This window comes from Thamnophis sirtalis, unplaced genomic scaffold, assembly GCF_051295495.1.
Source record: "Thamnophis sirtalis isolate CommonGarterSnake01/CBP01778 unplaced genomic scaffold, rThaSir2_p1.2 scaffold_5, whole genome shotgun sequence".
NCBI classification, from domain to species: Eukaryota; Metazoa; Chordata; class Lepidosauria; order Squamata; family Natricidae; genus Thamnophis; species Thamnophis sirtalis.
In genome coordinates, this window is record NW_028261385.1 from 47,453,819 (window position 1) to 47,597,997 (window position 144,179).

Genomic DNA, 144,179 nt, shown 5'->3' on the forward strand with positions numbered 1-144,179 from the left:
ATCACAACTAAACAGTGTATTTAAAACAACTGAATATTCTATATGAATACTTACAATATTAATACTATCTCTTTGTCACGTCTTAGCATAGTAGCTTATAAAACCATTACTGAATTGTTGGAGCATTTCAGATTGTTCCCCAATGCATCTGCTTTCAGAGATATGCCTGTGATAATATCAATCCATGCAAAGGCAGGTGAAAATGATACTTTTCTTTATTCTCACTTTCATTGATGTATTTTGCTTGTACATAAGTATTCCCTGTGCATAAATTTCACCCACCTCTGGATCCATGCCTCTTAACTGCAATAACATATTGCCTAGTTTGGGTGGAGACAGCTTGCATCTCATCTGAGAGATTCATCCTCTAAACTGCTTTATTCTATTTAGCTATTCTATTGCATATTCATTGAAAGCTTGGGAGGAAGAATATTCAAGATTCATACATCTTTTTCTGCTTTTCCACTTTAGAATAACAAGCAAAGTATTCTGAAATCCTAAAAATAGATAAGTGGATATGTATGATTAATTTATATCTAACCATGGAAAATCTAACCTTTGGATTAAAAGAGCAAAGAAGCAAAAATAAAGGCATGCAGACATGAAAAGTTTTATAGTAAGAAATCTAAAATTGAAGATTCTTCACCCCTGCCACCCTTGCCATCCAGCTAAATAATGTCAGTGGCAATTGTCATTTTTAACTTGTCCTGTTGACCATCAAAACACAATATAGATGTTACTAAACTGAGGAAAAGGAACCTGATAACAGTGATAACCTTGATTTACATTTATGGCCCTGCTTCTCTGCAGAAATCCATGTTTTATATAGATACTCCTCGACTTACAACCACAAATGAGCTCAAAATTTATGTTGTTGAGACATTTGTTAAATGAATTTTGTTCCATTTATGATCTTTTTTGCCATAGTTGTTAAGTGAATCACTGCAGTTGTTACCTTAGTAACATGACTGTTAAGTGAATCTGGCTTCCCATTGTCAGAAAATCACAAAAGGGAATCACATAACCCCAGGAAACAGCAATGGTCATAAATATGAGTCAGATTCCAAGCATCTGAATTTGATCACGTGGTCACACCTTAACAGTTGTAAGTGTGAAAAATGGTCATAAGTCACATTTTTCAGTGCAGTTGTAATTTTGAATAGTCACTAAACAAACTGTAAGTTGAGGACTACCTGTATTTCTTATTTTGTAAGAGTTACCCATTTAGCATGTATACCTCTGTGTATATAATTTATTATTTTAGATATCCAAGGAGGAACATGGTGCTTATTGGTTTACATGTGAAAGATGACATGGATTTTTTGCAGAGCAATGTCATAGCCATATTGTGCAGCATCCAAGTATGTTTTATTTCAGGGGTGACAAAATCACACTGTCACGGCATGGTCACATGACTTATTGCTTGATGCATCTGGCCTGTGGGCTGTGAGTTTGACACCCCTGCTTTATTTCATTGAATATAAGATTAAAGAGAACAAAGGAATGACAGCTAGTGCTGAAAATAATGTTCAGTAAAATAAATTAGTTTAGGTAACTTGGGAAGTCAGGGGATGGTGTGGGTTGAGAACTTTGAATGTATAACTGAATGACTAATATAAATGATAGTTACTGGAGGGCAGTGGCTAGTATTGGACTAGAAGAAGGAAAACTCAGGTTCTAGTTCCTACTCAGCTACAGACATTTACTGAGTCACGTTGCCCTAGTTATTTTCTTTCGATCTAGCGTAAGCATAGAATTGTTGGTGTAAGTGAAAATAGAAGGAGCTAGTATTGACTATACTGTATTGAGTTGCTGAATGTAAGGTGGTATGTAGATCTAATCAAAGCATTCTATGGTGTAGCACAATCCCCCCTTTTGACTATTTCTTTCAATCTTCTGTTCAGGTTCCTTTAGAGGAGAAACCTGATTAAAATTGATGTTTCTTATTAAGTTAGAGCAACCAGATGTAAAATAAAGGATTGTGTTCCTGTGCATTGAATATAAATAGATATTGTCTTGAGGTGGCATAATCCTACTTCATTTGTTGGGGTTTCATTTTTTTTACAGTGCTGTTTTCGGATGCAACTGCACTTATTTTGTTTAGATTTGTCTGGGAATCTTATCACTTTCTTATAATATATGGTTCCAAGTTTTTTGTGGTCTGCAATGTCTTTTTCTTTCCTTTCTTCTTTTGCTCTATACTTAAGATTGCATCAATACACTGGTTTAGTTATCCCTCAATATCATTTTTGCTACATAGGCATATGCTATGCTATTGCTGAAAAAGCAATTCATTAGCCTTGGGAATTACCAGCATTATATAAGAAAATACAGGAACTAGGTATTGTAGCGACAGCTTGACAGCGTGTAGTAAAGAGAGATAAAGCTTGTGTTTGTTTTTGACTTGGATATTTGTTTGCTTGCTTGCTTTGTGATTCTTTCTTTTTCACATACCATCTATTATTTAGTAATGTAAACTATCGTGATTTCTTAGATATAGATGTTTATCAGAGTGAAACTGCTTATTGTTGATCAGATTTCTTTGTCAAGAAATAATTTAATGTGCAATAGTAAGAATAGCCTCAGTGAGTTCATTTTCCTCCTGTTATGATCTTATTTCATTTTAAGGTTTTACCCTTACTCCCTCTAGAAAATTATTTGCTGATTTTAAGCATTTGCTGGAATATTGTAAACTACATTAAAAAAAAGTTAAAAGAACACAGAAAAATTATATACTTTGCAACTAGGGAAGTTCAATTTTTATGAGTGTCTAATATGAATGCAAATGACTGGGTTATCTTTTCTACAAGTTACAAATGACTATCGAATACAAAATGCATCTGTATGACCCTATAATTGCTCCTCAATTATTTACAAGTGGAACATTTACTAAATTTGGAATAGAAACATGCATACTTTCTTGCAATGATGAATAACTGTGTTAATACACTGCAAAGAACAGTAACTACTAAAAAATTTCTTTTTACTCAAATCTTATTTTATGTGATGAAAACAGCATTCTTATTAAAGCTCCTGCAGTAGAACTGCGGCAGAAGATGGTACTTGCAATATTCAGTATCAAAAGTAGAAGGTTAGTATGAATTCAGACATTTCCTGGATGTGCCTCTAGAAAAAATGATTTAAAATGAAATGAAAATGTACAAAATTATCAATATTTTGTATTTTATTAAAGCTACCCTTCAGTATGGTAGCATTATTAGTAATGATAACAGTAGTAGCACCAAGCTTTGTTGTTTGTTTTAAAAAAGATCTCTTCAACTGCTTATGGATCAAATCAGAGGTGGTTGTTCAGCAGGTTCTGACCAGTTCTGGAAAACCAGTAACAGACATTTTAAGTAGTTCGGAGAACCAGTATATCTCACCTCTGACTGGCCACACCACCGTCTATTCTCTGCTCCTGAGTCCCAGCTGATCGGCATGGAATGGGGATTTTGCAGTAACCTTCCCCTTGAGTGGGAGGGAATGGAGATTTTACAGTATCCTTCCCCTGCCATGCCCACCAAGCCATGCCATGCCCACCAAGCCACGCCTACAGAACCAGTAATAAAAAAATGAATTCCACCTCTGAATTAAATGTGTTCATATTGTATAAGAAAACACTTTTAGACAGTTGGCATGAGTTTATGCAAGCTGGAGGAATATTGCTTTGAAATTTTTTTTTGGTTTTGAGTAGAAACCACTAAACCTATTTGATTTCAGTGTATACTGAAAGCCTGTAGATCTATAACAGGGATATGCATTATTTTCTAGGATTTGGCTTCTGTACAGTATTCTCCAAATCAGGAAGGGAGAAAATGTTCTCACATAATACAGTTGTTTTCTTTCATAAAGGAAATGTTACATCAACTGAAAATGAGGCTTTCCATATTTGCTGAGATTTAGATCATATGTTGGTAATATTCAGAGTGATTCTGGCCGCAGTTCAACAATTGATTAATAGCAAGTTAGTGCTTATCTCTCACTTGAAGGAAAGCTGCACATGCACACTTTAGATATCTGATAGCAATAGCAATAGCAGTAGACTTATATACTGCTTCATAGGCCTTTCAGGCCTCTCTAAGTGGTTTACAGAGAGTCAGCATATTGCCCCCAACAATCTGGGTCCTCATTTTACCCACCTCGGAAGGATGGAAGGCTGAGTCAACCCTGAGCCGGTGAGATTTGAACCGCTGACCTGCTGATCTAGCAGTAGCCTGCAGTGCTGCATTTAACCACTGCGCCACCTTGGCTCAACCACTGCGCCACCTTGGCTCAACCACTGCGCCACCTTGGCTCAACCACTGCGCCACCTTGGCTCAACCACTGCGCCACCTTGGCTCAACCACTGCGCCACCTTGGCTGCGCCATCTGATGAAATCCTGATCTGAATATTATGTTACATTTGTTTTTATTTTAGCTGAGAATTTCAAAAGTTCAAGATTGGGTTTGAGGTTGATTGACTTTTTAATTTTAATTTCTGTTTATTGAATATGAATCTGAAGTAAAAGAGAGTCACATGAAAGCTTCTTTAAAGGATGAATTGTTTTGCAGATATGGATTATGGAATCCATTTTTTGAAAAGATGGCATGTTTGAATCAGCAAAGTACTCACATATGTATGCGTGCACATAAAAACAGAAATAACTTTGAGTGATGCATAGAATGTATGCAATGGGAAGAAAAGGATGAACTCGATAAGTTATCAGGTTTTTTTTCCCCTGGAGCAGTTCTATAAAATGTTCTGTTAATTGATGGCATAATGTGTGAACTGGAATCAAATGGAGGCTGATTTTTTTTTTTTTGGGAAGTAGGTTAGTTGGTGAAAATTAATTAAAAGATGTGCTAAAATAGGAGGGAGTCATTCAACAATTAGAACTGAGGATTAAGTGTATTTTACCATATGTCAACTCTTCAAGGTAGGTTAGGTAAGAAAACACAGGAACTATTGGAACTCTGTTTTATTATTAATGGATATATAAAAGAATCTTGAAAATCCGACAGACATTCTTTCTCCTACTTCTTATACCAAAGGCAGGACATAATATACAGTAGAGCATCGTGTAAGAGATAATTTAACTGCTGTTAATAAAAAGAGACTACAATTAACATTATTTGTAGCTAACAACTTGGTTCTACTTTGATGGCATAAGCAACATCAGCAATACATCAATAACTCATCTGCATGAGGTAACAGCATAGCCATTTTGACAGTATCACTTTTGCCAAAAGCAGCAAAAATTGGTTCAATGACCATGGGATTACTGTGCTTGATTGGCCTCTCCATTCTTCCTCCATACTCTGGGTCCTTAGTTTCCAAATGAGATGCGAAGGTTGCTCTCATCAGCAAAGAGGACTTTGGACCACTGAGCAACAGGACTTTGGAAAGTATCAGGACTTGCAAATTGAAGTTGAGCAACTGTGGAAAAAGAAATCGTGTGTTGTCCTGATTGTAATTGGAACCCTTGGAGCAATACACAAAGGGCTACCTCGCTATTTGGAAACTTTAAATTTATCAGACTTGAACATTCTGATTTTACAAAAAACCTACTTGGAACAGCTTATATTCTCTGACATTACCTTAACAGTTCCTAGGACTAGGTCCTTGGTTAGGACTCGAGCTGTTGAGCTACCAACCAGCTCCAAAGGCTGTGAATCTCACCAAAAATTAAGGATTCAAGGTACTAATTATGACCTTTAAAGTGCTCCATGGCTTAGGCCCAGGATACCTGTGAGACCACCTACTGCCACTGGTAGCCTCCCACCGTCCAGTGCGATCCCACAGAGTTGGCCTCCTCAGGGTGCCGTCAGCCAGACAGTGTCAGCTAGTGACCCCCAGGGGGACAGCCTTCTCTGTGGGAGGGCCTGGAATGAGCTGCCCCCAGAGCTTCGTATAATCCCTTTGGGCCTTTGGGCCTTCCGATGCACCCTAAAAAGTTGGCTTTTCCAGCAAGCCAGCCTGGCCTGAACAAAACAAAATAAATTATTGATCATTGTTACTTTCAATTTGAATTTTTTTTTAAAAAAAATGTTATTGTTAATTCTAATTGGGTTTGTTTGGGATATTCTATTTAATTTTTTTAACTTTTGTTTTATGTGTTTCTTTTAATGTTGTACACTGTCCTGAGTCCTTGGGAGAAGGGTGGCATATAAATCTAATAAACTAAACCAAACCAAACCAAATTAAAATAATAATAATAATAATAATAATAATAATAATAATAATAATAATAATAATAATAATAATAATAATAATCATCATCATCATCATCATAGTTGGATCATAAAATGCTTAGAAACAACTGGCATTAGCAAAAATATTACATCCTTTACTGAAAAGGCGATGAAACAATGGAGAACTGAGTTGGCAGTAGGGAATGAGATCTACGGAATGGTTAATATCAAGCGAGGAATTTTCCAGGGTGATTCACTTTCACCTCTTCTCTTCATCATCGCAATGATCCCACTATCAGTAATCTTTAAAAAAATGAAATTAGGCTACCAAACAGCCAAAGAAGCTGAAAAAATTTCGCATTTACTATATATGGATGATTTGAAACTCTATGGAAAGTCAGAAATAGAAATCCAATCATTGACAAACACAGTCCGAGTATTCAGCACCGATATTTCAATGCAGTTTGGCATGGAAAAATGCGCCGCCACTGTATCATAAAAAGAGGCAAAATCACTGCATGTGAGGGAATTGAAATGCCCAACTAATTAAATGCAACGAAAATGAAGCCTACAAATACTTAGGCATTCTGCAGTTGGATAACATGAAGCATGGAGAAGTAAAAACTATTGTCAGGCGAGAGTACACCAACAGAGTTAGGAAAATTTTGAAATCTAAATTGAATGGTGGAAATACAATCAAGGCCATAAATACCTGGGCAATACCAGTTATAAGATACACAGCTGGTATAGTTAACTGGACACAAGCTGATTTGGACCTTTTGGACCGAAAAACCAGGAAACTAATGACAATGCACTACAGTTTACATCCACGTGGTGATACTGATAGACTGTACCTGCCCCGAAAATCAGGTGACAGAGGATTATTACAAGTGAAGCAAACAGTTGAAGAAGAAAAACATGCACTGGCTGATTATTTAAAAGAAAGTCAAGAACATCTATTAATCGAAGTAAAGAACAAAAATCTACTGGAGGCCCAACAGACGAAACAAGAATACAGAAAAGATGTGATAAAATCAAGAATGGAGAGTTGGCAGAACAAAGCACTGCATGGCCAATTTCTGGAAAAAATAAAAGATAAAGTGGACAGTGAACAAACTTGGTTATGGTTAACAACAGGTACATTAAAGAAAGAAACAGAGTCACTAATCCTGGCTGCACAAGAACAAGCTATCCGCACAAATGCCATTAAGGTCAAAATCGAAAAATCCTCTGATGATGCCAAATGCAGACTTTGCAAAGAAGCTGATGAAACTGTTGATCACATACTCAGCTGCTGTAAAAAAATCGCACAGACTGATTATAAATTGTGGCACAATTCAGTAGCACAAATGATCCATTGGAATTTGTGCAAAAGTTATAATATTAAAACAGCAACAAACTGGTGGGAACATCAGCCTGAAAAAGTCACCGAAAATCAGATGGTCAAGATCTTGTGGGATTTTCGCATACAAACAGACAAAATACTGGCGCATAATACACCAGACATCACACTGGTTGAGAAAAATAAGGTCACAATCATAGACATCGCAATACCAGGTGATAGCAGGGTCGCTGAGAAGGAACATGAAAAAATCGCAAAATACCAGGACTTAAAAATTGAAATTCAATGACTATGGCACAAACCAGCAGTGGTAATTCCAGTGGTAATTGGCACACTGGGTGCTATTCCAAAAGCACTGGAATTACATTTAAAACAGTTAAAAATTGACAAAATCACCATCAGTCAAATGCAAAAAGCTGCACTGCTTGGATCTGCACGCATATGACGAAAATATGTTACAACGTCCTAGGCCCCTGGGTGGGGCCCGACTAGTAATCAATGCCAAATCCGGCGAAACAACTGGCCGCTGTTATACAATTGTATAATAATAATAATATAAAATTTAAATATTAAATTATAAATTCACTATATCTAAATTTTGTAATTAGGATATTTCTTTTATTTTCTTTGATAACCAAGCTTTGTTGCTTTTTGAGGCACTGAGTTTTAAATGCTGAAATAGTACCAAGTTCATTGATAGCTATATGACATTTTTCCAATCATAATGAGTCTTAGAAATACTAAAGAATGAAACACCACGTCATGGTGAAGATAAATTGTGTGTCAAATGGGGATCAAGGAAAGTAATAATTTTAGTAGTGGATTCCTTTAATAAAAAGTGTCACATTGCTTACATTTTTCAAAAGAGTTAAGGATTTCTCAAGATCTACCAAAGATGTATTCCCATAAGAGGAAAAAGATATTCAACCTGGTACCTGTTTGTGCCTATAATTCAATTATTATTGCAAGCTTGCTCCCTTTCTTCCTTTCTTCCCTTTATTAAGTTGGCAGTCAAGGGTTTCTGTAGATGATGGAGTGATATATGGAGAGCAAAAATATAAGTAGCCCTTTCCCATGATTTTAAATGTTTTAAGTCTGTTTAATATATGTTAAGTTGCTCTTAAGCTAACTTTTTTTTCTCTGTTTTCCTTTTTTCATTCAGTGAAAACCAGGGGGGAGATGTCAATAATGGTTTACACACAAATGTCAGTGCTGCAATTGGGATTGTCTAGCAATAACAAAATGAGTATTTTGCAACCTGTTTTTAGAATTGGTGAGAACAGCCACTAATGTTCTTGGCAGATTTCAGAAAAGCGAAGAAATGTTGAAGTTGTTAGTACTTATTGTCAGGCCCAAATAACCAGGAACATTCATTGAGTTCAAAGCACAGAAGAGTTTATTATTGAGATCTCTATTCAAGAATCTAGTCAACTAATGGGCAAATGGGGTGTGGTGGTGGAGTTAGGCCTCTTGTGGCAATACGATGATTCTAAGCTAATGTCATGCTTAACCATGCCTTTCAGTTCAGCCTGCTTTTATCCTATACTTACTATAGACACCTTACATCTCCCACCTCTCCAGGACACCTTACATCCTGGGGAAAAACATGGGCATCTAACACATACTTTCCCTTGATATGCCTTGCCCCAAGACATCCAGAAGGAGGGGGAGCATCAAATATAAAGTTTTTGGGAAAGGGAGCATTTGTTTCTATTTAACATTAATCATAGAGAACTTTACCAGAAGCCATGAAGTATGCACAAAGCAAATATATGGGTAAATAGCTACTGTGTGTGTATCTTTTTTGTCAATATACAAGCAAATATTATCTCTGTGATACTGAGGCTGAAAATCTATGCATAGTTCTGTGGAGGTAAATTCATTTGAGCTCAATGGACTATTACAGTGTAGGCATGCATAAGATTGCACAGTTAAAAAAAGAAAAAAACATCAGGCTAAGATACTCTAGACTTAATTGCAAATATGATTTTGTAATACAGTAAAATATTCCTCCTCACAGAGGAATTAGATAGGCTTCTCTCCCATCCATTGACATTGTGTGTCCTTAAATGGATAAAACCTTTGCACAAGTCCTCTTTGTTTCTGTAAGCTATTTATTTTAATACAGCAAGCTTCTAAATTCCTAACTAAACAAGTAGAATTAAAAAAAGGGATTATGAAGACATAAAGCTTAGCAAGAATAAGTTCAAAACATGATCAGTAAAGACATTTCAGGCCTAAGATTTACTTAATAAATTTGAATAATGTTCAAACTGAGCTTCTTAAATCACTTAATAAGCTTGTAAGTTAGAAAAGTGCAGTATTTTGTGCACTCCCTTGAAATGTTTAAAAACAGCATCTTTGTTCATTCATATGAATTTAGTGCTCATATATGAGAAATAGCTCTTTGGTTATGCTTTGTCTTTGAAAATAAGAGCTCAACTCATGCTCACCTCTATTTCCCAGATTTTGCTTTGGGTGATATTTGCTTTGCCATGTTCAATCAATGAACATTTTTGCTTTTTATAGGCATTTTTTTAATATAAGCTAATGAGAAGAGTGCATCTTTGCCTGGGCTGTGAAAACTGTTCAAAGGTTGCAAGGAGTGGATGGGGCACTGCACCCTACTGACAAAGGTTTGGTGCAGATAAGACAACATTTCACTGAATATCTGAATCAGGCTAATGATTCTCTTTCAGGATCTATCCCGCAAACTGTGAGTAGATATCTAGAACAAAAAGTTCTTCAATACAAACTCTACTCTTTTATGTTTCTGCCCCTTTTCACATCCATGATGCTTTATTGAACTGAAGAGCTGAGAAAAGTGTCTTTTGTCCCCATCTGTATGTTCCTATGAACACTAAAACTCTGGAAAAAATCTGTGGATCTACAGAATGTGGAAACATTTGTAGGAATTCTTATTTGACTCTGATCTTAAATGAACCTATTATGAATCAGTTCAGGGTGTCAAACTCACATTGTCATGGCATCATTATGTGACATATCGTGGCTTTTCTCTCCTTTGCTAAACTGGGTGTGGGCGTGGCCAGCGCATGACACATTCAGTCTGTGGGCTGCGAGTTTGACAACATGAATCAATTCAATTTGGTCGAAATTCATCTCTTGAGAAATTCACAGTTATTTACATTTGTGATGATGTTTAATCCCTTCTATAAATGTTATTTATGCTGTTGTTACTGTTATTACCTCTATTTTTATAACTATTAATATAAAACTGGTAAATAAGTTTTATACAATTTTGTGATATCATTATTTATTAATTTCCATCATATGGACTTGTTAAATTTAGAACTTGGGGATTTAAGATAGCTGCTTCATATGGAAACGAATTACTGTCTTTTACCTTGGATAACTTTTTGTTGATTTTATCTTTTTATTATATTTAGGATAGTCAATGTTTGTGTTATGAGCCGCCCATAGAAGAATGTTGATATTGTGAATAAACACATTTCCATAATATAAGTTATTTTTGTTCTACATAATTGCATTTGTTTCTATGCAGCTTTCATCTGCTCTCTTACTTGATCAGTCATAGTTTTTGCTAATGTTTTGCTAATTTAATGTTAATGTCTTTGCCACTGTGAAGATAATTTGGAACAGATTGTACAAATATTCTTCCAGAGGCATGCATGAAAAATTTATTTTTCTTTTTTTTTCTTTCGACCTTCATTCATTGTTTGCTCATTTGTAAATGTTTATGCTAGTAGCTTTTAATACTTTCCAATATTCAAGCTTTTTCTAAGGCGTCTGCTAAAGAGTAATGAAAATCAAGATGGCTGTGGAACCATATAATAAAAGCCCTGCTCTCTTTTTAGAAGGTCCAATGACTGCTCAATTGCTAGAATCATATTGCCTATATTCACCTTCCCAGTAAAACCCTGAATTCTAAGACAGTGAGGAACAACCTGGTTTTCTAGGTTGTTTTTATAGACTTGGTTTAAAGCTTCCCTTAGATATTGAAAATTTGTTGCTATGGTCTAGGATAATATAGATTAAAATTATTAAATACGTTATTAGAAAGTAAACTTTATATTAATTATATTGCATTCCAATCAAATTTAATAGCAAATGAACTATAGTAAGTGTTGTTTTGGCAGCATCTATAATTCAAGAGCATAATCTCCTTTCAAACAAGCCACCCACAGACCAACCTATTTACTGGAACAGGTTTTGCATCCATTGACAAACGTTGGCAGCAGTCTAAAATGTCTTTGTATTTATTTTCTTCCTGTATTCAAAAGTCCTGGAAGCCTTGTCAACTTTCTTTCTGACTTGAGAGCTTGTAGTAAGCACATGTCTAACATGCAGTTAGCATAGGTCTTTGTTACATTGGAATGTAAACATATTTTCAACCTGAACAAATTTTTGATCTAACTAAGCATTATATTTTTACCTGAAATGAAATATTTTTCATCTGATGCAATTTATCTTTAAAATAAAAATATTAATTTATATTTGCCAAGAATTTAAGAAGACAAATGTGTTTTCTTGCCCGTGTTTCCACTTGTATGCATTTAGGAATTTGCATGCATCTTATTTTTCTTCCCTCTATCTTCTGTTTAAAAAGATGATGATTAACTTGGCTTGTGTAATTTATGCACACACCATATAAGACCTGATATTCTTTCTTTCTTTCTTTCTTTCTTTCTTTCTTTCTTTCTTTCTTTCTTTCTTTCTTTCTTTCTTTCTATCTATCTATCTATCATCTATCTATCTATCTATCTATCTATCTATCTATCTATCTATCTATCTATACACATATATATATATTATCTATCTATCTATCTATCTATCTATCTATCTATCTATCTATCATCTATCATCTATCATCTATCATCTATCATCTATCATCTATCATCTATCATCTATCATCTATTTAACTATCGTCAGTTAAAGATGATGAACTTGACAGCTGAAAAGCTCATAGTTCAAGTTTAAGATCTGAGTGTCACGCAATGGAATGAACTCTCATTATTTGCCCCAGCTCCTTCCCAACCAGCAGATTGAAAGCATGCAAATGTAAGTAGATAAATAGGTATCACTTATTTAAAAGCATTCCATGCACTTTGGTGTATAGTCATGCTAGTCGCATGACCACCGAAATGTCTTTGGAAAACACTGACTCTATCGGCTAAGAAATCAGATGAGCATCACTTCCTAGAGTTGGATATGACTTGACATATGTGACATGACTTGCCATATATATCTGCATTTCAATCTTGTGTGTGCTCCCCTGTTATTGAAATAAACATAAAATTAAACAGAAATGTTAAATACTTCCAAGCATTTAAGTTCATGTTTAGTTTTATTTTAATAGATTTAAATATCTGGAATCCTATGGAGTTTTACACAAGCAGATTTCTTTTTAAAGCAAGTACTGAGATAGGTTTATTTTGTTAAATATTGTAGAACTTTAATTGACATGAAAGATGGAAAATAACATATATAAGCATCATGTAGTTTCAATTGTTAAAGCACTTTTTATAGAATTTTTTTAAAATTTAAGATTAATATGCATGTCCTAGTTTTATATTATTCATAGTTTTGTATTAAGTGATTGACAAAAATTTATGTAGAATGTTTTAATACTTGTAATATATCATGATTCCATAGAAATATTTTTAAAAGCATTTAAATGTTTCTCTCTCTGTGTACCAACCCATTCACCCCTTTATGTGCCAAAATTCATGAGTCACAACTGGTGAGATATAATAACTGTTTGACAAATTGAAGAGGCAACATGTTCTGGCAAACTGTTTTGCAGTAAAATTAAAATCGACTCTGCCAATGTGTTCTGGATATTCATGATATGTGCAAATAAAAAGTTGGAAATACACATATATCTTGCCATCTAGTTCCCTTCGTACTACAGGAAGTTTATAGTGAACATATTTCTAACAGGTGCCTCTCTTGCCTCTTTCATTTTTTCTAATATTGTTTGATATTGCAGCTGGAACCATTGTAAATCATTTGGGCTTTCATTTGCAAGCATCTGCAAAAGGGAGACAGGATGGAAACACAGGATAAATGAGGAACTTAATGTTGTTAAAATTATAGTTGGAAATCTGTTAACTTTTTCTAAAGCTGAATTTTATGTATTATGAGTTAAGGATAGACAACTTGAAATATTGTCCCCACAGTCATACAACTCCAGTTTGAGAAAGAAAGAAAGAAAGAAAGAAAGAAAGAAAGAAAGAAAGAAAGAAAGAAAGAAAGAAAGAAAAAGAAAAGAAAAGAAAGACTAAAGAGAGCCTATGATATTTTGCTGCCTGAAGACTAACAAATGCTCCATTGCCCCTTTAAGAAGTAAATTTGGATAATTCCTAAGCTAATCAAGATATTGTAAGGCAGAAAACCACAGAGTTATTTCTTTCCCTGACTTTAAAATAGAAAAGTACTGTCATTCTAACCATTTTGCAGAAATACAGGCCAATATCACCCTCCCCATATTCATTCCATTATTCTGAGGAAAATGTGTGTGTTCTAGGTCCCCACCCCCACCCCAAGAATGTGTAGTGTAGTGGGAAAGGCAACCACTTTTCACCCCTGGGAAGTGTTCCCATTCAAGGGTTCATGAAACTGAAGATTACTTTAAGTGTCTTCAGACATAATGGGCTTGGCAGGGACTCATTCTAAATATTATTCTTCCTCCCACCTTTTTACTGAATATTTTGCTGATGATAACTCAGTGATATGATATACTGGGTTGATTAAGTAATAATATTTACATCCCAAATTCAGTTCAGTGTAAGGGGTTTTATATTATCTGCAAAACTGAAAGCCTGTTTACTATAGTATTAAGTGTTGGCCTACAAAGCAGAAGATTGTGAATTCTGGACCTCTGATTGTCATGAAACCTGGCTGAGTTGGTTACTTTCTGTGTGTCAGAAGAATAGGAAGAAAAGAAGGAAGGAGGGAGGGAAGGAGAGAAGGAAGGAAGGGAGGGAGGGAGGAAGAAGGAAGGAAGGAATTGTCCTCAGCACAATTTAGATAAATCCCCATTTTTTCACTAGAGAAAAGGTTTACCAAATTGGGAGTGCTAACTCAAAAGGTAATTTGACTTGTCCTCTCATGTTTATTATTAGAAATATGAAACTCATTTCAAAACCAAATCTTTAAGCAATGGATAGCACAATTTTGTTTGTAAAAGACAACACAGGGTACCCTTCCCCAGAAAGTAATTACTGAGTTTTAGTCTATTTATGCAGGGGGAGAAATGAAAATTGGTTTGCCTCCCTTTCATGTAGTTGTTAATTGTCTAGGTCTTCTGAAAAGAAAGATGCACTCCATATATAAGCAAGTTTGAATTGTAATGTATAAAGTACCCAAAAGCAAAAACATATCTGAGCTTCAGGGAATGGCCACTGGATGGTGTTACCTAGTTATGTTTTATATTTCCGTTCAAAGCATCTATTTTCTCCATTTAAATTCTGTTCTGAATATATCTTTAACTCTGTTTAAATCATTTTCAAGGTATATCTTCTTTCTAGGCTTTAATCACACCTTCATCTGGAAGCTTTATGAAACATCATTAAAATTTATTATTCCAAAAGAATTTTATCTAGGTTTTTTGAGAGGGAAAGAAAACATTTTAAAAGTGAAGGATTTTTGTCAAAATTCAGTTGAATAAACAAGGATAGGAAATTTCTATTATTGTAAAAGTTAATACAGTATGGGCCTCTATTCTCCATTTACAACTCCAGCTGGCTTCAGCTCTACTTCAGTGTGTGTGTGCCAAATCTTTGCTTCCAGTTGAAACATCACAGATCCAATTGTTGTGTGCAAATTATGTAAATCTGAGAAAGAAACATAATGTTTGTTTTATTCAATACTTTGCTTTTGTACTCTCTCTTCCCAGTTTTCAGGTTGGAATTCTGGAAGTCCCCTTTTGTGAATCCTTATACCACTTTTTAACTGTGAAATCTATTTTAAAAGTCCAGCAGATGGGAGGACAGTGGAAACAGAGTACACTGGACACATTACTAATTTGGACAGTACGGTTTGTAATAATATTCTGTGTGTGTGTGTGTGTGTGTGTGTGTGTGTGTGTGTGTGTGTGTGTGTGTTCATGTGTGTGTAAGAGAGAGAGAGAGAGAGAGAGAGAGAGAGAGACAGACAGACAGACAGACAGAGAGGGAGAATGACTAACACCCATTTTTAATCTTTTTTTACCTCAGTCATTAAGGTAAGAACATGATCATTAAGCAAATATGATTCCTCCATTGATTTTGCTTGACAGAAGTCAGCTGGTATGATCACAAATTGTGATTTAAGAATCCCAGGATTCTACAACTATTGTAAATACATGCTGATTGCCAAATGCCGAACATGCTGCAAGGATGCTGCAACAGTTGTAAATTCAAGGTTTGGTTGGCAATCACTCTTTTTAGCATCATTGTACAATGGTTGTGAGTCAGGGACCACATATAAGTCAATAGAGATAGCACCCTTCAAGCAATAAAAATCCCCTGTTACTCAGAGTTGTGAAGTGAGTTATATTTAAACACTATTTTTCTCCATTGGGGCTGGGAGTTGTTTTTGCAGAGAGTAGGAATAGTGTCTTCTGTTTTGCCTTTTTGTTTTTGTTTATTTATGGATCACACTGGCCTTTGTTTCATGGTGGTATCTTATAAACTCCAATCCTTTGCCCTTTAGATATACTGAGCAAGGACGTGCAGTCAGGGGAGGCAGGGGAGGCGGGGCCTCACCAGTGTCATGAGGAAAAGAAAAGAAAAAATAAAAGGAAAAAGGCTAAGGTAGTTGCTGCCAGAATGACTCTGCTTAGTGCTAACTGCAGGGGGAGGCGAGAGAACTATGGGCCTCCTTTGCATAAGGAATTTTTCGCCTTTTAACCCTTGCTCAGAGTTTAAAAAGGGTTAAAAGGTGAAAAATTCCTTATGCAAAGGAGGCACGTGGTTCACTGCCTCCTGGTCTGGGAGCAGCAGGTCTTTCCTAAGTTGCCTTTTTCTTTTTACATTTTCATCATGGCAGACAAGAGGAGAGTTGAAATGATCCTCTGACACAACTGGAAAAGGTGGGTCCGAGGGAGGGGGCAGGGGGGAGGAATTCAAAATTCCAATCATCCATCCCCTATAATACACAACTATAAAGTGATATTTGATGTTTGACCGAGTATATAAGTGTAGTAATATGGGACATCATTTTGAAATGGTCAGTTTCCTATAGAAAATTATAGTTTTTCTTGAACACTTCCCAAAATTCACTGCAACATGTATGTATTATTTGGTTCACCAGTTGAAACAGAAATAGTTTCCTGAAGAATATTTAAAGTGGTAAAAAGAAGCTGACTTCTTCAAATTAGGAGCCCGGATGAGGCTGGAGCGAAAGCCGCGGAGGCGAAAGGCAAAGAGTGGTGGGGGGTGTTCCAAGAGGCCCCCTCCCCTTTTTGCACTCCGCAAGCCAGGCCCGCAGCGACAAGAGGCTCAGCTTGACTTCTATCGCCCCCCCCCTCCAGAGAAGCCAGCAGCAGGCGAGTCTCCACAGCTCCGGTTCTGTCTCCAAGCAGCCCTGGGAGGAAACGGGCCAGCCCCACTTCCTTCCCTGGACTTTCTGGGAGCTGAGGACCCGCATTCCGCTCCCCCTTCCAAGCTCTGAGTGGCCAGCCTTTCGCCTCCATGGCTCTCGCTCCAGCCTCGTCCGGGCTCCTCCTCGGTGGGCCTGCGGGAGCTCTGGGAAAAAGCAGCGGGAGCCGAGGCTGGCCACTCGGTGCTTGGAAGGGGGAGCGGAATGTGGGTCCTCTGCTCCCGGAAAGTCCGAGGAGGGAAGCGGGGCTGGCCCTTTTCCTCCCGGGGCTGCTTGGAGATGGTACCAGGGCTGAGGAGACTCCCCCATGGCCGGCTTCTCTGGAGTGGAGGGGGGGTGATAGAAGCGGAGCTGAGCCTCTTGCCGCTGCGGGCTGGCTTGTGGAGTGCGAAAAGGGGAGGGGGCCACTTGGAACACCCCTCACCCCTCTTCGCCTTTCGCCTCCGCGGCTCTTGCTCCAGCCTGGGCAGGAACTGGCTCTCTTCTGCTGCAGGCGGGACGTACTCCTGGTGGCCTGTGGCTCCGGCGCCTGCAAGGTGGAAGTGTTTGCCCTGCGGGGCGGGCAAAAGCTGAAAGAAAGTGCCCCACTGCTTCTGTCTGACATAGAGGCACCGCGGGCCCTGCAGCTGGGTCGGACATAGCTGCGGGGTGCAGGACGCCTCTATTTCGGACATAGCTGCTGCGGAGGGGGGGAAGCTGCTTCCTTTCTTTTTGCCTCACCAGCCATAAACTTCAGTGCACTGATACTGAGACTGCAATTTCCATACTTGCAAGAGATAAAGGAGGGAAAACCTTTACCTTGGTAGTCCCTGCTGCCACCAGGGTACCAATCTATTGCCTCCTTCTCTTGGAGAAGACATTAAAATAGACTTAACCAACAACAATGTGTGACCATTTAACATTATTTCATTTCTGGTGTTTTAACAAGGGTTAGCAGTGAATCATTTGTTGATGGAGCATTAGTTGATTTTTTTCCCTCTTGGTATTGCATGGGCTAGTCCTTCCATTTTCCTGGAAAATTTTTTTACAGCAGTTTGCTATTGGCAACTTTCTAGAAATTCAGAATAGAGGTCTTCTTACCTGATCAAGCAGGAGATCCTATACCATTTCAGATAAGTGGATGTCCCATTTCTTCTTAAAAACTTCTAGTGATATAGACAAGCTTCTTCACAAGTTCTGAAGACAAGCTTTTCCACTAGTTAATTTCCACTGTTAGAAAGTTTCTTCTTAATTTTCTCCTTGATTAGTTACCATCCATTGTTTTGGCCTGTCCTCTGGTGCTTTGAAAAATAAGTTGATTTCCCCCTTCTTCTTTGTGGCAGCCCCTCAAATGCTTGAATACTGTGATCATTACCCTCCTAGTCCTTATTTTCTCTAGACTATTCAAACTCAAATCCTGCAACCGTTCTTCATATCTTTTAGTCTCCAGGCCTTTGAACATCTCAGTTGCTTTTCTCTGCACTATTTCCAAAGTCTCAACACCTTTTTTTTGTAAATGTAGTGACCAAAACTGGATGCAAAGTTTTATTAAGTGGTGCTAATATTTCATGTGATTTCGATTCAATGCCTCTGTTTATACAACCAAGGATTGCATTAGCTTTTTTGGCTGCTGCCATATATTGCTAGCTCATATTTAAATGACCAGCCACTAGGACTCTAATGTCCCTCTCACAGCTACTTTTTTTGAGCCAGTTTTTGCCTAATCTGTACTTTTACCATTGGTTTTTCCTGCCTAAGTGTGAAACCTTGCTTTTTCTCCACATCAAATTTCATTTTGTTGTATAGGGCCCATTGTTCAAGTCTGTCAAGATCCTTTCAGATTCTGAACTTTCTTTTGGGGTGTTGGCTATTCCTGCCAGTCTAGCATCATCTGCAATATAATATATAATTTTAAAATGCATTGCAGTTGTAGTGTCATTTTAGAATATTTTAAGTATTTTTTAAAGAAAATTGATGCCTTTTAGCTAAGAACCTTGACTGCAATTATTATGTTTACTTTCAATCAGGCAAGCAATCATACCATAGAAGTGGTATCAACTAGATTTAAGAAAAAGTCCAACCTGTCTGTTTTTTTAAAAAATGATTCTCATACTTCACCTGGTGTTATTCTTTTGAAATTGCAATGTATGATAGGTAGTTAGAAGCCTAGCAGTCAAATTCCAAAGTAATTGGAAAGTAATTGAAGCTTCCAAACCATATAACAAAATACTGTCATCAGATTTAAAGATTTTCAGAGCGGGGAATCCTGTGGTCAGGAACACAGTAAAATGCCCACATTCATCTCACCCAAACTGGGGTTTTTTCAAATGCACTGAGTCTAAAACTCACTTTTGGAGAAATGAAATGTATATTAACTAGTATCACATCCCTAGAATTTGGACAGGATTGTTTCTAGTTCTATCCAATTATCTGAGGACTTGTTCTGACCCAGGCTTCCTTAGAAAGCAAGAAGCAAAGTCTTGGTCCCTGCAAAACCTGTTTTATTTACAAGACTGTGAATTCCTTTCATGCACAGTCACCAAGGCTTCGTAAACAGCCTTTCAGAGGAATGTTTATCTACATGCACCTTATCTTGTTTGGAACACTGCCAGATAATTAGCTTCCAAATGCAAGGCAACCAATTGAACCACCAAATGAACTAATTGTTTCCTATAAAAGCCCTCTCCCCATTCATTCCTCTTTTGTTTCCTATGGGAGAAGCTAATCACCTCCAAGGTGTAGCTTTATTCATAAGTCGACACTGCTTTCTTAGTTGTTCTTGTCTTTTGACAGCTCTGCGCATGCACACACTGGAAACAGGCTCCAGCTGTTCTTCTCCCTCACAGCTGCCTAACTCCCTCTCTGCCTCTAATGCAGAGCCCTGGTCTGGGATTTTCTCAACCCCCAGGACTGGTCCATGTTCCTCCACAACCTCCTCACTTTCTGACTCTGCTGCCACTGGCTGCTGGTGGGCCACAACAGGTCTCTGCAAGACAGTCCAAAATAAAGCAAATTATAAATGTGTGTTGCATCATCCTGTGGCAAGTTCTGCCACTTTTGCATATGAAATACATTGCACAAAGAGTAGAGATAGCTTGTGAAGTTAAAACAGCACAGCATTCACATTGTCATTTGGATGTACATGTTGTTTCTGACAGATGTTTATACTTCATTTCTAAGAAATAGAGCATGACGCTTGTGTATACATATTATGGGTTATACATTTTATATAAAAATACAGTACCCTTTGACTAAATGCCTCTGTCTATCTAATCTAGAGCCTGGTATCTCTTAATGCTTCCCTAACTAATAGTACTTGGTATGGCACTGTTTATTTCTTTGAAATAGCAATAGCAATAGCAATAGCAGTTAGACTTATATACCGCTTCATAGGGCTTTCAGCCCTCTCTAAGCGGTTTACAGGGTCAGCATATTGCCCCCAACAACAATCTGGGTCCTCATTTTACCCACCTCGGAAGGATGGAAGGCTGAGTCAACCCTGAGCCGGTGAGATTTGAACAGCCGAACTGCAGAACTGCAGTCAGCTGAAGTAGCCTGCAGTGCTGCATTTAACCACTGCGCCACCTCGGCTCTACCAAGGTTGCCCACATTTTTTAAAAAGTGGGAATTTTCTGGAAATAAATATATAAAATATTGCAGCTACCCAAATATAGAAATATAGGCTTACCTAGTCTATAACATTAACCTTTTGAAAAATAATTTGCATCTACTTTATATAATGAAAGTTTCTTGTCAGCTCAAAGCATACCTTAAGAGGCTTATTGTGTTCTCTGTGCTTGCAGTTTGTATTCAGTTCTTACTTCAAAAGAAGCAATAAATGTATTGCTTCTGGGTTTATAATGTGAATAGGAGTTATATGGATGGGTTGTTCTAAAGAATCCAGGCCTACATTTCATATTGCAAACCTTAAAATAACTCAGTATGAAATAATAAATGTTACTCATGAATGCTTCCTGCTCCAATTCATGTGAGCTATGCTCTAGGAAATGATAACTTCATATAGAATTGTCAATTTATCAGTCTACTTCCATTCAATTAAGCCTTGTGCTCTGATGGGATTACTAGTCTACATATAATTCCTTTAATTCATGATAATGGATACAGCTGAGCATTAAACGATCTATATCAGCACTCCATTGTCAGAGTGCCTTTTATTCTTTAATGAAATAAAATATTATAAATTAAGACTGTTAACGGAAAAATGAGGAGTAGATAAAAAAAAAACCTTAGAATAAACCTTGGTGGGAAAATAGCTCAATTTTTAAAAAGAATGGTAGAATTGCAGCAATGTAAACAAAACAAAATAAATAAATTGGTATTATTTTTTTAAAGACCTTGTATTTTTTTCAGATGGTGTGTGTGTGTATGTGTGTGTGTGTATGTGTATAGTTACTTGATCTGAATTTATATGCTTCCCATTTTATATCAATTATTATGGATGACTAGCAAGGCTAAAACTAAAATCAGTTAATCATATATGTATATACAGTACATACATACTAGGGGTGGGTTCTTGCCAGATTTACCCTCTTCTATAGAAGAGGTTCCACAAATCTACCGTGCCATTTAGAACCCGTTCCAGGTCCCTCAAGCAAGAGCGTTGTTAAGTGAGTTTCACAACATTTTACAAGTTGACCATGCCCACCCAGTAACATGACTACCAAGCCACTCCCACCCAGTCACATGGCCAGCAAGCCACTCCCACAAAGCAGGCCACACCCACCGAACAGGTTCTAAAAAAATTTGAAACCCACCACTGCTACACACACACACACACACACACACACGCACACACACACACACGCACACACACACACAAACAGACAAACATGAAATCAATCTGGTCATTTATTTTAAGCTACTCTGTTGTTGTCTAGATCAACAATGATGTTTTTAATAACTCTATAATCAATTAGAATAGTATTATACCAATAACAGGGAATATATCCCATCAGAGGCTTATCTCCCAGGACCAATGCACGTTCTTCAAAAGAGTTGTTCTACCATGACTTGTCAGGATTACAATTAACATTTTAGGATTTAGGATTTAGGATTTCAAATTTCATGTGTAAAGGAAAGAAATGAATAATATACGCTGATATATTTAGGGCAGAAACATCTAAACAAGTCATCTTCTTTGATTCAGGTTGTGTGTAAAATATTCCATCTATTCAGGAGATCTGATGGATTGTTCAATACAGTTTCTGTGCTTAGAGCATGAACAAGCAAAAGAGTTCCAGTACATTTCAATATGTCTCCATTGCCTTTCTTTGAATTCTTTAATTGATTGTATTAAATGAAAACCTCAGGTGCTAAAACAAGACCTAGGTTCTATTTCTAACATTGCAGTAAGGTCTGCATGTCATAGGCATTTTTAGAAAATAGGCTGATTCTTCCAGCAGCTGCCAATCTGAGGACTGAGACATTTAACACAGATGGCTTGGATTGCATAATATCAGGCTTGAAATGCTTTCCAGGAAAGGAGAAGATGAGCCATATTTTTGATACAGTTGGGCACTGTGCAAATAGGGAGTGGAATAGGAATTTGGGTATCTATTAGTCTTGCCCAGAAGATATTTTTCCTTGCTATACCCTGTGTCAGAAGCACTGACATTTTCTTGGGTATTCTGCAGAATGCAATCCTTTGCAGTTGAGTGGAGATGACAGCTAGACAAAAGTTGGCTAAGGCTACCATATCTGCAGAAATCCAGATGACTACTAAACTTCCATCAAAATGATGGAATAAAACATCTAACTTTCCACTGTTATTTAGTTATCATTCCAGGGGTCCCCCCCCCCCTGGGTCAGATAAGATAAACCTATGTTAGTCCATTTCAATAGCAGGAAGTTTGGGGAATATTGAAGAATGGAGAACACTAAAAGGTATTTTTAAAGCGAAGAGAGGATGCAAACCAGGTTTTCTCTATCACAGATGGCAGATGGCACCACAGATTTAGGATGGCATTAATGTTAATGTTAAGGACAAACCTTTGACAATCTCTGTAAGGACCAGGTCATAATGACTTCATTAGCTAACATTACAAGAACTCAGGACTTTCATAGTTGCACATAATCAATAAAAGAGTAGCTGTAATTTTCCCAAACATCTATTGCTACTTCTTAATATTATTTGGAGTTCTTTTTTATTCAAAGAAAGGGTTATTTTCTGTAATGTTTTATGTATCTTTATTACACCAGTCCTCAAACTATGGATGTGGCCCACCAATGCAAAGTATCCAGCCTGAGGAGTGGTGGGGGATTCAGCCTTGCCCCTTACCCTGCCCCTCACTGGCGGCCTTATCTTCCAGCAAGCATCCACTTAAGCTGCACTTCTGGTTAGTTATTTCACTAGTTGAGCTGCACTTCTGATCACACCGCTGCTGCTGAAGGTAAGGCCGAAGGTTGCAGGAGAGGGCCAGCTGACTGGCTGGTGATCTCTGCAGTGCAGCCACGTGATCCAGGCTGGTGGGTGAGTTGGGGAGGGACTGCTGCTGGCTTGAAAAACAGCTCTGCTGCCAGCTTGTAAAGTAGTGCTTTAAAAATCTTTAAAAATGCTTTAAAACAGCCTTTCAGGATGTTTTTCACAGCCATATGTTCCAGGGCTGGTAGGTGAGTAGGGGAGAAGCAAGCACAACAAGAACATTGGCCACTTCTAACAAGTCACATGACCACCTAGCCATACCCACCCAGTCACATGACCACCTAGCCATGCCTACCCACCTGGTCCGTCCCCCCAACAGTCTGGGGGACATTGAATTGCCCCTCTGTTTAAAAAGTTTGAGGAGCCCTGCTTTATTATAACGCACCTTTCCACAAACATCGTATGAAATTCTAATAGATGAGATAACTGTAATATAATTTTGAATCCCATAGGAACTCTAAATTGGAATAGAAAGCCTTCTGGTGCTTCTGTGAGATTGGATAAAAGATAAAAACTGCTAGATTCCCACAACCCATTCATTATTGAAATTCCTACATGGAACTCAGCCATCGAAAATTTATGGCTAATGTGGCTGCATTTTAAAAGTAATTGCCCTCAAATTGAGCAATCACTGTCATTGGTTACTTCAGCACACTTTTCTGGCAGTCTTTCTCTAACTCATGGTGTTTACTTTTTGTTTTCAACTTTCTAATCTAGAATTCGCACCGTGGATTTTCCAAGTGGTTCTTTGGCAAAAAAAAACCTAAACTGCTACAACATACTAAAATGTGTAAATCAGCAGTCTCTTTAACTGCCCCCATGTTAATCATAGGTACCTATATGCTTCTACATGCCAGTCCATCAATGCCCACTTAAACATCCATATTTTTTTCATTAACTTTCTAAACATTGTCAAAGATGATCCTCATATATTCCACAAAGGGAAGATCTAGCCAAGAATGTTCATTTCTGAATTTGCTGTATCTTATAGTAGATGGTAACCATTAGCACAGTTTCTTTGTCATTATCTTGGATATATATTTTGTATATGTCCGTTCTAGTAGCTCTACTATCTGATGAAGTAGCTCAAAACAAGGCCTCTTCCTAGCAGTGCTATTTTTGGTGCAATTGCACCCTTGCCAGTATTCTTACATATTAATATTCTTCTGCTTTATTCACAAATCTCTATGACATCAAATACTGGCAATAATATTGAAAAAAATTGTCTCTAGGAATCTAGGGAGTGGTTCTGGACTTGATCCTAGAAAAATAATATATAAATATACAGCAGCTAGATATTTCTATAATATTTCAATATTGTTTGTGTGTGTGTGTGTGTGTGTGTGTGTACATATTTATATAGTCTGTATATATAAATATACAGAATCATACAGACACATATACAATCAGTATATGTATATATTATTCAAAATGTCCTCCACTATTGCTGTATATTCTCAAACAAATTCCCAGATGTGTAAAATATATTGCCAAATATCAACTTATAATGCACAAAACAATGGCTATACTTGTTATTATAGCATCTAGCTCTCAAGTATACTCTCTATCATCCTTTCAATAATCACTTAATCACTTTAATCACTTAAACAATTTTTCTATCTATTGCCAACAGATTATCTTTTCTTTAGCAAAGGAATAATCTGCAGTTCTTATTTTGTCCAATCATTATAAGATCATCTTGGCCAATTAAAACTTTGCACATATGCACTGCAAGATTCAAATTACAGACGAAGAGAAATCTCATCACAAATTACAGTTTTCATTGATGTAATTCACCCATACATTTCTTCTTCGTTGGCCAAGGATAGTTTGAGCTGGGAAACATATGTGGTGACTGAAAAATAGCTTTGCATTCTACTTGAGTTATTGGTCCTATATTCTCAGCATGATTCATCATATCAAATCATCCAGTCTTTCTTATAATAGTTATGTCTTACTGTAATCTTCCATTGATTCATGAGGTCTACTTGAGGACTTACCAGCTGACAGTTTAGCCTTCTAGTTTTCAACGAATGTCAAAGCCACATGAAGCAACAATTACAACCATTTCTGTGAAGTTTAAACTGGATACTGCATCAAAGAGTACATAAAAAGGTTCTTCTGTGTAACATTTCTCTTTTGGAAGCCAAAGGTTCCAGTTGTGTATAGAACATATTTTAGTTTGATCACTCTACAGTCTACACTACCTATAATACAATTTTCTTCTTCTAGTACATGGTACAAACTATACTGAATGCTATAGGTGCAAGTTAATTTTCACCTGTTTATATGTTTAAATGAATTCTATCATCAAACTTCTATCCTATAAAAAGGTATGATATCACTTCATCTATTTTTAGTAGCCTTGCAACATATTCAATGCCAAGTTTATTTTATTTTTTAATAGTTTTATAAGCATAGTGAGCAACAGCTGGAAAGATTGTTCATGAGGACTTTCCTCCATGTTGAAAACATTTTTTTAATACTCACTTAAACAATGCTAAAAATATAAGTTTGATTTCCTAGAGCTACTATTCACCACTCTTCCAGCTTATTGGAATTGCAATGTTTTGCCTCCAAATATGAATATATGTTTAGCTTCACACAACACCAGTGCTAACTTAGCATTGCCTATTGTTTTAAATATGCTGACAATGTTATAATCATGTATCGATAGTTGCAATAAGATCATTGCAATTCTGCAGCACATGAAGATAATAATAGTCCATTCAACCTAAAGGTGCTTTGGGTACAAATTATATTTTACATTTACAAGGATATGTTTGCATCACAGTTACTACATAATATAGCACACGTACATGCTAATAGAATATTACACAGATGTAAAGTTAGCAAGCATAACATTGAATTCAAATTGTGTGTGTGTGTGTGTGTGTGTGTGTGTGTGAGAGAGAGAGAGAGAGAGAGAGAGAGAGAGAGAGAGAGAGAGAGAGAGAGAGAGAGAGAGAGAGAGAGAGAGAGAGAGAGAGAGAGAGAGAGAGAGAGAGACCCCAGGACAATATTTTTAAAGAGCACAAATGTAAGTGGGTTCTTATCTTGTAAATTACCTAAAAATATAAAAAGTCCAATAATTAGCACTGCATAAATTATAGATGTTAATCAGTGCAATCCATTTGCTTTTAGACAAATTTAACAAATTTCAAATAACAGAAAACCAATTAATGTGTCAAATTTATTTTTTCTACAGGAAGTACCCCACAGTTTTATTTCAAAGTTCAACTGCTGCTCATTCATTTTCTTGTTCTGTTTAAAAGAAGGTAGCGGTGCTATACTTGCAGAAAGCTGTTTATTTCCTCATTATGTATTTTGTAGACTTCTTGTAGCAAAAACATTTATTGTAAAACATTAAATCAAACTATTTTCTCTAATAATTCCAAAGTTTTTGAGTTTTGCCTTTGATATTTTTTAGTCACAGAAAAGTGTTCTTTCTGCCTTACAGCAATGTCTCCCTATTTCCCCAGTGGAAGACCCAATCTCTCTCTTCCCTGAAGCCTCTGGAGGACAAAAACTGGCCCTACGAGCAAACCATAAATCACCATTCCCGAACTTCCGGGTTCCATTTTTTGCCCCCTGGAGGCTTCAAGGAAGCTCCTGGGGCCTCTGAAGGGCATCTGTGGGAGTGGGGGAGGCTGCTTTTGGCACTGCAGCCAAAAAAGGTCCATCTCACCCACCTTCCCCGTTACAGCCTCTTTTTCTCTAATTTTATCTGAATGGACTCCAAGTGGCAAATAATTGTGGTCATATAAGGCAAGGACCTATATAGAAAAGTATATAAATGATTGGTTTGCAACTGTAAACTGATTCTTACAACTGGGACATCCATGGGGATGGGTTTTTTAAAAAGTTAAGATAACAATCGTGACAGCATATAAGGTCCAACAACTTATTTTACATATGACAGATATAGACATTAGTGAAATCTGATTACATAGATACTGCTATAATTTTGACTTTTTGACTCTGAGAGATATCACCACTTAGAACATTGTAAATATATAGAAGGTCACAACTTTTATTGTATATTTAATATACATTTTGTTCCTTCTGTCTTTCTTTTGCTATCACTAGAAATGCTCACCTACTCTCTATCAGTTTGGCAGTATCTGATTATAAAGTTTGTGCCATTGTACTATTGTTGCTCTGTCTAATTTTCTATTTCATCAAGTTCTTGTTTCTGCTTCTTTTTTACTGTTCCTGGACTTTTTAAAAAAAACTGAGTAGAACTTTTTATTACTTTCTAAATAGACTTACATGTTGTTTTAGTGCATAACCTGATAACTTAACTTATTATTTTGCCAGAAAACTCATGGAAATCTACTTGTTGTGTATCATGTACAAGTAAACCTTGACTGAACATAGAAAAAGGGGGGACCCCAAACCCACTCAAAGCTTAAAAATGCATATTTTAAATCTCATCATTCCTACTTTTCTAAATTACAGCCAATTTCACAGAATAGTCTGCAATATTTGCGAACTTCATCTAGTTCTGCTTAATTTTAACTAAAATTTAGCTCATGTTAAAAATACTACCCTGTTTCCCCAAAAATAAGACCTCCATGGATATTAAGCCCAATTGGGCTTTTGAGTGCATGCGCTAAGCCCTCCTTTGAAAATAAGCTCTCACTGAAAATATTGCAACACAACAGCAGCCATGAGGTGATAATGCTCACCGCCTCCTGCATCTCAAGCATAATAAGACCTTCCCAAAAATAAGGCCAAGTGCTTATTTTAGGGGTCAAAAGAAAATAAGACCCTGTATTATTTTGGTGAAAACATGGTATATATGGTGCATTATGGTATATCTGTTAGAAAAATAATGTGGGGTTCCAACTCAAGCTGGGGTTGCACACAAATAAATAAAAATGAGTTCTAGACAGCTGTGAAAAAGAAATATTTATTCTTAAAAGCAAAACAGTTTGCTTTTAGGGGCAGGCTGAAGAGAAATGGGGTATAGCAGAAAACTTCTATAGGGAGAGTTTGTCTGGAGTGTGGAAGTTGTTACATGTGAGCGGATTCTGTGTGTGTGTGTGTGTGTGTATTCTTGTGAACATACAGTTTTGCGGGGAGACTTATTTAATTAACTCTTTTGTGTTTGCAGACCTTAACTTTTGATATGTGGATTACATGTGGGTAACTTATTTTGGGATTTGAGGAAGTTTGCTAGCTTGATAAATTTGGAGACATTGAGTTTCAGACCATTGTGGATTCTGTTTATATTTTAAGGGAAGATTTAAATATATTTGGATATAAAACCTCTCACATATATTTGTGGAATTTCTCTTATTGTAGATGAGGAAGATTTCAGACAGCTCAGAAATGATACTAAGGTTGATGTCAAAGAAAAACAGAGATTCTTCTTCTCCAAGCCAAAAGGATAGTTCCAATTTAATAGAAAGAGAAAAAAATATACAATAACCATTTTAGTCACGACTACAAACAATGTCATATGTATGTATTGGATGATATTTCTCTCTTTTGTAATGCATTCTTCAAGCATTGTTCATTCTTTTTATTTCACTTTTTTCCTGATTATAAGATCATTATACTTGGCATAAACCAATTTAATTTTGTGTTAGAAACAATTGGTGATAGTTTTTGACCCCAGAAACTCAGGTTAATGAGAGGTTCTTCTGTGTAATTGCTGTATCTTATAATGGCCCTGTGCTGTGTAATCTTCATGACTATAAAATGGCATTTAAAGTTTGTTTTACATGAGCAAGTAGAAGTACATTACTTTGGCTGTGAGCAATAGTCATCTGCGTCTTGGCTGAAAATATATGCCAGGGATAAATTGTGTTCTTCTAGTAGCCTTTGTTTGTATGACAAGTTAATTAAAATAGGAATGTCAAAATAATATGTCCCCCCACTGGGTGTGATAGAGTAGTATTGTTTTTCAAGGAAACATTCTGCACAAACATCCTTTCATTTTGACTGTATAGATATGGAAGAACACAAGCAAGTATAGTTCTTGCATACAGCAAAAAATGTTTAAAAGAGAGAGAGAAAAAAACATTTTCAAAACAAAGAACTATGCTCCATTTGGTATTGCCAGAATGTTTAACAAAAAGAAAAGAGTAACTGGATGGGAAGAAAAAGCAACTGTAATTGCAAATTTGGAAAATCTTTTTCCACTCGTCCTGAGACTGGATGCAGTCGGGTCCTTTTGGAATAAACTAGTTTAGAAGTGATTAACTTGAGCTATTTTGGATAGTCTAAATCTAATTTAAAATAATATTTGAGAGTCAGAAAAGAACCAATGGAGTTCTGTTCTGCTCTTCTTCTTTTCCCTCCTTTGTCTTCAGATTAAACTTGAGAAGTGGGAAATCTCTGCTTTAGGATATCTGTATAATTGGAACTTTAATTTCAAATTGCATGGAGAAGTTCCATGTATAGAAAAAAAAAACTTCCCACTCTTTAGGAAGTGATTCTATTAGTTGCTTTCAAAACTAATTTATTCTCCCTCACTTTAGATGAAAAAATAAATTGGAAAATGCACTGCAATCCATTTTATTTGAGTTGCTTATGTTTAACGTAGTTGTAATAATAAATTTGCTAAATTGTTTTTATGCTAGTGGTCCCCTGGGGCAGACCATGGTCCCTATAGGCAGGTAAGGAACATTAAAGAAGTGGTTTAATATATTCAGTGATATTTCCATTTTATGCATAGGGTACAGCATTTTCTTTTATTAACTCTGCTCAAAAGGACCCACTGGACTATCCTAAATAGACCAGGAATTTGAATAAGGAAAGTATTTGCTAATTTAGCTTGCATTTGTCTGCTTAAAAATGGTATGGAAAGCCATATTACTTCCTTAAAAATTGATTAATTGACAGAACCATACATACATAAATGTTTATTATTCTATTATCATTTTTGTACATCAATATTATTCTATAGTATAATTATTTCTTTTATTAATGACTTTTATTAATAAAACAATACATATCTATTACATTTCCTCCACACTCCATTAGACACACTTCCTTCCCGCCCCCTCCCCAAAGTGAGTGGAAATGTGTCTGCATCTTTGGTGAATATCAGTCAGGCTGCAGAGAGGGGGTCCTTTTACAGTGCTGAACCCCACCTCTTCTGTCTTTGTCATTACCTGCTTCTTCTTTCTCTTTTCCGCAGTGCAAGGGTCAATAGGAAGAGCTGGCAGATGAGAGGACGCCTATCTGTGGTCCTCTCAGACTCCACCTGAATTTTGTTTTGTCTTGTTTTCCTCTTCTAAACCTAAGTGCATCTTATGGTGTGTGTCTTATGGAATGAAAAATATGGTAATTCAATCACTCTTCAGTGCAATCTATTTTGCTTTAGTTACAGAAGACTACTGATAAACTTTTATTATCTAAATCATTCTTTAGCAAACATAAGGCTATATGCAAGGATGAATATTTTGGAGATCAGGTTTATGATAACTTGATATAAGAAGATGCATAAAATAGTACTGAATGTAATGTGGATAAGATCCAATGTAGAAATGACTACAGGTTACAAAGAAAAGTAAATCTATAAAGTTGTTGTAAAACTAATTTATAGCAGCATTCTGGCAATTAATTATACATCTTTTTACTTCAGTTTTATTTTAAAGAAATAGGACTTTTAAAATAGATTCTTGTTCAAGATGTATATATATCACCAATGAAAGTAGACCCTAAAGACATTTTTTTTTGAAATCAACAATTTATTTATTTATGAATTCAAGATCCTTTACTAGAAACCTGCAAGTCTCTGTATAATTAAAATAATTATTCCCATTCACCTCTGTTAGCCTAGAGGAAGAAGAAAAAAAGCCTTCCATTTATTAGACTAGGCAGCTATTTCCGCTTTAACAGAATAGTTGATGCACTGTTGCACCATCACACATTATTAAAGTGTTGAACATTAGAGAACTTAGACGAAGCCGCATTCTGAACTTGATTATACAGTTGGTACTTCTTTCTTGTTAAGAACATAAGAATAATAAACAATGTTTTCTTTCCTTTCTGTTTATTAAAACACTTGAAAAAAAGGAAACAAATTACCAACACACACACACACACACAGAGAGAGAGAGAGAGAGAGAGAGAGAGAGAGAGAGAGAGAGAGAGAGAGAGAGAGAGAAAACCATAAAAAAGAAGAAAAGAGAAAAAAGAAGATAAAGAGATGAAATGTCAATTAATAAAGAGTGAGTATACAATTGTTATGAAATTTAAAGTTCATTTTTCTGTTGATGGATTTAGATGAGTATACATATACCTTCTATTCCCAAATACTCTATCAGGGCTGTCAAACTTTTGCCCACAGGCTGGATGTGTCATGCACTGGCCATGCCCATTCCCAGTTTAGTGAAGGGGGAAAAGTCCCAATACATCACGTGACACATGAATTTGACACCTCTGCTCTATAAGGTAAGTGTATTTAATAAGTGAAGAGGAGGAGAAATACCTGGCACTGCTTTTGATTTCTAACATATATCTCTCATTTATTTAGAATGAGTGAGGTATAATGTATATTTCTATAAACAGTATCTTCCTTTACCTGTGAACACTTTTTTGCCAAACACTTTTTTTTGCCAAAAATTTCTTTTAGGGAGATTCAGTACATATAGGAGAAACACTTCATATTCTTCATTCTTCATATTTCAAAGGTCTGTATCAAGTAGGAAAATTTCTTTAATATTTTAAACATTTTGTAATCTTTGTTGTGGTAAAAAAAAAAAAGCTATTATGTATTATCTTTAAAAACCAAAACCTTCCATGTGACTTTATGAAGAATAAGCATTGGGATAAGAAGATATTTTTTTAAAAAAAAACCTTGTGTGGTAGAATGCTAAATTTCTCTTAGAAGTGAGACTATGCAGATCAGCAAGCAAAGATGGCAATATTAAAGATTCAACAATATTAAAAATCAGCATTATAGAACTAAAGAGGAAGTGTGCAAGATGTAATTACAGAAACACAATATAAAATTGGTCTGGGTTAACCTTAATTCAGGTAAAGGAATGTTATATCCAAGTAACAATTTGGCCATGGTACACTTAGATAATTACATCCAATCAAAGCTGGGATTCTTCTAGAATTCGAGCTTTTATGTAAACCTGATTGTTCTTATTGGAATAATGTATGAATGATCTATTGAATTTAAGTTTTCTAAATGTTGTGATACAATTCTTGGCTCATAAAATAAACTGAATGTCCAATCAAATGTGAATTTGGGGATTAAAAAATAAAGAAATCTATTTCAATGCAACATACATTTGAAATTAACATATTTAAGAATGTATTTAATTGAAAACTTTTATGCAGATGTTTTGGAGGCAGGCTGGCTTTATGAATGCATCAGCAACAGAATAGAAATTGATTGCTTGTCCATATCTAACATTTTATCTTTAAACATTATATATTGTGTAATGGACTCTTAGAGGTTGGAAAGAATGACAATTTGCAAAATATTACAAGTTTGCAAAATATGCACATTCCTTTATTAACAGGAAATGTGGTAGCCACTTCCCTACTATATTATCCTGGTGGTTTACAAGATGATCAAAGTATTCCTACTGAAAAAACCTAAAAATAAATGTTATGCTTGAGTTAACAAATTCAGTTGTCCAGATTTCTAAAATGAAACTTTCCCCTCCTAATAAAGCTGGTTAAGAAAACATTATGAGAATCTAAAGTGATAAACATCTGTTCAGAGAATGACCTTTAACTTCATTGCCACTGCATGAACTGATTGATATATTCCTGGAATATAAAGGTGGTCCCCATTAATGTATCTGCACTGATTATTTTTAAGAATATTTATGTCCATAGCATATCTCATGGAAATTTTTACAATGAATGGGTCCTGCTAAATGCATGGTTTGAAAATATGGCTAAGCATAAAGGGGAACGGAGACAAAATTGAAACATGGCAGTCTTGATATAACTAATCATCATCCACTTACACAAGCTTGTCTAAGTTGAATTATCTTGTTTTTAATGACTTTTTTTATATACCTGATGATTAACTTTGATGGATATTTTTACCAATAATATTTAACACAAATGTTACATATATGTCTGACACTGATTTTCCCTAATTTATCTAATATTCCAAGTTCAAGTGATATATGGGGAAAAAAGAATGATCTTTAATATGACTAATTGAAACATAGTAAAATATAGAAGTCTTAATTTTCTATTACATAATTACGTTTCTATTGATATAGGTAGCTTCTTTGAACACCAAAATAACTCCTAATTCAGTTCCTTGAGAGCAATAATTTAATTGTTTTGCACAATATGATGGAGAGGCTATTAAACTATTAAATAAATTTGCCACTGGTTTACTTTGTATTGAAAAAAATCAAACTGAAAGTCCAAATATAAAAGAAGGGATAAAAGGATTCAGTGTTTTCCCATCTTATGTACAGTCAGATTTTAAAATATTGTTAGCACCAAGACATTGCTTTATTAGACTCTTTATGTCACAGATGGACTCTTGCCTACTATTATCAAGTATTTTCAGTCTACTTTGAAGGAAGCTATACACTGATTTTCAACTTTCTCAAATGAATTGTATTAGCTACTTCATTTCTCTAGTTTCACATAAACAATGCCAGCATATTCTGCTAAAGATAATGACAACATTTAGACTGTATTATCAAATGGCCTTAAGTGAATCTGAAGAAAAGTAGACCTCGTGGTTGCATTCATTTCTGTAGAAAACATATAAACTTAGAAATGAAAACTATATAGAAGTCCAAGCTACATTTCCTTAAAAAAAAGTAAAATCACCAGATTTTCAAACCAAGCATTAAAGTTTCTACTTTAACTTTAAAAAATCCTCTTCAACAGTGCATGATTATTTAAGTTTCAAGGAAAGAAGCATACCATATGGCACTTGGAAATAATACAATGTAATGTATTTTCTGTTTATGGCAAAAAAAAAAAAACTTAAATAAAATTTCAAATAAAAATGGTTTACAAATCTTGTTTCTCAGTGGAAGTTGCATTATTATTTGGCATGATTTCTTTTTATTAAAAAGATAATATAATGTGTAATTTTCTCCAATTAGAATTTCTGGAATTTTGATTGACATTTTAAACAAAAGAATCAGAGAAAAATGGAATGGTGTGCTGTAAACCAAACAGGGTATATTAAGCAAACTTTGAGACACCGTCTGATTTTTAGGTTATAACAGGATAGCACATAAAAGGGTTTTCCAGGGAGATAATAAAGACTTCTTATATTAGTTTTAATGGCCTTGGTAACACAGAGAGCATTAGGTTTGCTGTAGTAAAGTGAAAATAATGAAATAAAATATAATCAAAGGAATCAAATCAAATAAAAAAATTCACTTAGAAAATTTCAGTGGAATATTTTGTGTTGGTTGTGTGTGTCAAGTTTGCATTCAGGCCCTTACCATAAAATTCTCTCCAGGAGATCCAACCTCCTCTATGGACTTTTTGAAGGAAGATGGGATGAGGCGACAACAAATGATAAATATTATTTCATATATAATTAATCTTAATATACATATATAAAATCTAAAGATCTAGTTCTTTATTTAGGTAGGTCCCAAAGTTCACTTTTAAACCTTTACCAACTCTTTTTTTTCATATTTGTCCATTATGGCTTAGGAGATCATAAGATCCTACACCATTTCTCATAAATGGCAATCCAATCTGTTCTTGAAATCTCAAGTGATAAAGCCCCCACAACTTCCGAGGGCAAGCTGTTCCATTGGTTGATTGTTTTCACTGTTAGAAAGTTCCTCCTTATTTCTAGATTGAATCTCTCCTTGGTCTTGAATCTTATTCCTTGTCTGGCGTTCAGGTGCTTTGGAAAATAACCTGTCCTCTCCTCTCTGTGGCAGCCCCTCAAATATTGGAACACTGTTATCATGTCTCCCCTGGTTTTTCTCTTCACTAGACTATCCATGCCCAGTTCCTCATATGTTTTAGCTTACTACAAACTATTTCCAGTTCAGTCCTCCCTGGTTGAAGGTAACCTGGGTCTGCCTTGCTGGTTTCCTCCTTGATGAGATGGAACGAAATATTAAATATTTTGAGTGTTCTATTATTTGGAACAATGGAAAAATAAGTCCCTTTTGTCTCACTGTCACAAAATGCCTCCTATCATCAACATGCAATAAACAGGGTGAAATAAAGCAAAATATTATTACAGAAAATAATGGAAGCAGAACTTTGACGAACAAGAAAGCAACTGCAGTGAATTTATTTCAGTGCAAACTGTGAACAAATAGGAACAGTAACAATGTTTTTCTCTGGCTCCAGGCTTCCTATTCTCCACTTTCCACCCTGATACATGTAGAGTGCGAGTTTTTGGGAACCAGAAAACTGTTGGCAAGGCTCAGCAAATAATGCCATAGTGACTAGCATTCATGTCAGCTATGAATATTGTACTTACAAATTCAGAAGAACAACATTCTTGAATTCAACAATATTAAATACTCAGGTTTTTTTCTCATTCTTTCTGTCAGTTATTGTTAGATAAGCTCCCCATTGGGAGAGCGAGTACGTTCAGCGAAGCGTTGTAAGAGTTGTGTTGGAGAACACACAAAGTGCAGTGCATTTTAAATAGGCTTTTACTTTCGTGGAAATAGAGGTATCAGAGTCCATCAAACAGTCCAAGTCATACACGGTTAAGACAGTCAGTCATCAACATCTTTCAGTTAAATAACATAGTCCAGTATCATATAATCAGTTCAGTACTCAAAGTTTGCTAACAGTTGCAAATGTAACAGTCGTTACATGATTTATATATTGCCAACCCAACCATTAGATTACATTCCTAACAGTTATAATATAGACACAAATTAATAGGGAAATGTAAGGAAGTTACAATTTTGATAGTATTCTAAGGAAGGTTTATGCTTGTGATACTTAATTTTGGGTTTTTGTTACCAGTCTCTGAATTGTTAAACTCTATGAGCTTTTTTATTTTAACTTTTCTGCTTATTCATTATGTATGTATAACTTGTATTGTTTAAGTCTACAGAGATTTAGGGAACAATATCAATAGGATCTGTAGCTGTGTTCTTGATATCAAAGATTGCCATCAATAACTAATTACCGTCACCTTGCTATTAGTAAGGGTAACTGGAGGAAGATGATTAAGGTAGTGTGACTGCATCAAAGTCAATTGATTAACTTGCTTCCACAACATATATTGGATAAGTAAGCCAATACTGCAATGTTATAATGCCAATACCAGCTTGATTGTCCAACAATGTTTTTAAAGAAGCTCTTTTAAAAAGTTGTATGATAAGAGCCTTTTATCATATAAATACATATAAAATACATATAAAAGACATTAAAACAGCAAGCAATATCAATACCTTTCCATTTGCAAATTACAATCAAAGCAATAACACTTATTCCATCATATTTTCCACTTCATTTTTTTTCATGCTTACACTGATGGTTCCAGGACTAACCTAGGATATTAGAAACACATTATGGAACAGTGCTTAGAGTAGAGCAGAAATATCTGGTATGTCTCTATTCAAAATTCATTCTTAAAATATCTTAGATAAATTTTGGCTAGCAATAATCTCGCATTCTAACTTATTTTATATGATAATAGGCATTAATCTGAAACTGTTTATCTGAATCCAATGTTTTCAGATGATTTGGAATAATTCTATGAGATCTTAAGTCCAAAACCTCTTGAGAACAAAAAAACCAAAAACAAAAACAAAAAAAAAGAACAGGAGGAGGGAGAGATGAATTTAAAAGTTTCTAATTGTTGTGGACAAAACTTCAAAAAATGACACTTAGAAAACCATTAATAAACCATAAATTTGAATTGTTCCAAAGACTGAACGTAGCATAAGAAGAGAGCAATTGGAAATGGAAAATGGCCTATTTTTGAGTCAGAGGAGTCATTGTATTCCAATTCTAGGTTCACATCTATAGGAGCAAGTGTTAAAGAACATAGCAGTATTGTATAAGATTAAATTATCAATATAAACATAAACATTCACAATATCTGATGGAAGCATGTAAGCATGTAAGCATGCTTGCGTATAACTGCCTATCTCACCAAAAGTGACTCTGACTGGTGCACTACAAATTGTCACGCCCCACTCCATTCCATAATTAGGAAAGAAGACCAAGAGACTCCATGGGTTGGAAATCCAAAGTACTTTTACTAATTAGAAATGGTAAGCGAGCAGCAGTGAAGCAAAATCTGAATAATATGGCGCGAAAGCAATTGATATATAGCAAAGCCCGTTCCCCCCCCTTAGGATCAAAGCTCCAGTCCAATCATAAGTCCTTCAATTGTCAGGTGTGAGATAACTTCAAAAAGACAGGCCAAGATGGAATGTGAAGGCCGTTGATGCAGGCGGGAAACACGTACGCATGCGCAATCCCAACGACTGGTACATCCTAGAACATTCCTCCATCAGTCCTCCAGCACATCAATTAAAACCCTCCCACATACACGCCCCCCCCTTCCCGTTTCATGGCAGCTGAAGCAGCAGCAAAGCAGAAGCTGACATCCGGCCGTCCCCCGGAAAAAAGGCTGTCAGGCCTGGAAGAGAAAAAAAAACAAACAAACAAGACATACAAATAACAAACAAACAAGAGAGGGAAAGGAGAAAAGTCAAGGCTTGTCGGGATAAGAAGCATAAAATTTCTGCAGTAAGCGGGGAGCACGAACGTGGGACTTATCAACCCATTCCGTGTGGGAGGGGGGAAAATGTTTCCAAGCCACAAGGTATTGGATGCGATTACGGTGCCGACGGGAATCCAGAATGTCCCGGACTTCAAAATGACGTTCCCCATCAATAAGTAACGGAGCAGGTGGAGGGTCAGCTGCGGGCCGTAGGTCGGAGACTCGAACTGGTTTGATGAGGTTGATATGGAACACCGGATGGATCCGGTTGAGATGTTTGGGCAATTGCAAACGAACAGAAACAGGGTTGATAACTTTCACAATCGGGAAAGGGCCAACATACTTGGGACCCAATTTCTTCGACTTTTGTGTAGTATGCAAGAATTTCGTGGACAAATACACTAAATCTCCAACATGGTACTCATAAGGCTGAGAGCGCTTCTTATCAGCCTGCTTCTTATGAGCCTTATGGGCAGCGTCCAAGGTGGAAAGAGTAAGGGGCCAAAGGCGACTGAGACGTTCACTCCAGTCCGCAACGGAAGGAACCTGAGGCTGGGCCGTAGGCAGTTCGGGGATAGGAACAAAATCCTGGCCGTAAACGACCCGGAAAGGGGTGAAGCCCGTGCTGGAGTGAACCGAATTGTTATAAGCCACTTCAGCATGCGGCAACAAGTCCACCCAATCGTCCTGTTGATAATTGATGAAACAACGTAAATATTGTTCCAGAACGGAATTAGTACGTTCACAGCCGCCATTAGTCTGAGGATGGTAGGCGGAGCTAAGGCCCTGGGCGGAGCCAATGCGCGTGAGGAACTCCTTCCAAAATTTAGATGTGAATTGGACTCCACGATCGGAGATAATACGGTCGGGGACCCCATGCAAGCGGTATATGTGAGAAAGGAATAATTTAGCCAACGCCTTGGCGGAAGGAATCTTGTGGCAAGGCACGAAGTGAACTTGCTTGGAGAACAAATCAGTAACCACCCAGATGACGGTGTGCCCTTGGCTTTCGGGAAGCTCCACAATAAAGTCCATAGAAATCTCCTTCCACGGGGCAACCGGGCGAGCGACAGACTGCAGAAGTCCGTGTGGTTTCCCCGGTGGCCTTTTGGCGGTAGCGCAAACCGGGCAACTGGAAACATAAAGTTCAATGTCCTTTTTTAAAGAGGGCCACCAGAATTGTCTCTTCACAAGGTGCAAAGTTTTGACGAACCCAAAATGACCCGCCATCCTGGAGTCATGCGCGCGACGAAGGACCACAAGACGTAGGGAAGCGGGGATGTATAATTTAGCACCAATCCATGGTAGATCGTCCCTCATGGTGCACTCGTCCCGATGGTTCAGGAACCAGTCGTCCTGAGGAAGAGCTGCTTTGAGGTCAGAAAGCAGATCGTGAGGCATGTCCTTTTGGGCCTTGGTCTGTTGACGTGTGAGCACCGGAGCTGCCAAGAGCGGTTGGACAATACTCAGTTTGGAACAATTATACTGAGGTAACCGGGACAAAGCATCGGCCATGAAGTTCTTTCCGCCCGGGATATACTTCAGAGTGAAATTGAAACGGTTAAAATATTGGGCCCAACGCATCTGCTTAGGGGAGAGATGGCGCGGTGTGCGTAACGCTTCTAAATTCTTGTGGTCAGTCCACACTTCAAATGGGTGCTTAGAGCCTTCAAGGAAGTGGCGCCAAGTAGCGAGGGCCCAACGGACTGCAAAAGCCTCTTTCTCCCAGACCGCCCAGCGCCGTTCCGTGTCAGTGAGTTTACGTGATGTGTACGCACAAGGTTGCAAGTTACCTTGGTCATTGGCTTGTAGCAGAACAGCCCCCACGGCGACATCACTGGCATCCGCCTGGACAACGAACGGCCGGTCGAGATCAGGATGTTTAAGAACTGGTTCAGCTGCAAAAAGGCGTTTAAGCTTTTCGAATGCCGCCTGGCATTCCATGGTCCAGTCCAAAGGCTTACTGGGTTTTGGTTTCGGGTCGCCTTTAGTTTTGAGCAAATTAGTAATGGGTAGAGCAATGTCGGCAAAAGAGGGAATAAATTGACGGTAGAAATTAGCGAAACCCAAAAACTTTTGCAACTGTTTACGCGTTTTGGGCGCGTCCCATTCAGTGACCGCCTTCACTTTTTCAGGGTCCATTTCAACGCCATCAGGGGAGATACGATAGCCCAGATAGTCAATAGTAGCTTGGTGAAATTCACACTTAGACAACTTGGCATACAGGTTGGCAGCACGGAGTTTTTTCAAAACAGTGCGCACCAGGTTGACGTGGTGGTCGTAAGTGCGGGTATAAATGAGGATATCGTCTAGATATACGATAACGCCCTTATAGAGGTGGTCGTGTAGGATCTCATTAATAAATTGCATGAATACAGCAGGAGCTCCCTGTAGGCCAAAAGGCATAACCCGGAACTGGAAACAACCAAGAGGGCAGTTGAACGCGGTCTTCCATTCGTCACCTTCCTTGATGCGTACTCTATAGTAAGCTTCTCGCAGGTCCAATTTTGTGAAGATGCGTCCCTTCCCCAATTGTGCCAATAAGTCCTTCATCAAGGGTAGTGGGTAGAGGTTTTGGGAACAGATGGCGTTTAAATTTCTAAAGTCACAACACAAACGAAGAGACCCATCTTTCTTCTCACGAAATAGCACAGGGGCCGCCACCTTGGGGCGGGCCGGTTCAATGAGAACCAGACATATGCAAAGCAGTCGACCACGCAGCCGCCTCACCATCCAAAGATAAAAGGACCATTCTAACCCTTAAAATGTCAGATTCAAAGTCCCGGCCATAAATCTCCATGTAGTTAAAAACCTGCATAAGAAAGGAGGCGAGGCTAGCAGAAGCCCCATTAAAACGCACAGGCAAAGGAGGGATTTTAGCCATACGGTGCCTTCGGGGGGGAGCCTGGGGTGGAGGTGCTCTTTGATCAGCGAAACCTCTAGCCGCAGGGGGTGATGCAGGCCGAGGGGGGGGTGGGGGAGAATCCTGGCGTGGGTAACGTTGCCAAGTTCTCCAGTCTCTTTCCTCCTCCCCCCTCCTGTCCTCCAAATATGTTTGACTCCAATAATCAGGTAACTCACTCTGCTGGGGTCTCCTCACGGGGCCCTGGTGCTGATAATTTCTCCATTCTGCTTCATCGCCTCTTTGGCTCCAATATTCATTGAAGTCACCCGCCTGAGGTTTTCTCACGGCCCCTGGCTCCAGCGAAGTTTGTTGAGGAGGTCTTTGGGTAAGTCCAGCATTCCAGCTTGTCTCTATTTCTCTTTGCCCCACTGAAGTTGACCAACGGGGTAGGGGGGAAGGTTCAGGCTGACTGGAAATTTGCAGTTGAAATAAATCTTCGTGCAAAGGTCGGTCAGATGGGCTGGGCTGGTGTAAAGAAAGGTCGGGAGGTCCCAGTTCACTGGAATCCGTTCCGCCAACGGCCCCCTCCTCCTCTCTGGTCGGAGAAGACATTGTTTCCCTTCTCGGTAGACAGAAAATCTCCTGGAAAGGGTTATTATTCAGATTTTGCTTCTTGTCACGCCCCACTCCATTCCATAATTAGGAAAGAAGACCAAGAGACTCCATGGGTTGGAAATCCAAAGTACTTTTACTAATTAGAAATGGTAAGCGAGCAGCAGTGAAGCAAAATCTGAATAATATGGCGCGAAAGCAATTGATATATAGCAAAGCCCGTTCCCCCCCCTTAGGATCAAAGCTCCAGTCCAATCATAAGTCCTTCAATTGTCAGGTGTGAGATAACTTCAAAAAGACAGGCCAAGATGGAATGTGAAGGCCGTTGATGCAGGCGGGAAACACGTACGCATGCGCAATCCCAACGACTGGTACATCCTAGAACATTCCTCCATCAGTCCTCCAGCACATCAATTAAAACCCTCCCACATACACGCCCCCCCCTTCCCGTTTCATGGCAGCTGAAGCAGCAGCAAAGCAGAAGCTGACACAAATAGACAAAGCATTTATATAAAAAATAAAAAATAAAAAGCACACATTAACAGTAAATATTATAAAAATTGAAATATAAACTCTGGTGAAGAGGGAATAAAAATAGCCAGCTCAACAATGGTGCTACCTGAGCATATCTTCAGTTTCCTGGGAGCCACAATCATGATAATCTAACCAGGTCTTGAGGATCTTTCAGAGTATCAATAGAGATGAAGCTATGGTAATCTAATTTTAGGGAGAAGAATGTTTAATAAGGCAGGGGTCATGGCAGAGAAGGCACATCTCCTGAAATGTAGGTCCCTAAATGATGATACCCACAGCATGCTTTTTCTACCAGAACTAGTGGAATGGGCTAGTGTAAATGGAGAGGGACAGTGTCTGTTAGATAGCCTAATATTTACAGGGCTTTATAGATCAAAATCAGTCCCTTGAATTTGACTCAAAAGCAAATTGGCAATCAATGTAGCTCACAAACCAGAGATGTAGCATGTACTGTTCTTAGAATGTACATAAATACTTGCATTGCTGCAGCATATACCAACTGAAACAGTACCCAACTGGGTACTGTTCAAAAATAGTCCAATGTGCAGTGCATTGCAATAGTCCAAACTGGAGGTGATTAGGTCATGACTGATTATGAGCAGGGCCTGCTAATCCAAGAATCAATTTATCCATGAAAAGCTGTGGAAAGCACTCTCCCCCTGACTATCACTTGCTTATCCAGCACAAATTGTGAGTCTAGGAGGACCTCATGTTCTGTACTAAGTTATCTGGGGCAATGTAACCCCATCCAGCACCAAATATAGTCCAGCATAGTAATAGAACCAGTCAATCCCAAAATTCAGAGCCACTCAGTTGAAGATAGTTGAGCCACTCAAAGCCACTCAAAGATAGTTGAAGTTTGTATCCTAAACAAAAACAAATGTGCTGTTGTTGTACTTCCCTGTACTTGTTGTATTTCCCTGGAATACAAGGGAAAATTCCCATCCATCCCTAATCTTTCTCTTTTTTAGAAAAAATCCATCTCTCATTTTTTTCTGTATTCTCCTAACAAAATTGTCAAGTATCTATATATTGATCATTTTTTTTGCTTTAATAAGTCAAGTATGCTTCAGTGTATCCATTAGATTGTCCAGATAATGAGTACCTATTTTTCAGTTGACCTACTTCATTCCTCTCTTTTAGAAACCACAATACAAGAAATGAGAATAATTAGAAGAAAGCCCTTTTTATTTGTCAAGTTATCTCTTCATACTGATAATACAGTATATTGAAATAATTTGGCATAGATCATTTCTTAAATTACATCCTCAGTAGGATGACCTAGATGTAGCTACTGTATGGCTTAATTATTTCCCAATACGATCTATAGTTCATGCAGCTGTATTTTTCACTTGTTGTTCAGCCAAATTTAGTAGTTTAAGACTTGATTTATAACATAAAACAGATATGCCAGAAATTATGTCTTTTAGGAAGAGAAGAAAAAATGTGACTTTTTCAAAAGAAATAAATGTGTGCAGGCTGGTGTCCACTGGTGGGAAGTAGCACATAGTACTATTTATTAAGTTCTTAACAGCCATAATGGAGTTATGAAGCAGGTATCCTGAGGATAAATGGCTTCAATTATTTTATTTTGTGGAACAATGAGAGTCATGGTGATGATGTTGCTACAATAAAAACAATGGAATTATTTTTACACTTTAGACAGAATCAGATATATTGGGAAAATCTTACACTCTCATTACAAACGAGGAAACCTCTATCTATGAACTAAAGGACTTTGATAATAGAGCACAAATCCATAGTTGTATAGAAATAGTGAAAGGGGAAGCTGCAATTTCCTTCTGCAGTTCATTCATAGAATCATAGAATTGACCTTACAATCCCATTTCTTTAGTTAATGCAAGAATAGAAATTAAACATCCCAGTATGATAGCTGTCTAAACTACATCCAATAAAGGAGAACTTATTACTTTTTTGAGGAAAATTTTCTGCGAATAAATTGCTGTTAGGAAGTTTTTTTTAGAGTCAATTAAAATCTGCCTTCCTGTAAATTAAATCCATGATTCTCAACTCTGCACCTAGAATATAAGAAAATAGGTTTTGACTTTTTTCTACATGACATCATTTTAACTGTTTGAAGAGCTATCATGTCCTTGCTTCTTTGGCTCCAATTGATTGGCAACAGAAATAGGGAGATGACTTTTTGGAAGGACTGAGGTGAGTTGAACATGATATCTGTTAAGGTACTCTAAATCCTTTAGCTGATACATCATCAGCTAAAGCTGATTAGTAGAGGACTGATTTCTTTAATATTGATGAATATTAATTCAAGTATATTTGGTTGTTGTTTACTATGTAGGAAAAAATGAGTGATGAGGAATTTCTAGAAAGTACCATATTTGACAAATTTGATTTTTGTGAAATATTTGTCAAGGTAATTAATGTCTCCTGTAAGTAACTCTTCAAACCACCTTGAAATATGTACAATTCATTTTAGAATGCATCGCAATATCTTTTTCTAAGGCATTAATGGCAACATTGCCTTTATTTATTCTTTTATCTGCTTTAACACAAAGCATATGATATGTCTTAGAATTTGTTCTGAATTGTCCCTGATCCAGTTCAATTATTCACTTCACATTCAGATTGCAGCATATATTTGTGGAATAGAAGATAATATTTGATTTTTTTATGAAGGCATGTAATAAATGATGAATAAATAGATGAAAAAGAAGAAAACTAATTAATAAGCTTTTGCAGCAAAATTTCAATCACTCAATTTAGACACAATGATGTGCCCTGGGATTATATAAAAGAGAATTTGACAGTATTATACAAGGTGAATGATTTTCTTCAATGCATTAAGTAAAAATGACAGGACTTAAAATATATAACATGAAGGGAAGGTATAATGGATGTCAGTTAAATTTCCATAGTGGCATTTTTTATGAGAAGAATTTCCATTTTTTAAAAAATAAATAAAGTAGGTCAGCTACTTTAGGATGAAATATGAGTCATTTTTCTAGTCCTGGCTTCATATTTACAAGGATGGAAAAATTACAGGGCCATTGTATTGCATATGTCCTTTCTAAAAATATAGATATAAAAACATCTCCAACTGCAATAATAAAAAATTGTGTCTCCAATAAATTAAGACAAACAAAAGACAAGGGCAGATCTCATTGTTCAATATTTTAAACCTAGCTGGTTTATTGACATGTTTATGAGTTTGTTGATTGATGGATATATATCAGATCAGATATATTGAAAGAGAGCAGTCCAGAGAATAAACATTTTGACACGTCTAACAGAGAGAGCTTTAATCAACATATCTGTTCATATGGCAGGTTATTTGAGTTGTGTATAGCAAACAGATTCTTTGACACTTCACATTCATTCTTGATTTAATTTAGGGGCATACATTAAGTAAGAGACATAAAATTGTCATTGGATCATTTCTTTGTTTAAAAATAAAGTGCATATATATGTCAACCAAGTAATGAAATGTTTTTACTTATTCAAATGAAAATGTTTAATAATAAAAAAAAAATTGTTGAGAAAAAAATTAAGTTTTCCAGTTCTTTGATTAATCTGACTACTAGTTTCTTTCTTGCCTAATGGCAATAGAGCATTGATCAACTGGATCAGAACTATAAATACATTTTTCCTTTGAGATGTATCTTTGATTTTACACTATTATTTCAGAATAATAAATTTCTAGGTGCTAAAAGGTAGAATAAATATTGCCCATGAGTCAGCAAGTCCTATCCTTCACAGTATAGTGTATATTTATTCCTTACATTAACACTTAAGCTAACAATACATTTGTTACTGAATAATTTCATGGGACTAAAATCTCAAAGTACATGTATATTTAAAATAGGAAAAAGCAATTGCAGGTTTCAAATTGTACTGCTTTATGGTCTCCGAAGGATATATCTTTAGAAAACATTAACTTTAATGCATATCCTTTTAGGTTTCTATAGAAGCCTGTGGGGGAAAATTGAAGAATAAGGAATAATGGAAATATGGTGCGCTTATCAGGATATAAAGCACTTATTTCTTTACATATTCAAGATTCATATCCTACAAAAAACTCACCAAACTCACCAAATATTTTAGAATCTAGTAAAAAGAATGCATATTATCTGCTCAAAATTACATAGGCCCTGTTCAAATCCGGCTAATAGATGTGGCATTTTCTTGAACAAGTATTTAGAAAACTTCACTGGTCCAGAATGTGGCAGCTGTATAGGTAACCATGAAAATAACCAGGCAAGCTTTCCTACATAGAGATTAGCAATTCTGAATTCTGAAAAGAAGCCGGATGCAATGAATCAAAACTATGACTTATCAGGTAAAGCTGAATCGTTAGGAAACAAGGTAGGCTTTGTGAATGAAGCAACACTTTGAATCAATACATCTATGTAGGGATGTGTGTATGAAAAATTTGAAAAAATATGATTTACAAGCAACAGAAACAAATGAATAAATATTTTACTTAATAGTAACAAATGTAACTACCGTACTTTTCAGACTATAAGATGCTCCAGAATATAAGACGCACCTAGCTTTTGGGGAGCAAAATAAGAAAAAAAAATCTGCCTCTTCCTCCCAGCAATTTGCCTCCTTACAGCAAACAGCAAACAGCCTGGTCAGCTTCATAATAGCCTGATTTAGCACTAGCAGCTAATTGGTGGTTAGATCTGCCTCCCAGAATACCACCTATCAGCTGTTCTAGGCTGCGGGGATTGCCACCACCCATCACCACCATCGTTGCCCACCTAATAGGCCGCTGCCACCTATTACCACCTCTGGCCCATCTTCGGCCTCCGCATGTGCACCCTGTTTTTGGCCTCTGCATGCCCAATTTTTGTCCTGTTCCAGGTGACAGGATAGGTGGTGGCACTGTATAGGGAGGTCTAGATCAGGGCTGTGTAGGGTGGTCTAGATCAAGATAGTCACATGGGGAAAGTTAGATGGCATTCTTAGTTCAATAGCAGACTAGGGCTGAAAGTGAGGCCTGGGTTAGGGGCAGGAGTGTTGAAGGCCCCATGCTTCTATTTCAGTTCCAGCTCTAATACTGCCGCCAAGCCCTTTGTGTAAAATGGCTTAGGTTGGGGGGAAGGTGTGGTGGAGGATTTGCAGAGGTTCTAAGTGTGGCCTGGCTGCCATGTGTCCAAATTTCTTATCACATGACCACAGTACCATTACCATGGCTATAACTTCTATCATGTGTCATAAGTCTCTTCATACAGCACCATTGTAATTTTGAATGATTACTGAACAAATGGTTGTAACTCAAAGATTGCATGTATTTTTAAGGAGTTATGTTTTATGAGAAAAAAACTTTGCAGATAGAGAAATATGGATTGTACTTTCTTCTTACAGGTTATTTTTTCTTTCTTTAAAACAAAACCTGTTTCAAGTTACTTAGGCATCGGCCACTAATTTTACATAATTTAAATTCTTTTTCAAATACTTTTCAGTTTCTGTTTGAAAGTCTAGTGATACTTGCTGAAAAAGTTTTACGGATTTTTATTATTATTATTATTTTATCCTTTTACAGTTCTATACATTTTCAGACCAGTGACTCAGAACAGCAAACAAACTGAAAAAGAGAAGACTGACAGCACTGCTTTTTTACTGTCATAAATTTGATCCCCTTAGGCATTTTATGCTGAAAAGACAATAAGTTAAATGTTGATCTCCTCAGCTGCTCTGGTATAAAGTTGCTGTAGCATGGCAAAGTAGATAGATTTTAAATCCTTTAAAAAAGTATTTATTAACATTTGTGCACTTTCCTGATTGCATATACATATATTTCACAAATCAGCAAGGCTGGATTCATACAAATTTCCATCCTGGGTACTGGTAGATGTGAAGTTTTGTTACAGTTTTTGAGTTTGAATGTAAAGGCATAAATGAATTGGTATATTCAGATTGTAGTTTTGTAGAGGGAAAAAAGTTGTTATGTCATTGAATTGCATTCATAGCAGAGAGGTAGGACTAAACAACATTTGCCAGTATTTTGGCATTATATCTCAGTCTTGTCAATATACCAATTATGAGGGCGGAAAAAGTGTGTTTTTCTTCCACCTACACCTGCTCCCAGCTTGCTCCAGTAAGCACTCTTTGGGCCTGGATCCATGGTCTCTGAGTCAGCAACAGCTGCCTTGTTCTTCTGGACCCTTTGTCTTCTGGATCCTCACCCCTCTCGACACCCCACCCTCCCAGCATGAGATAATCCCAGCACTCAGCACCCAACTGTGCACCAACCCATGCACCTCCTTTCCCCTCCACAATTGTGGCAACTCCAAAATGGCATATTGTGGCAACTTTGAATAGTTGTTTCAGACATTGACATTGGGTAGGTGCTACAGAATGTGTGGAGGACCCAAAAGTGCCAGGAGTGGGAGTGACTTCCAATTTTCTGCAAGGTTTCCCATTGACTTTGCTTGTAGGATGCCATCAGGGAGTGTCAGAAATCATGATCCCATATCCATGGCTCACCATGACATTGTAATCACCGAGTGCTCAGATTGTGATCCCATGACTCTGTGGACCCCTGCAGCAGCCAGAACTCTGAGGATCAATTATTAAACTCCCCTCATTCAGCACCATTGTAACTTTGAATGGTTGCTGGACCATAAGGATCATAAGCCGATGACTACCTGAAATCTCTCTTACTGCACATAGTGCCACTTTGCTTGGGGGAGGGGGGTAGTGTAAAAATGTTTATAAATATTCAGTGAAGTGAAAATAGGTCTCTGAAGACCAGCAAAGCCCTTGTCATTATAGGATATTGTATAAAGAATATGTAACAAATAAAGGAGCTTTGTAGCAGCGTAAAAGCTCCCACTCTTCATATTGCATTTTTGTGAATTGTCTCTCTACATAGGGTCATGCCCTACTGCACTTTACACTGGACCACCTGATCAATATCTATATAAAAGAGGAAAAATACAGAAATTCAATTTCAGAAATGGCAGCATTCAAAATCCAGCAGGGGATTTCCCCAGCACATTCTCTTCTAGCACTTTGACAACAAGTTATAAAGACCATTTTCAGTGCAAAAAAAACCAATGAAGTTAAATACATCAGTAAATTGCATAGTTTTTCCTTAGGATTAATAAAGACCTAGTTTCCTTATGTTTGAACATATTGACTAGGTTATTGTGATTGTGTGTGTTGTTATCATGACAGGTAGGTTTTACAGCCTCTCACTTCTTTTACTATTTACTTCCATTTCCACTGGGACTTTTTACTCTCTCCTCAAACATGTCTGTGTATTGAATACTTTCTCAGAATTTTAGTAAATGCCTTTGTTGAAATAGACTGTGATTCATGAAAGCATGTAAGTTAACATATCATAAACATCTTCATTGTTTTAGAATCTTTTAATATCACTAATGATGTAAGATCACCAAAGGGGGGGGGGACAAAGAGTGTTAAACAGATGAATACTTTTTATATATTCAGCATTGTTAAACAGGCTTGATCTCAAGTCCATAATGGCAAAGAGTGATTTGAAATCCATTATTATCTGACACCTGTGATGAAAATGTGAAATGCCTGGATTATTGTTGTTGTTTTTTTCCTTTGGAGTTATAATGTACAGCAAGGTCATTGGTACCCTGATGTAAAACAAAAACAAAAACAGCAGGTGGGCATAGGCTCATGTACATTTTAAAATAAAGGTACAAGTGTGTATGTTGGCCAACACAAAACAACGTTTTTATTTGATTTTTTTATTACATATATCTAACATGTTGATTTAAATACTGTCGAATAGTTTAATCACATTATATCATTATATGTAATATAATGAATTATATTATAATTATATTGTACTACTGTTAGTAATAAGAATTATTGGAGAAGTCTTCTACATTTGACTCTTCTGACAATGGTTAAATGACAATAAGAAAATCACACAATATATTCACCAATAGTGGCAGATTGATTGTTGGTTTCTAAATAGCTTTCTTTTTGCAGCGAGCAGATCTTAGCATATGTATAATTAATTGACCAGATACAGTGTTGAGTTCAGTGGTGAGATTCAGCCAGTTCACACCTATTCGGGAGAACCGGTAGTTAACTTTCTAAGCAGTTCGGAGTTGTTGGAAGAAATCTCATTTTGTTTTTTTCCACTTTACAATGATAATCCTGCAAGGAAGGCAGGAAGGAAACATTCTAGTGTCTTTCTAACCTAATCTTTATTGCCCTGCTTACAGAAACTGCCTCTCTGGTTAACCCTTATTACATTGTAACAGCTAAGGCATAGTGCCCATCGACATGACTGATGTTGAGTTGGCCATACCCACCCAGTCACATGACTACCGAGCCATGCCTATCCAACTGGTCATTAGGGCAGAGAACCAGTTGTTAAATTATTTGAATCCCACCATTAGCTGAGTTGTGACAAACAATATTTACCTTTGGTTAATCACTCCTCGTTGATTTCTAAACAATTGAAAGACAGGCAGTCCTTGAAGATCAGAATATTCATATTTATAGACGTAGTTCATATCTGTTTTAAAAACACACAAAAAAAGCATTTTAAAAAAGAAGAAACTTTAAAGAAGACATTTTAAGTGTATCATATTATCCTTTCTAACAGATTTCAGAACTTGGAAGCCCTTTAATTAACTTTACTAAGGAAAAATAAACAGCAATAAAAATGAAAATATACAACCTTCTTTACATTTGAATTCAGTTCATACTCATTGAGACCACATTTTGAAGACCATATATTTTTTCTCTCCCTCAGTATGGTTTCACATTATTCATTGATTTACATTATTGTCAGGATTCGGCTGTCTGGCATTTGTTATTTTTAGTAACAATCAGGGCAATTGAAATGCAACCCAAAGGACAAAATTCCTCTCTGATTTGGGAATATAAAATGTGATGTGTGCATGCATGGAGAAACAAACACATGCCTTTGTTAATGGAGAAATCATAGTACTATAGAAAGCAATGACGGTGATGAAATAGTCAGGTTGTATGTAGTAACATCTCTGTTGGTGTACTAGTATGTGGAAATGACTTTAGGTGATAGAGAAGAGATGCTGCATAGAAATTGGTCAGTTAATAAAAATTATAGGCCACAGCTGTATAACAGAAGAGAAAGAAAGTAAGACAGGAACCTCCGTAACATATAAGCCTGGAAAAGAGATGGCACAGGATTTGCACTATTAGACTTGCAAGATTATGTTAAGGCAATCTCACAATAAACTAGAATTAGCTAATCTGGTCACATTTCCTGTCTTTCCTCCCTGGGATAGCTGAGACTGTGTATTAAGTGGTTATTGGATGAATGAATCAACAACATTTCAGGGAAGAGAAACAATTATTTAAAAGCAAAAAAAGGAAAGTTGGAAAGAGACCATTTCCATATGAAAAAAAGGTAAGAGGTACTAAATATGAGAGAATCATTTGCCCAAGTTGAATTTGAAAGTAGAAGTCAAGTAGCAACTAGTGGCCCTAAATTGGTTTTCACAAATATTATCAGTATATACTGAAAAGAAAATTTACCTAGGGATAGAATTCAAAAGACGGGCAATCGGAAGATGATACTCAATCATCTTTCAGATTAATAGTGTTTTTAAATGCCCAAACCTTGATATATTATTTAGGGCAGTGGTTGAGAATTTTCTATTGGCAACAATTTACATTGTTATTGTTATTTAGTCATAGTATCCAAATGCATGTGGCAGTAATATGATCCTGTTCTGCCCCCCCCCCCCCACGAGCCTGTGAATAAACCAAAACACAGGCTTAGCTGTTTGCCACTATTTAATGAATGCGATAACAACTCTTTTGGCTGAGGGCCCAGGCAAGTCATGTTCAAGATAATAGGTTGGCAGCAACCCAGAAAGCTCCAAGAAAGCAACACAGATAATTCCACATGACATGGCTAGAATATAGATTTCTTCAATACTAGTTCGAACGGTTGTTTCCTGCAAATGTCGCCTCCCAATGCCTCACTTATAAACCCTCTTGATAGGGACCCCAGGAACAACCACCTGTGCGAAATTATCTTCTATGAGACTGCCTACGGAGTTGCTGCTTGCATTTCTCAGCCTGTCTCAAACGAGCATCAGAGACAAACTGCCTTTGATCCTCCCCACTGCTCCATGCACAGGATCCTCCACATCTTCCATGGCAGACTCATATGGTTCCTCACTATCTGAGTCCATCAGAAGCTCAACCAGATCCTGCTGGGCCACAACAGATCCCATTAGAGTGTGTGGAGACAAATTTTTGATTGATTTTTTTTCCAGTTTAGAATCTTTTAAAATATTTCTTTAGAATTAGAATTTTCTTTCTATGCTAAAAATGTGGTAAATACATTTGGTTAAAGTTGTTAAAAATATGAAAAAATGTGCATTACGATTCATCAGAATATTGCCTCTTAATTAGACCTGGGGGATTCTGGGAGTGCAGAAATAAATAGCCCTGCATGAAACTTCTATGCTATCTTCTCTTCATCTTTACCTCTCTCTCCTTCCCCTGCTGATACATATTTAGGATTCTTTTTTTAGAGTTATTGAAGATACTGACTAGGCATATATTCCATGGCCATAATAACTAGGCATTGTCAGATCAATTTAAAAGAAATGTATTTTCATCAAGAGGTTGCAAAACTCTACCAAGAATCACTGCCTTTTCCGATCTTTCTGAACTAAGCAAAGGATCTGTCAGTATTCTACTGGTCCAGAAAGTATAAAGATAAAAGTAAAGGTTCCTCTCACACATATGTGCGAGTCATTTCTGATTCTAGGGGGCGGTGTTCATCTCCATTTCAAAGCCAAAGAACCAGCACTGTCCAAAGATGTCTCTATGGTCATGTGACTGGGATGACTAAATGCCAAAGGCGCACAGAACGCTGTTACCTTCCCACCAAAGGTGGTCCCTATTTTTCAACTTGCATTTTTTACGTGCTTTCAAACTTCTATGTTGGCAGAAGCTGGCACAAGTAACAACAGCTCACACCGTTACGTGGCACTAGGGATTTTATAAATTAGTCATGTTAGTACACCATAATGATAGGTAGATTTAAATACCTAGGACTATGGCAGCCATACCAACTCCAGGCTGCAATTTATTGCTCACAGCAATAAAAAAATAAGGGAAAGGTATTTGGCAAAATTTCAAAAGTAATTGCATTTGGAACTATATACGTATCTAAAAAACCAACAATGCTTTCCCACCCATTGAAAGTTTATACTTCCCATTTCCGTTTCCCTTTCTATTTTTCAATTCATACTCTTTTATATGCTAACACTTTACCAGCAGTTAAATTATGGATGAGTCAATGTTTTTCATGTGGTCTTATGCTGTTCTATTCTTCATTAAAAAACAAAGAAACAAAATACTTAGAGCAACTATGAGTGTAGGAGTCTGTCCATTGATTTTATTTATGCCACAGAAAAGGTCAGTCTGGTAAATCAAAGATTTTTTTATGTAAAACAAATCTACAATTGTGTGGTTTTCTTTTGTCTCCCCTCTCTCTCCCCCTCTCCCTCCTTCCCTTTCACTTGTCATTGTAGGATCCCAACAATCTTAAAATGTTAGCTAACAAAATCTAAAATTCTGTTTGTCTATAGTTTTGCACTCAGGTTGAAAGGCTCCTTCATTTGGCTACCTATATGGGCAATTCTCCTTAAAAAGTGATTCAAGACTTTTGAAGGTTATTTTATGAATATTCTATTTTACCATTTCCTTCCTTCCTCAGTATATTAAAAGGCAAGGTAGATAATACATAGCTTGAGCACAAAGACCAGAAATATAATCAATAACATTATAAAAAGAGAGAGATTCGTTAAAAAATAATGTAGGGAAAAACAACGTCCAAAATGCAGCTAAATGAATCAAGAAAGGTAGTTAAGCCATACATGTTGCTTATTATAAAGAAGGCTTTGTTTGTTACAGCAATCATAGATAAATATGGGGGGGGAAAGGTCTCAACAATTTTGTCTGCAAAATTCACTGTAGAAATATGAGTCACTCTAGAAATGTGGCTCCGTTTTCTTGGAATCAGCCCTAACGCTGGCATTTCTTTTCTCAAAGTGTGATTATCAAGTAATAGTGCTTTTGTGTTGTTTATAATGCAAATAACACCACTTCTTTGCTTATGTACCTTCTTTTTCTATTCAGCTTAAAAGAAAGCATTTAAGTGTACATTAGGGTTCTTTTTTCTCCGTTTTCTCCAATCAACTCAGTGAATTATTGTTGATCTTGAAAGCCAGAGAAACACCTGCTTCAGTGAGTTTTGGTAAAATGAAGGAGGAGGGAATATAAGACAGAAGCTCTCAGTGAAAGAAGATACTCACAATCCCTTATCGTAAATTAGCTAAACCTTAATGCTTTCTGCTATATGCACAGCAAAGGCCAATTTTGCACTGTTCTAGTTCCACAGTTAGTTCGTTCGCAACATCCATGAACAAAAGACCATGCAGTGCAGATATTATACTATGACAAATTTCATGCTACCATTGTTTCTATCTTGGAAGTTATTGACACACAGCAATTGAAAACAGTCATGCTTTTCAAACAGGTTTATATTTTGTGAGCACTGCCATAATAATAGGGTTTATGGTCAAGCCGATGCACTTGCCATGTCTTGAGAAAGAATATTTTTGGTCAGATTTATAACAAAGAGTAGTGAAATAATACTTTCCTTCACTGAATATTTGTTAATAAATGAATCAGAATCTAATTCAAGAGAAATGTTAATTGGTATGAATAGACGAAATACAGACAAATAATATGAACAGAGTCTTCGTCCTCTTAAATAATGCTACCATATAATGGAGTATACAGAGTCTGATCAAATCCATTGGATATGCACAGGGATTTTCTAACCATTAATCTATATAGATAGACCACAATTAATGGTGACTTATTGTTTTTAGGACAAAACAGTGCCCCATCCTCACTTCAGTTACAAATATTTGGATGCAATGAAGTCATGAATTCATATACTAGGAATGCAATTTTGTATTCTCCCATTACACTAGATTATCCTGTTGATACTATTGTGCATCTATAGCTTTATGTTATATTGATACATGAGGCTCCTTTTCTGATAAGGTAAAGGTTCCCCTCGCACATATTCTGACTCTAGGGGAGGTGCTCATCTCCCTTTCAAATCCAAAGAGCCAGAGCTGTCTGAAGACATCTCCATGGTCATGTGGCCAGCATGACTAAACATCCAAGGGGCCCGGAATGCTGTTACCTTCCCACCAAAGGTGGTTCCTATTTTTTCTACTTGCATTTTTACATGCTTTCAAACTGCTAGGTTGGTAAAAGCTGGGACATGTAAGGGAGCTCACTCTGTTATGAGACATTAGGGATTCAAACTGCCGAACTGCTGACCTTTCTGATTGACTAGCTCAGTGTCTTATCCACTAAGCCACCACATCCTACTGCACTGGGAATAGTGCCACCTATAATTCATGAATGACAATTAGAGACAGGAGCTTTTGAAAATATCATTATTTTCTTTTGCTTAGTGGGGAAATGGATGTCCAGAGAGTGGTTTCATGCAATCTAGCCTTTCAGTTGGAATCCAAGCTATGAAATTGATATATGTAATCAAACTGAACAGGGTTGAGAACCATTTGAAAACTGACTTCACTAATTCTGCAGGAATTAATCTCCTTCCCCTTACATTCTGCCTTGCTTCAAGTGCATAATAACTTGGTTAATTTTGGAAAGGGACACTGGAGTCCAGTGGCTGTATATTCTGTTATACCTGAGACAAAGCATTGGAATATAATTGGAATTGATACTAACATTCTACTGATTCTATAGTGATCATTCCAATGCTATGAACAAATGGTATCAGAAGAAGGAATATGACTGAAGATGCCAGACGTTGCATGGGGCAAAACAGGAACACATTATTTTCTTTGATGGTTTGGATGATTTTATGTCAACTTTTTTCTTGGCTAGTATGAACTTTTCACCCTCTAATAATAGTCCTGAAGAACATTTGAGGTTTTTTTTTTAATTTACTCAACCTGTCTCAGGGAATTAATGGACTCTATATAGTTTCCTAAGAAACATAGGATTTTTCCTTAAACTCTGGTACACAATTTGGTGGGAGGTTTGGAATGAGCATGTGGCAGATCCTGGACAAGAAACTGTAAGAAATGAAGTAATAGAAGAAACACAAAGAGTGAAGCCACTGGAGAGTAGACAAAAGCCTTAGGACCTACCTTATGGAAATAAGGAAAGTAAAGTTAACTTACTTCTCCACTTGTATTGCTTCTAAACATAGTGAATGGCTCTAGTTTGGGTTACCTTCCTGCACAAGGAAGAGATAGGAGAGCTTTTTCATGGGTGCTGTGAGGAATATCTTCAGCATCTGCTGGTCAAAGTTGCTGAATGTCATCTGGATTAAGACTCTACCTGGACAAGTTCTTTGGAAGTGATTGAGACATGTTTGAATTATGTTTTATGGCAGAGTTTAAACCAACCAATCCTCTGAGCTCAGGAATTAGACTTATCATGTTTAGTCAAAGCCTCCCAGTGGGTGGCATGTAGTTGGGTCTAAGAGGTGGATAACATCTTGTGGAAAAAAAGGGGAAGATAGCACCTGCTTTGGGCACCTGTCAAGAGGCTGTCCTAGGACTCATCAGTGTTTAACAACTTGTCAAATCTTCACTTTTCTAGGAAAGTTTTTGAAAGGATGGGTGGAACTTAGCTACAGAATATTATCCTAATCTTTTTCCATTTGATTTCAGGCCAGATTACAGTACTGAGACAACATTGAATCTGTTTGTTTATAATATCTGGATGGTTTTGGACAGAGGTAGTGCAAACATCTGGAACTCTTGTGCTTTTTGACATCATTGACTATGATATCCTTTTCATTCTGACTTAAGATCTGTGACATTTCCACACATTTTATTTTAATTGGCTGGATGCTTAGAGATAAAATAGCTGTACCCTTGACCCATATTTGCTTAAGGACTTAATTTCCATCACAAAAAATTAAAGTGTAGGCATATTAGGCAGTCCATTTGGCACATGGAAATCTGTCTAATATGTCTTGTCCAACATAAAGAAGAACTTTAGCCATATTCAGAGTCCTATCTTTAGCCCTCTTGGAAGAGGGAATCAATAGTATACTACGCTAAAACTGTCATGTCCACAAAATAATTTTAATCAGTCACTAACATTCTGTTCTGTTATCCTTTCTATTCCAGCTGGGCACAAAAATTCCAGGTATTTATAAATTAGATGATGATCTTACTCTCTTTTAATATATATTTCAGAAAATTATATACAGAAAAGTATTAAATTTTGTTGTATAAGTTTTAGTTTTACAATATAATGCAATATAATATAATACATTATAAGATGATGCAATATGTTATGATACCCAAACTCTTGGGTTATCTTTTAAGAAGCTTAAAACTTTAATAGCCACTAAAGCAGAATTTAGGTATTTTCAAAATTCTAGAAATTTCTTTTTTATCTGTATTTTTATACCAAATTATTTTCCATCTTTTTTTTTTACCTTTTGAAATTGTGTCTTTGTGTGTGTGTGTGTAATTGAACAAAATGACCAAATACATAATTTTATTTTATTTGGTTCCATTATTTTTAGAATAATACATAGTTTCAGGTCGCCGACTACAAAAAACATTTGATTTGACTTGATATGAATTGATTTGATCTTCTGAAGCAGCAATAAAAGAACAACTTTTATGAAATTGGGTAGATAACTGTCCATAAGGTTTTTTCAGTGAACATTTCATACCATTCATAACTTTTCTTTCAGTTCAAATAATTTTATGAGTACTTATTTAGCATGGTTGCAGAGACCCTAGAAACAGTCAATGAATTGGGTTTAGATTCACTGAATCACATTTAAGTTTGATTTCCCATCATTCTTTTAATAATAGTTCGAGGGAAAACATGATGCAATTTATTTGGGCCAGGTGTAGCTAAGCATAGATCTTATAAAGCTTTGGCACTTGAAATTATCTTTGAATCTAGATCCAGCTATTTCTTCTAAACAGATGGAAGCAGATGGTTTTTGCAACCCTACCTGGTATCTGGGACTCTTATTTTTGACATGAACAACAATGACACTTTGTGGATGTTATTACTGTGCATGTCAAGGTCCACTTGAATGAAAAGGCTTTTTCTTCTCTTCCTTGGGCCACCGTGTCCTCTACAGGATAATTTTTTAGGCATGTGGAACAAGGGTCAATGTCCTAGCAGAAGAGCTTCATTAGATTTCACACACTTATTACAATGTTGTTTTAGTTTAAGCTCAGTGACACAGCACTGTGGTGATACTTCCAACTTTCACTGTGCCATTTAACTTTTTCCTCCATATGATGATTTAATGGCCTGTCATCTCCCTGAATGCCACTGTCTAATCCCTATGTACTGCAGACAATCATGTAAAAATATACAGAGATAATTCTGATCATTCGTCTTTTGACAAATAGCAACCATCAGTGTCATTAAGATCCTAAATATTACTTCTGGAGTAATTTACTGCAATGTGTTTGATTTACTGCATCAGGTTTATGGTAAGGACTTTTTCTGATTCACTATCTCTTCAGCTGAATTCATTCTGAAAGCCTGTATAGTAAATGCAATTGAATTGATCAAATTAGATGAAAGGAAAATGGTTGAGTTCTTCTTATTGTGGAGCTTATTATAAACCATAGCAAGTTGGACATCACTTCATGAAAACTAATAACATGATGTGAAGAAAATAGAAGAAATATACTAAAATATTGCAGCATTTCTACATTCAAAGGGAGGCCTTGGAATTATTGCTGACCTCGAAATAATAATGCAAAAGACTCCTTTTTCATTCTGAAATGAGATCCTGGTATAATTGATAAAACTGACTGAAATGCTTTCTATCACAATTAAATTAAAATATATTGAAAGATGAATGTCATGGCACTAAAGCAGTGAAAATGCATTTTTCCTTGGAATCAGATAAAGCAGGAAGAGTTTTACTGAAAATGTTACAGCAGAAAAACGAAGAGTGATGTAAAAATTAGATGAGATAAATCATTGTAGCTGTTTTGGTACAGATGTTGACTGCAAAAGTCACTTTTCATACATCTACCATTTATTATACTGGATTTTATTAACCATTATGAAGGCTATACATATAGCATTCTTTGGTTAGATTACTTTTAGAGAATTCCAGAATAAAAGAAAATAAAAATCACCTGAACTGCATATTGGATGTATTTTTTAATGCTGTAAATGAAGATACATGAACTGCTAGTATGAATATGCCCCCCTGTGATCCAATCACAGAACTCATAAACATATCCATTACTGCTGCTCTCTTCATTTAGATTCCATAGCATTGTTACTAACATTATTCTTAAAATTACTGTTCCATTTGTTAGGGCCCTTGTATCCTCAGCCTTTTTATACATGAAATAAATAAAATACATGTATTCACACAAACACAAAAACCATTTTTTTGAAGTAGACAGCAACAAGGCATAAGTCATTGCAGGTATGCTCATCATTAGTAAGTTTTATTTGCTATGATAACTAATGTTTTTAGTTAGAGCAATGGTGATCAGTGGTTAGAAAGCAGTATTGAAGGTTAATTCTGCCGACAGCCAGCAGTTTGATCCTGACTGGTTCAAGGTTGATTCAGCTTTCCATCCTTCCAAGGTTGGTAAAATGAGGACCCTGTTGTGGTCTGTCGGTGGCCTGCAGAGCTGGCAGCAGAGTTGGACAGTGAGGAGGTTGGGGAAGAACATGGGCCAGTCCTGGAGTCTGGGCAAGGCTAGGATGAGGGCTCTACATCAGAGGCAGAATGGGGGCCAGGGCCATCTGAGAGTTATGTGCTGCCTTCAGATCCTCCAGAGTCAGACAACACTGAGGCAGAGGAACAGGCTCCCCCACTTCCCAGTGCACACATGCGCAGAGCTGCCAGATGGCAAGAACAGTTAAAACAGAAGGGATGACTCGGGAGTAAGGTTTGAAGGTGATTGGCCCCTTCCATAGAACATAAAGAAGGAGCAAAGGCACATGAACCTTTGCAGGAAGCAACTTGGTTCATGTTGGTCAGTTTACCTTCTGAAACTCCATTTGGACTCTTTGCTCCTTTTGGCCTTGCCAAGCTAATTGCTCATTAAGTCTTTGGCAGCATTTTCAAACAAGATAAAAGTGGGTGCTTATCAGCCTTATCCTAAAGGACTTTGGCATCCTACTGTGGAACTCTTTCCAACTATTTGGGACTCATTACCAGCTGTGAATGAATATAATTCACAGCCTTTGAAATAAAAAGAGGATTTTTGGACCTAATTGTGTGCTTTTTATTGTATCAGGAAGCCTAGGTCAGAACAGACCCAGAGTGTTATGGGCAAAATGTTGTCTTTGTAAACTGCTTAAAAAGAAGGGGCTATAAAACACTATAAAATGATATATAATGCTAATTGCTATTTGACTAAATTTTGTGATGAAATATAGTAAGGAAAGAGAGGGAGCACACTCTAGTAGAGAAAGAGGTAACTCAGTCTGGCTCTTTCATCTGAGAGAGGGTGAAGATAGCCCTTCTCTAATAGTTTATAGTTTATTACAGATTATTTTATAGATACAGTGTCCTCAATCTGGCAATATGTTGTCTATAGGTGTGAAAACAATAAAGAACTGATTTTGGAAGAACCTTATCTGTGTGCAGAATGAGATAACTTAAATGAAATTCAATAGTCTATGCAGGATTAGGGTTTCTGGTGATTTTTGGCCTGCTTACGATAAATAATAGTAATATTTCTAATAATAATAATAACGTGATCAGTTTGCTCTGAACAAAGAAAAGCTGCTTTGGACACCATTAATATGATTCAACCAATTTATTTTGATCAAAGATCTGTATAAAGAAACAAAGAGGAATAAAGTAACTTTTAAATATCAGATAAAAATTGCTTAACGAAAGCTATTGGATACTTTTCCGGCAATACAGTAGAAGCCATTTTAAGGTACAACAGAACACACACCCTGAGGAGTTTTAGGGGTGTTTTACCCCCACAGTATTTGTTTCCAGAGAGTAAGTCATCTGTGAACCAAGTTTCGTTGAAGTTGCTCGAGGCGTTCCAGAGTTATGCTGAAACACACACACACAGAGCCAGATAGATAGATAGATAGATAGATAGATAGATAGATAGATAGATAGATAGATAGATAGATAGATAGATAGATAGATAGATAGATATACACACACATACATACATACATATACATATACACATATACATACATACATTGAAATTATCATAACATATTTTCTAACACAATGCAAAATTTCATAAAACATTTCCTGTGAATAACTCCTGGTGTTTGAGTTTGCTGTATATTTCAACATGAGCTACTTCGAAAGCAGATACACCTCTAAATATCTCCCTGAATTTTTAAGAATTTTTAAAGATTAGGAGTTCTGCAATTGTTGAAGGTACTTTGATAAGGAAATGTCTCTGAAAGGATGACCCATGAGTCACAGTTCTCTGGTGTGTAATAAAAAGATTCATATCTGAGGATATAAATTTAGCATGAACTGAACATCAAATGTGATGATGGATTGATTTAAGTATGCTATATAAGAGATGTAATATGACAGGTTAGATGCTATTTAAAATGTTTTATTTATTATCTAATATATTCGAGGACCAAACTAGTTTCATTCTGGCATCAAATAGTTCCAAAGCTTCCTGAATACATTTTCCACCTTTCATACAGAAGAGAAAGTATCATGAACATTAGTAGAATTGTATATTTATGGGAATAAATGCCACAAGAGGAATTTACCCATTAAAATTAAATATCATTACAAGTGCCACTGATGTTTTTGTATTTCTCTTTTACTGTTTTTTTCCTACATACTAATTAATTGGTTCATAATCTAAGGATTGTGTTAATGAAGTACCTTTTGAGCCTTTTGAGAGTGTGTTGAGTGATGTAGGAATCCCTAAAGGCCTGTCCTCCACTTAGCTGTACAGAATCTTTAATTATGTCTAATTTTGCTGGTATAAGCCAGTCCTCATAGAGATGAACTTTCTTTGATAACAGGTAATTTATTTATGCTGCTCTTCATATTTAACAGACTATTTAACTATATGTATTTTTTGTTCCTGAGGACACACAATCAATTCATTTTGTGTTCCTTCATTTACATTCAATCTGCTGGAAATATCAACAATATATCCTCTAGAAATACGCTATAACTGCAATTGATGATACCAGCATGACATCTAATGGACTAGCATGACATCTAATAGGAGGCAAATGGACGGCTCAGTCCCACCATGATGTCAGTTCTTACTAATCTTGTCTGCCTTTATCCAACTAGAGTACACAGACATGCAGAACCAGATATGCATATATTAACTTAATGAACACTAATGATTGGGAACTTCACTTGCGTCAATTAGAAATGGGCTTGGTATTTATAAGACACTCAGTTAATCCTCAAGCATAAAAAAAGCTTGTTTTCCTGAGAGGTTTTTATTGCCCCAGCAGATAAGAGATGTATCATTCAGCATCTTTTTGAGGGAGATAGATTGCTATATAAATTTGATTGTTAGACAGACAAAAGGACAGGAAGGCATGCAGATAGACAATGCATATATACTTGATAACCCATACCATCCTTTTAATGTGCCCTAGTTTTTTCTTTCTTTCACATAGTACCAATGATGAAAACTGTCTTGGAAATTTGTTTTTCTCCATAAATAAACATATATGGGAACAAGTAGTGCTTTGCAAAAACCTTTTTTTCCTGAAATGTAAGAATTACTAACTTAATCAAAGACGGCTTGATTGAGTATTGTTTTCACATAGTTTTGTCATACTTTGAATCAACTAGAATTTCAACCATTCCTTTTTCTCAGAAAAGTCATTACAAAAAAAAATAGACTAAGGATATATCTTTCTAACTGTCAATGGAAGCTCCTTCAGAGTGAAAAATTACATTTATTTTAAAAGAAATAAATCTTGTGTATCCTTTTAAATAAAATCCCATTGTTTCACCACCTGGCCACCTTCAAAGCATTCCCAGTATACCCCAAGTCCAATATACCTATCTTTCCCTTTGTCCTTACTGCCAACAGATTCAGAATATGAATCTGTTGGCAGATTTATATGAATCATATAAATAGAGGTGGTATTCAGCCAGTTCAGACCAGTTCAAGTGAACCAGTAGTGGACATTTTGAGGAGTTTGGAGAACCAGCAAATACCACCTCTGGTTGGCCCCGCCCTCCCGCCCCATCATTCCCTGTCCTATATTCCTTTGTTTTTTTAACTCTGTTGATTCATGCAACAGAGCAGGTTATCGTGCCTCAACTGAGCTAAAAAAAAAGCTCAGCTCACCATTGTTGACACCGAGGGTGGACTTTGAGTGCTGTGCGCATGCAAAGCATGCTCTCATACAACCAGTAGGAAAAGATTTGGAATCCCACTACTGCATATAAATAGTACAGGCCAGCTCCTTGGCTGGTGGATTGGGAAGAAATGTAATGTCAAAGAAGCCATTTTGATCTAATGGTTTAAGGCATCAGGCTGGAAACCAGGAGACTCTGAGTTTTAGTCTCACATTAGGCATGAAAGCTGTTTGACTTTCAGACAATAATACCCTCTCAGCCCAACTCATCTCATGGGTTGATAGTCTGGAGAAATAGTGGGAGGAAGGATGATTATGTATGTTCAAAATCTCAAGTTATTTACAAAAATAACAAAGGCAAGATTTTTTTTTAAAAAAAGATAGTTATTATAGTTATTATAATCACAGACTATCAGGTAAAAGAACAAAAAAGAATTTAATTACTTAAGTAAACATGAATCAATTTCAGCAATCTGAGATATCTCAACATTGTTTTATACTAGATGTTGTATGAGCAAAGAGTATATTGCTAATATCAGACCTGGGTTAATTTCTTGCACTTGAGAAAACTCATGAAATGATGCCATTGTAAATGAACATGGAAACAAAATCAAAATAAACACGCACACCCAATGTGGCACCTGTAATATACCATCTGAACACTGCACAATTATATTCTGAGCTACTTAGTTTCACCCTGTGATCAGGATTCCGAATCATCTGACAGTCATTGGAAAATTAGCTATCACATTAACTGTATGGTCAAGACAAGGAAAGGTTGGCTACCTTTCATGATTTCTCCTTTGTCTTCCATACTAAAGAGCCTAACTGGTGTGTGTCTGCATTTGGATTAGCGCCTGAAAACTGAACATTCAGTATGGATCCAAAAAAACAAGTACCAGGAGTTGGCCTTCAGGATACAAAAATTAGAGGGCAAACTCATTATAAAGAAATAAGCCAGATGGTGTATTAAAGGAACAAGCCAAAATATGATCAAACCATGAAGGCTATTAGGTGATGAACAAATATTTAAAAAGGTAAGCCCTTTTGTAATGTTTCTCAGCCATACCCAATAGTGCTTAAAAACTGACAGGGATTAGGAGGACCAAGACAAGGTTCCAAGGTAGATACCCCAAATCCAGCATGAACTGCAATGCTAGAGAGTGGTCTTCTTGTGAAGACTTGAAGATTCTCATTCTAAACCTAGCCTTCTTCAGGTCTTCATATGAATGCATAGAGAAATGCACACAAATCAGCTAGTGATATGCTCATTTTATCATCAACTTTTCCTTTCTCTGACCTTTATACATTTAACTGAGGGTTTGGAACAGATCTGTACTTGCTACTCAAACTAGTTTCTAATGTATTAGATTCTAGAGTGCAAAAGGATCTGTACTTTACTTCATACCCAGTGCAGCCATCTTTTGGATCACCAGATGAATGCTGAATGATGGAGAAAGCAGTCCTGATTTTTTTCTACTTAGAAACCCAACATACAATATGAGGAAGATTAATATTGCTCTTAGATGTGTATTTTGCATATTACTTTGTTTTGTAAAGTCTCCTAACCCATAAATATACTATTGTGTGTATTTAATTTATTTATTTAAATTTATTTATTTAAATTTACATGGCCAGCCAACTCATGGTGGGAAGCTTACAGAAGTAAAGAAAAATAAATGAATGAATAAATAAAATTGCTTGTATTTGTAGTATTTTATTGAGCTAAATGTGCAACAAGGACAAATATAATGTTTTAATTTTGACTCTAGCCCACGCTACTGTCATTTTATTCTGCTAACAGAAATATTATATTTATTTATACTAGCAAAGCTGTAGAAGGGTAGTGCCTATTTGCCAGCTGCAAGTTGAACTAATGCTCAGACTTTAACTGCCGAAATGAAATAGCAAGAGAAAATCTGAGTTTCACAGGAGAAGTCAAACACTAAGGAGTTATTAATATGGATTGCTGGGGCAATTTATTTTGCCATTTTATTTTTCCTCTGCTGTCATTGTAGGAGTACTAGGTATCAATTTAGATTGAAGGTTAGTGCAGGAAGAAGAAGAGACAGATAATCCTATCAGCCTTCCTCATTCTGCTTTACTGAATGAAGGGATCAACTTGCTTAAAGTCAAATAACTTTATCCTATCAGTGTGGCAAGAGAGAGTAAGGAGGAAAGTGCCAGATGATATTGTAAGGTTTCCTGAAAACTTAACATTACTATTCCAATAGCTAAACTTTGAAGATGTTGAGTTATTTTCTGTAAGTAAGCTTACAGAAGAATGCTATTGTAAAAATTAGTCTATGTCCCAGGGATTTTCAAAGTCTAGATTTTCATTTTTTAAAAATGGCAAGTTGAATATATGCTGAAATATTAATTAAACATTTAATTAAAAAGCAGTGAAAAACTATGAATCAAACAATTGCTGGTGCAAACTATAAACATGGTATTATCTTTTCTATTAACATATATAGGAGTGAATCAAAAAACAATTTAATTATTTCATTGGTTACATACTGTAACTGGTGATTAAATTTAACTGGGAGGTCACTAGCTGTGCAGATGTGGCAAAGGGAAAAACCCGTATATCATGCTTTCTTTTGTTTCAATTTTAACATTTTCTTTCTTGATAGTCATATTATCTAAAATGAAAATACTGAATTTTAGGAAGGATAATTAGATGGCTATATATTTGTTCTGAAGCCTGGCTCATCCTCATTGTAAAGTAAAGTTTAATTTAAACTTTAAATATCAGTTTAAGCACAATAAGCTTTTACACTATTATCTTTGGGATCTCACTTTTCTTTACTCACAATCCTTTCATTCACTCTCACTTCTATGTCTCTTACTGAATTTCCAGGTCAATTACTGTATTTACTATACTGAAGTTATAAAAACTCCTTAATGTAATATTCATTTAATCCTAAAGGAATAGAAAATTATAGCATTATCTTTTCTGGCAATGTTCTTCTGCTCAAAAGTTTAGACCAAATAAATAAACATGGAGATATCAAGAAATACTGTGGATGTTTTAGATGCTATCTATATGTTTCCATGCATTCTAGAGCACCTTTTCCCTCTACTACAAAACATTCTTCATCCTTACTTGTCAATTTATTAGACATAGGCATTTGGAATCTAAAGTGGTCCTCTGATTTTATATATTGCATTACCCTATGCAGAACTACAAAGACTTATATGCATATATGGAATTTATAGCATGCTTATTCTTCTTTCTTCATATTATTTTGAATTATCACTATATTAACCCAGCTATGTTCATGCTTGCTGCTGCCAAGGTTGAATAATCAAGGAGGGTTGAAGTAAGACTTTGAAAAAACTTGTCAAGAATATTTTTTTTAAATGGAAATACTCTAAAATGAACCTGACATAGTGCCGATTGTTAGGACATCAAGGCATTAATAATGTACTTGGGGCAAATTCGACAGGAATGCTAACTGCTAATGCAATTATTGGTAAAATCAAGGGTCTATCCTGCATAAAAACACATCAAACAGCTACATGGAATGTCTGAAGGATGAATCAGGGTAAACTGGATATCAACAAATGGGAGATTGGCTTATTGAGAATCAACCTCCTTGGTGCTAGTAACTTACAAAGGCCAGACAACTGCTATTACCAGTGTGAAGAATGTATGACACCAAGAAAACTAATAAGGTGACATTTTTCACAAACAAAAAATTCAACCAAGCATTAGAAAGCTTGTTGAGAGTTAATGATTGCATGATGAGCATCCAAATCTGTATCAACCCACTCAAAATTAGAGTTGTCCATATCAACACTCAAACAATTGATGCAATAGAGTTTGAAATAAAGGGTTTCTATTCCAGAATCAAAAAAAGCTCTAAGGCAAGTGCCCCCAAAATACTGGGGACACAAAATACATACTGAGTGATTTCAATAAATTTAAAAGTTATTCAAAAGTTTGAATTTGGGAAGAAGAATGATGCAGGTGATTATTTGGTTCAAGTTTGCCATGAACATTAATTTTGAATAATAAATATCTGGTTTAAACAGCACAAGTGTCATTTATGCTTGGACATTGCCAAATAAACTGCACTGTGATCTGATCAATTGTATTCTATGCAGTTACTGATGCAATTCTGTTCATGGCTTTCTTCCTTTTGTAGAAGGAATATTTATTGCTTCCTATACATTCATTCCAAGGTCACTGATGATCACAGAATATTTCTTTCTTTGCTGGCCTGTTTAACATAAAAGTTAGTTTATCTCCATGCTAGCCTTCATATAAATGCCACAAGTAGTCCCTCATGACATGTATCTTTCTGGTTTTGTTACAGCAATGACCCACAAATTATATGTCTCCATAAAATGAAACATTCTCAAGAATACTGATAATGGATGTGTTTACAGATTTCTCTTTTCAAAGTGAGATGCTGGCTCACACAGTTAGAATAACAATGAACTTGACTGACATTCAGTCTTTCCCCATATCATGCATTATAGCATTTTCTTTCTGGGTACAGAATGTTCAGATTTCTATGTAACCCATTTGTATTCCTTATCAGTTGTTCAACAATTATTTGTTAGTGGACAAATGAGTATTTTTGCTCATTTTTGTCATCACACATCTGTTATCATTTGTGCCTCTGCAGATACCATGTTTGCTAGACAATGGGAAGAATGAAAGAAACTTTGTGAAACTTAACTAAACTTAATTCAGCAGTTTCCTGAAGAAAACTGGATTTGGAAAATTGGTAGTGAGTTTGGAAATAAATTTCATATTATAGGAAAGACTGAAAAATTCCTGATATCCAGGAATATTTCATAAAGTCCCTGATACTGGACATTTACTGAACTTTCCTGCCACTTATCTACATTTACAATGTAGAGGATTCAGCAGAAGGAAAGGAAAAAGTCCTAACACCAGGTATACTAATCATTGTTGGAGACCCTTGAAATAGAACTCCCAATGGTTCTATTAATCCAAGAAACTGAGAAGCTGCATGACCAATAGGTTTGATTTTCCTCATCAGTAACATTGACTATTGTTATTTATCAACCACCCAACAGCATAGAAACACACACACACTCACACAATGGATCTAAGGCATGTTCATCACATATGCCTTTGAGAAATGGGATTATTTTATGAAAAAATAATGAAAATATATTAATGATAAATGATAAAGAAACTGTGTGTTATGGAAGAACAGAATCCATTTTGGAAATAGTGTTAAAGCATCATCGAGCCATAACCCAACAGAACACTTTTTGAGGACTAGTGACAGAACAACAATAGAATTAATTCCTTGGAACTAGACACAGAATTAACTCCAGTGAATCCAAAGCATTCTGAAGTATTCCAGGCATAGCATTACAGATGAAACAGGACTGAATTGGGACTAGATTAACTTTGAACTCAGCTCTGGGCACCTTTATGCCCAGAAAGACAGAATCCATTCAACTCAAAGCAATCAACATTTATAAGATTTTTCAGCCTTTTGTCACAATCCTTTTGGTCTTGCTCCAATTCACTGCAATGAGAGTTTTGTTCAGTTTGTAAGTGGGAGAAGAATAAAAAAAATAGTGTTGTGAGTTTTATCTAGGAATTCCTGTATTATAGAAGCTTTTTCTCCTGTGTAAAACCAAAATGGTTCAGTAACAGGATTTTAGGATAAGCTGTTCAGGTAACAGTTGCTGTTCAAATTAAAGAGCTGGTTTCTTTTTAATATGAACAATGTCAATTGTTCGGGGTATATTCAGGACAACAGGATGCATTCAAGAATTAGACACTGAACTCAATCCTTGATTCATTTTTAAGTGTACCAAGAAATATCAGCCACAGAAAAGAAAGTAGTACCAGCCTTGAAGTCCAAGATACTGAAATGAAATGATGAGTACCAGTTTCAGGCTTATAGGTTATTTAAAGAATCCAAGGATTGAATAAAGCTTTTTAGTTCTGAAAAAGCTTTCAATATTGCAGAATCTTTGATGACAGTGCTGCATAAAACCTCATTAATTACAGTAGGACTTAAATAGATGGTGAGAATTGCAGCATTTAACATTTTCTTTCTTTTCTTGCACAATTCTCTGTTCCCAGTCATCATACTTCTGTTTTTGAGATACCAAGGTTTTTTTTATGACAGCTGCCCTGTTAATTTCTTATCTAAATAAAAGAACAGAATATAATAGTATTATATTTCATTTGTTCCAGACTTTCCTTCCCACAAAAGTTAGCAATATTTGCAAGAAAAATACAGATATTCCAAAGTTGTTACCCAATCGGTCTTGTTGCATTATATAAAAAATATTCTAAAAAAAAATGTTAATTTGAAAGATTTAGTCATCTTTATCATATGAAAAATGGAAGGATGAAACTAGTGTAATTCTTCCAATGCAAGAAATAGATAATGTCATTTGATATTGTTGAATGCATTTTGGCATTCCGTAGCAGGATCACAGCTGGAGCTTTTAGCTTCATGAATTGCTGAATTAAACTAAAAATTACCCTGTATTACTAGTTGTAAATGTTCCATTTTCAATACTATCTCATCTTCAAACATGGAATGGCAATACGTTTGATGAAATCCCCCCAGTTTAATTTATTATTTACCCAAGTCATCATTAATCAAGGAACTGCTATTCCAGTTCTGAAAACAGCAGGTGTTTGAAGGAGGGTTAAATGGCTGTCATTAGCACTCCCTGTTTCAAAACTCAGCAGCTTTATCATTAAAATAATAATAATGGACAGAACTATGGGCATATTCAGAATGAGTCACTGTTTAGGGTTAGGTAATTATTAAAAGTTTTATGTAATGAAAAAAATAGTGGTCTTCAGTCACCTCTGAAAATATTTTAAATAGTGGAAGTTAGCTAACCTGCCTAGCCCAGACAAACTTCATGCCTCTACCTGAGTGTGACAACAGAAGGATGGGAAGGGACAGTGGTATTGCAGGTATTAAAGAAATACCTGGTAAGGTGCTTTCTATCCTTCATAACTTGTTTGGTGCTCTACTACTTAATGAATTGTTAGATAATCTGAATGGCTTAAACCAGTGGTGGGATTCAATTTTTTTTACTACCGTGTGGCTTGGTGGGCACGACATGACATGGGGGGTGTGGCATGATGGGAGTGGCAGGGGAAGAATACTGTAAAATCTCCATTCCCTCCCAATTAGCTGAGACTCAGGAGGCAGAGAATAGATAGTGGTGGCCAGTAGTAGGTTCTGGGAGGTATGGCCTGGTACAGGCGTACCGATGATAGCCAGGAGCAGCAGCCCACCTGCATTCCTTACCATTCCTTGAAGAGCCAAGGTGGCGCAGTGGTTAAATGCAGCACTGCAGGCTACTGCTAGATCAGCAGGTCAGCGGTTCAAATCTCACCGGCTCAGGGTTGACTCAGCCTTCCATCCTTCCGAGGTGGGTAAAATGAGGACCCAGATTGTTGGGGGCAATATGCTGACTCTCTGTAAACCGCTTAGAGAGGCCTGAAAGGCCTATGAAGCAGTATATAAGTCTACTGCTATTGCTATTACCACTTTTTGAGGCAAATGAGCCAATTGTGCATGCGCATACAACGTGTAGTGCCTGCATGACATCTGCCAAGCAGCTGAGTGTCGCTGGGCAGTGATGGGCACATGCATGCGCAGCACACATGCCTACCGAGGATGCCCAGCCCCATCACAGCATACCAGTTGCAATGGCATCCGGAACCCACTACTGAGTAGGGCCAGTCAGAGGTGGTATTCACCGGTTCTCTGAGCTACTCAAAATTTCCACTACTGGTTCTCCAGTACTCGTCAGAACCTGCTGTATACCACTTCTGCTTAAAACCTGTGAAATTCAGTATTCTCCATCAAGCCATACTGTAACAGGAAGGAAACAAATGGTTTGGGCTTTAATTCCTTTAAAAAAAAACAATGCAAGTACAATATGATATTCTGGACAAGGTGAGAGACCAAAAGAATTTAGGGTTATGGTTTGAATATTTTCAAAATGTGGTGGTTATACATAAAAGTCTGGAACTTGGCAGGATAAAGAATTGACAGATTTTAGAATGTACAGCATTGAGCTTGGCCAGTCCAGTTGGATCACTATTTCTGTCTACCAGTTTCTTGTCCTTAATGATCCCTGGTCATTTTTGAATCACCAGATTTCTGAAGTTCTGAAAGAGAGAAAGGCAAAAGGGTATGAATCCTTTGAGTCTACATAGAATTATAGAGCTTTTTTTTTTAAGATAAGAAGAAAATAGAAAGTGATTCTTACTCCGAAGTGGGATCACATGAGATTAATTGAATTATAGATCCATAATGTTTCTACTTTTATGATTTTGAAGATAAATCAATGGGCAATCAGGCAACATCTGGAAAACATTTTAAGAAAACCAATAAAGGAATATACTCATTTATGCCTTCAAAGATCTAGATAACAAGTAGTTGGCAGCAGAGTGATATAGAAAACATCCAAATGTAGCCTATTCTCTTTTTACATTAATTTCATTTTTCCTTTGTTAACAAAAAGGGATAGGGTGGCTCAGTGGCTAGGATACTGAGTTTGTTAATCAGAAAGGTAAGCAGTTCTAATCCGTAGCGCTACGTAATGGAATGACAGTTTCTGCCATCCTAGCAGTTCGAAAACATGTAAAAATGCAAGTATAAAAATAGGAACCACTTTTGGTGGGAAGGTAACAGAGTTCTGTGCCCCTTTGGCATTTAGTCATGCTAGCCACATGACCATGGAGATGTGTTCAGACAGCGTGGGTCTTCCGCTTTGAAATGGAGATGAGCACCGGCCTCTCGAGTCGGGAACCACTAGCACTTATGTGCGAGGAAACCTTGTTAACAAAAAAAGTAAATTATAAGGTATAGCCCAATTCCATCTGCCATCTTAAATTTCCTGAGGCATTCTCTCTCTCTCTCTCACACACACACACACAGATTAGAAATAAACATAATACATGTTCATAAATGTCATAAAGACTAGTATTTCAATTCACAACATGTCTGCCCATTTAAAACAAATCATAAAAGAAATAACCTGTCACTGATGCTACTGTACTATCTCTTGGTTCTTCAGGCTGAAGACACAGAATCAGGGGTTTTTAATCTCGTTTTAACAGTATGTAATAGAGTGAGTGTGATTTCATTCCCTTTATTGACTTCAACAATTGCAGGAAGGGAATAAATGGCTTCCTGTGAAGTGCATCTCCTCTAGGAACCTGCTCCAGAATTTTAGTCCACAGAAGTCAAGCCATTTTTCCCCTTAAAACCATCAAACATATTCCTTTGCTCTTTTCCCCCCAGCGATAATGGAAAGGGGACCTTTTAAGAGGCTGAAGCTGAACAGCTGCCTTTAGCATTTATTATTATTCTACCTTTCAAAAGGTTAGTCTTGGAATGCCTCATAAGCAATAGAATGAAGAAAACTGTGACGTTAGCTGCATATAGAATGTAAGGCAGTGAGAGTAACTGGGCTGGGCTTCTAAAGTATTCATCACTTTGTGGGGTGGAGAATGACTGCTTTGCACTGTGAGTCTCTGGGACAGTCAGAATTTTCTGTGGAATTTATGCTTTGCATCCCCCTGTGGAGTTTCTCAGGCTTTTGATCATTTGTGGGGGAGGAGAAGTAGATGCTTTAAGCCTCACTGTGAAGGCTTTCCTGGTTTTTGGAAATTCCTGACAGTTTTTTTGCCATGTTGTTGGGCCATCCTGGGGCAGCTAAAGCTTCTTTCTTTGGCATTCCTGCATTGTGCCACACTGCAGCCAGCCCCATAACTCATACACAGTTGAGCCTGGCCTCCCCAACCTCCCCAAGATATCCATACACCCCTTCAGTGACATGCGGTGAGGGTTACCATTGGTGAGGCAAGAGCGCAGCAGCGGCGAGAAGCAATGTCCCCACCGCTGTGTCCAACAGGCGTCTCACATTTATGGTGGACATAAATGCGAGATGCCTATTGGACGCAGCGGTGGGGACGTTGCTTCTCGCCGCTGCCGCACTCTGCCGTCTCGCCTCCCCACCTCCTCCGTCCATGCTGACATTCCAAAAGTATGCCGCCGAGGAACAGCAGAGCCGGGATCATTGCCGCTCAGGTGGCCCCCACCGCCAGCAGCTTGGGTGTCCAAGCTGCTTGCCATCACACTCCACCGCCTTGCCACCCCGCCTCCTCTGACGAACAATCCTGCTGCCCTGGCCTGCAGCCAGCCCAGCACCGAGCCGATCCCATCTGCCAGCCAGTGTCGGCTGGCAACTCCCTGGGGGAGAGCCTTCTCTGTTGCAGCTCCAGCCCTCTGGAACGATCTCCCCGTGGAGATCCAGACCCTCACTACCCTCCCGGCCTTCCGCAAAGCCATTAAGTCCTGGCTGCTCCAGCAGGCCGGGGGGCTTTCGAAATATCCAGCCCCTCGGAAATTGTGACTGTTGTACATTTTAATATGTTGTCTTGTGTATTATCCCCCTCCCTTGTTTTATTGTAAGCCGCCCGGAGTCCTTCGGGAGTGGGCGGCATACAAGCTCAATAAATGAAATGAAATTAAATTAAATGAGCGGGGAGGAGGAGGAGGAGGAGGAGGAGGAGGAGGAGGAGGAGGAGGAGGAGGAGGAGGAGGAGGAGGAGAGCAGTGAGTCCTTGTGCCAACCGGCCGGCCAGGCAGGGAGCAGGTCAGGCGGGGGTGGGCTGGCTGGCTGGCTGGGGAGGGGGGATCATGGCCACTCAGGTGGCCCCCTCCCCAGCCATCCAGCCAGCCTACCCACCCCCCACCTGACCTGCTCCCTGCCTGGCCGGCTGGCTGGCACAAGGACTCACCGCTCTCCTCCTCCTCCTCCTCCTCCTCCTCCTCCTCCTCCTCCTCCTCCTCCTCCTCCCCTCTCAGTGCTGGGCTGGCTGCAGGCTGGGGCAAGCCGCCCAGTAGAAAATGCTGAGCAGAGAAGAAATTGCTGCTGAAGAAATGGCGGCTGGTGGCCCAGAGCAACCTCTTCAGAATCACTCATGATTGCGCAGTTGCTCAAGTGCAAGACATGATTTGCTGCTCCCAGATCAGGAAGCGGGAGAATCAGTGCCTCCTTTGCATATGAATTTTTTTGCTTTTTAACTCTTTCTTAACCTTTAAAAGGCGAAAAATTCCTTATGCAAAGGAGGCCCCGAGTTCTCTGGCCTCCTCCTATAGTTAACACTGAGAGCAGACACTAAGCCACTGTGACTTGAAATCTGGTAGCAACTATCCTGGCTTTAATTATTTTTAAAAAATTCTTTAAAATTCTTTCCTTTCCCTCAGGAGACTGGTGAGGCCCCGCCTCCCTTGTTTCTAGTGACTGCACGTCCCTGCACCCCTTACTTGGGACCCCTCTGCTTAATGACCAATAAGATTATTTAACAACTAAAAGGGATTGCATTGGTTGAGAAAAAGGGGACACATAAGCATCTCATTTAATGACTCCAACAACTTACAATCAAAATTCTAAACTCAATGGTAGTCATACATTGAGGATAACCTGTAATGTTCGACATTGGTTAAAGCAGAGAGTGTCATATTCAAAAAAAAAGTAGCTTGATTATGTGGATGTGAAAATGATTTCCCTCCAAGGAAGAAAAATTGTCTTAAAATTGACAAAGAAGACATATTCTCACACAGAATTCAGAAAAGGGAATTTTAATAGAATGGAATGGAATGGAATAGGAATAGAATATAATTCTTTATTGGCTAAGTGTGATTGGACACACAAGGAATTTGTCTTTGGTGCATAAAGAAAAATAAAATATATTCATCAGGAATCATACAATGCAAAACTTAGTCATACATTACTAATAAGCAATCAATTCATACTAGGAAACAAATAAAACAATATAGATTGTAAAGATACAAAGAACATGGTTATAGTCATAAATGGGGATAGGCACTAGGAAGGATAAGAAGAATAAAAGTAATACAATCTTAGTAAATAATTTGATAGTATTATGAGAATTAGTTGTTTAGTTGAGTAATAGCATTCAGGAAAAAACTGTCCTTGTGTTTAATTGTTCTGGTGTGCAGTGCCCTATAGCATCATTTTGAGGGTAGAAGTTGAAACAATGTATATCCAGGATGTGAGAGGTCTGTAGATATTTTCATGCCCTTGCTTTAAAGTATAAGATGCTTATACTTTAAAGCAAGTGGTTTCAGAATACTTTTCTTATATGGGATATACTTATTGGATTGAAATGGGGTGACCTTAACATAAGAAGGAACTTTTTTTAGATATGTATGGGCTGGGTCTATTATTAGCCCTGAGGGTAAGAGAACTGTTGGAAAAAATCATATACTAGGAAACTTACAAGAAGTTGTATGGTATTATATGAATACCTTTTTAAATACCTCATATCCTCTTCTTTTAGAAAGGAAACATGGATAAGGCTATTAGAGAAAAATGATAACATAGGTAACAGTGAATCTCGAGATTAATCTTCAGGTTAATATATAGTCCCCTCATTTTTAACATGCATAGAAGAAAAAATCCATCTTGGGACATGCCATAGAGTAGAAGAGAATAGTTCTGTTTATATTTGGATTGATGCATTGTACTGTGTGCATGCTTAGTAGTAATCATGATTGAATTTTATCAGGTTTTCTTTTATAGCATTTGAAGAAATCATGTCATTGGATCAATTTCAATTAAATACGGATGGAATAGAAATACATTAAGTTTAGAGACTTAAACAACTTTATAAGAATGTGAACGTTCATGTTGGCTAATGACAAGATAAAAATGCAAAAATGTGTTGAGCCACATGTTGTACAACCTGAACACATTTTGGGGTGGTTTGATTTAAAATTCCAGCTTCTGGAAATACAGTGAACAGGAGCCAAAATGGCACCAGTTCTGTTCAAAATGTCCATCTGCTGCTGAAAGCCTTGCATGAATTGTAACATAGCAACCTGCATTTCCTCTAGTAGTTAGAATCCCTGGGTTGCTGTTGTTTGTTCTAGGAGTGTGTTGCCCTTGATACAAGCACAGTAAATCCAGTGGTATTGATGCCAAAGCTTTGTTACAATTCACTGCATCATATGCTTAGATGAAAGTAATTTCACAGATGGTTACTATGGCATAGAATATACCTAAATATAGCATGGTTCTTTATCACAGCTATATTTTGAATCACTCTTCTTTTTTTAATCCTATAAGAATTTTGCCATTATGACAATTTACAGTAAAATAAGAAAATATATTTTTCTTTATAAAATATTTCAGGAAATACAAATCTGTTAGAACGCAAATGAGATTGAAATATTCTGGATAGTATGCTTGAAATTCACCAAGATGATATATGTTATTTGTCCCATTTAGATTAAATCCATTTATATTGTATAATCCTTGTCGACTCAAGATTGACTCAGTGTTCAATCCTTCTGAGGATAATAAAATGAGAAGCCATATTGGCCGCAGTAGCCTGACTCTACAAACTGCTTAGAGAGGACTGTAAAGCCCTGTGAAGAAGCATATAAGTCTAAGTGCTATTACTAATTATTACCATTATGATTGGTCACACAGTCAGCCAGATGTTTATACTGGATTTAGCATTTTTATCCACCTATTGAATCCTTCCCAAGAACTTGGAATAAATTATTTATTAGTGATAAAGGTATTGCTGAAAGATGTAAGCTATTCTGAGTAAAACTACTTTTTGAAGTTGGTGGTGATTTTGTCAAGGCCAATGGTGCTCCAGTTGTATTGGCACCTATTGGTACCACCTTTGCTTTCTTTTGCCACATTGTTCTATTTCTATTTACAGGTCTTTGTAATTGGTTATCCTCTCCAGTTCTTTCTGTTCTGTCTCCAGAGCATTTGCTGCGCTAGCAGAACAGGATTAATTGAATCACTAGATTTCTGAAGTTCTGAAAGTGAGAAAAAGCAAAAGAGTATTAATCCTCTGAGTCTACATAGAATTATAAAGCTTTTTTTAAAGATAAGGCAAAGATAGAAAGTGATTCTTACTGTCCCCTCTGAAGATATAAATAATAAGATATAAAAGTGCTCACTTACTATGGAAACAGAAGTGATCCTTAATATGTCACACAAAGTCACATACAGCATATTTCTCAAGATGATAGAAGATACACATGCTTATTTTTTGCTAAAGGAATAAGAAAATAAATACAGTTGTAACATAACCTTCAAAATACATACACAAACATACATACACATATATTTTTATGCTATCTATACCATAAAAGGTAACTCGGGGTAAAAAATGGAATAATTATCATTATTCATTCAATGCATAGCAGTGCAATTTTTGAGTCTCCTTTTGTTGACTTTAAGTAATGGATATTATGACCTTAGGTCAGAGGTGTCACAATCACCTCATCATGGCAGCATCATGTGATGTATTGGGGGACACCCCCCCTTCACTAAACTAGGCATGGGCATGGCCAGCATGTGGTGCATCCAGCTCATGGGCCGGGAATTTGACAGGGCTTCCTTAGCTCATCATCTTCACATCTGAGATTATGACTATTCATTTCTCCTCATTAACATATTTGTGTGGGCTGAGGTAGAATTCAGTGCTAAATATATTTTGACTTCTTGCCTAAGCAAAGAACATAATTTTTTTAAAAAAATTAAAAACATAAATTCAAAATAGAGCAAATAATCAATGTTTGAGTCTCAATGGAAGCCTCTAGCTAATACATTGCCTAAAATACACTTTTTTCCATTTTAAACAAATACACAGATAAACAAATTGAAATCAAAATTATGCTCAGAGAATCATGAAGAAATAATTAAGTTAATGTTCTTACTTCATGGAGCAAATATCATTATGTTGGGGGAATCAATAAAAAGACTCTATTTCTAATTTCTTCCCAAAATAGTTGTTGTTCCCATGCAAAATTCCTATGTAAAATTCATTTCACAAGAATAGTGACGAAATCCTCTTCATTGATTGTGTCACTGAACAGTTGACATCCAGGGGTACAGTGTGATTATATGCAGCAGAGTACCTCCTGAACACTTCCATATAGCTGGGTCCTTCTAACTAGATATGACTGTATTCTCACCACTAATGATGGGCTACTCAACTATATCACAGCAATGCATAAAGAATGGAGGGGCTACTCATAACTAGATGTAGATGAGTAAGACTTACAACACCGCTTAATCTAATAGTGAGTAAACATCTTATTACAGAAGTCATGTTCTCATTGGAGAATAATTCATTTGCAGGGGGAAAATAAAGGCAACAGAATGCATATTTGCAAGTAATTTGTTCATGGATCCACACCATTTTTATTTTGAACCATTGCTCAGAGTAAGCAATTGAGATTTTAAAAAGCAGGTAATATATTTAGTTCTGAAGTCAGCTATTTATAAAATTGAAGAGGGTGATGCTTCTGAATCTCCTTTTTCAAAAGCCAATTTACATTTGTAAACTTGAAGAAACACTCTCAGCATTCAGAAAGGGTATATTATATTATTCAATTTAGCTTTATATGCTTCTCAATCTCTAACGCTATATATCCTGACCATATCATTTACCTATGAGAAAGCTTTCAGCCTTTTCAAATGAAGCTGCTTGTATGGTTCACCTCTGTGAGCAGTGTCTGCTTCTTTGGTTGCCTCCAATTCGCACTGTGAACAATTTCTTTACTGCAAGCAACATCAGGAACTGATAAATCTTTGGTCACTTTTCAAGTCTATTAACAGGAATACTAATTGTGTTATATCCAATATGTAATGTATGCAATATGTAATGATTTATATTACTTTGTGAATGTAAATGCATTTCACTTAAGGATTCTGTCACATATTTTTAAATACATAATTTAAAAGAGTAATGTGGAGGCTATGCTTGAATTATTTAGAATAGAATAACAGAGTTGAAAGGGCCTCTTGAAGGTCTTCTAGTCCAACTCCCTGTTTAGGCAGGAAATCCTACACCACTTCAGACAAATGGATATCTTCTTAAAAACTTCCAGTGTTGGAGCATTCACAACTTCTGGAGGCAAGTTGTTCCATTGATTAATTGTTCTAACTGTCAGGAAATTTCTCCTTAGTTCTAAGTTGCTTCTGTCATTGATTAGTTTCCACTCATTGCTTCTTGTCCTACATCAGGTTCTTTGGAGAACAGTCTGACTCCCCTTCTTTGTAGCAGCCCCTGAGATATTGAAACATTGAGATCATGTCTCCCCTAGTCCTTCTTTTCATTAAACTAGACATACCCAGTTCCTGCAACCGTTCTTCATATGTTTTAGCCTCCAGTCCCCCAATCATATTTGGCAAGAGATATTGGACTGCATTACTACTGGAAGGATACAGGATGATGAAATGTCACAATAAAACTAAGCTAAACTTAGTTAAATTTTGAGCATTATGTATAAGACAAAGTAATAATAGTTATAGTTAAACAAATTATTATTATTAATAATAATAATAATAATAATAATAACAACAACAACAACAACTCCGCCGTTGCCGGTCCCAAGCCTGGATAAGAAAGGAGGAGGGTTGGGGTTAGGTTGGCAACTGGCCCCATAAAAAAAACCCGCCAACCCATACAATATGGTGAAAGAAATGAATAAAAAATTTATACCGCATCGGTCGTTGCGCAGGTTAACAAGGGCTGCGGCGGATGTTGGGGTCCCTGGACATCCGTCAACAAGTGGGCTACAAGTGGATCAGCCAACAAAATGACAAAAATATTGTGCAGAGGAAAACCGTGCCATAATGGCCTGTTACTACAACTCAGAGCCAGAAAAAAGAGGTTATTTAAAGCGAATGTATGAATTATGGAAAGAACAATATCCAGATTCAAATGTTAGTGAACAAAGACTAGCAGATCAAAGGCGATTTATTATACGGAATAAAGTATTTAGTGAAGTTGAACTTCAGGAAATTCAGGCAAATTGCAAAACCAAAAAAAACAATATCACAAGCGGAAATAACTGATATTCAAGACACTCCCAGAAGAAGCTCTCGGGGAGGAAATAACACCACCACCACTAGAACCAGTTATCACTGAACCAACTGATAAACTCAAAAACAAAAAGAATTGAAGGATAAGATCATGGAGCATTTTCTGCTTAATGAGGAAAGGCAACGTTTACCATCACTAAAAACTGTGCCTAAGAAAATTTTGGCCCCTATCATGAAAATAGTTAATGAAGTGTTTTCAACAATTGAATCGGGATCCATCTTGGAAACAAACCAGTTAATGTACAGCGCAGCTGTAATAGTCACTAATGAACTAGGCATTAAAATCAAAGTACCTAGTCACACCACAGAAAAAGTATCAAAGCCAAAGTGGAAAAACCGATTAGAACAAAAAATCAAAAAATTAAGGGCAGATGCCAGTAACTTAAAGAATATGCATGAGCAATGGCTTAAAAACAACAAAACCATAGATCGGCTAATCAGAAGATATAGATTGGATACAAGAACCATCAATGAAGCTGTAGAGATTGTAAAACAGTGGATAACAGCAACAGCTTGAAAAATTGAAAGATATGAGGCACGAATCATCCAATATAAACAAAATCAGCAATTTCGATCAGACCAACGGCGTTTTTATCAAAGTCTTAATGTGAATGGTGACACCAAAAGTGAAAAACCAGAAAAGCAGGCCACAGTTGAATTCTGGAAAGAATTGTGGGAAAATGCAAAGGACTACAATAAGGAAGCAAAGTGGATACATGACTTTGAGAAAAGCATTGGCAACAAACAAATGCAAGTATTAGAAATAACAACTGAGATGGTCAAAAATCGAGTTAAAAAGGTAAAGAATTGGACATCACCTGGAAAGGACCAATTACATGGTTTCTGGCTCAAATATCTGACCAGTTTACATGCAATATTGGCCAGGCAACTGAATGAAATTTTACAAAAGGGCCAAATTGATGAATGGTTGACAACTGGAAAAACATACTTGATTCAGAAGGATGCAACTAAAACAATACCTGAAAACTACAGACCAATAACATGCTTGCCAACAACCTTCAAATTACTCACAGGCATTATTGCAGATAACATGATGGATTATTTGGAAACAAACAACATCTTGCCAGTAGAGCAAAAAGGCAACAAAAGAAGGAGCAGGGGCACAAAAGATCAGCTCCTAATTGATAAAATGATATTAGAAAATTGTAAGAACAGGAAAAACGAACTTGAACATGGTCTGGATTGATTACAAAAAAACATATGATCCACATAGTTGGATGATAAAATGCTTAGAAACAACTGGCATTAGCAAAAATATTACATCCTTTACTGAAAAGGCGATGAAACAATGGAGAACTGAGTTGGCAGTAGGGAATGAGATCTACGGAATGGTTAATATCAAGCAAGGAATTTTCCAGGGTGATTCACTTTCACCTCTTCTCTTCATCATCGCAATGATTCCACTATCAGTAATCTTAAAAAAAAAATGAAATTAGGCTACCATGGGCATGTTCTTAGGCTTTTCAGCCAAAGAAGCTGAAAAAATTTCGCATTTACTATATATGGATGATTTGAAACTCTATGGAAAGTCAGAAATAGAAATCCAATCATTGACAAACACAGTCCGAGTATTCAGCACTGATATTTCAATGCAGTTTGGCATGGAAAAATGCGCCACTGTATCCATAAAAAGGGGCAAAATCACTGCATGTGAGGGAATTGAAATGCCCAATGGCCAATTAATTAAATGCAAAGAAAATGAAGCCTACAAATACTTAGGCATTCTGCAGTTGGATAACATCAAGCATGGAGAAGTAAAAACTATTGTCAGGCGAGAGTACACCAACAGAGTTAGGAAAATTCTGAAATCTAAATTGAATGGTGGAAATACAATCAAGGCCATAAATACGTGGGCAATACCAGTTATAAGATACACAACTGGTATAGTTAACTGGTCACAAGCTGATTTGGACCTTTTGGACCGAAAAACCAGGAAACTAATGACAATGCACTACAGTTTACATCCACGTGGTGATACTAATAGACTATATCTGCCCCGAAAATCAGGTGGCAGAGGATTATTACAAGTGAAGCAAACAGTTGAAGAAGAAAAACATGCACTGGCTGATTATCTAAAAGAAAGTCAAGAACATCTATTAATCGAAGTAAAGAACAAAAATCTACTGAAGGCCCAACAGACGAAACAAGAATACAGAAAAGATGCGATAAAATCAAGAATGGAGAGTTGGCAGAACAAAGCACTGCATGGCCAATTTCTGGAAAAAATAAAAGATAAAGTGGACAGTGAACAAACTTGGTTATGGTTAACAACAGGTACATTAAAGAAAGAAACAGAGTCACTAATCCTGGCTGCGCAAGAACAAGCTATCCGCACAAATGCCATTAAGGCCAAAATCGAAAAATCCTCTGATGATGCCAAATGCAGACTTTGCAAAGAAGTTGATGAAACTGTTGATCACATACTCAGCTGCTGTAAAAAAATCGCGCAGACTGATTATAAATTGCGGCACAATTCAGTAGCACAAATGATCCATTGGAATTTGTGCAAAAATTATAATATTAAAACAGCAACAAACTGGTGGGAACATCAGCCTGAAAAAGTCACCGAAAATCAGATGGTCAAGATCTTGTGGGATTTCCGTATACAAACCAACAAAATACTGGCGCATAATACACCAGACATCACACTGGTTGAGAAAAATAAGGTCACAATCATAGACATCGCAATACCAGGTGATAGCAGGGTCGCCGAGAAGGAACTTGAAAAAATCACAAGATACCAGGACTTAAAAATCAAAATTCAACGACTATGGCACAAACCAGCAGTGATAATTCCAGTGGTAATTGGCACACTGGGTGCTATTCCAAAAGCACTGGAATTACATTTAAAACAGTTAAAAATTGACAAAATCAACATCAGTCAAATGCAAAAAGCCGCACTGCTTGGATCTGCACGCATATTACGAAAATACGTTACGACGTCCTAGGCCCCTGGGTGGGGCCCGACTAGTAACCAATGCCAAATCCGGCGAAACAACTGGCCGCTGTGATACAATTGTACAATAATAATAATAACAACAACAACAACAACAACATCAACAACAATAACAATAACAATAACAATAATGCATTTATATATACTAGATTGACAATATGGAATTTTATATAAGTTGTAAGTAAAGACCATGGAGATGATGTGGAAAAGCTTTTTTCTTATAAAGGATGAACAATTCTATATAGAATAGAATATAAAGTTGTAATACCCTTGGATGTGTCCAGGATGATGTAATGAAATGCCATAATATAAATTTACTTTAAATTTAGTATGTAATAATAGCTATATTTAATGAATGTTTAATAATCATAATAATTGTATACATATATATTAGATTGATGATATGAACAATGGAATGTGCTGAAATGTGTAAGCTGACATATTATATCAGAGAAACTATTACAATATAACAGTAACATATACAAATATACTTGATTGATATGTGACTTTATATAAAATTTAAGGGCTTACTACAGAAAGGATGCAAAAAAACCAATCAACACACTGTATGGAATGGTAGGTGTTTTTTATGTAATGTGTTGTGTTTGTTTATATTTGTTTAAAAAAAATATAAAAACTTTAATTAAGCAATTAATTGTGGCAATCAAAATTAGGTGCAGTATTCCAAGTGTGGCCTTACCAAGAGATTATAAAGTGGTATTAACACTTCACGTGATCTTGATTCTATCCCTCTGTTTATGTAGCCTAGAACTGTGTTGGCTTTTTTGGCAGCTGCTGCACACTGCTGGCTCATATTTAAATGGTTGTCCACTAGGACTCCAAGATCCCTCTCACAGTTACTACTATTGAGGAAGGTACTACCTATACTGTACCTGTGCATTTTGTTTTTCTTGCCTAAATGTAGAACCTTACTATTTTCACCATTGAATTTCATGTTCAGCTATACATTTTTAAACTGCTCAAACACAATCAGTTCTTGCCTCATTTATGTCTTATGGTGCTCTCAGAACATTCAAATGAATGAAAATAAAATAAAATAAAGGAAAACCAAGCATAATGAAGATTTCTTTGTTTAAGTTGATTCACATTGTTCTGCATTTTAATAACGCATTTAATTAAAATTATTTTTCATGAATTTAGTAAGCCACTTCAGCAAAAGAACTGAATGAACAGTTTCTAAAATATGTCATTAGATAGGCTAAAGAAGAAAAGAAAAGCAAGTAAAATGAGAACATTGTATTGAAGTCTGATATAAAAACACAGTAGTAATATATTGGGTCTTAGTCCGGTTTTGGTGATTGCATTAAACTATTGGCGCTTACATTAAAATTTAAACAATAGAATAATTAATGTCATTTGTAGTGTGCAGGAATTATTTGTCAGGTGAATAAGGAACAATGTAATGTAGATTTGGCTGGGATGGGGAAGGAAAAGAAATTAAATTTCATGCAATAGTGAAAAAGTAAAGTAGCAAGTAGATCCAACTTTAATTTATATTTTATCTATATTGAAAAACCAAAGATTTTTAATATAGGCCAACAAAACTGAATTAAAAAGGTTGAATTTTACTGATGGATTAGAAAATGGGTTTACATCCTGGTCAAATACTTTTAATTCACATTCACAAATGTGTTTGCATAACTATGCTCCTGTGTCTTAAACAAACATTAAAAACATTTTAGAAAAAGTTGTACAGTAAAACTATCCTGAAGTAGTCAGTTATAAAAGTATGCGGAAGTGATTTGGAACTGGGTATGTCTAGTTTGAAGGGGAAAAAAGGATTAGGGATGACATGATCCAATATCTAAAAGGCTGCCACAAAGAAGAGGGAACCAAACTGTTCCCCAAATCACCTGAAGGCAGGACAAAAAGCAATAGATGGAAACTAATCAAAGAGGAACAACCTAAAACTAAGGAGAAATTTCCTGGCAATTAGAACAATTAATCAGTGAAATGACTTGCCTCCAGAAGCTATGAATGCTCCAACACTAGAAGCTTTTTGAAGATATTGGACAACTACTTGTTTGAAATGGTATAGGCTTTCCTGCCTGAGCAGAAAGTTGGACTAAAATGGGTGTCAGCAATCTTGTGGCTCTCTATCCCATCACTGGCTGGCCCTTCCCCTTCCTGTCATTCCTCACCCTGCCTGAGAAGGTAAAGGTGATAGCAGGGGATGGAAAAGCGACCTGGGATGATTTTCATTCTTGCTGGAACTTTTTCCAGCCCTTGTTGGTGCTGGGCATAGAGAGTTTAGAGTTTAGAGTAATTTATTTATATGCCGCCCTTTTCCCTGGGAGGACTCAGGGCGGCTTACAACTCGAAGGGGGGGGGGACAAACAATTAACACATAAGACAGTACATCATTAAAAACACAACATTCATACTATTCGGGTGGGTTACAGTCTTTAACCCCAGGCCTGACGGGATAGCCAGATTTTAAGGGCTGTGCGGAAGGTCTGGAGGGTGGTGAGGGTACGAATCTCCACGGGGAGATCGTTCCATAGGGTCGGAGCTGCCACCGAGAAGGCTCTCCTCCGCGTAGTTGCCAGTCGACATTGACCGGCAGATGGGACTCGGAGGAGGCCTAATCTATGGGATCTAATTGGTCGGGTGGAGGTAATTGGCAGTAGGTGGTCTCTCAAGTACATACCTCGGTTGCTGGAGGACGTGAGCAACTGGCTCTCCACCCTGAGACACTGGCCTGATCTGTCCACAACTGATGCCAGTCTCACTAAAATGAGGGCCGGCAGGGTGGGAATGGGATCCAGGAGGAGGAGATGACATGCCCATGGTGCCCTGCTGTGGCTTTAAGAAGCTCAGGGTAGCAGGAAAATGGGGCTTGTTGCACTGAACCATACATGCCCATCCTGGGAGTCAGGAAATCCGAGGATGGGCCAAGCTAGCAAACTCTCCTTGTGCCTCTTTACTACTCCATTTCTTTCTTCTTTTTGGAAATCCTGACTGGCTGGGGAATGAGCACAAACCACAGCGAAGGGTGGTTTGGGTGATTTACTACTATTTTTCTCATGACCCCCTGATTGGCTGTGGCAGGGCTGGGCGTGTGCAGACAAGCAGGGAGAGCCTTCTTAAGTGAGTGGGCAGGCTCAGCCAAAGCAGCAAAGGCACACGTAGGGAGGGCTGCTGCTCATTTGAGAATGGTCTCCCCACTCATGAACAGGCTCCCAGCCCTGCCACAACTGACCAGGGGGGTCACAAAATGAGGAGCAGAAGGAGGGTCACCCAAAGGGAAGCCTCCACTGAGTTTCGCATTCGTTCCTCAGCCAGCCCAGATTTCCAAAAAGAAGTGAAAGAAAAGGAGTAGTGAAGAGCCCCAAGGAGAGCTCTCTGGGCTTTCCAAAAGACTGAAAAGAGATACAGAAACTGATACAAAGAGAGAGAGAGAGAGAGAGAGATACAGAGATACACAGAGAGAGAGAGAGAGAGAGACAGAGAGAGACAGAGAGAGAGAGAGAGAGAGACAGAGACAGAGAGAGAGACAGAGAGAGAGAGAGACAGAGAGACAGAGAGACAGAGAGACAGAGAGACAGAGAGAGACAGAGAGAGACAGAGACAGAGACAGAGACAGAGACAGAGACAGAGAGACAGAGAGACAGAGAGACAGAGAGACAGAGAGACAGAGAGAGGGGAAAATAGATGAAGAGATAGACAGAGAGAGAGGTACAGAGAGGGGAAGAGAGCGAGAGGGAGGGGGAGAGACATAGTTAAAGAGAGGAGGAGAGAGAAGGGGGAGAGAGGGAGAGAAATACACAGAGAGAGGAGGAGAGGAGAGAATCATAGAGGGGGAGAGAGATAGGGGAGATAGAAAGGGAGAGTAGGAGATAGAAACAGACAGAGAGGGTAGAGAGAGAGATAAATAGAGAGAGGCACAGATACAGTGAAGGAGAGAGAGGGAGAGGGGGAGAGACATAGATACAGAGAAAGGGGGAAAATAGGGAGAGGGAGAGAGAGAAGCAGAGAGATATAGAGAGAGGGGACATAGAGAGGGGGAGAAAGAGATGCAGAGAGATAAATGCAGAGAGAGGAGGAGGAAGAGAGAGAAAGAGAAAAAGAGAAGGGTTTTGTGGTTCCCTGTTCTCTAACCTAATGATCAACTAGGTAGGCATGGCTATAGGGTCATGTGATTGGGTAGGAATGAGTGATGTCAAGTTGCCTATGCCCACCTAGGTTTTGTGGCTCCCTGTGTTTTTTTTCCTGTGGAAAACAGATCCAAATGGTTCTTTGAGTGTTTAAGGTTGTAGACCCCTGGACTAGAAAATCTCCAAGGTCCCTTCGAACTCTGTTATTCTGTTGTTCTGAGTATGTAAATTGCACAGAAGATATAGATATTGTAGGAAATATAGTTTTACTCTTTTGCTAAGACTCAGTATTCCTTTCCCTTTACACCAAATGAAAACTTTTGTTTCTTTCAAGAAGCCAAATCTTGGCTATTATACACATCAATTGCAGTATTGCAATTTGTTTGAACCCAAGGCAGGCTCCTGGGATGAAATGTTGCACTCCCTGGAGATTTCTTGGAATGTGAAAAATAAAAAAATGCTGCAGACTATACCTTTCATAGATTTCATTGATTCAGGATTCTCAGCAAGTTGACTGCATTGTCACCAATTGTCTTTGGTCTTGTCAAGCTAATCATTATTGGTAGTACTCACATCTTTTTTTAGATTTTTTAAAAATAGCTATTAATTTTTTTTAAAAAAAATGAGTAATTAACAATAGTAGAATTGGAATTCTTGCTGACATTCAGAAGGAAGAGCTATGTATCTTTTGTTAGGAATTCACTTTGAAGCTCAATATCTTTTTGTTTGTGTGTGTGGAAAAATGCTGAAGCTGGCATGAGCGCCACTAAATCAAATAAGCTATTTAAAGGTCAATATCTATGCATCCAATTTGTATTGCTCTATTGTTGTCTAGCTTCCTAGTATCAATTGGCAATTCTGTTATCTAGCCTCAGGCACAATTTAAAGTAGGAAAAGATCCAAATACATTCACGGCCTTTGGTTTAATGGCTTCCTTTTGTAGCAATTTGTACAAGATCTACAAATGGGAAAGCTGAACTCATAAATCTAGCTTTTCATTCACTATTTCAGTGAGAAAATATCATCATCAAATAGTGCAAAAGGGGAGATGTGGAAAGGCATGATCAAGTTTCACAATTGCTGAAGGTTTAAAACTCATTTCAAACTTTTTTCAAGGCATGATCTAAGAGGTTGATACCATAATAGATGTAAGCGCTCTGAAACTGAATATGTGAAATAGTGTCTTGGCTGACCAAGATGGTCTAACTATTGGGGATAATGCAGAAGAAAATGAGAGAATGGATATTAGTTTTGACTGAATACAGAGCTTAAACTGACCTGCCTACATTGATAAAATTTGAATTTCCTACAACTGCTACCCAGAAATATTTGGAGCACTAGAATTTAGATTTGGATTTATTGAAACTTTGATATCACCAAATACAAGAATTAATCATTACATATTTAATTGGATAGCATGCTTTTCTAGTAAACAAACTGCTGACAGTTTTGGAGTATTAAACCAGTTTTTCAGTTTGTGATAATTTATTCTTAGACTATGATATTGATTGATGGTAGTGGTGGTGATAAAAATAAAGTCTGGTGAATACTTGTTTACTAGAATATAATGGAAAGAGTCTAGGATCAAAGTATAGAAATGGGAATTTTATAAAGAACTAGTTTCAAATCCTGAAGCTTAGAAATTCTGGTGAAATCCTGATGTAAACAAATGTTACACATTATGGTCCCATAAGCCCATTCAATATTAGGGCTTTATATAATTCAATTCAGAGGTTTATTTTGAAGGTGACTTGACTGGATCTTAAAACTGGATTGACTTTTGGAATCAAACTGACATTTTGTATCATATACTCATAACTATCATTGAGATCTGCTTAATGATATTCAAGTGCCTTGCACATTTTTGAATTAATTCAGAAAAAGCAAATGGACTTGTTTCAGGTCTTCAACTTAAAATATTAAATCAAATTGATTTTCTGGATCTGTTTGAATTACCTGATCTGATATATGTACCATTGTAAAATAAAGGATGGACTTTCCCCAAACCTTTGGAAATAATGGAAAACAGCCTTTGCAGAGTTAGAAATGGATGTGTTAATAAGGTAGAGGTTGCAGGGTTTTTTTTCCCCAGGGGCATTTGCCATTGACCTGGCTACATTCCCATTTGGCATCTCTTTAAATGTGGTAGAATCTTTTAATGACATGCCTGCCCTATAGTCCCTGGGAGGGGGAGGAGTGAAATTGTACATTTTACTCATCATCATGTCATCTGTACAGGTACAGAAACATATTTTAGAACAGATACACTTGTTTTGATCATCTGTGTTTTATCGGTGAAAAGCAGTATTTGGATGAACAATCCAGGTGCATTCCATCAGCTGCCTTTTAACCATCTGACAGGCACATTAAGCCCTGACTGCCAGTTGCCTATGGATCTTGCCAAGGAACCAGATGCTAGGACAGCTTAACATTGTGTTCTAATTGATACTCTAAGTTGAATGAGAGAGAGAGAGAGAGAGAGAGAGAGAGAGAGAGAGAGAGAGAGAGAGAGAGTTCAAATAATGTTCTATTATATTCTTGCTCACTTAACAACAGAAAGAGTCTTAAGCATTTTTGAAGAGATTTGATTTCATTATTTTAGAAGCTATTTGCATGCTGTTTTAGGAATAGTCCTTTTCAGCTATGTGGACATGATTTTTCTTAAAGCTATGGAGACAAATAAAAGGAAATGTCCATAATCTGGAACAAAACTCAGCCTGTGAGCAATGAAGGAAAGTACCTTTTGCATCATTGTTTTGTTGCAGTTCTATCTAATCCCTGACCTGACTACTCTAACACACATGACTCTAGCACGGTGTCATGTGGTGCTTTGTAATGAAAGGTGTTTCCACTCCTGAATAGTGGATGTTGAAAGTAGTAGTCAGGACAATGGAAAAGGGGGCACATGATTTATCAAAAGATTATAAGCTGCCATAGATGGAATAGTTGGTCATACATTTGACTTTAGAGTGGAAAAGATAAGGTAATGGAGGCTACATCTATCCAAAATTATTGCCCATGGTGGATATCAAGAAAAACACACATATCTACTGTATGCTAATATAAATGGACTTCTACTTATGGACTTCCTAAATCATCTGCTTAATCTTTCTGACAACAAAATAACAAAGTAGATGAGCCTAGCAGGAATCTTCATATATTTTTCATCTGTTGTTTCAGATTATATAACCTCCCCAAAAAGGGGGGGAGGAGCAGTGGTAACTAAACATATATCAAAGCATTTTCCTAATGCTAGACTTCTGGTAGAAAGGTAGAAATTCAAATACATTGGCGTGTGTATGCATGAGCATGTATGTGCATATTTGTATGTCTGAAGAGTTGAATGAAAAGTAATGCATCCACACCTAACTTTAATTTAAATAGGATTTTTAAATAAATGAAACAGGAAAATATTCCCTGAAAGGATTTCTCTTGTTTATGTGTTTAATTCTCATTTAATCATCCACATTTGTTAAATGTCCACCATGATGGAAAAGCTTCTTAAAACTGTCACAAAATAAGTCCACGCTTTGTCTCCTCAACCAGGTCCTGTTAGTCTCTTCCACCAAATCAAATAGATACCCACATAAAATTACCGTAGTTTTGGGAAGGAAAGTTGAAAATTACATGACAAATGGACTGAATGGTGAACAGGGTAACAATTTCCAATTGCTTTTTATGAGACCTAGTGTTGTCATATTCCATTAAAATGCCATTGAATTCTGTTTAATTGTTGTTTCAATTTTTTTCATATTACTGAATAACTCTCTAAACTGATAGTGGTGTCAGATTAATGAAATCTATGCAAATAACATCATCTTCATCCCAAACACAATAATTATGCGTTTTCTTGCTGAAACCTGATTTTTATTTTTATTTTTCAATGGGGTGGTGTGGTAGAGATTTGTAATGATTAACTGACACTTCATTTCTGGAACAAAATGATGAATCCCTAAGACTTCTATAATGATGAAGAAACCTTTTCACCTTCATTTTTATAGATGACAACAATTATTGGCAAATTTCTTGAAGTATCCATATCTGCAGTCAGCATGAAAGGAATCCATATTGCACAAACCTTTCTATATTGAAGATCAATAATGTACCCCAAATGCTGCTTAAAATGCCAAGGTGGACTGCAATTTCCTTTTGAATGATCTGATTATCCTTAATCAGTGTATCAATTTTTGTCATTTGAACTTTATTAATTCCTATGACAGGCCTTCCACTTCATTTTTATTCCAGAAATTAGCTCTTCCTTAATGTACCATTTTTACATATATTTTTTTAGTTCAGTGATACCCAGCATTCATATCAGCATAATCATCACCATGAATAATTGGTAAATTTCATTTGGCAGGATTTGTTTGGCAGTCACAAATTCAGTGATTGCACATTTCTTAAAGTGTACTGACAAATATTCATTGCAGGCTTCTGTTTCATGAACAATAAGCCATACAGCCTTTCCTCATTGCAACTTCCCATCAACTGACATTAAAGAATAGATACTAAAGAAAACACCAGAGTTTAGTCAGTGCTGTCCTTATTGGTGATTTATAACAGATTATCATTCTTCATTCTTCGTGTGTGAGTGTGTGTGTGTGTGTGTGTGTGTGTGTGTGTGAGAGAGAGAGAGAGAGAGAGAGAGAGGGAGAGGGAGTTAGGGAGGGAGAGCGAGAGAGAGATGAATACACATGCATGTATTTACATATTCTGGATAGATTCATTTGCAGCTAAGAGAAATAAGTTGTCTTGAATGTATTTCTTGAATATCAGTTATTTTTTATTTTATAAATTTCTTTTAAATTATCTTTTGAAAACAAAACAACCTTCCTAAAGCAAGAAACATTAATCTTGACGGTATCTGCAGCATGCTGTCTGGAAAGGAGGAGTCTTGTTTTCTCACCATCATTATTCAGCTTATATCGGACCTATCCTGGCAGCACAGATAATAGCTACGAGATCAGTCCCATTCTAACTTAATCCAATTCTAACTCAGTCCCATTTTCGTAACTGTGATGGCCTTGGCCTATGCTCTTTGCATATTAAGAAGAAATATGATCAAACCATTGCAAAGCAGATTTCCTAAAGCAAAGCATTCTGTACAATCCCACCTTTTGACCATACTGATAATAGTTAACAAAATTGCCAAAGACAGCAACAGAATACTTGAGACTGTGTCTTATTTTTCCAATATAATAAGAGGTTAATATCCTTAGTTAATTGTATCAATAAATTTATTTAGTAAACTTATTGTTTTTCAAGATAACTATTCAGGGATTGTACATTCATTAAGCTGAAGTTTTAGTAAAAACAACACAATACAATACAAGAGCAGAGTTGGAAGAGACTTTGGAGGTCTTCTAGTCCATCCCCCTGCCAAGGGAGGAAACGCTACACCACTTCAGACAAATGGCTATCCAACATCTTCTTAAAAACCTCCAGTGTTGGAGCATTCACAGCTTCTGGAGGCAAGTTGTTCCACTGATTAATTGTTTTAACTGTCAGGAAATTTCTCCTCAGTTCTAAGTTGCTTCACTCCATGTTTAGTTTCCACTCATTGATTCTTGTTCCACCCTCAGGTGCCTTGGAGAATAGTTTGACTCTTTCTTCTTTGTGGCAACCCCTGAGATATTGGAACACTGCTATCATGTCTCTCCTAGTCCTTCTTTTCATTAAACTAGACATACCTATTTCCTGCAACTGTTCTTCATATATTTTAGCCTCCAGTCTCCTAATAATCTTTGTTGCTCTTCTCTGCACTCTTTCTAGAGTCTCCACATCTTTTCTACATCGTAGCGACCAAAACTGAATGCAGTATTCCAAGTGTGGCCTTACCAAGGCATTATAAAGTGGTATTAACACTTCATGTGATCTTGATTGTATTCCTCTGTTTATATAGCCTAGAACTGTGTTGGCTTTTTGGCAGCTGTTGCACACTGCTGGCATATATTTAAATGGTTGTCCACTAGGACTCCAAGATCCCTCTCACAGTTACTACTATTGAGCAAGGTACCACCTATACTGTACCTTTGCATTTCGTTTTTCTTGCCTAAATGTAGAACCTTACTCTTTTCACCATTGAATTTCATTTTATTAGATAGTGCCCAATGTTCAAGTTTGTCAAGATCCTTTTGTATCTTAAGCCTGCCCTCTGGAGTGTTGGCAGTCTGCCATCTTGGTGTCATCTGAAAATTTGATGAGTTCCCCATTTATTCCCTCATCCAAATCATTTCTGAAGATGTTGAAGAGTACTGGGCTTAAAACAGAGCCTTGGGGTATCCACTGCATACTTCCCTCCATGTAGATGCAGTTCCATTGAGGACTACACCTTAAGTGCGGTTGGTCAGCCAGTTACGAATCCATCTGGTGGTGATGCTGTCCAACCCACATTTTTCTACTTTATCTAGTAATAGTCTACCTTATCAATGCCTTACTGAAGTCCAAGTAAACTATATCAATGGCATTCCTCTGGTCCACTAATTTTGTCACTTTGTCAAAGAATGCAATAAGATTAGTCTAGCATGATCTGTTTTTGACAAACCCATGTTGGCTTTTGGCTATTACTTTGTTTACTTCTAGGTGTTTGCTAATTTGTTGCTTGATTATCTTTTCCAGAATCTTTCTTGGTATTGAGGTCAGGCTGATAGGTCTATAGCTTCCTGGATCTATTTTTCCCTTTTTTTGAAGATGGGAACCACATCAGCTCTTTTCCAGGCCTCTGGCAGTTCCCCAGTGCTCCAGGATCACTGAAAAGTATATTTCAGTGATTCTGAGATCTCATCTGCCAGTTCCTTCAGAACCCTGGGGTGTAATCCGTCTGGTTCTGGTGATTTGAACTCAACTAGGGTAGATAGGTGCTCACTTATCATTTTCATCCCTATTTCAATTTGTGTTGACAGGCAGAACACACTCTGCCAATAGGCTACATTCCTCAGAAGAGTCTCAGTTAACTTTTCAGATCATCTATATTTTCTTAAATTATTACTTTGGCTAAAACATTTGTGGCTCAGTTGGAATCTAAACCAAATCATATTGAGTGCCCCACTGTCTAGTTTCACCTTTTGTTATTCTAATATAAATTACAGATGTGGGTACTACTTGGAGAGAACATTTGCTTGAAAATCACTTGAAATATCAATCCATTGCATAAACTTTCAGTGTTTGACTATCCTGGATAAAATGATATGACTCTCTTTTTCAGTTTAATTTTAAAAAATTCCTTTGTGAAAGTTTCTTGAGAAAAATATAATACATTTTAGTGAAAACCACTATTATAAGTAAATGGAATTTTGTTTTTACTAGTTTTCTTATTTGGTAATAGGGACACATTGATTTTATATACTCAATGGATGTTCATTTTAGTGTTTTGATGAAACACTAAATGAAAGACCAAAAGTGAAACAAAGTCAAATTGAGTTTTGTGATACATAGGCTTATGGTTTTATATAGTGACCTGTTCTGACCACCACCCCTTCTCTGTTCAGGAACGAAAGCCAAACAGATGTACGAAAGAATGTTTTAATCAGTCCCGGCTCTTGCTGGCTGCGAGCCCAAAAGAAACAAAGATAATTGCTCTGGCAAAAGTCCTATAACTCACAAAACACTGCAAACAGGATTCTATATATCAAGCCACTTATCCAAGTTGACTTCTCTCGATTTGTGAATGCGAACAAGGAACGAGAATGAGCACGTTGATTCCTGCAACCAGGGCGTGGCACACACAGTTCCCTTTATACTCAAGAGAGGATTCCAATAAGCAATAGGTTCTTGCAATCATCTCCTGTAAGTACTCAGTTGTTTCTTCCATCGAGTAACTCTTCGACGGGGTGCATCCTGCAACAACTCACGAGTGTTTCCCTGAACACTCCCTCTGATCCAAGGCTCAGCCGCCACCTGGTGGCCAATCAGTCTCTCCTCACCCTGCTCGGAGTTGACACCCTGTCCAGGGTCCTCCACCTCCTCCAAAGTCAACTCATAAGCCCCCTTGATGTCGGAGTCTGGCAGCAGCCCCAATGGCTCCTGCTGGGCCACCACAGTGACCTATGAAAAAAGGACTCAGAATGTTTTCATGAAACCATCATATGTTTCCCCACAATTTGGATAGCAACCTTGCTGATTTTATTATGTTTCTTATTTATTTACATTTTAAAGATTCGAGATTAGACATTTGATAGATTCAGAGCTTCTATCTTCCTTTGTCTCCATTCATCTTCCTGCTGAAGGTATTCATCTGATAAGTGCAGTAACAAAGGCTACGGAATGAAAAAGAAAAGAAAAAAGAAAAGAAGAGTGAATATTATTTTTTCCATCCTCTCAACTGATGCACACAATCTGTGGCCAATAATGATATGAAGGACATACAACAGCTTTCTAAAAAGCATAGGGTACCTGCTGTGCATAATGACATTCAAAAGGTTTTATTTTTTTACCATTTTAATCAGTTTTTGATACTTGATATCTTACCTGTGATATCAGGAAGAATGGTATCAATTTTCTACACTCTTATTTTGTGCTGCTTGAGCCTTTAAAGAAAGATCCACAAGGATATAATACTAAAATGAAATTCTAGTTGTTGTTTTTTCTGGACAGCACTAACAAAATACTACCGGCATTCTTGGTTTCTACAAGCATCCCTTTGGTTTGGAACCAAGAATATATTATGCAAATATACAATGGGCATGCATTTCATCTCACCTTTTAACACTGGCAATGTTTTTTCAGCATATGTAGCTAAATGATTTCATGATATTCTGAGCAAGTATTGTATGTGCTTCATCCAAATGTATCACAACAGTAGTTTTGTCTTTATTGGTCACTTTAGTATGCTATGGATTTGACAAAGCTCTTGTTGTAGCTTTTTCTCCATTTCTATAACTTGGAGATTTTGAACAGAACAGAATAGGGTTTGCTGGAGTGCTTTCTAAGCCGAATTGCCCATTCGTTCTTTCTGGTGCCAGCATTATCCTCCTGCTGACTCCTATAAGGGGGTCTGTTGTTGTGATATGCCAACTTGGCTGTTCCCTTTAAGCATCACAATTTGTTTTTCAAGAGTTTTCACTACCTAACATCAGGCCCAACAGAACTACCTCCCAATACCAATATTGAAACTCATGACCCATCTGTAATATGATGAGCACATCATCTGTCTCAGTTATTGTCAGTAGTGTGAAAACCTAAACCAATTTAGTGGCAGGTTTCTTGCCAGTCCCCGACTGAACGCAGCCTCTTGAAGGTTTGCTTTGTTCCACTGGCACTGCCAAAATAAAAGCTTGACCTTTCTCTCACATTTGTAGGAGTGACAAATGAGTTTCCCCTCTACTGAACTGTTTTCATTGTGTGTCAATCTGTCTGAGCTTCTTCTACTATTTTCCAATATTTCTTAACATTGCTTTTGTGTTTTCCTTTGATTGGAACTCTCATTTCTATTTCATGTCCTCCTAACTAATCCATGATGGATTTATGTTAGCTTGCATTGGGGTAGAGCAAAGAGAAATATATCTTCCTCTGCAGTTAGCAAGAAGGCTTTTCAGATGTGAATATCTTTGAGAGAAACTAAGTGTAACCCATTTTATTCCAGTCTTATAATTAGCATTTAATGCTTTGCAGCTCATAATAATACTGGTTCTGCTTTTGAGTTTGATACTAACATTAATTGTGTTAATGCATCATTGGTGGTTCTGATTTGTGCCCAGTCTTTTTAGTTAATGTATTTGAATTGATTTCTTTCTAGTTCATGACCATCAAAACTTTAAAAAAGGCAGCTAATAATGGTACCATTATGCTTTCTAACACATCCATTTGGCAATACATATTGAGCCAAGGCAGTTGTCATAAAAGATAATTTGTGGAACTCAAATAATTTACTTGAAACATTTTAACAACTTGTTTGGAGATTAAATATGTTTTTCAGAGGTGGGTTCCTATCGGTTTGCATTGATTCAGATGAACCGATAGTGAAATTGGGACTGGGTCACCAAACTGTTAGGGATGGCTGGCTGGCCACGCCCCTGAACCTGTTCCCCAGTCATCCATGCTGTTGCCAGCATGTTTTTTAGTCATTTAATAATGTTCTGCTCATGCACAGAATAATTTATAGGCAAGCAATGCATGCATAAGCAATGCAATGCATGGCAGGCACATGGGTGAGCACAAAGCGGACCAGCAGTGATGCCAGCAGCAACCCATCTCTGATGTTTTTGCTTTTATCCTATTTTGAGTTGTTTGCCCGATACTCAAAGATAAATGTTGGTGAAACCTACTTAGTTACCACAGAGATGGTTAACAGATTTTTCAATGTGGAGAGCTGTATATTCTTTGGGACCAAGAATCAGTGATGGTGATGTTCAAGAATTATAGAGTTATAAAACTAATGCAAGAATTGCTCTGCTTTTTGGATTTTCATGTAGGCTAAACAAAATAAGTTGTTTAACAGACCTACTTGTCTAGTAACCAGGAACCCTTCATAACTTTTTTTCTGAAAAATGGGGGTGGGAAAGTAGATTCATGATTCATGGGCTTGATTAGAAAGGGTGTAATATGTAAAGAAGGGTGCCACAATATAACTCTACAGGGAAGATAAAATATAAACGTATTTAGGTACAACTGCTGTAAAGAAGATTGGAGGTTTCTTATTTATATATCATATTTCTTTACTTCCCTCTTCCTTTTTAAAATTTGTATCGTTTCCGTTCTGTGAAGAATTTCTTGATTGAAATGTAATTAAAAAAACAGACTTACTTTACTCATTGCCATTATAAATGTTGTTTGCTTAATTTCTTTTTAAATTTTTCAACATTCAATTTTGAATGTTTGTGTGTGTGAAACATTATTACAATTACTATATTACAAATCTACATATGCACATACATATGCACAACAAAAATTGTACTACTAAATGTATTTTCCTTGTCTGTTCCACTAATCCAATTTTAATCATTTCTGATAAATTACAGAAAAAGGGGGTTAATATGAACTGTTATCTGGGCTATGAACTACTTAACAACAAATAACAAGAATACTCCATTCAGTTTTGTGCCAAATATTCATAGTTTTGGAAAGTGCTGAGGAAATCATTCAAATAATCAAGATGCTACTAGTGATACTACTCAAAATATACAGTATAATAAAGGAAATAAAAGGTTATTTAAAAAACAACTCAAATTAAAATTATAGTCTTTGAAAGGTACAAAATTCTATTATTTGATTTAAATTTTACTGCGCATGGCAAGGAACATGGCTGCTGAGTTCGCCGCTCTGGCTTTGCACTGAAAGAAAATCTCGTGGAGAGGAGGAATTTGTGCTCTGGAGCTGAGCCGAGGGAGGCTGGGGGTGGTGTGAACTTCTTGCGGTCCGGGAGCTGGCAGTGGACCGGCAAATTTCTACTCCTCCAAGCTGCCAGCTCCGAAAGACGCCGGCATAGTTGAAGCCGCTGACGCCGCCCAACACCGCGGCTCAGCTGGTCTGAGAAACCTGACCTCCCCCTTTGTGTCTGCTGCTGCCTGACCGCCGCGACTACAACCCCCGCTGAGCCGCTAGCCTGCCATCGCCGGCTTGAAAAACGCCGCGGCTCAGCTCAGCTGTTTTGGGACTTCATGGCCAAGCTGCCTGGGGAACTTTGATCTTCCCCCGACTATTGTTGGCTGCTGCGGCCCTCGTTGTCTGTTGGCTTGCTGGCTGTGGAAGCGTTGTGTCTCTTTCCATCTGAGCCGCCTAACATCGCGGCTCGAACGAACGAGCGTAGCAGACGGTGGAGATTGGAACTGACTTAAACAACAAACAACGAGAGAGCTGGTGAGAGAGGGGAGTTTGGGAAACGTCAGGGACGCAGAGGGACGCTGCCTGTTGCTGGCCACCGACATTGCCGGCCATGGTTACCATCTAATGCCGCCTAACATCGCGGCTTGAACAGAAGGAACTGGTGGAGACCGTGGAGATTAAAGGAGAACTAAGAGAGAGTTGGTGAGGGGGAAATTGGCCCCTGGGACAGAGTTGAGGGAAGGCGGAGTGTCCTGTGATTCACAGCTGGCAGCGGACCGGTAAACTTTAATTTTCCGAGCTGCCAGCCTCTATAGACGCCAACATTGTTAGCTAATGAAATTGACCATCTTGGACTTGTTTTTGATGCGCTGGGCCCTAGGAACATCGGGCCCGATTATTGAATGGAGCGCCCCCCCCTTCCCCTTCTACCAGAGATAGGCTTCCCTCCCTCCCTCTTTGGACTCTTTGGACTCTTTGGACTCCTTTGATCTTGGAAATGTCATCAAAAGAAGCTGTTGAAATGAACACACTTACCAGACTTCTTGCTACTATGGTTAACTCCCCGGTTCGTATCATTGCAGCTGACTCCCGAACTCACTTTACCCCCCAGCCCCTCCCCCCCTGGACTATACTGAACTTTTCAGAAGAGCCCCCCCTCAAGGTAGGCCCCCCCTGAGGAGAGGGCAGAAGACACCTTTGGACTACCTTAAACTGAACATTGTGTCTATGAGCCCGTGCAATTTTTAAACTTTTAAATTTTAATACGGTATGTTGAGTGCATGGGACTGCTTGGGTTGATATGAATGGTCTCACTTTTATTACTATTACTGTTGTAATTTTGTGTTTTAATTATTTGTGAGGATTGTTTGAGTGAGAGTTTGGGTATGACTGATTCGGAGGACCTGCCGGGGTATGCGGGGGTCATCGGGGTGGTTGGGGGGACCACAACCACGGGTGAGGGTCGGAGCATTGCGGTCATGACAGGGAGAGGCAGATATGGTGGGGACTTTAGGGCAGGCCATCATCGGGGAAGGAGGGCTCGCTGCGTTATAGAGATCCCTCCTTCCGGCCCTAGGAGTCCCACTCCAAGGTCAGATGGCGCGGGTGTTCAGGACCCTGGTCTCAGGCTGCTGTCGCTAAATGCCAGGTCTGTGGTTCATAAGGCCCCCCTCATCCGGGACTTGATAACTGATGAGGGCGCAGACCTGGCATGTATTACTGAAACATGGCTGGGCCCGGAGGGAGGAGTCCCCCTCGTCGAGATGTGCCCAGCCGGATTTCAGGTGCTACACCAGCCGAGAGCCCAGGATAGGGGTGGCGGTGTGGCTATTGTAGTCCGGGAGTCTTTAGTACCTCGTAGGATCCCTGCTCCGGAGCTTGTCGGGTGTGAGTCCCTGCTAGTGAAGCTGGACCTCAAGGGTCAAGTGGGTTTGCTGCTTACGTACCTGCCTCCCAACTATGTTGCAGCAGCCCTCCCCTCGCTCCTCGAGTCAGTAGCCGAGCTAGCGGTTGAGTTCCCTAGACTTATAGTTCTGGGGGACTTTAACTTGCCTTCGCTCGGTGAACACTCTGATGGAGCGCAGGAGTTCATGGCTTCCATGACAGCCATGGGCTTGACTCAAGTAATTCGAGGCCCAACTCACTCAGCGGGTCACACGCTTGACCTCGTATTCCTCTCGGAGCAGTGGAGTTACGATCTTGGTCTGAGGGGTAATGAGATCATACCCCTGTCGTGGTCAGACCACTACCTACTGAGGCTAGACTTCCGGAGGCCAAACCTCCACTGTAGGGAGGAGGAACCGACCAGCTGGTTCCGCCCCAGGCGACTGATGGATCCTGTTAGGTTCCAGACGGAGCTTGGGGTTATTCCTGATACCCTCGCCCACAGTTTGGCGGAGACCCTCGTCGCTGCCTGGCACTCGGCAGCTTCGGAGTCTCTCGACCGGATTGCGCCGCTACGGCCCCTCTGGGTCAGCGGCCCCCGGAGGCCTCCTTGGTTTACTGAGGAGCTCCGGGAGGTAAAGCGCCGGAGGAGACGCCTAGAGCACTCGTGGAGGTCCGATAGGTCCGAGTCGAAACGGGCACTTTTGACAGCATGCACCAAGGAGTATATTCGGACCCTAAGAACAACTAAAAGAACATACATTGCCTCCTTGGTAGCGTCCGCCGAGTCCCGCCCAGCCGCCCTGTTTAGGATAACCCGCTCCCTCCTAAATAGGAGGGAGACGGGGGACTCCTTACAGGGTAAGGCTGAGGAGTATGTCCAGTTCTTGGCGGACAAAGTTGCCCGGTTTCGAGCGGACCTGGACTCCACCCCAGTAGATCCAGCCGAGACACAAGGAGAAAACTTGGCAAACCATCTCTGGGTTGAGTTTCAGGAAGTTGCCTCTGGGGATGTGGACAAGGCTATGCGAGCTGTGAGTGCCTCCACCTGCATACTGGACCCGTGTCCCTCCTGGCTGGTTGCCAACAGCAGTGAGGTGACACGAGGCTGGATCCAGGCGGTTGTTACCGCTTCTCTTCGGGAGGGGTACTTTCCCACCGCGCTTAAGACAGCGGTGGTGAGACCCCTCCTGAAGAAGCCGTCTCTGGATCCAGCTGTTCTTAATAACTATCGTCCAGTCTCCAACCTTCCCTTTGTAGGGAAGGTTGTTGAGAAGGTGGTGGCTCTCCAGCTTCAGCGTACCTTGGAGGAAGCTAACTATCTTGACCCCTTCCAGTCTGGCTTCAGACCCGGTTACAGCACAGAAACCGCTTTGGTCGCATTGACTGATGATCTCTGGAGAGCTAGGGATGGAGGCCATGCCTCCATCCTAGTTCTCCTGGACCTCTCAGTGGCTTTCGATACCATCGACCATGGTATCCTTCTGCGACGACTGCGGGAGATAGGGGTGGGCGGCACTGTTTTGCAGTGGTTCTCCTCCTATCTCTCGGACAGGTCGCAGTCGGTGTTAGTGGGGGGGCAGAGATCGTCCCTGAGGCCCCTAACCTATGGGGTGCCGCAGGGGTCGGTCCTATCCCCCCTACTATTTAACATTTACATGAAACCGCTGGGCGAGATCATCCGAAGGCACGGGATAAAATATCACCAATATGCGGACGATACACAGTTGTATCTGTCCGCCCCGTGCCAACTCAATGAAGCGGTGGACGTGATGAACCGGGGACTGGAAGCCGTTAAAGACTGGATGAGAGCGAACAAGCTGGTACTCAACCCAGACAAGACCGAGTGGCTGTTGTGTTTCCCTCCCAAAAATTTGACCACCATACCATCACTCAGGCTGGGGGGACAAAATTTAAACCCCTCAGAAAGGGCCCGCAACTTGGGAGTCCTCCTGGATTCACAGCTAACTTTTGACCACCATCTCTCAGCTGTGACCAGGGGGGCATTTGCCCAGGTTCGCCTGGTGCGCCAGTTGCGGCCCTACCTGAATCGGGAGGCCCTCACAACAGTCACTCAAGCCCTTGTGATCTCTAGGCTGGAATACTGTAATGTGCTCTACATGGGGCTGCCCTTGAAGAGCATCCGAAGACTTCAGCTAGTCCAGAATGCGGCCGCGCGAGTGATCGTGGGTGCACCACGGTTCGCCCACATAACACCGATCCTCCGTGAGCTGCACTGGCTACCTGTTGGTCTCCGGGTGCACTTCAAGGTCCTACTCACCACCTATAAAGCGCTCCATGGTAGTGGATCTGGCTATTTGAGAGACCGCCTTCTGCCAATTACCTCCCTGCGTCCCATCAGATCGCATAGAGTTGGCCTCCTCCGTATTCCATCCGCCAGTCAGTGCCGACTGGCGACTACTCGGAGGAGAGCCTTCTCTGTTGCGGCTCCGACACTATGGAACAATCTCCCCATGGAGATTCGTACCCTCACCACCGTCCAGGCCTTCCGCACAGCCCTCAAGAACTGGCTAACCCGTCAGGCCTGGGGATAATCTTATTTCGCCCCGCCCGAATGCTGAGTGAATGTTGAGTTTTATTGTCTAATTTACTTTGTGCACATTTCTTTTTTTTGTATTGTCCTACACTCCCCTTCCTTTTTTGATTGTAAGCCGCCCTGAGTCCCCTCAGGGAAAAGGGCGGCCTATAAATAAATAAATCCAAATATCCAAATCCAAATTAGAGGCGGACAAATTTAACTTGCTTAACTTGTTAAATTTTCCTTTCTCTTCAATAGTATGGCATGTTTTTAAAAATGGTACATATAGATTTATAAATACTTTGATGGTATTTTCATGACCATCAAAATAAAAAAGACACTTTGATGCCATTTTCATCAACTGCATATACTTTTTTTAAATGTCTCCAATAACAAAATAAAGCATTTATTTTTTTTAAGTGGTGCACAAATGTATGCCCGACAATATGCATTTTCACTTGAAATATATATTGCAATGCCCATTTTGTTTGGACATCTACATTGCAATATACTATTTCTGCAGCAGAAATATCAGTGACTAATTACATTCCAGTTTGTGTTTCTGGAAAAAAGAGCATATAGCACTGATTGCCACTTAGTGGATCTTTCCATTTGATAAAAAATATGGAAGCAAATTTCTTCTAAAATGTCTGTTGGGTGACATAAGCTTTTATTACCAGTAACAACCATGTCAGTTTACCTCTGAATCTTGATTCTAAATTGAATGAGAAAATAAATAGCATTCAAAGAGAGGTCTCCTAAGTCAACTGTATTTTATTGAACTGCTTGCAAGTAACTAGAATTTTTAGTTCTCACCTGTGAAATTGCTCTGTGTCATTTGAAGTCTATTCATTAGCATTGATCTCAATGACATCAGCATGGCCTTTTCAATGTAGTTATTCATCAATAGACAGATGCATATAAATTCTAAGTTATCCCAAACTTACAAAACCCTCATTTTTCTAGGATAATCTCATATGATACACTTCTTTTAAAGGGAACAATGGGTATGTTTGAATTATTCCAAGCTCTACCATGACTACAAAGAAGTTATCAGTTCAAGCTTTAAAAAACACACTCTTCAGAATTTAATGTATGTTGAGTTTATGTTGTTTATTTTATTAATCATTTTTGTTCTTTTACATATATAAACTCACACACACACACACACACACACACACAGAGAGAGAGAGAGAGAGAGAGAGAGAGAGAGAGAGAGAGAGAGAGAGAGAGAGAGAGAGAGAGAAGTGAGTACACCCCCTCACATTTTGTAAATATTTAAGTATATATTTTCATGTGACAACACTGAAGAAATGGCACATGGCTACAATATAAAGTAGTGAGTATGCAGCTTGTATAACAATGTTAATGTGTGTCCTCTCAAAATAACACAGAGACATTTAATGTCTAAACTGCTGGCAACAAAAGTCAGTACACCCCCAAGTGATAATGTCCAAATGGGGCCTAAGTAGCTGTTTTCCCTCCCTGGTGTCATGTGACTCATTAGTGTTACAAGGTCTCAAGTGTAAAGGGGGAACAGGTGTGTTAAATTTGGTGTTATAGCTCTCACTCTCTCATACTGGTCACTGGAAGTGCAACATGGCACCTCATGATGATGATACTAACCTCATGGCAATGAGACTAACTACTGGTAAGAGACTTTGGTGTAGTGATTAAAGAATATGGCTAGAATTCAAGTGACTGAATTCTAATCCCACTTTAGTCACAAATCCAGTTGGGTGACCTTGGGCAAGTTACACACTTTCAGCTTTAGGAAACAGGCATTGACAAAACATGGTTAATAAACCATTGCAAGAAAATTTTAAGGACATGTTCAGGCTATTGCCAGCAGTCAACACTGATCTGAAGGCACAAGAAAACAAAGAAACCATCAAAACCCTTGTCAACTCTCCATGTTGACATTCCATGCGTACCTTCTGCAGAGCCAGATCTCAGATTACAGTAATGCAAGAAATGCACAAATACATAGACAAAAACCTAGCACAAGGGTTCATTGAGCCAGCCAAGCCACGGGTTGCGGTGCCAGTCCTCTTCAAAGAAAAAAAAAGACAGAACTATGAGACTGTGTGTTGACTTTAGAGGAATCAGTGAAGTGCGTACACAACCTATACCAACTCCCGCTCATGAAGGACATGCTATACCACTTGGCCAAGGGAAAAGTCTTCACCAAACTAGACTTCAGAGAGGTATACTACTGAATACAGTTCAGGGAAGGAGATGAGTGGAAAACAGCATTTAACTGCCCCCTAGGGAGCTTCCAATTCAAAGTGATGCCTTTTGGACTGCAGGGAGCTCTAGCAGTGTTCATGCAGTTAATAAACGTGGTGCTCCATGAGCAGCTCTACAAAGGGGTCCTCATGTACCTGGATGAGATCCTCATCTATACAGAGACTATGAATGACCACAAAGCCCTGGTCTGACAGTTACTGGAAAAATGTCTGGCAGTCAACCTGCATGTCAAGCTATCAAAATGAATTCCACCATGCACGATTAGACTACCTGGTCTACCGAGCGTCAAATGAGGGAATAGAGATGGACCCAGCCAAAGTACAAGTTCTCCTAGGCTGGAACCCCCTCATACCCGCAGACAGTTACAAAGCTTCCTAGGGTTTGTGAACTTCTATAGGCAATTCATCCCCTCCTTTGTGAAGATTGCCAAACCCATGACAGACCTCTTAAAGACAGGGACCCCAGGAACAAAACCTCACCTGGGACAACTTGTATAGTGGGACCTAACCTGCCAAAAGGCATTCGAGACACTAAAAGAAATGTTTGCAAAGGAACTGACTTCAAGTAACCCTTCATGAGCCAAGCAGATGCCTGTGACATGGCAGTGGGAGCGGTGCTACTCCAAAGAAAGAACAAAGGAAACTTACAACCATGCACCTACACCTCCCACAAGCTCACAGACACAAAGAGATGATGGGCTGCATGAGAAAAGGAGGCTTTCACAGTGATATGGGCACTGCTAACCTGAAGACACCTGTTGGAAGGGGTCCAGAAACCATTCGAAGTCTGAACTGACCATAAAAATCTGGAGGCTCTCAGGACCCCATGGAAACTATGACCCAAACAAGTCAGATCAGCTCAATATTTAAACTGCTTTGACTTCATACTAAAGCACATTCCAGGACAGAGGAACTTTCTAGCTGTTGCTCTCTCCCACATGTTCCAGTACAAATGCGAATGGGAGCAGGTGGTGGACTCTATCATTCCCTCTACCCAAATAGCTGCCCAAGTGACCACCAGATAACACCATGACAGGCATGACCAACCAGCAGGCAACCCTGAACTGCTAGCAGACCCCTGGTTCTGAAACAACCAATGCATCTTGACAAAAATAGATGACCTCACATGGAAGGGGACAAAACTCTTTCCCGGAATCCCTACGCACCCTAATTCTCCAGAGGAGCCATGATGTCAAACCAGCAGGCCACTTTGGATTCCTAAAGATGTTACACTTAGCCAGGAGGCAGTTCTGGTGGCCCAAAATAAAGAAAGATGTGGACAGTTATGTGAAAAGTTGCACCATCTGCACCATAATGAAGATGCGACCAGGAAAAACCCCTGGACTGCTGCAAACAGTAGCAGAGACAACGAGGCCATGGGAGGAGATCGCAATTGACTTTATAGTAGAGCTGCCAAAAAGTGTGGGAAACACGATGATTTGGACTGTAATTGACCTCTTCTCCAAACAGGCACACTTCATACCCTGCAGCAGACTACTCTCAGCTCACAAGCTCAGCTCAGCTAAACTGTTCCTGAAGCACATCTGCTGCCTGAATGGAGTTCCCCAAAGAATCATCTCATACAGAGGGATCCACTTCACAGCTAAGTTCTGGAAGGAGTTCCTGTGGTCCATTGGGTCATCCCAGGGCCTTAGCTCGGCATTTCACCCAAGCAACAACAGGGGGGAGGGGGCAGAGAAACTGAACACTATGATAGAGCAGTATCTGAGGTGCTACATGAAGTATCAGCAGTCCAATTGGGCAGACATTCTGTCTTTCGCTGAGGTTGCATACAATAATGCTTTCACAGCAGCACAGGGCTAACACCATTCAAAGTAGTGAATGGCATGGACTTCATCCCAATGCCTGAGTATCCAAGGTATCCCCCTTCCTCAGTCAGCTTGACTGACTGGATGTTAATGCTAAAAGCAACCTGGGAGAATGTAAAAAAGTGCTAGCTAAAGCAGCACAAACCTATAAGAAACAGGTAGATAAACACTGAGCTCCGCAATTACCATTCTTGGTGGGAGAGAAGGTTTATCTCTCCACAAAACAGTTGAGGTTAAGACTTTCTAGCAAGAACCTGGTACCAAAGTTTGCGGGACCATTCCCCATAGTAAAGATCATAAACCCAGTCTCAGTGCAACTGAAACTGTCCCAACTGCTAGGGACGATACACCCAGTATTTCATAATAGCTTTTTAAAGCCAGTGGTTGTATACACTGTGAGACCACTGCCCTGGGAGCCACCAGGCCCTGTGGTCATAGGGGGATAAACCCATTATGAGGTGCAACACATCATTGATTTGAGATGGCATAGGAGACAACTCCAGTACTTAATCAAGTAGAAGGGTTACCCCTTGTTGGAGACGTCTTGGATAAAGACTAGAATATCCAAGCTCATCGCCTTGTAGAAAGATTCCATGAAAAAAGTCCCAACAAGCCTGGGGGGAGGACGTAGCCTTGAATCCCATACTTGTACTCAAATTGTTTTTACTCACAGAGATTGCTGTTGAAAAGTGAGGGGATCCAGATGTCAACACTCCATGTTGGCATTCCATGCATACTGTCGGTGGAGCCGGATCTCATATTACAGTAGCTGGTCAAGATGGGTGTATATATTATGATACAGGCTGAGGGGAGGAAAGGAACAGAGGCAAAGTTCAGAACAGATAAAGAGAGCAAAGAAATGGCTGTGAATAAATATTGCCTAATGAAGCTGTTAATAAATCACTGGTTTTTGTATCAAGACATTGGCTTGCTTATTATGAATCAGGAATGGCATCATTAGGAAACTTTACAACCCCACTGTAAGGGATTTTTCTGTCAGTTGAAACTTTTCATGTGACCAAAAGATAAATGTCTGTGTCTGGGGAAATAAACAAGGTATCTATCTTGTTTTCTTGGCAACAGTAAAGAAATGGCCTTCTCATTCTTTTCCTTTCTCTTCTTTCTCTTCACCTTCAGCTGCCCGCCATAGGGTTACTCCACTCCACAGAGTATTCTATAGCCCTAAGATTTATTCAAATAATAACACTCAATACTTTTTTTATCTTGTTGAACTTTATTGTGTTTATCATTTATCATCCTCATTTTCTAAGAGTTTAAAACAAATGTCTTCTAATGAAGATAGTTATGGAAGATAAGTAGTACAGTAGTAGAAACTCTGATGTTAATGTACTCATATTTGCCCCAGTTACTCACTTGTAGACATTATAGCATTTATATGTCCAAGGAACAAGAATTATTTATTTTATTTATTTATTCATCACATGTCTACACCATTTATCTTAATAAGTCTGAGCAGCTTACAATATAATTCTGAATACTTACAGAAAATAATTCCCCTTTTCCCGCACAGGTTAGAATTCATTCTATATCTTGGCTATTATGAATTCTAACCTCTGAATTGTAATTATGAGTTCACATTGGGGGTGGTGGTGATTAGTTCCTTTAAAAAAATCCAGATTAAAGCATTTGTAATAGTAAAAGAATGACTACTAAACTAATCATTATCCAGTTACAATTGCTAATATTACTTGTACTTTTATTCTATTAATTTATATTCCATTTTTATTATTTTTACAAATAACTTGTGCATTTTATCACAAGCGTCCTATATTTCCACCTTTACTTTTCAAATTAATTTCCTATCTTTCAACTCTCTTTATGTCTCTTCAGTTTCCCACTTCTGATGGTCACTGATACTTTCACATTCTTCATTGTTGAGAGTTGTTTGCAAAGAAACTAGAGATGTTTACCTTAAGCTGTTCTGAACCAGAATTACTTTTGATACTTGAAGCTCAATTAGTTCAATTCCCTCCCTCCCAACTCAAAAGTCCCTAATCTTAAAGGTCCTCATGTCCTCATGTAATATTATTCCAGAAGAAATATTCTTTCTTCTGGACTACATCAATCCTTTATTTTAATATGTATAGTAAAAGTATTAATGTTAAATGCAAAAGAAAAATGAATCTTTTGAAAGTTATTCTTTAAAAAAGAATATTCTCTGTAACAGCATGATCTTCATAAAAGCAATTTAACATAAAGAGTCCTCCTTCTTTTCTTTTCTTCTCTTGCTCTTCCCTCCTTTTTAATGAATCAAAAGAGGCAATTGTTCAAATATAGAACTAGTGTTTTCTAGCAACTGAGCTTAACTTGTTTGGGTTTTTATTAATGATTTAGAAGGAGTCAATCTTTAAAAGTTATCAGAACATAGGCCTCAAGTAGCATTACAGAGTTTTCCTACCTTACATGCAAATCCTGAAAGGAGAAAGTGAAAATATTTGTCCATTTTCAGAATCCCAGATTCATCATGGAGACATTCTATTAATGCCAAACTATGAAATATCGAAGTTACTAATTCCAAGAGTCCATTGAAGTTGAACATTTACAATAAATGCATTTGATTAAATAAAGCAAGTAAACTGTCAGTAGGTAGAAGTATTAGAGTTCATAATAATGTAATAAGGACCCAAACTGAGACCCATACAAAACCTGTATGGAACTATCATTGGAGTGCAATCGAAACAACTAAAATAATTGAATGGTTTATACATTCCAGATGGCACAGTATACTAATTTTTCATATTAAGACTGATAGTGTAATAAAATTACAACATACTTTGTTTTTCAGTGTTTTGAAAATAGAATCAATGTGTCATGCTTCAATATTAACCATAGGAGTAACTCCACTTGTTTTATTTCTTAATTCCTAAAAGGATTACTATTGTTTGGTCTTATTATAAATTATCTATTTTATCTTTGAATAAAGAAATAGCCACTTCCAGCAGAAGAAATGCATTTATACTGTGTACACTGATACACGCTTTATAGATGCAAATGAAAGAGGCCTGCATAGATCTTGTCAATCACAATTTATTTGCAACCAATAGTATCTGCAGTAAACCACAATGATCCCAAAATGATGATATGTTCTCACTGATGTCTTCATGGAAATGCTGTCTTTGGAAATTTGTATCCCAATGTCCGATATAAGAACAAAATTCCAAATTCTGAAACAAGTATATTTTCATAATTGCATATTGTATATTGGCATGCATGTTTGCCATCTGCACCTCATTAACGTCCCCATAGATGCTCATGTTTACAACTTCAGTCTCAGGGAGCATAGTAGCAAGTACATTTTCTATTAATTTAGAGAGCTATTGTCTTCAAAGGTTCAGTTTATTAATTTTAGACTAAATAGCTTTTAGGGAGCTCTCCTCCAATAAAATTTTGATGTAATAGACATTAGCTCCCTTACCTCAAAATTTGATGAGTCAATCTACTACATTTGAGAATCTTGACCATCTTTCTTCATCATTCTATGGTTTTCTGCTTAAAATTTTAATCATGACACCACAGGTGGATTCCTCTACTTTAAAAAAAAGTGTTTGTTTTCTTTACAATGTAATCTCAGATGTATGTATGTATGTATGTATGTATGTATGTATGTATGTATTAAGTAAACAAACAATAATATTAGTGGTAACCTAAGTGTGCAAACAAAAAGCAGAATATCATAGTAATCTTTCAGTGTTATACAAACATTAGTTGAGTTGAATTGAGTTTATTAGTCTTGTATGCCGCCCACTCCTGGAGGACTCTGGGCAGCTTACAATAAAAAGGGGAAAGGGAATAAATAAGACAAACAACAATTTAAAATACAACAACATTCATAGTTACCATGGGGCTGGATACTTCAACAGCCCCCGGCCTGCCGGAGCAGCCAAGACTTAGTGGCTTTACGGAAGGCCGGGAGGGTAGTAAGGGTCCGGATCTCCATGGGGAGCTCGTTCCAGAGGGCCGGAGCTGCAACAGAGAAGGCTCTCTCCCGGGGGGTCGCCAGCCGACATTGGCTGGCAGATGGAATCCGGAGAAGGCCTAGTCTGTGCGATCGAATCGGTCTTTGGGAGGTAATTGGCAGGAGGCGGTCTCTTAATAACCCATATCATCAAAAATTAAGAATTGGGGTATAAATTACAACAAAAATTACCTTAAAGCCTTTAAACCATTCATTAGAGGTGTAACATAAAAAAAATTTCAGAACATGTGATCAGATTGCTCAAGAAGACCTTTCTTGAGATCTATTGAAAAAAAGAAAGATACAATAATGTTCAAATACGGATACATATATTTATAAATATATCTATGCATCTTGAGGAAACTGAGTTCATAGCCCATGGAAGTTTTTAATATGTTTTATTCATCAGTGAAAGTTTAGGTCTGGAAAAGCTAAATTAGAATGTACACTCAATGAATCCATCTATCATCTCAAATTAGATTTCCTCTTATTTTGAGTTACCGTATATATAAGATAGACCTTGGGTTACCTTAACTATTTTTAAAATATATGCAAAACTACCCATAGTGTCATGCTCCTAAACTCTCTTTTTATATAATTTTTGGCACAACTGATCCAGGTTTTTCTCTTCAGGATTCTTCATTATTTGTTCCTTCATTCTCATTTATCTTCTTATTGATTGCTTGAATTCCCATATCTAATGAAAAGAATCTTCTTGGTAATGGAGCACTTATGATCTTAAGGCAATGGAGAAAGATTTTTGCAGTTCTAAATGAAGTGTATATAGTGTCCCAAAGACACAAAATGCGGATTTCAATGAAAGGATACTAATTAACCTTTAGCAAATATAGTTCAGAATAGGGACAGAGGTTCAGAATTAAAATTCAGACACTTGTTCAGAGTTTATTGATGGCAGATTGGTATTTTAATTCTGATGCTGTTTTGAAGTCTTACAAAGAAAAAGTATAAGATAGCATTTTTATGATGTATACATGGAATATATTTGTTTGCTTGTTTCTAAGCAGCTTACAATATTTACTAAATGGTTATAAAATTGACAAGAACCAAATATAAGAAAACTGTTTTCAAATCAGGAAAAAAAAAACAATGGATTAAAATGGCAAACAGGTTTGAACTAAATGTCACAAAAAGCTTCTTCAGTCTGGTATTGAAATAGATTGCCTGCAGTAATAGTTTTGTGTAGATCCTGCCATGCCAATGCCTTTATGAAGTGTTACCGCAGAAGGCTAAGCAACTTAAGAATTATGTTAATTATGACTTATAGGATTTGAATGGCCTAGACATAAAAAATAATAAATCAGATTAATGTTTCTCTGATTACCTAAAATATATTGTCATATTCATCAGTTTGTTTGGATGGAGTACTGTATACAAGAAAAGGCTTGTTTTCTTTTCAAATGTTATACAAAGTTTTGCAACTAATATAAACTATCCAGATTATGCATTCTGTTTTAATCTCTTTTTCAAAATAAGGCAGATATGATATAGAAGAGTTGTTGAGATTGGCTTTTGTTGATGATAGTGTCTGTTTGTGTGTGGTGTGTGTGTGTGTGTGTGTGTGTGTGTGTGTGTGAGTTAAATTGAAATCTGTTTTTCTTTAACAAATATCTGCAACGGATAACAAGCTTTGGCTCTGAATTTATGATTTATGGATTCCTGCTATTCATCCCAAGTCAAAAACCAGTGACAGGAAGGGCAACATATCAAAGTTAATTTCAAATTGAAAATGACTGTTAATAAAGAAGTCTTCACTTTAAAGAATTTTGACATGTTTTAAGATAAATTACTTTGAACAATCTTTTTAAAATTGTTGAAGTGTTACAGTGAGAAAGCTACATTTTTGAAAGCTGATCTTCAACATGAATTACCCTACAATCTTTTATTGTTGAAGAGAGAGAAAAAGAAAAAAAATGCAAATCAAAGTACACTTAAAAATATTTGACTTGCACATAATAAACTCCAAGATATATTTAAAGAACCCATTAAATGTTGCAATTAAAATATCTCAGTCTTAAATTTGATACTTTTAAAATTCTGTATCTTATCCATTCAACCAATTGTTATTGTTATTATTTCATTTCTTGGCTAATGATATTCAGAATTATAGTTTGTATTTTAAAAAAATCTGAAATTGAACAAAAATACATGGATTGAGCTTTTATTTTCTTTTGTTTTCCTTCTCACTTATCCTGAATTATTAAAAAAATATTGATAGCTACTGTGAATATGTCATATTTATAACTATTTTTATAATAAAAAAGAATATTTTATTTGATGTCTTAGGAATCTTGTTTGTTATGAGCTGTTTGTTTGAACAGCAGATGTAAAATTGCATTCACCAGGCTATTTTAAAGGAATAAGATTTTTAAAAGCATTGGACTTCTAAAAATCAGTTGCTTTGTTCAATTGTCTGAAAATATATTACTATTAAATTAGATCAGATGAGGAAAACTTCAGATATGAGCTTATAAACACTGGGCCAGAAACAGAAGATATGAAAGTAAGAAATGAACAAATTTTCATGCTAGAAATTATAGTAAAATTTATACAAATTGCAAAAAAGTGGTTAAAATTCATTAGTATTATGTGAACACTTTCATAAATGCATAATTAAACTATAAGAATGTGGAGGAAAGTATATATATTTATATAATAGAAAGTTTAAGCTAGAAACCAGTAAGACCAGTACTTGTACAACTGATGTTCTTGCCACCCCATACCAGGTGGCAGTTGTGGGATTTTCTGCTTCATAGAATTATTTTAGAACCTGGAACATAGAGGTAGCAAGAAAGGGACATGTGTGTATGTAGGTGATATGTGTATGACATGTGTATGTAGGTGTGCATGTAATAAAAACAGTAGATATGCTCCTTGAACCTTTTTTATGCTATCCAGTTGCAGTACCAGTGATATCAGACAATAAGGTAGTTTTGCTAGGGGTTGCTTTCCCTAATTTGTTTATAAGATTTTGAACTGGCTATTCAGCCATGCTGCTGAAAATCATTTCTGGGAAAAGGGACAAACAGAAAAGTATATATTCTATTGGTGAGAGCATTTGAAGTCTTTAAAGAGCCCAGCACCTTTCAGCCTCCCATCGTGTTTTATATCTGATAATAACTTGTTCCAAGTTGAATTACCATGGTTGGCTGCACCCTATCACACCTTTGCATTAGGAAAGTGGGGCTTAGAAGTATTTGTGAAGTACTTCTTGATTATTCACAAGTTAGCTCCTGATTGAAGTAGGCTGCAGCAAAACGCCAAGTTCACCCCTGCGTGTAGCAAAAGCTCTGAACCATGCATCAGGAAATTGACCTTCAGAGATTATTATGACCTTCAAACTGTTGCCACATCACTGAAATGAGTTTTGTGTGGAATTTGATGATAAGCCTCGGGATTACTGGGTGATACTGTGTCAACGCCTTTGATAGGCACTCACAGAAAGACAGATACCTGAAGAAATGATTTCAAACACCAATAGTTGAAGATTATTACAGAGAAAAAAAAGCAGAAGTTTAGTATGAGCAGGTTCTTTTTCAGGAGATGCTTTTCCTACTTGCTGAACGGCATTTCAAATATAATTAGGGAGCCAAATTATATTGTGAAATGCAGGATCTCTTATATAAATGCATGCACTCTGATGCTTTTACTGTTCAAGGATTTCTTGAAAATGAGCAGGCTGCATATGCTTTCGGAAACACATTTTCAAAATAGTCTTGTAATGCACATCTGATAATAGTTTTGCTGTTTTTATAACTTATGTTTTTGATTAGAAGAAGAATTTTCTCCTGATACAGCTGCCTCTGGTTTTCTGTTAGAGAGACAGAAAGAGAAAAGTCAAAAAAGTAGGTTTTCTTTTTTCACAGCCACATAATATATATAGTATAAAATATGTACTTCACTATATATCATATATATATACATACACACACACACACACACACACACACACACACACACACACACACACACACACAAGATTGGTAGTATGTTTTTAATTGTATTGTTAGATGTATCTGTTGCTTTTTCTTCCACAGTTGTAATTAATCAGCAATTAGACAAAAACTTTAGAAATCAATTCCACTAATTTTTCAAAGATCTTTTTTCAAGTAGTTGTGGTTATTCTACTTCTAGAATGGTCATTCTAACATATTAACACATTGGCATGCCAGAATTCCTTTAGATAAGAATGCTTTCTTTCAGTAAATGTAGACAATGATAGTACTTTTCTGCAGAAACCAAGACAGAAACTAGTTCCAACTTCCTAGTTTTTCCTTTCTTTTTTCTCTTTTAATCCCAACATTATTTGTTGAGCTCCATTGCTGGCATGTTCTCCTTCATAGAGAATTGAGCAATTACTTTGAAAAGGATTAGCTCAGAGGAATGAAAATAGACAAAACGTTGACAGAGAGCTCATAGCAAAATAACCACATGAGTATGAGATTATATTGCTTGTCATTCATACTGTGTTTAGTTGTCTGACACGGTGTTTAGTCTGTTGGATATCTGAACAGATTCTGGTTGTTCTGACACTAAGGTGGCATCCAGATGGTGGCTCCCACACCACTTATGCTAGCAGTAAATCAAAACTGGCAGCACAGGTATCTCAGAAGAGGTATCAACAATGCCGTACCTTTTCTGCCAGTTTTGATTTAGCACTTGAGTTGTTGATTTAGACTGTGCTACTTGCTCAGAAGCAGACAGTTTAGATGTTGAGTTACCCCTCCAAGCACCAGGCTCTGTGGATAACAGATTGAATTCAAAGGAGTCCTTCTATTAGGAGATATCCTCTCTTGCTCTGGAGGCTTCATTTTTGTTATTATTGAATGTTTTATGAGAAAATCTTGCAGAGTGTCTCTGCATCATTTGAGGTCTTATATAAGATCTCAAGCACTCATTTATAATATCTCTTTTATTTTTCACATGTTACAGTCTTATTCAGTTTTATTTCATGCCTAGGATATAATCACTCAATGTTTATCACATTTCAATATATTGCCTCTTTTCTTTTAGCATGCTATTGCTATTCAACAAATACATTTGCATTTTTATGCTCCTTCAAATCATTGGTTCAGAAGAACTTTACAGTTTTATAAAAAAAAATCAGTTTTACAAAATGCTCTCATATTTTTCAGAGGAAAGGCATTTTTTTATTTTTTTAGCAATATTCCCACTACTCTGATTAAAAAGTAGTAGCAACAAATATCTCTGCATGCAACAGCTGTTGCACCACATCAAAGTGTTCTGGTTGGGTAGAGCAGATCAGGTGGTGACCAAAATGTAGTTGTATAAAACAAAAACAATGTTGTATATGTAAAAAAATAATAAAGAAAAGTAACAATCAAAATAATCCAAGAATTTAACAATGAAATGATAAAAAATTCTAAGGTATTTGATGTGGGCTCTGAGTGCCCAAATAATTTAGCTGCCCCTACACTGACTCATCAGAGTTGGTTTCAATGTTTGCTAATCTGCTTAAGATACCAAAGTAATACCTGTACACACTCTGGAATTAGGGGTCATCAATGAGGTGGCCATGTTTGTTAATGATGCAAACAATGAGTACAGTTAATAAGGCTTTAAAAGGCTCTTAAGGAACTCTCTATGTGAATGGATTTCAAAATTGTGAAAGTACTTGGGCATAAAAATATAAAAATGATACATTGACGCAAAACATTCAAATTTCACTGATAAATTAATAGATTTTGAACTTTAGCATAAAGGTGGGCAGTTCAATTAAAATATCAACAGCAGCCATAAAAAAAAATCAGTGCCATGAATAATTAAAAAGGAACTTGACAATAAAACTGTCAGTATAATAATACTAGGCAGTGTTCAGATTTCACATCTAAATAAGAATACAAATACAGATGAAAGATTTGTAAGAATCAAGAACTAAGAACCATGTTTAGAGAGCTAAAATAGATCTCCTTCAAGGCAAGCCTCAATAGTTAGAACTCTTGAATTTGCAATGACAAGAGGATAAAGGGGAGACATGAACCTCCTTTATAATGTTACAGTGCAAATTCATTCTTTGAAATTAAATGCCAAGAGATTTAGGACGAGTAGAAGATTTTTTTTCATCATGCAGCAAATAGTTAAACTCTGGAATTTGCTGCCAGCAGTGTTATAAATGATCTCACAGGTTCTCAATAGGGCAGATTGTCAAAGGCTGTTATTATTAATGGCAGTTTACTTATCTCTAAAATCATAGTCAACATGCCTTAAATAATGTTTGCTGGAAAGTAAAACTGCAGAAGTGCTCTCAGCCTGCAGACCAGGTTTGTGAGTTTCCCTCACTGCCACTTTCTGACAAACTATGTGATGTTTAATAGGCCTGTAGACTTATCCAATAAAGATCTTTTTGATGTTGTAGTTTATGTGTTAGGCCTAATGTTCAACATATTATAACATAATTTTCTTTTGGTTCTTTGGAAATGTGTCAAACTTCAGAGTAAAACTGAGTACAAATGTCTGCTTAGAGTTTTCCACCCAATTTTGGGCAGAGAGATTGGTTAGCAATTTCCTCAGGATTTTCCACAGGGAGGAGACATTTTTCAAAGCCAGGGTCCTCACATGATGGTGACACTGGTACTGAAAAAGCACCACAACATAATTCTTCTTTAGGAATGCAGGAAATCTGTAGATCATTGAGGAAATTATTATACAATTGCTTCTCTACTTTATGACTAAATAAGTGCAAATTCTCTTTCATTGCATTGAGTAAGAACAGATGGTAAAAATAATGCAGAAAAATTTATCTGCTTGGCATTGAAATGTCATGCAAGGCATTTTTCCATCACTATAAATATAGTATATGAAAGTGTACACTTTTTATACAGTAAGATGAAAAAAATTCCCTTGCATTATAATTATTTATTATGTCCTTATGGTTACCATTTATTTAGTTCACATTGATACTTGAAATAAACCCGGGCTTATTTTTGTTATAATAAAAATGCATGGAGTAAAGCAAAAAAAAAGTCTCTACACATCCACATCCTCCTCCCTCCCTCTATGAAGAGAGAGAGAGAGAGAGAGAGAGAGAGAGAGAGAGAGAGAGAGAGAGAGAGAGAGAGAGAGAGAGAGAGAAGAGAGAAGAGAGAAGAGAGAAGAGAGAGAGAGAGAGAGAGAAGAAATTATCCTATTAGGGATAAGGTGTAAACTTTTAAGTTTAATTTTGTCTAGTGGTTAAGGCACCAAGCTAGAGAGTTGGAGACCATGAGTTGACGTTACGTCTTAGCCATGAAAGCCAACTGGGTGACTTTGGGCCAGAACTTGATCTGTGCCCAACCACTTCATAGGATTGTTGTGGTGGGGAAGATAGGAGGAAGAAAGTGTATTGTATATGTTCTCTACCAATGTAAAACACAGTGTATTAGAGATTCTCAGTCATCCAGGTCATGGTTGTCCCAAAGGTGCTTTCTCAGGAGGCAACTGGACTTTCTTGTTTTTTCTTTGAAGATATTTCACTTCTCATCGATTCTTGGATAGAAGCGTCTTCAAAAAAAAAAACAAGAAAGTCCAGTTGACTCCTGAAAAAGCACCTTTGGGACAACACACTATATTGTTAAGTTATAGTTACTTCAACCTCTGTATTTCCAGACTGCTATAACAGATGATGAAGAAATTAAAAACAAGCAAACAAACTCTGTTCTCCACATAACTACTTGGAGAATTTCAGCTTGAGGTTTGACAGACAATTGTTGGAAAAAAATTAAAATGAAACAAGAAAAAATAATCTACCAACATGTTGTATAGAAAGATATTGATAAAACAGAATAAGTTAGTATAGGTCCTCATAGATGAGTAGGTATGAATACTATGAAGTTTTCATTCATAGTAATATAGCATGGTCCTCAAGAAACAGATTGAAGTGAACAAAACATTGTAATTAAAACATTTTACATCTTTTATTTATTCAAATTTTTGAACAAGTGATGATGATAAAATGATTCTCAGTGGATCACAATATAACAAACAATATTAAAAGCTTAACAATCAGTAACAATGAACCCAAAGTAAAACAAGATAAAAAGAAAGGAGAACAAGTAGAATCCTCAAAACATTCTGCTAACATCTACCATCCAGTAAATGAGATTACAGCATCCTAGTCCAAAACTTAGATGAATAGCCACGACTTTATGGCACTCACAAACACCCCCATAGTGGAGGCCATCCAGATTTTAAGGAGATGCTTATTTTAGAACACAGGTGCTGTGTTAGAAAAGGTCCACTTCCTGATTCCTGAAACAGGATATTGCTTAATTGGGGACCCAGATTGTTGGGGGCAATATGCTGACTCTCTGTAAACCGCTTAGAGAGGCCTGAAAGGCCTATGAAGCGGTATATAAGTCTACTGCTATTAATTGGAAAACAGAGACCACACCAACTCTGCTAGCTCAAATCAGTTTGCATACCCATAAAATGTGGTAATTTAAATAAGCCTGCAATGACAATCTGTATCAGGTTTTAGTGAAAGCTATCCAGTCATCTTTGTTCTCCCTTTCTTAGGAGGTTAGATGGTTAGAGATTTGGAAGCAAATCTTTTCTGCCCTGTATCTTTGGAATATTTTATTTTGTGAGATCCAAGAAATGGTCACACTGCTAGAGTGAAGAAATGACAATAATGTTTATTTGAGTAAGGCTTTTGGGGGACGTTGGGGGATACTTATTGCTTTGGAGGACTATTTTAATGTTTTAAGTGGCCTTAATGTACTTGTATAGTCCTTGGCATTCTTTGAGTTTAGTACTCTCTGAGCAAGGACTCCACAGATAACCCTGAGCTACAAATATTCTCTTATATTGGTACTCAATGTGTTTATATATTTTAAATGACATCTGCTGTTTTTAAGCTATTTTTTGGATATTCAAAATACTTATTTGAGCTGCCTAGTGGTCTGTGAAGTAGGATGAAATAAACACTGTGTAAATTAATATACATGAAGATCTGACTAAAATGTTTGTAAGTAACAATCCATAACATCTTTCGAAAGCTGTGTGACTCACAGGATAACTGTGTTATAATGGAGCATGCTAATCTGATTCATCTTTGAAAATAAGCCACATAACACTCTTCTCTCCCCAGCCTTCCAATATCCTCCTTCCTTTTTTATTTATCATTCACTGCATGAGCTCTAATCATGGAGTTTCAGCTTATAACAACCTTTTACTATCTCCTTCTCATGTACCTCCTGGAAATACCATATCAAGGCTTTTTTCAAAGTTGATATTGGAATACTGTCTTAAAGGGTTCCCCAAATTTGGTTTCCACAGCATTTTGTGATTTAAATTCTCTCATTTTCAGCCAATATATCTATTGACAGGAATTTCTGGGAATATATGAGGTATATCTAAAGGGAACCAGGTTGGGTAAGGCACTCTTCTATTCATTGTGGTTTACCTGGACTGCCTTTTTATTTTATGCTGCTTCTGTCTTGTGTTCCTCACTGTGTAGCACTAATTAGTGCACTTTTAATTTTTGAAGGGTTTAATTATTTTATATATAGTAATGAAGTGGTCTGTTCTGTTCACTGCAGTTCATATTGACTGCCATTCTTTTCTTTTTATTTTCCTGCTGCCTCTATCTTGTGTTCCTCACTAAAACAATGCAAAGCACTAATTAGTATACTTTAAATTTTTGAAGTGTTTAATTATTTTATATATGATGATGAAGTGGTGGATTCTTTTTTAAAGAAACAATGTTTTACAATTTAATAAATATAAAATAGAAGCAGCAAATGAATGTTGCTGATACAAGCCTGTTGTGTATGTCTAATGAGCCATGAAGGGATTGGGTAAGCAAACCTTTAAACAATTAGGCAGTGAATAATTAGCAAAGCTGTATGAAATCAAAATTTGTGACACACATAAAAAAGGCCACAAGAGAAATTATTTCAGAACTTACTTATCATTCTAAAGTAAAAAAAAAGCTCACTAAAATAACCTGCGACAAACAGAGCTATACATACATACATTATGTATAATAAGCAGTTATTTTCAATGACATGAAGTTACTGATATTACTATAACACAAATGATTTGATATTCCATAAAATGCATCATAGACGTGTTTAATATTAATCCTTGTTATGCAAAGCATTTGCTGGATAACAGACAAATAAATAAAAAGGCCATATTAGTAATTGTTAAGCTCTAAATAACCTTCTTAAACATTTAGTAAACTTACTTACTTAAAAAGTTTTGAAAATTAGATTGCAAAATTACACTGCCATGGTTTTAGAAGATTCTAGCTATAGCCAAGAACTAGCCAACCTTGGAAGCTATCTTGGAAGCTATCTAGGGTAAGCTTCCCATGGTTTAATTCTTAATTTTAGGATTGTGGGTTATATATGGTTTCACACAAAAAAAACACAATCTCTCTCTTTCTCTCTGACACACACACACACACACACACACACACACACACACACACTATACATACACACATATATTACATTTTGCTGATAAATATATATACACACACATATACATACATACATACATACATACATACATACATACATACATACATACATACATATGTATAAATGCTATATGATATTTTATATGTCATAAAATATTTTATAAAATTTGACAATTTTCAATTCCATGGAAGTCATAAATTTCAGATTTAGGTACATTCTGAAAGTTAGCACATTTAAGGTAACTTGGTTGAAAAAGTTTTGCCTTATGGTGTACTCAGCTAGTTAAAGATTACAGATACAAAAGATTTATTAGCATATAGATATAAAAGACAGAACAGTATGTGTTGTGTTTATGCAAAGCATTTGTTTTGATGCGTGCATAAATGTAAAATGCATACAAAAATACAATAATTAAGAACAAGAAAAATCTAAATGTTTATTGAATCATTATCATGTTTGTGTCTATGTATAACTTCATATCTGTTTATATAGATGACAGGGCAGGCTGATATAATTTTGAAATACAACATTTCTTTATGTGTGGACTCAACTAATTCTATTTGGGTGGAAAATAATCAAGGAGAGAAGCAACTTAGAGGACAAATTTCCTGACTGCTAGAACACTTAATCAGTGGAACTTGCCTCCAGAAGTTGTGAATGCTCCAACACGGGAAGTTTTTAAGAAGATGCGTTGGATAACCATTTGTCTAAAGTGATGCAGGATGTCCTGCCTAGGCAGAGGGTTGAACTAGAAGACCTCCAAGGTCCCTTCTAACTCCGTTATTCTATTCTTCTCTACTCTACTCTACTCTACTCTACTCTACTCTACTCTACTCTACTCTACTCTACTCTACTCTACTCTACTCCAGTGGTTCCCAAACTTGGCAACTTTAAGACTTGTGGACTTCAACTCCCAGAGTTCTCCAGCCAGAAGAGTTAGCTGGAGAATTCTGGGAGTTGAAGTCCACAAATCTTAAAGTTGCCAAGTTTGGGAACCACTACTCTACTCTACTCTACTCTACTCTACTCTACTCTACTCTACTCTACTCTACTCTACTCTACTCTACTCTACTCTACTCTACTCTACTCTACTCTACTCTACTCTACTCTGTTCTATTTGTTATAACCTGATATAGTATCTGCAAAGTACACTGGGAGTTTTGCAGATATCCTAATCTTTTTGCTTTAAACAGGGATTAAAACTAATAGTCACAATATTTTTACTGAGACTATCTATATTCCCCAATAGTAGTTGCCACTCTGCATTGAAGTAATACAACAATAATTATGTGAAATAGTTTGGAAAAAAAAGATATGACTTATTGAATTTCTGTCTCCCAATCAGCAGCTACCTCACAATTAATATATGCTTGGTTGATAAAGCAACAATGTAGGAACAAAATATATTGTACATGAGGTATAGGGAGTAAAGTGTACTAAATTGCTTCAACTAAAATTATAAAGTCATTAATACATTATATAAATTTACATCTAATTAAATATTTAAAATAAAATATTATGTCTTCACTTGTTAATATATTGTGCTTTCAGAATTTTTTTCTTATATATCATGGGAGATCCAGTTTTGGAAATAAGAATTATATCAGATTAGTTTGTTTTACTTCTATGGGAAAAGAACAGTATTAGCTTCAAAAAAGATATAAGTGAATATTAAATTGTTGACAATTTTTATATTTACTCACCCTGTTTAATCCTATTTACTAGATTAAACATCAAATAAAATCAGTGTAGATCATTCGAGTTTCGAGTTTCGAGTTTCGAGTTTCATTTTATTTATACGCCGCCCTATTCCCTGCGGGACTCAGGGTGGCGCACAAACCCAAGGAGGGGAAGGGAAAAGCACAAAAACTACAAAAATATAGGACATTTAAAAACAACCAACAGCCGCACGATTTGAGAGGGGAAGGGAACTCATCGACCCCAGGCCTGCCGACACAGCCAGGTTTTAACAGCTTTTCAGAAGGCCTGGAGAGAGGTGAGGGTCCGAATCTCTGTGGGGAGTTTGTTCCAAAGGGCCGGAGCCACCACAGAGAAGGCCTTCCCCCGGGTAGTAGCCAGATGACATTGGCTGGTAGACGGAACCCAGAGGAGGCCTGCTCTGTGTGATCTTATGGGTCTTTGGGAGGTAATTGGCAGCAGGCAGTCTCTCAAGTACCCAGGTCCAATACCATGAAGGGCTTTATAAGTAAGTAGCACCTTGAAGCGTATCCGGAGACCAATCAGTAACCAGTGCAGCTCGCAGAGGATAGGTGTAACGTGGGTGTACCGAGGTGCACCCACAATCGCTCGCACGGCTGCATTCTGGACGAGCTGAAGTCTCCAAATGCTCTTCAAGGGCTGCCCCATGTAGAGCGCATTGCAGTAGTCCAGTCTTGAGGTCATGAGGGCATGAGTGACTGTTGCGAGTGCCTCCCGGTTCAGGTAGGAATGCAATTGGTGCACCAGGCGAACCTGGGCAAATGCCCCCCTGGTCACAGCTGACAAATGATGTTCTAAGGTCAGCTGTGGGTCCAAGAGGACTCCCAAATTGCGAACCCTGTCTGAGGGGCGTAAAATTTCACCCCCCAGCCTGAGTGATGGAATACTAGCCAAATTTTTGGGAGGGAAACACAATAGCCACTCGGTCTTGTCTGGATTGAGCGCAAGCTTGTTAACCCCCATCCAGACCTGACAGCCTCCAGGCACTGGCACATCACGTCAACCGCTTCACTGAGTTGGCACGGGGCAGACAGATACAACTGGCTATCATCCGTGTATTGATGGTATTTTATCCCGTGCTGCCGAATGATCTCACCCAACGGCTTCATGTAGATGTTAAACAGGAGGGGGGATAGGACCAAATCCTAAGGGACCCCATATTTCAGGGGCCTAGGGGTCGACTTCTGCCCCCCGACCAACACCGACTGCGACCTGTCCAAGAGGTAGGAGGAGAACCACCGAAAAATGGTGCCTCTTACCCCCACCTCTCGTAACTGACGCAGAAGGATACCATGGTCGATGGTATCAAAGGCCGCTGAGAGGTCAAGAAGTGTGGCACAACAAAACCGTGCTCATCAAAATAGCGGTGATTAAACCGCGTTGCTAAAGCCGCAACGTCATCACCGCATGTCATCACCATGGCGACAACAGCGCGGCGACAGAAGGGCGTTCTACATGCTTCTTTCTTTGCCTCCAAAGGTAGCCCTCCTCCTCCAGCTGACAGCGGCAGTGGGCACGGGGCAAAGCTGGCTGCCCAGCAGCAGCAGCCTGCAGGAAGGGTCCAGCTCAGCCGCGGGGGGCAGCAGGAAGCCCGTGGGGGCCCCGGCAGTGGCGGCAGCTGAGGCTCTCCCAGGGCCGGCAAAGCGGGCTTGTCCAGCAGAGGCAGACCACTCTCTTCTTCCTCAACAACATCTCCTTGGACGGGTGGCCGCCGCCGCCGGGCAAGCCCGCTTTGCTGGCCCCGGGAGAGCCTCAGCCGCCACCCCTGCCGCATCCTCCTCCGCTGCCGACGCTGCCCGCCCTGCCTCTTCCTCCGGGGGAGGTGCCAGCGGCGGAGAAGGATGCGGCAGCGGCGGCGGCTGAGGCTGCTGGGCAGCCCACTTTGTCCAGTGCCCACTGCCGCTGTCAGCTGGAGGAGGAGGGCTACCTTTGGAGGTACAGAGGCAAAGAACGAAGCATGTAGAATGCCCTTCTGTCGCCATGCGGTTGTCGCGGCAGTAGGGTCATGTTTTCCTTAGTGCTTCAGACGCCGCGGATTTGCCTCCGCACTTATGTCAGTGCAGATAAGGGCTTCGCGGTTTTGTGTGGAACCGTCAAGAAGCACTAGGATGGAGGGATGACCTCCATCCCTGGCTCTCCAGAGATCATCGGTCGGTGCGACCAAAGCGGTTTCCGTGCTGAAGCCAGGCCTGAATTCGGACTGAAAGGGATTCACAGGTACACTCTGGAAATAGAAAAATAACTGACAACTTGAATTTTGAAATTAAAAATTAAAAAAAAAGGTGTCAAACCTGATCATCACGGTGGTGTCACATGATATATTGGGACTTTCCTCCATTCACTAAACTAGGTGTGGGCTTGGCCAGTGGATGACAAATTTAAAAATATTTTTAAAATATATTTAACAAAATATTGTTTAATTATCTTGTTTAAATTTTATTTTCATTTCATATTGGTGAATCTTCTTTTTAACCTTGTGAAAATTGTCTTTGTCATACCATATTAAAAGGATACCAAGTTTGTTAGAAGTACAATGAGGTGGTATTAACAGTATGCAAGGCTGAGTATGTATGGTGCAGTGGATTTGTAAACACTACAGTGAGATAATATTAAATGTAATCAATGTTTGGATTCCATTTTAATTTGTTTAAACTACATACAAAATTTAATTTTTGTTGAACATCTGTCACCATTTAAGAAAGCCTGCCCTTCATAAACTACCTCACATGATGTGGGTTTTAGGGAGTTTAAAATTATAATTTTATTTATATATCCATATCCTCAAAAACATTATTGTGTAGCACATAGCACAGAATCCATCTATATGATCAGAGAAACTACACAAAGCTACTGAACAAACCATAATACTGGAAGCTAATCCTATACCATAAAAAATAATCATATCCATCATATGATACGGCTTATCATAGGTTAGCAAATTACCTACTGAATGATGGATTGACAATTTGCATGTGATCTGCCATTTATGTGCATATTTCCCAGATAGTTTATATTATATTCTCTTCAATGAGTGTTGAGAAATATTTTAATGATATTCTGAAATTTCTTGAAATTATATATTTTATCTTCAACTGGCTTTTCTAAATGTTCACACTCACCCCTGGCAGAACTTTATGCATCCTTTAGGCATTTCTTCACAAAGAAGAAATCACCTACTCTTAACTTTTTTTCATAAATTTAAAAGCACCTCAAAAGGAAATTTACATTTAGAATCATATAGGTTAACCTCATGCTGTTCAGCTAATTGATAAAGAACAGCTGGGTGATGGACAAAGCAGCAGGCTCTACATGTGTTTTCCACCGGTTTAATTAAGTTAATCAATATGTCTCATGTATCATGTGGATTATTCCTATCTAAACAGATTACATATCTTAAAAATGCTGGAATCTATGCATATATATTTAAAAAAACATACACATCTCATCAACTTATATTTCAGTTAATCAAATTATCATTCACTTATGTACCAAAAAGGATACTCAATGATTGCTTTACAAATCTTCTTAATTTTAGTTCACAAAAGGATACTTCTTCTGTAAAAGGTGATGGTGATGATCACATTGACAATGATTTGTATTTTTATTTTAAACATTTATAAATAATTTTATTGACTCTGTTGTCGCAACCATGGAAACCTTTCATGGAGAAGGAGGGTCATCATAGAGGGAATTAATTGTAGTCAGATAGTCAGTGACCATTATTTCATATTGGGAATTTTGGGAGGACTGTGGAAGTGGTTTCAACTGGGTCAAAAGATAAATAAATCTAAACTTAGTATATGAGCCTATAATAGAACATGCCAAATTTGGAGTAAAGGCACACTGTATCTTGGAAGACAGCAGGGTCTCTGTCAGGAAAGTAGTGGGATAGCATCAAGATGATTATTTGGGACAGTAATGGTCCCCTTTCCTCTTCAAATAAAATGGCAAGACTGTTTTATGTTTCGTTAGACATCAGGAGTCCTGTTTGTGAGGTGAAGGCAGATCTGAAGTCTCAGATTAAGCCTGGCTATGCAGAGAGTTTAGAAAAATTGTAAAGAGGTATCTGCACTAGGAGGAAATAAAAAAAATCCACTGAATTTCAGTAGCTGGCTTACAATGCTTTAAAGAGGAAAGAATGCCATTTTTGACATGAATGGTTTCTTTAATTATACAGGAGAACCTTCTCAGCAAGAATGAATATAAACCAATTTTCACAAATTAAGGATTGAAACTGGAAATGGATCAGGATGGCCTACCCCCAGAAGAAGGTAGCACGGGTTGTGCAATCTCCAGAATTTCAATATATCCTCTACATAGCACTAATTGATATCAAAATAAGTTTGTCAATAAGTTTCTAGTTTAAAATTATCATAGCAATTTAGTCTTGGGGAAATTGGACTTCCTAATATAGTTCTTTTGATCTATGACCAGCAAAGCAATGAGGATAAAAGAAAAGAAAACAACTGTGGTGAAAGACCAGTATTACCCAGGAATGGGGTGGGGTTGGATGAGGTGGGGTGGGGTGAGGAGGGAAGAAGAGGAGAAGAGAGAAGAGAAGAGAAGAGAAGAGAAGAGAAGAGAAGAGAAGAGAAGAGAGAGACAGAAAGAGAGAGACAGAAAGAGAGAGACAGAGAGACAGAGAGAGAGGAAGAGAGGAAGAGAAAGGAAAAGAGGAAGGAAGGGAGAAAGAGAAAGAAAGAAAGAAAGAAAGAAAGAAAGAAAGAAAGAAAGAAAGAAAGAAAGAAAGAAAGAAAGAAAGAAAGAAAGAAAGAAAGAAGATTTAATGGAAGAAAAAAAATGAACTTCAGCAATAAAAAGTGGAATCCTTCGAGTGGGTGGATATGGTATTGAACACACAGTGAAGCTGTTAATTGTTGCTCCTGTGGACTTATCAAGAGGCTGCTTCGGGGACCCTTGGGTGGAAAAGTTTCTTCGGTTGGATGAAGCAAAATGAGCAGCTTAATACCTGGGGAATATTGTTCTGAAACACTGTGCAGCAGGTAAGCCATTTAAATAGCAGTATGCAGCTCATGTGTGCAAAGAGTTTTCTTTGCTGCTGATGAATAAAATGCATAGGTTCTTTTGTTAAGTAAGAAATATGAAGACAGATTCTTCACATTTGGGTAATTTCTTGGAAAACAGGTGCATAAAGTATGTGCTGAGAATTAAGAATTAAGGGAAGAATTAAAAAAAAAGATGGGCTTTGAGAACTCCATTGAGATAAATAGTTGATGTTTTTTCAGTGCACATATTGTATCATAAGGCTGAAGAAATAAATACCAACTAAAATGCCATTCTTTGCTGCACATCTTTTTTCTTTTTAGTGCTTTACTAAAACAGTGCTTGTCAGGAACAAGTAAACCATAATTTTTTACCTCAGATTCTTCAGGTTCTTCTTCTTTTTCTGATGAGTAGAATATAGAGTTTCTGTCAAAATAAATAATTCAAAAAATTACCTTTAATCCTGTTGGTTATCTAATAGCCTACTCTCAACTCTGTTTTATATATTGGGCATACAATATTTCAGAGGGATGAAAATATAGGAAAGTATTCAAACTTCTAAGAAAATATTTGACATATTTACCACACAAAAAAAGCTTTTATTAGAATGTATCTAGTAAACATAAAAATAAGACTGTAGAAATACAGTCTTCCAAAAAAACATTTAAATAATTAGAAGATACTACCAAAATAAATAGTAAATAAATCCACTAATAAATCTAAAGAGTCTACTCTTTAGTGCTTTGATATTTTAAATATCTTTCTAAGCACTTTTTGGTTGTTTACCACACTGGCAGAACCAACAAAATATATAGATGTTACATTTTTGCAGAGTGGAAGAGTGCCTTCAAGGCAACTACCTAAACAAATCCTCACAACTTTCTTGACAAGATTTTAGGAAGTGATTTGCCTAAGACTGAGAAAGTACCTGTCTCAAGGACAACCATCTGGCTTTATGCCTAAGGTGGAAGTAGAACTCATAGTCTGCCATTTTCTAGCCTTGAGCCTTAACCACCACACCAAACTGACTCTCATTACATATTTACCCTCAATAAAAAAATAACTTTCTATTATCTGTAAAAAAAAAAAAAAACCCTATCTCAACATGCTACATTCCAGCTATCCTGGTAAATAAAATAATAGATATGATTTAGTTGCACCTAGCTGAACTCTAAAGATTGTGCTGCTGCCCATTCCACCGAGATACAGTGTCTCTGAAAATGAGCTTCTGATCATCACTTGACATTGGAGTTTTTTCTGTATAACTTTAAAAATAAGGAAAGTTGACTTATTTGTCTTATGTCTGCAGTGTGTGTTATTCTGTTGACTGCTGTTTCTAATCTGATGTTTTAATAGGATTTTTGCTAAATACTAGCAACCACAGAAAGCAAAAAAAAAGTAAATTTCAAAATAATAGTGATTTTAAATCTGTTTGATATCCTGATTGGAAACTTTGTGATGTGTGTTTCTTGACTCATCATTTAATTGAGCTACCTTAGTTCAATCACAGTTTACATATGTTCAGTCTTGCTTCCAGTGCAGTGATGTTGAAAATCCAACTGACATGAAACAACATATTGACTCCTGTATAGTTATGAATGTTCTGTTACTTGTTTTGTTGAAACAATTAACACCAGAAATGTTTCTCTTAAATAAAAAGGAAAGGCAATCTACACTTATTCATAATCTCGAATTCATCACAGGAATGGAAGATGCAGATGTACTGTTTAAAAGAAATTGCATCAAAGAAGTTTAATAGCCATGCTTCCAAATATCACAATTGTTATTCAATCAAAACTTTATTTAGATTTTTTTCAAAATATGTTATTACAAACACCTTGTCGTTTTCTCCATAAATACAGAAAAGGCTAAGATCTATTGCATCACCTTGGTTTACCCTATATTTAATATGTAAATGTAACCTTCATTATTACTTTGATTACTTGTTTTTGTTCATGCTACAGAACAGGTAGCTGCTATAGAAGGTAGTCGTAAACCCCAGGACTTATTATCCATCTGTGAATGTAATAAAACAGCATTTGTAACACAATATTTTTTCCTAAATTCATGGCTATTATTATCATATGTATTTTCACAGTCTGCTTGAGTGTCTTCATGTAACTGAATTAAATATAGCTTAATTAAATTAAATTAAATTAAAATACTAATTAGCAATAATAACTTTAAGCTTCAGGATGCATTTGAATTGGGTGGAGGATTTGAATACCTAGCTTAACAGCTCTAGTGTGGTACAAAATTAATTAGCATTATACATATCTTAGTTCTTTTCAACACATGCACAGATGGGATAATAAAGCTAAAAAGATAAGGCATTTTGAAAACCTCTTTTAATTTACTAATTAAAGAAGATATTTGCTATTGTGAGCTGTTGAACTAAAACTAGATTAATAATTGAAGAGGGAAAAAAGCTTCCATCTTGCAGAAGTATTTAGGAATGAATCCTTAATTATTTGACAATGTTATTTTACTAGAGGTCAACTTACTTTCATTGTAAAGAAAGTAGTAGCAAATGAGGCTTTATTTCTGATCTCAATGAGAGCTATAACTCCATAGGAACTAATTGATGAAAGTCAAAGAGACTAAAAATGAAACTGGTAGTAAAGATTCAAAAATGATGAATGTATCAGTTTTTAATCTAATCGTCTGTTCCTTTTCAACAGATCTACTGTACATGTGCTCTGTGGCATATCATTCCTAAATTTCCACTTTCCATCTGTATCTTTCACTTATACCAAAGTAGTTATGACTCATTGTTACTTGTAATTTTTCTTTTGCAATTTTGAAATCATTAACAAGCACCTGTGATTGTGAGAGGAGTTACTGAAATGCACATTTAAAAAATCACAAACACATAGCCAATTGGGACCCTGAAAGTGACATGACTCATAAACCTCTTTGGTGCTTTTTAAATATAATTGTTCATATGTTAAATGAGAATCAATAATGAAAGAAAATATCATATGATGTTATGAACAGGAAATAAGTGTTCTGGAATGCTGGATTCTTATGTTCTTATGTCCTTCCTCCAGTTGCTTAGCAATAATATTTATTTAGCTAAATCGAAATTTATTTCAAATAAATCGAATAAACCTAAATGAAAAGGAGATAATACGATCAGATGGTTGATTATCACTTATGAAAAAAATACTAGGTTTGTACCAAAAAAAAAACCCCAAACAAACAAACCTGATTCTTGTTGCTACAAGATAACCCAATGGGGGTAACTGATTTCCCTTCTTGGCAAATGTTATTTGAGCAATCAAGAAATCAATCTTCCTATTATCTACTAAAGAATATTTTTTCTTTCTTTTTAAAATAAAAGTGATAGCTATTTATTTGTCAGAATGGTGTGAAACCTGTATTACATGACATGCTAAGCAAGATAGTTGTTGAGTGAGTTCTGTTGCATTTTACAACCAGAAATTTCTGAAACTCTTTAGAAAAGGAAGTATGCAGACCCAGGGTCCTATCAATGACACTGAATGTGGTTTGAGGGCAAATGGTTTCCCCTCATATTCCAGCATTTTAAACCTGCTTGAGACAATGTCTTGCAGTCTCATAATAAGGAAAGACTATATGGAACACTTATGGATGATCCCATGAATCCTCTCCTTGTCAGAAAAGGAATTATGAGGTCGGCAACTCTTCATTCCACCGCAATCATCAACTCTGCTTTTATCAGAACCATCTTCAGTTCATCATTTCTTTCCCATTTCTTTGTGTGCTGACATTGTAAAGTGTGCAATGTTATTGTGACTGGATGCCTATGAAGTAACCGACAGTTTAACCATTTAATTTGGTATAATTTTCAAAAATTGGAAGTAATGATTTTTCCAATCCCAGATTTCTACCCTAAATTAATTACCCAATTGTTCCTTACATGTGTCATATAATTTTATATTTTGTCTCGTCACATACTAAGTGTTAAAATGGAACATAAAAAGATTGTTGTTTCAAGGCAATTTGAGACACAAGTTAAATTCTGATTATTATTTTTCTCACCTTAGAAATTAGAATAGGTAAATTTATATACAGAGAAGTAGAAACAGACCATTCTTCAAATTATGTTCATCAATGATTCCCAAATGAGCACCTCTGTTACTAAACATATTTGTTTAAATTCTACATTCATGTGAAACACCCCATCTTCTGATTAAACACCCACTGTTAAAGTCAAGTTATTTTAAAAATTTCAGCAGTTTATATCAAAATATTCCAGTAACTATTTATTCCTCATTATCTTCTGGTGAATGCTCTGCTATTTAATTACATTCTCCCAATCTAACAAATGAATCAATTTTCCACCTATAGTGAAACCTTACAAATTTAAAATGAAACCACTTAACACTGCAAGTGTCCATATTGAAAGCTTATTTAAATGTAATGGAATTTAGTAGTCTGCCAAATCTTTTGGGCCTCTTTATTGTTTCTAATTCACACAAATGATCATTTAATATAGTATTAGGGAAAAACTTCCTAACAGTGAGAACAATTGACCAGATGAACAGCTGGCCTTCAGAAATTATAGGTGCTTCATCGCTGGAGGTTTTTAAGAAAAGACTGGACAGCCACCTGTCTGAAATGGCATTGGGTCTCCTGCTTTAGCAGGGGGTTGGACTAGAAGACCTCCAAGGTCCCTTCTAGATCTATTCTAATTGATTATTGATTGCTATAATTACACCACATCTAATCTGAAGTTTCCATGTAAATTATCATTGATTTGTAATGGTCTATAAAATGATGTAAAAAACACTTTAATCTTGACACAATAGCCCTGTGGCTAAAATATAGAGATATAGGCAAGTTTGAATCTTGATGTCCCAAATATCTTTGCCCAATTCAGGAAGTCAGGAACTGACATATTGCCAGTAACAACTGAATGATACAGGGCAAATAGAGCCTTCCAGAATAACTTCTATAATGTCCTTCCTTCCTTCCTTCCTTCCTTCCTTCCTTCCTTCCTTCCTTCCTTCCTTCCTTCCTTATTTCATCAATTGTTCACTCTTTAAAGGACAAAATGGAAACAGTGTGAGACTTTCCACAACTGAAATCACTGTCACTGTTATTTAATCTATCAGACATGATGCTGCCCACTTTCACAAAGTGAAAAACTACCTCTAAAAATGTAAGGAAATAAAACTTTACATTAAATATACACCCTGCATCCTGTTTGAGGATGAAGAAAACTACATCTAATAGCAACTCCTTTAGTAATGTACACAGATATATCCCATTTATTTATTTAAAAAAAATAACTGAAGCTCGGGGATTGTTTTTACAACAAAAGACATTTAAAAATACAACAAAACATACTTAAGAAGATAGTATTTTCCATATAGAAAACACTGAAAATGAATCACTTGCTTTATTTTCACCTGAAATCAACAAAACAATCTATTTGAATGATACGGATATACAATATATGCATATACTCTCATTTATGTCCAACATTTATGTCTGTGCGTTTAGTTTGGTTTAGTTTACTTTATTGTCATTGTACCTTGTACAACGAAATTAAATGCCATCTTCAGTGTACATTATAACTATAAAAATAAAATACAAATCCACATCCTTCACCTTCTATACAATAGAACTGAAAACCCCTGATATGGCATTAATATTGCACTATACCGTAGAATTCAATACAGTTACTGCCCTGGGATAGAAGCTGTTTTTCAGCCTATTTGTTTTTATTGTCCTGTACCGTCTGCCAGATAGTAATAGTTCAAAAAAAGGGTGCCCAGGATAAGATGAATCTTTAAGAATGTTTTGAACTTTCTTAAGGCAGCGGGAGCTATAAAGCTCTTCCAAAGAGGGGAGAGGGCAACCAATGATCCTCTGAGCAATGATGTTAACCCTCTGGAGCACTGTCCTGTCTGCCACTGTGCAACTGGCAAACCATACACAGGTGCATTAAGTTAAACTACTCTCTATGGTGCAGCAGTAGAAGGTCACCAACATTTTTTTCATTCAGTTGTTGTTTCCTGAAAAGTCTCAGGTAGTATAATCTCTTCTGGGCCCTTTGGACCAGTGCTGCAATGTGAGCACAATGTGTTTGTGTTACATTGTCATATGCTGTACTAATCCTGTCATATACTAATTTATAGTCAACACAATAAAATGTATTTAATGTTAAAAAATATAATAATAACATCTTTCTAGCATAAAAACAATGGGAATGACTAGCATCCATTGAAATGTGGCAGGAAGTATAGTTGTAATAAGATAATCCACTGTGAATAAAAACAGACTGTTGTCCCTGTGCTTCGAGGGGACAGTTGAAGCTATGAAACTAAATATTGTTTGTTATTCTTTTCACCACTGCATCAGAGTTTGCCAAAACAAAATTATAACTGAATTATGTATTATAACGAAGCAAAACAAAATGGAACAACAACCAAAAGAAAGCAAACAGAGCTTTCTTGAGCATAAATTTCAGACTGGGAAAATCACGAGATGTTATTTGCGGTGTTTGCCAGTGAACGGCCTTCATGTGTATCAGTTCAAGATCAGGACACATCTTTTTACTGCCAGTGAGACACAATATCAAACAGAAAATTTGGTGAAATGAAGAATGGTATGCTGTGTGAGCTCAGGATATAAAATTTAGGTGCTCTTAAGGGAATTGTGATGCCTGTAAAATATGATTACGAACTGTGTAAGAGTGCCAAGGCACTTATATTACATGCTGATAGAAAGGAGACAGTGTGGAACAAAATACTGTGCAAAGTTAACTCTAAAGGATAGTGCATATAGAATGTAATGAAAAGCACATGCAGAGAGTGATCATGTAAAGCAAGCTAGAAAAAAATGACAAAATGTAACTTAACAGAACCAAGGATTATAAATGATACGTATATTTTGTACAAACAATGGGGTAAGTAGTTATGGGGGTGCAGAAAAAGGACTAAGAAATAATAAATTAAAGAAGTTAAAAAACCACCTAGAACTAAGGTGAGGTAAAATTACTAAGGTAAGGGGCATGCATAAGTGCACAAGGGTGCCTACTGTCCCTGTCCTACTGTCTCCATTTATTCATAACCATTTACTGTTTTCAGAGGTGGTATTCATCAGGTTTTGGAAAACCGGTAGGGGAAATTTTGAGTAGTTCAGAGAACCGGTAAATACCACCTCTGACTGGCCTCACCCCCATCTATTCTCTGCCTCCTGAGTCCCAGCTGATCAGGAGGGAATGGAGATTTTACAATATGCTTCTCCTAGAGTTGGGTGGGAATAGAGATTTTACAGTATCCTCCTCCTGCTACGCCCACCAAGCAACACCCCCCAAGCCATGCGACACCCACCAAGCCACACCTGCAGAACTGGTAGTAAAAAACAATTGAATCCCACTACTTACTGTGTTCATATTTATATTAATACTTATACCTGTTATCTTTTACATATTTGACAAATTAAATAAATAAATAAAATAAATAAAACTAGTTTACACCAATGCCATTTACTTCATCTTCCTATAGGCAAGCCATGCTTTCATATGTTTCCTTTTGTTCTTTAGACTACATTCAATCACCATTCTCATTCTATCCTTTCCTCTAATCATTCAATCTTCATAGATATCATTTTGTAGAATTCCACCCTAATTTTTTCTTGATATGTTAAATATATTTCTGTATTCAAGATATAGTGTTTTTTTTTACACTGAGTTGACTTTCACTAAGCATTCATAAATTCATGGGTCTATCTATTCTCTTACCACCCAGGCTTCTCAAATATCTCATTTCCACTTGATTTCTCCTATGATTTCTAACTAGATTTCTCTATAGCAAAGTGTGAAGAAACACAGTACTATTCACAAAGTTTCTATTTCCCTGTCAAGCATATCCAATCTAGTCCTTGATACATTAATTTTCAGATCTATTTATTTTATTTTTTATCTATTTTTATTGTTGCATGGATAGAATATACTGTATGTGCTTGAAAATCATGCATTTGATGTGTGTGCATAAATATACATATATTATGCATTTGGTGTGTGTTTATACATATACATAAACATACACTGGATACATACACACACACACACACACACACACACAAAATGGTGGGATTCAAAAAAATACTTCTGTTGCTGTTGCCATGGCTTGGTGAGTGTGGTGTGACTTGATGGGTATGGCAGGTGAAGGATACTGTAAAATCTTCATTCCCTCCCCACTCCAGGGGAAGGTTACTGCAGAGAATAGATGGGGGCAGGGGCAGTCCGTGGTAGTATTTACAAGTTCTCCAAACTACTCAAAATTTACGCTACTGGTCAATGGTAGGTTCCAGATCCCATTGCAACTGGTACAGGGGCCCGGCATCCACTACAGGAACGTGCACAGTGAGCGTGCGCAGTGAGGTGTGCACATATATGCAGTGTGTGTGCACATGCACACAGTGCATGCATGCGTCCTTACCTCTGGTGATGCCTCCGTGAGCCTCCGCAATGCTCTAGCTACTCAGAGGAGCATTGCACAGGTGACATGCACTCCGTGCAGGTGCATGGAAGCGTCAAAGAGCTCAAATATAGGTATTTGGGTGGGCGGGTGGGCCCTCTGGAGCACCATACCGGAACCGTATCTGGTGCTCTGGGCAGGTACCCATACCTCTGTACCGGGGTATACCACCTGCAACCCACCACTGCTACTGGTTCTCCAGAACTGGTCAGAATCTGCTGAATACTGTGTGTGTGTGTGTGTTACCAGTGTTTGTGTGTGTATGTTACCAGTATGGACCAGTGCGGCTTTACCGGATGGTGAAATTTAGCGTGCCTTCCCATACCCGTTGGTCAGGGGGCCACATACCAAAACACTCCCTCCCCTTGTTTGCTCTTTCACTTTCCCCACCCATCCTCACCATACTGCTGAAAAGTTTTCAAAAGAAGAACCAGAAGAAGAAAGAACAGGTGAGTGGCTGGGGTGGGGGGAGGATGTTGGGGAACAGGGAAGAGGCAGAGTGCTGCCAGAAGAGTGTCTGTGTGTGTGCACAAGCTGTGGGTTTTAAAAAATATCTGAGTGAATGCAGGAAGAGGGAAGAGGCAGAGGGGCTGGAAGATACTATAGGAACACACACTTCCAGCCCTTCTGCCTCTTCCCTCTTCCTGCATTTACTCATGCATTTTTTAAAACCCACAGCCTGTGCACACACAATATGTTTTTAAAACTCACAGCCTGTGCACAGCACACATACTTCCAGCCCTTCTGCCTCTTCCCTCTTCCTGGATTTATTCATATGTTTTGAACACTCACAGCCTGTGAACATGCACACGCTCTTCCACTCTTTTAAAAACATCTGAATGAATCCAGGAAGAGGGAAAAGGCAGAGGGACTGGAAGAGTGTGTGCTGTGCACAGGCTATGAGTCTCAAAAACGTGTGAGTGAATCCAGGAAGAGTGGAGGGGCAGAGGGGCTGGAAGAGTGTGTGCTGTGCACAGGGTATGGGTTTTAAAAATGTCTGAGTGAATTCATGAAAAGGGAAGAGGCAGAGGGGCTGGAGATGTGTGTGTGTGTGTGTGTACACAGGCTGTTTGTTTTAAAAACACCTGAGTGAATCCAAGAAGAGGCAGAGGGGCTGGAAGTGTGTGCGTGTACACAGGCTGTTTGTTTTAAAAATATCTGAGTGAATTCAGGAAGAGGGAAGAGGCAGAGGGGCTGGAAGTGTGTGTGTTGTGCACAGGCTGTGAGTTTTAAAAATGTCTGAGTGAGTCTAGGAAGACGGAAAGGCAGAGGGGCTGGAAGTGTGTGTGTAAGATAGTCAGTAATGTTGAAGACCGGCAAGGACAGCCATATTTCCTCTGTTTTATTGTTTTGTGTACTTATTTTATTCTTATTTAACTATATATATATATATATATATATATATATATATATATATATATATATATATATATATATATATATATATATATATATATATATATATATATATATATATATATATATATATATATCCCCAAATTACACTTCCACTTTGAACTTCACTGCAATCATTCTTATACATTTATCCATTAATATATTAAACAACCAAGACATTTATTCTCACACAAGCTTCCCCCCATCATATACTTATCAGATTCAGCAAGCAATTTTCATATTTATGCAGAACAATCTGTAATCAAATCTATTCATTTTATTACATAATTTCTCTCAATAAATATATGCATACCTTTTTTTTCTCAAAAAGAAGTTCTTTAAAAATCAGTTAAAGATTAAATCTGGTCTTCCCATCCTTACCTAACATAAAGCTGCTCTACAAATATTATTCATTGACACTTTTTTTTGTTTTTACCTTTTCAATCAGAATTCTGCCAAACGGCTTCCCAGGCATTCTCAATAAAATCATCTGCCTGGAATTTTTCATTAAAAAGTGTTACCATTCCTGTGCATAGGGAGAACATGCAATATCTTTGGATCTTAGGAACAGGTGCCATCTTTACGCAAACATTACCCAAGTTAGAGAGGCACATCATAAGCAAATGAAATCTGTATTCCAAATTCATTAGATGCTTCTCTGACTGATGAAAAAAAAATATTGTTCCTTCAATGAGGTAGTGAAGGAGCTAACACTACTCATTTTCCAAAGGAATTCCTTTATTCAATTGAACTGTTTGGATTACCACCACATAAACTGGAATTGTCACTGGACAATTGTTGATTCCAAACATTATGTTCAATTTATCAGAAGGCAAAGATACCTCTCTACAATAAATGATTTTCCCCAAAACAGTGACACTTTGCTCTTACTGTACATAAAGCGCAAGGAAAAACTATGGAAAATGTGCCGATTTATTTGGAGAAACTGGTATTCCAGCATGGTATGTCACTTTAAGCTGAAGGGAAAAAAAGTGAAAAATAGTATTTTTATGCAACTGCGCATATGAAAACCATTGAAAACTAAATCCCTATGCAGTCAGTTCTCCTGATTTCATCTTATATTTTCCATGTTCTTGTTCTAACAACTCCTAATAGGTTAACCATTTTTCTTTAAAAAAAAAACCTCTTTTTTTCCCTATAAAATGCTTCTTGTGCTGAGATTCCTAAAGGCTTTTCTATTAAAGTCTGGGTTTATGTCTATTCATTATTGTCATGGCACTTTTATAGTGGCACTTTTAATATGATTTTTGAAATCTACATCAACCTAGCTTTATCATATCATAGACTGCCATGCCATCCAAACCTCGGATTGTTTTTTTTTTTTTCTAATTCTAATTTCTTTTTCATTTGTTAGTAGCATCCACTGTTTCCCAGCATGTTGCACAATACAATGTTGAGTCATAAAATCTCAATCTTTTTTGTTTTTGTTTCTCATTTTTAGTTTTGGAGGACTGCCTATTTAACCCTTCAAAAATTGGGCTTCAAAAATTTCAGCAACGGGTTCTCTGCCCGGTTGCTGGATCGGCGTGGCCATGGTTGGCGTGGCCTAGTCAGCCACCTGCACCATGGCGGGGGGTGACATTTTCATCTTCCCCAGACTCTGGAGCCTATCCTCGAGTCTCTGGGAAGATGAAAACTGTCTCCCCTGGGCTCGGGAAGCCTTTTGGAGGCCAGAACTTCTGGGAAGCCCATTTTCCCCCTCCCCAAGCCTCTGTGCAGGCCCTGTACTTACCTTGCATCCAAAACGGGCCGTGTGGAGAGTCCTGAGAGGGGCCGAGTGGGTTGGGAGGGACCAGGAGTCTGGGAGAGGCCTGATAGGGTTGGGATGGCCAAACTGGCCAGAATGTTAGCTATAGGTTCTCCTGAACCCGGTGAACCCATAGCAGCCCACCCCTGATCCTAGGGTTTTTCCTTTGCCATACAAACCTAGTTGTATCTTTCTGTAATTCCTTGAAGGGCAAATAGGTATTATTTGGAACAAAAGCATCATTCCAGGCAATTCATTCTTTTTTTTAATCCCAGAGATTTTCCCCACAATGGCAACTGTACAACTTCTTTGCTTTTTTTTCATTCCACCAGGACTATTTTTCATATTTTTCATTAGCAGAACTACACATATTTCTTTGGTATTCTGTAACATTATTTGTTTCATTCTGGTCTGAACAGCTTTCACATTGGGTGGTTGGACTTTTTTAAAAAAGAAAAAAGAAACAAAACCATAAGTGGTGTGTGTGTGTGTGTGTGTGTGTGTGTGTGTGTGTGTGTGTGTAAACTGCTGGGATGAGCCTGCAATAAACTGAAGTAATCTAGTTAAATGGACATAGCAAAAAAAAAAAAAGGACAAAAAAGAAGAAAAGAAACACATACTAGTAAATTTATAGATAGGGAGAGGACAAAAAGGAAAGTCCAGATCCATAGTGTCCATAAACACATAACATTCATTTTTATTTTCCATATTTTTATTCTTATTCCTATTCTTTTTAATCATGTGCTCTTCTAGCCCCTACATTGCAGTCTTCAATATCATGAAAGGCTGCACAACATATGACTTGTGGGCTGCATGAGATGGTCCAAGCAGTTTTGGTTGTCTGCAGCCAATATTATTGAAAGTAATACATGCACCATTATCACAATCCCTGGAAGATTTGCTCCTGGGGTTCTCCAATTCCTCCATGGCTCACCCAGTTTTATTAGAAACAAATTAATGCAATTTTATGAAAGCAAGAATCTCTCATTTATAACTACCTTGCAAGTCAACATACTGTTAGTCCTATCCCACCAACTAGGAGTAATATACAATTACTGCCACCTATTTATGATGCCTCTAATCAATGTTGGTAAATATTTCAATGACCTCTAACAATAAGCCCCTGAATTACAGGTGAAAAATGGATTACTATTTTCCAGATGAGATCATGCCACGGACTTTTGTAATGTTATTATAACGTGCTCGGTATTCTTTTATATCTCATTATTTATTCATACTAACATTTTGAAACAATAAATATTCTTAATAGACCTGGAAACCAAAGGCTAAATATGAAAAGCAGGTTAGGGAAGATTAAATTATCCATTGTCTTCTCAAAAGCAGGCAGGCAATGAGTTTTATAACTGACTTTATTTTTACAGTGTAATCAATCAAATTAGACATATTGACAATTTCACATTCTTTCCCAAGTAATTAAAAATAAACACAATCAGTTCCCTACCCCCAACAGAATACACTGCAAAGTCTAAGAATATTATTGTTAGACATTGTGTATGTGGAATTAGTTTCCTGCCTGAGTTATTGGAAGTTATTTGTCCCATTATGTGGCACAGATGCTTTCTTACCCTGGCCCTCTATGGCCTATAGTTGGGTAAGTTTATAGGAAAGATTTCTTGAATTTTTGCCCTACAGTGAGGACTGAAATGGGACCAGCTGACTTGCCATTTCTATTACTGTGAGGGTAAGCCAAAGCTAAGCAAAATCCATATAAATGCAACATTTTAGTCCTCACAGTCCTCACAGAATCTAATATATCTTTACATTGTTGTGAGAAGGGCTGCATTAAACCCTCTGCATTACCTAAATGTTCTATGGAAAGATTTCCTTCCAATATAGGTTTTTTTTTTTTATGATTGGAATTAAGAATAGTTTACCTTGATTCCGCTAATTGAACTTGATAATCACTAGCAATTAATACTCTGGCATTTAACTACATATAAGCATGCTTCTTTCAGTTAGGTGCTCCATAGTTTGTATAAATATCAAAGTAGCCTTGAGGTATTTTCAGGCATTGTTATATAAACCTATTGTATGAATAATGTGTGAAGAAATATAAATATGAAATACAAAATAGTTTAGTGATCAAAAATGTTGTTCACAAATTGAGTCATTTCCTGTTAGTATGAGTAAATGAATGGAACTAATCATAAGAAGCTTTGAATAAAAACAATGGCTAGGCCCAAAGCAGTTCTTTATATTTTTGAACAATATGTTTTATACAGCAGCTTAGCCTTAGAAAAGGGCATTTTATGAGAGCTGTGAGAGTTACAGTTTAGAGCATTACTGGTGATGAAGAAATACCTAGCTTTCTTTCTTTCTTTCTTTCTTTCTCTTTCTTTCTTTCTTTCTCTTTCTTTCTTTCCTTCTTTCTTTCTTTCCTTTCTTTACTTACTTACTTACTTACTTACCTACTTACTTAATAAAAGGGCCTTTTATGCAATAGTTTTAGCAAGAAGGATAAATGATAATCTACCTTACATTTTGTCCAGCCATAATAGGAAACAGTTATGGGACCTATTGTGATGCAGTCAAGCTTAAGGGAAGCAATCCAGAAATGTCCCTTAGATATTCAGCTGGCCTGCCAGCCTAACTTTACCCTCATGAGAAATTAGCTGTGAAAACAGCAGCCACATAATTGGTCTTGTTACAAGAACCATTTGTTATTGATGGCTGAATTGGGAAATGTGGTAGGTGTAGAGGGGAAGGAAAGTACCTCTATCTTTCTTGGCATCAAGGAAATTGAAAGAGACATTTGATTATTACAACAGGTATTGAAAGGAGGAGGACTTAAAATTACTTGGTGGAAACTTAGTCCATATCCACTAATGACTGTTCTCTAAAGAATTCTCATTTGAAGGCTGCCATAACTAACAGGGAAAGGCTATTGTTACTCTGATCCTGTATTGGTTGATTTCAAGATCATAAAGAAACATTTAGCATATACATAGATATGAAGTGAAATAAAATGTTTGTAAAGAAATATTTATCAAATAGATTGGTGAACAGGTAGATATGAAGTAAACTAGATTGATCTCAAATATCTCTATATATTTTCATGATTATAATCAATAATCCCAAAGGCAAATATTTTATATATTCCCTCCAATGTGAAGAGAGTTTAGAGATCAATCCCACAAACACACCAAGTCTATGGTTGATGGGAGAGGAATGAGAGTCACATAGTACATCTTCTCAATTCTCCTGCAGCAGCAAAAGGCATAACCCTCTTGAAGGTCTTCTCTCATCTCCTCAATTGCCCTATATTCTTGTACTTTCTGTACAACTTTCTTTATTCACTCAACATACATTCTCTCCTCAAAATACAAGTCTCACCTCCCACCCCCAATCATCTGAAAAACTTCCTTTCTTAAGAAGGCTATATTTGAGCTGCAAACATATTGACATGTCTGTTGCCTTTCTTGTTTGTTTGTTTATCAAATTTATTTGCTGCCCATCTTATGGTTCATGGGCTTCACTTCCAGTGTGTGTGGCTTCTGCTACTACTCCAAAGATAACAGGTGAATTGGGAATGGGTGTGGAAGAGAAAGTAGTAGCAGCAGCATTACAGCAACTTCCCTTAGTTGTTCTCTCAGTGCTACTCTCCTTTCAGTTCCTCTGTTTTACCAGGCTTTTAGTAGGTCTGTGCGTTTGAGTTGAAAACCTCTAGATGACTAGCAACAAAGGTGGGTTTAGGGTTTAGGGTTTTATTAACATTTATAGGCCGCCCTTTTCCCTGAGGGGACTCAGGGCAGCTTACGTAAAATCAAGGGAGGGATATACAAACAATAAAACATAGAATAAAATAAAATAATGAGCAACATTCATTCATCATTCGGGTGGGGGCAATTATCTTTGTCCCCAGGCCTGACGGGCTAGCCAGGTCTTAAGGGCTATGCGGAAGGCCTGGACGGTGGTGAGGGTACAAATCTCCACGGGGAGATCGTTCCAAAGGGTCGGAGCTACTACTGAGAAGGCTCTCCTCCTTGTAGTTGCCAGCCGGCACTGGCTGGCAGATGGAACTCGGAGGAGGCCTAGTCTATGAGATCTAATTGGTCGGGTTCCTACCAGTTCACACCTATTCGGTAGAACCGGTTTGTCCAATCTACCGAACT

General features: G+C 37.4%; 1 protein-coding gene across 1 annotated transcript; it reads left to right on the forward strand.

The window, feature by feature from the left end:
• The first annotated feature begins 7,211 nt into the window (after positions 1-7,211).
• LOC148045355 (uncharacterized) lies at positions 7,212-83,379 on the forward strand. The gene is made up of 2 exons (XM_087716002.1): positions 7,212-7,551; positions 82,400-83,379. The coding sequence occupies exons 1-2, from the start codon at positions 7,212-7,214 to the stop codon at positions 83,377-83,379; spliced, it is 1,320 nt and encodes a 439-aa protein (XP_087572128.1).
• The last annotated feature ends 60,800 nt before the right edge of the window (positions 83,380-144,179 follow it).

Excerpts from the sequence above, each read along its gene's own strand:
- LOC148045355 (XM_087716002.1), top strand. The coding sequence starts at position 7,212 with ATGGAGAGTTGGCAGAACAAAGCACTGCATGGCCAATTTCTGGAAAAA. Across the intron at positions 7,552-82,399 it reads GAATTTGTGCAAAAGTTATA|GTGGTGATACTAATAGACTA; the intron begins ATATTAAAACAG and ends GTTTACATCCAC.